The sequence below is a fragment of the Haliotis cracherodii genome, unplaced genomic scaffold (genome assembly GCF_022045235.1).
Source record: "Haliotis cracherodii isolate W230 unplaced genomic scaffold, xgHalCrac1.p SCAF_9, whole genome shotgun sequence".
NCBI lineage: Eukaryota > Metazoa > Mollusca > Gastropoda > Lepetellida > Haliotidae > Haliotis > Haliotis cracherodii.
Window position 1 is genome coordinate 8550015 of NW_027266343.1, and position 144179 is coordinate 8694193.

The 144179-nt window shown below is 39.9% G+C and overlaps 4 protein-coding genes and 1 pseudogene across 4 annotated transcripts in view; 4 read left to right on the top strand and 1 right to left on the bottom strand.

The window, feature by feature from the left end:
* Window positions 1-24575: 24575 nt before the first annotated feature.
* Window positions 24576-35120, top strand: LOC139452726 (low affinity immunoglobulin epsilon Fc receptor-like). Its single transcript, XM_071234301.1, has 3 exons — window positions 24576-24810; window positions 32687-32860; window positions 34915-35120. Exons 1-3 carry the CDS (start codon window positions 24576-24578, stop codon window positions 35118-35120), a joined length of 615 nt encoding a protein of 204 aa, XP_071090402.1.
* A 20125-nt stretch (window positions 35121-55245) lies between these two features.
* Window positions 55246-65806, top strand: LOC139452725 (lectin BRA-2-like). The gene is made up of 3 exons (XM_071234300.1): window positions 55246-55480; window positions 63375-63548; window positions 65601-65806. Exons 1-3 carry the CDS (start codon window positions 55246-55248, stop codon window positions 65804-65806), a joined length of 615 nt encoding a protein of 204 aa, XP_071090401.1.
* Window positions 65807-83022: 17216 nt separating this feature from the next.
* LOC139452723 (C-type lectin lectoxin-Lio3-like) lies at window positions 83023-93063 on the top strand. Its single transcript, XM_071234299.1, has 3 exons — window positions 83023-83257; window positions 90725-90898; window positions 92858-93063. The coding sequence occupies exons 1-3, from the start codon at window positions 83023-83025 to the stop codon at window positions 93061-93063; spliced, it is 615 nt and encodes a 204-aa protein (XP_071090400.1).
* Window positions 93064-120094: 27031 nt separating this feature from the next.
* On the bottom strand, window positions 120095-124175 carry LOC139451685 (uncharacterized; annotated as a pseudogene).
* A 1771-nt stretch (window positions 124176-125946) lies between these two features.
* LOC139452722 (C-type lectin lectoxin-Lio3-like) overlaps window positions 125947-144179 on the top strand; it is a 25389-nt gene continuing 7156 nt past the window's right edge. Inside the window, exon 1 of the mRNA XM_071234298.1 lies at window positions 125947-126181. Coding sequence (XP_071090399.1) covers window positions 125947-126181 — 235 coding nt within the window. The remainder of the gene's footprint in view (window positions 126182-144179) is intronic.

The window sequence follows — 144179 nt, forward strand, 5'->3', positions numbered from 1 at the left end:
AGCCTGGGACCAATGAGTTCTTATCCTGTCGACATCCGAATGGTGGCAATCCCACGTATACGCTAGTGTATGCACGCTTGTGTTAAACTAAATGAGACTACACGGGCATCGTCTCTACAGTACCCCTCTGTCCAAATCGGGATTGATTATCATGAGTGAGCCTCACATTGTCACACCACATTGAACAACTGAGCGTATATGCCTGAGGGTTTGGGGACCATAGGGGCGGTCGGGTAGCCCAGTGGTTAACGCGTTAGCTCGTCACGCCGAAGACCCGGGTTTGATTCCCGACATTTGTACAATGTATGAAGCCCATTTCTGGTGTCCCCTGCCGTGATATTGTTGGAATATTGCTAGAAACGGCACAAAACCATACTCACTCATTCACTCTGGGACCATAACGCAAGAGTAACACAACGAAGAACCATCCGAGGGAATAAAACATCTCAGGGAGGTACTTGTGACATCCCAGATATTGATGAGTAGGGGCAATACTGTTTCTTTGTAGATGATATTATTTATATTTTCATCACAGCTGTGACTGTTTAAAAGTGGTGAAGCCGATGTTAATTTAATCGCCCTACTCCGCATTTATATTCTCAATATAGTATTTTATGCCTGTTGTAGTACCTGACAACACCGACACACTAGATGCCTCATTGGTCTTATCATGGGGTCGGGGGGTGGGGGGTGGGTTGGGAGAGCACGGGTGGCCCAGTCGTCTATGGCGCCGCGATTCGCTGTGCAGAGTTGCGTCCCTTGGGCACGCCAGAAACCTATGATTGTGGGTTCGAATCCCGGTTCGCCCCGATTATGTTTCTAGGTTTGTCAGCACCATACTCGTGATCGTGGGTTTCACCAAAGTGGTAAACGTCTAAGACCTGCATCACTTCGGGCTTTCCTCGCACATTAAGCTGACACGCCGCGATATAACTGGAATACTGTTAAAAGAGGCGTTAACCCGACTCACTCACTTAATATGGTCATAGCAAGCCAGGAGTTGGCCTCACTGCTGCCCATGTGGTTGGTAATTAGAACATAATGAATTTAACTGTGTAAAATAAACATCATATTCTTTGAATATTTTACTTATGCTTTTTATTCCTCGTGTCCTTTAACAGAAAAAAATGAACCATCGCTCTCCGGTTCAGTGTGTCATCATGAGTATGGTTTTACGACGCTTTTAGCAATATTCCAGCAGTATAACGGCAAGGGACACCAGAAATAGGCTTCACACATTGTACCCATGTCGGGAATCGAACCCGTTTCTTTGGCGTGACGAGAGAACGCCTTAGCCACTTGGCTACCCGACCGCCCCCTTTCCTGTTCAGAGTCAATGTAAATGGTTGATAGACCTTCCCTATGGTATAATCATAAACATCAGAATAAAATACGAAATTCTTCTCTTCAAGATAGGTGTAAAAGTATACATGCTTCACAATCCAAAGTGAAAATAAAACGAAACCTCGTTTACTCGATGCATCGTTTAAGACGAAATATTGAGCATCACAGAGTCGTTATTTCGCTTAATATCGTCCTCGACATACTGATAACTCGAACTATGGCGCTTCGAGGAAACGGATTTCGCCGTGTTAGAGAGACAAGATCTACTTACATCCGAGGTAAGGGAAGCGACGGAAAAGTCCGAATGGCTCGGCGAATGGCAGGAAGTATGGTTCGGGCCTTGGGAACAAAAACGGCTCCGGGAATACCCGAGGGAAGAGAGCGTGTGATGAAGCCATGGCAATCACCATGCAGACAAGCAGAATAAGAGCTAGGACCTTCATTGTCGAATTCTTCTTTGTGAACTGGTATCTGTAAATATGAAGAGAACTTTATCAGTAGATGGTACATGTTTAGTTCACTTTGAGTGAGTGAGTGAGTTTGGTTTTACGCCGCTTTTAACAATATTCAAGTTATATCACGGCGTGTCAGCTTAATGTGGGAGGACAGCCCGAAGTGATGCAGGTCTCAAACGTTTACCACTTCGGTGAAACCCACGAGCACGTATATGGTGCTGACAAACATAATCGGGGCTAACCGGGATTCGAACCCACAATCATAGGTTTCTGGCGTGTTCAAGGGACGCAACTCTGTACAGCGAATTGCGGCACCTTAGACCACTGGACCACCCGTGCCCCCTAGTTCACGACCGAAAGATCGACTATTCATTGAGGTATTATACACATTATATGTGATTAGCTGAAATGCGTGGTGAAAGGGGAAATGAAAATGTTTTGATTAATGCCTATTTTCTTTCTCCCAACCGAAATCTGCAGATAATCGAGACTGGTTGTTCTCTGTCATTGACGTCATGTATATTATGTAAATATGTTGATCATGCTTTGGTAAGTGAAATAACAACGTATTAATTTCAATGTAGATGTTTTAACGAGGCTGCTCGGATGTGTTCAACCGTTGTGTCGTTTCAGATTTTCAGATGTGTCTCTGTCTCTCTGCTTGTACTAGTCCGGACTAATGCCGATTTATAGTGCTAGCCCACTGACATACCATACCGCAGTTTAACATGAATACCCCACTCAGACACAGTATACTGACTCCGAGCCGCCTAGTCCTTAGCCCCTTACTGCCGAGCGCCAGACAGGGTAACAACACATACCATATTTTAATGTCTTTTGGCACAAACTTGTCAAACGGAAAAGAGTAATTGTTCATTGAAAAAAAAAGATTATAAAGCACTAAACCACATCGATTTCTTTAAAACAAGGAATTTCGCAGAAATAATGCCTCAATGCCTCAACATATTACGATTTTCGTAGAAACGTATTACGTCTTCAAACAAATATCTCTCCAGTAACGGGAAAAGAATAAATGCCCAACATGAATAAACTAAAATGCGTATAATTATACGACAATAACAAATACAAAATGGCAGAGTTCCCAAGGAATAATGCAGAATAATATCAAATAGAAACCTGAAATCATATTGAATAACGATGAACTCATATTAAACCACTGTACCTGCAGGAACGTTCTCGTCAGTCGATGGTGATGTAGAATGACAGAGAAGGTAAAGTACTTTTATACGTTTTCTGCCGGACTGATTGACTACTGAATGTCACGTTTTTCTAAAAAACGTCATAGGAAATTGCTTCGTATTGTCATGAAGAAGTGATAAAAAAATTATGATCCATGTCGACTGCCATCTATCTGACAACCTGTCGAACTGGGAAATGAGGTCATCGCGCAATAAGTGTGTTTTGGCCTTGGTCCACTGGCGCTTTGATTACACTAACTTTCGCCATGTCATTGTTCATATTCGGGGACTGGTCACATGATGTTAAAATGTACATGTGCAGTTTAACCGTGTTATTTTTCATTTCATCATGTGAACATCGACCGTTTATGTTTATAATTTGTTTATTTGAACAGATTCCAGCAATGAAATGGCGGACTGTAATCATGTCACACACACACACACACACACGCACACACACACACACACACACACACACACACACACACACACACACACACACATGAGGTGGTTGAAACGTTCTGAGCTTAACTGTGACGGACAGCGTTGAGTGCCTACATTATTGGCTATGGTACGTGTGGACAGCCGTCGATTGTCAATAATCATGTTTAATTATCAACTGTTTCCTTTCATGTTGGCATTTGGAATCTTCATGATCTTGAATCCTCTTCAAAGCTCTCTTCCCACTCTGCCCCCCTCTTAACAGAGATGGTTTGTGGGGTAGCCTTGTTCGCCTTGTTCGCTCGTCACACCGAAGACCCGGGTTCGATTCCCCACATGGATACAATGTGTGAGGCCCATTCTGCTGGATTATTGCTAAGACGGCGTAAAACCATATTCACTCACTCACTTAGCATGGCTGGCTGGTGTTGTTAGCCCTTTTTTGTTGGAGGTGACCGCGGGGTAACCAATTTTATCCATTTTCATCAACAGGGAAGACCAGATCAAGTTGATGCTTACAGAAATATGCTGTCTGTAAACATGGAAAGTATTGTACTTAACACATGCAAACTGGGACGCGTAGACTATACGTTCTCCGTAGTTAGGCTCAGAACGCTTCAGCCACCCGATATCCCACCCATTGTACACATTTACAGGATTCATACACTGCAATGAGTTTAAATTGATAAGGGTTCAATTCAAAGAACAAATAGACATACACGAAACAAAGTACATAGTCGTATTTATGTTTTCATTATGTAAATGCTGGACAGAAAATGTAATTATTTATCGATATTTCGACTTGTAATAATTGCAATCACATTCATCATATATATTATATTAAAGCATACAACTTTAAGAAATAAGGTATGTATGCATTCTTTCCATTCAGTGAGTATTGATGTATTATACAGTTGAAAAGATGGCGTTATATTTTTAAAAAGAAGGTTTTAGTGTGTCAAGTGTAAATTCAACTGTATAAAAACAAGTTGTATACCTCTAACGGTTCATTGAGGATGTATCTATCGCTCCTGTCAACCTGTCTCCCCATTCTGTATGAAGTGATGATGTGCGGAGTAATAAAACCGTCACATTGAAGAGTTTAACGACAGAAACTGTCTTAGCACGTAATGACAGTTCCTTGACATTCGAGGTGAAAGGAGTGTTAACAGCTGCACCGTTTTGAACAGGAAATAACTATTTTGATAATACATCGGGAAGTCACATCATAGCCTACTACTACTACTACTACTACTACTACTAGTGCCAATAGCAATGCTACTGCTACTACTACTACTACTACTACTGCTGATGCTACTACTTTTACTACTACTACTACTACTACTACTACTACTACTATGCTTATCGTTAGAGGCGACTAACGGGATCGGGTGGTCAGGTTCGCTGACTTGGTTGATGCATCTCATCGTATCCCAGTTGCGTGGATCGATGGTCAGGATATCAGTCACTGGACTTTCTGGTCTAGACTCGGTTATTTGCAGACCGCCGTCATATAGCTGGAATATTGCTGAGTGCGGCATTAAACAAACAAACAAACTACCACTACTATTACTACCAATAGAAATGATGCTACTACTATTACTACTACTACTACTACTACTACTACTACTACTACTACCAATGATGCTACTACCACTACAATTATTATTATTACTACCAATACTTGCTGACATGCCATGCTTTTATTGATCTCAGACAAATCTACATTCATCCTATTTATCAAACTAAACTTTCAACTGAATCTTTTGTAAATTTTATGCCTTCTCAATATAACTTTACAATAGTACAGCTATCAAAATGCATATTTAATGCAATGAAGCTACTTAAGTTACTTCGTCGTATTAATATCATCTGTTTCATATGATGTTTTTGTGAATGTTTATGGACTTATATGTTGTAGCCTTTAAACAATAACAGTAACAATACTACTACTTCTACTACTACTACTACTATTACTACTACTATTGCTACCAATACTACTACTCCTACTACTACTGCTACTACTGCTACTACTACTGCTACTACTGCTACTACTACTACTGCTACTACTGCTACTACTACTACTACTGCTACTACACGCCTACTGCTACTACTACTACTACTACTTCTACTACTACTGCTACTACTACTACTACTACTGCTACTAATACTACTGCTACTACTACTGCTGCTACTACTGCTACTACTACTGCTACAACTACTACTACTGCTGCTGCTACTACTACTGCTACTACTGCTACTACTACTGCTACTACTACTACTATTACTACTGCTACTACTACTACTGCTACTGCTACTACTGCTAATACTACTACTACTACTGCTACCACTACACTCCTACTACAACTGCTACTACTACTACTGATATTACTACTACTACTTCTGCTGCTACTACTAATACTACTGCTACTACTTCTTCTACTACTGCTGCTACTACTACTACTACTGCTGCTACTACTACACCCCTACTACTACTACTACTGATATTACTACTACTACTTCTGCTGCTACTACTAATACTACTGCTACTTCTTCTTCTACTACTGCTGCTACTACTACTACTACTACTACTACTACTACTACTGATATTACTACTACTACTACTGCTGCTACTACTACTACTGATATTACTACTACTATTACTACTACTACTGCTGCTATTACGACTACTACTGATATTGCTACTACTACTACTACTACTACTACTTCTACTACTACTGATATAACTACTACTACTACTGATATTACTACTACTACTACTACTGATATTACTACTACTACTACTACTACTGATATTACTTCTACTTATTGCTTACATGGCAAAAAATTGTTGTAAATTGTGTTTTACACCGCTTTCACGACATGTCACATATCATAGCGTGTTGATGGTTGATGATGGACGAAAGCTCTTAGTGATGCTGGTATTAGATATGTACAATGTTCCATAATTTCCAAAGTCATAAGAAATCTCTGCTAATACCGGAGTTCATTGTACGATTCTGACATTCTGATTCAATGGCATATTATATGTTTGATGAATCACTTCAAATATGAAATGAATTACATGTGTATGTATAGTTAGCATTACAGCAAATTCAATCGGTTATTCCATATTTCTGACACTTCATTGACTGCCCCTACGTCTACCACTACTACTACCACTACTACTACTACTACTACTACTACTACTACTACTACTACTACTATGCTTGTCGTAAGAGGCGACTAACGGGATCGGGTTGTCAGGCTCGCTGACTTTGTTGATACATGTCATTGATCCCAATTGCGTGCATCGATGCTCATGATGTCGATCACTGGAATGTCTGGCCCAGACTCGATTATTTACAAACCGTCGTCATATAGCTGAAATATTGCCGAGTAGGGCGTTAAACAACAAACCAACTTAAGCTTCCGAAAACCCATAACACGGGGAAACATGTAGTCGTTTAGTCCAATCGCACAATAGAATCTTCTTTTAGCATAGATTTCTCAGAATTATGAAAAACATTTGTTATCATTGCAAAGATTATATATATCAATGTTCAGGCATGATAATGACCGTTTTGCTGAAAAAAGTCGCTTGCAAACTTTAGGTTTAAAACTATAATACCCGTATCGTATATGCCACCATTGAATGATTATTTCCTGTTTGTTTTATTTTCAGCCTCCATCAAACATAGGCGTATACTTTTTGCCTGCCAGTTTCCATCAGTTTGAATGACATGAAGACAATGCGTGAAGGAAGGGGTCAATTCATCGCACCTTGAACAGTAGTTTAGCATTACCAGGGTGTGTCAATGTAATGTGGGAGACATTCCCAAGCGTTGCATGACTGCCCCAGTGTACAAAACACTAACTGACTTGGTGGTAAGTAACAGCCCTGGGCAACGCCTGTAGAAATGTGTGTCTTGGCGACAAGCCTGTTATGACGCAGGTGTGCGGTATACGTGTGGACAACTAACATACATATACACATATGTCTGAATGATTGACGGAATTTGACAATCCCAGATTATAACTCGATACGCCATGTCATGATGAGTGTAGGACGCACGTTATGAAACGCACGTAACAAATCACAATAGTACGAAAGCCTAATGACGCAACTTGGTAGCATATATTTTTTTTAAATCGAAATTTCTCGCTTTCCAATTATTTGTTTATTTTCTTGTAATTTCGAGTTTTTTCTCGATACTTCGACAAAAAACCTCAAAAGTGCGAGTTTTTAAAATAAACTTGTAATAACGAGAAAACAATCGAAGTAATGAGAAAAAAACTTGAAATTACGAGTTTTTAAGATCAACTTGAAATAACGAGAAAAAAAATTGAAGTAACGAGAAAGAACTTGAAAATTCGGGAAAATAATTGAAATAACGAGAAATTTTGAGTTAAAAAATTAATTATTGCTACAATAGTAGCACCACTGGGCTTTCGTACAATAGAAGGCCGTTACTTACACGTACATGCATGGGTTACAACAGGTGGTCGGCGTAGCATGCTGGACATTCGAGCCGAATTCAGAGATTGTGCGCGTGATTTGGCTCATTGAGTGTCTTCATGACGTAAACCACTGGTTTGGCTGCTCCAAATTCAACTATGTACATGGTATTGCTGACTGCGGCGTTAAACTGCTCATCCCCCTTTTTCAGTTCTATGCTATATTCCATGCTCTTTTGGGCTACTGTGTGGTAGAGAATCAAGATTTTGAAGCCGGTGAAAATGCGTTTTTATGCTATTTCTATCCTTACATCTGTATCACTTGTTTGAACGTTCGCATTTGGTGCATCATATTGCATTTTCAACGTTTGAGTTTACATTTAAGCGTTGTATCGAAAACATGTGTACTGTTCCTGTCAATTTATACCAGTTGTAAGTGTCAAGTTTTCCTTTTGACATGACGTGCGATAGAGATACCAAACAGTGTAAACTTTTCGAGATAATAAATTCGTTATGGTGTCTTTAGTTGCCGTATACGGTTTCATATTAGGTTAGCAGAAAAACATGACACCGTATACGGCAACTAAAGACACCATAGCGAATAGTATCAACCGCACACAGTGATATTGTAGAGGTGAACCCTATGTTATGTTATGTTGATGATACCCAACCAGTTATATGATCAATGATCTATTTGTATGATTAATAGTATCTGTTCACATAAAAATACATGTGAAAATATCGTAGCTTACACAAAGAGTGAGATAAAATTTAATGAGTGAGTGAGAATTTCAGAAACACGGCGGGGACACCAGAAATCGTCTTCACACATTGTACCAATCTGACGAATCGAACCCGGGTCTTCGGCCTTGCGAGCGAACGCTTTAACCACTAGGCTAAGTCACATCGGCAGTAATTCAACGTGTCCATAAGAGGTTGATACATTAATTATAAATATATAAACAGCTGTTAACAAAGGACAGCAAAATACGAGGGGCGTTCAATAAGTTGTGCAACTTCAATATGTGACCAAGTCGCAGAATATCTTTTGCACTTTTATTTTTCAATGTAATCTCCATTCCCCTTAATACACTTATTCCATTTGTCCTTCAAGCTTTTAATACCGCTTTATAGAAATCAGCAATTGGCCCTCTAACCACGCCTCTGTGGCAGCCTTTATGTCCTCGTCATCCTGGAAGCGTCTTCAAGGTCAGATTCATTTGCCGGAACAGGAAATAGTCACTGGGGGCTAAGTCTGGGTTCGAACAGTTAAATCACCCACCCTACAGCCCAGACTTAGCCCCCAGCCAGACTTGGTCTTATATTGAAGTTGCAAAACTTATTGAACGCCCCTCGTATCTATACTATAACAGATTTTTCTTCAAAACTAGTATGTAACCATAAATATTAGTTAACTATACATAACCATATATGATTAAAACGGTCTACAGATCACAAGCAACCACACTAGGGACCATTGGGACTAACAGTACATCTGCTACCTCCATGGTACCACAGCAGGATATACACCATCCCTCTTGTTGCTGTCGATTCACATCGAATTCTGCCCAAAATATAACAAACAATTAATCTACGATTAAAATAGCAGTCGGAATAACCTTACTTTAAATAGCGAGGTCGTCCATACCCAATTTGCGCTACTTCATGATCAATTCCTTTGAGGATACAGCACTGGCCATCTCAGTTACAATTTATTAATTTTAATCTTTTAAAATGTTAACTACATGTATGTAGGCAAATTCAAAATTCATCAATCATTTCATTTTTTTTATTATATGTAAATTAGAACGTATATTAAAGAAGATATATTGAAACTTTGAAAACATGTTTCCCTTGCTATGGCAACACCATCCAATGGATACAAAATGGAGGATCCTCACCTTTCAATAAATACTCATGTGTATAACGTGGATGGCCGTAGCACAAGTGAAGAGCTGAGAGCTAAAAGGGGCAAAAATGCACTTTGGCCCTTTTTGCATGTTATTGCATAAATAACATCTATGAGTTCTTGTCTACCTGTAGAAAAAAGATCGTATGTTTTCATTGATGCGTTTTTGAAATATAGCTACTTAAAAATCTACAAAAAGGCCAAAGTCAAGTTTCAAAACGGCCAATGTCACTTTGCTGAATTTTGGCCCTTTTAGCTCTCATTTCCGTGTGTGGTTGAGACTGGGTGTCTGAGAGAGATTTTGAAAGTTTGACACCTTATTATTATCATATTTTCAACTATTGCAACAAAGTGGGCATTAGTTTAAATCATTTACAGGTACTTCAATAGTATGTGTTTGTACTTTCAGCAGTAGTTTATCAAACTCACATGTTAAATCCCTGCATATGCCCGAGGGTCAAAAAGGGCCAATATACAGACATTGGCCCTTTCCACCCTTACACAAATTAAAAACGTTTTTATAACAACATTTATATCTCTGCTGTCAGAATGCGTTAATGTCTAGGAATATATCGGTAAAAAAGTTAATTAACATGCATATTATGTGTTTTCATCACTTTTCTCAAAACAGACTCCAAATGACATTGGCCCTTATGACTCTAACCTCGTCTAGCACAACAGTAATAGTCATTCCACAACAGTCAATGAGGTGTCAGTTTTTTCATCTACATGAGCAAAGACAAAGCTTATATCAGTGACAGACGATGTCAAGAAGATTCGTTTAAATCCTGTGATCAATCTTTTTTACGTACCGGAAGGACTTATTAAAAACTTTGGGAAACAAATTGCCTCAAGTTTCATAAATGCCTAATTTGGTCAAATATAACCAGTGACATGTATGAGTATATAAGGTACGGATGTGTGCGTTTCATTCCGACTTTATATTGACAGGGCTAAGGTAAGTGCTGACGTTGCCGATACAGCAGATTATTTATTTGTCGGGTTTGTATTGGAATCATAGAAAGGACATTGTCACTTTGTCGCATTGTCGCCCTTTGGTTAAGTAAAAAAATGCGTCAAATGGCCAAAATGCCGCGTTGTGGCACTGTCGCGCTTTGGTTAATTTTGACACTTTTTCCGGTTATTGTAATGGCGACAATGCGACAACGCGACAATGTCCACTCCAGTTTTCCATAATTCAGCAACAATGGAATAATTAATGCATGGCATGATGACTCCTGACGTCATTAGCTGACCATATCGTAACACGTATGTCCCTTTGAGACAATCATCAGTTGATGACATCCGCTAACCCTTGTCACATGTCAAACTGTATTGCTGTTAGTTCATACTAGAATACACATCAAGACTTATTTCTGTGGTTAACTTGGAGTTACTTGGTTCTTGAATGTGCCTGCTTCACCCCGGTTAGAATAGGTCTTCAGCAACCCATGCTTGCCTTGAAAGGCGGCGATGTGTCGTAAGAGGCGACTGAAGGGATAAGGTGGTCAGGCTCGCTGACTTGGATGATGCATGTCATCGTTTCCCAATTGAAATGGAAACGGTCGATGTTCATGATGTCAATCACTGGATTGTTTGGTCCAGACTAGATTATTTACAGACCGCCGTCACATAGCTGGAGTATTGCTGAGTGCGGCGTTAAACAAACAACGCTCGTACCTGCTTGTCAGTGCTTTCACGTGTGTTTTCATCATCTGAAACATTAACTGACAGTGAAAGGAAAGGAAAGTCTTCTTGTATCCTCAAGTTTCGCTTGGATATGCAATAACTGCTGGAATGGAAGTGAAGAAATTCACGCATAATGACTAGACTTTCGTTCTGACATTTTGATACACGCTTTAATTACTCAGTTAAATATATATTCATTGCCTTTCAGGAGAAGGAAGCAAAATGAAAATCTTGGTTTTGGCGTTGCTCCTTTGCCTTGTTGTCATGGGAACAGCCTTGCCTCTGTTTCCGCGCTTCTTTCCTCTTCCCTTCCGCCCGATACTTCCGATAGGCCCCCTCCTGCCATTCCAGCCGATAGTGCCGCCCCTGCTGGGACTACCCGTGATCCACCCGGCAATACTCGGATGTAAGTGTGCTCTGCTTGGTTACTACTACTACTACTACTACTACTACTACTACTACTACTACCAATAGTAATGATGCAACTACTACTGCTACTACTACTGGTGCTACTACTACAATTATACTACCACTACTGCCAGTAGCAATGATACTACTACTACTGTTCCTACCACTAATACTACCAATAGTAATGATGCTTCTTCTACTGCTACTACTACTACTACTACTACTACTACTACTACTTCTGATACTACTACTACTGGTGCTACTACTACAATTATACTACCACTACTGCCAGTAGCAATGATACTACTACTACTACTGATACTACTACTACTGTTCCTACCACTAATACTACCAATAGTAATGATGCTTCTTCTACTGCTACTACTACTACTACTACTACTACTTCTGATACTACTACTACGATTCTACAACTATTACTACTACTACTGCCAGTAGCAATGATACTTCTTCTACTACTACTACTACTACTACTACTACTACTACTACTACTACTACTACCACCACTACTACTACTACTACTACTACTGCCAGTAGCAATGATACGACTACTACTACTACTACTACTACTACTACTACTACTACTACTACTACTACTACTACTACTATTACTACTACCAATAATAATGATGCCACTACTACTGGTGCTACTACTACAATTATACTACCACTACTGCCAGTAGCAATGATACGACTACTACTACTACTACTACTACTACTACTACTACTACTACTACTACTACTACATGCGTATACAATGATCATCAAACACATACGTACTATCAGCCATAAGACCACGAAAACGCTCCGCGTCAATCTGCTTGTCACCAGATATATGTTCCTGTCATACATGTATCACATATCCCGGGTTCGAATCCCCACATGGGTGTAGCATTTTGTAAATTCTTGGTCCCCGACGTGAAATTGCTGAAATACCGCTAAAAGTAGCGTAAGCCAATATTCTCTAGCATTCCGTTTAGATATCGTCGCATAAAACACACACACTCTCCAAAGCAATGATAAGTAAGTTAATGTGTCATGTTATTGATAAACATTGTATTTGTGAATAATAATCTAATTCGGATTACAGGAATTACTTGGATACATAGCGGCCATTGTCTGGCGATATACTCTCCACGGGAGATGCAAGCACATCAGTCTATAAGTAGAAACATTGTCAATAGTTCGGCGTCTTGTGCAAAAATAAATCGATGACCTGTTACAGCGATATCAGTGTTATTTGTTTGTCATGGAGACCGCCTCCGTGGTCTAGTGGTAGAGCGTCCGCCCGGAGAGCGGAAGATCCGGGGTTCGATTCCCGACCTCGTCATACCAAAAGACGTTAAAAGATGGTACTTGTTGTTACCCTGTCTGGCGCTCGGCATTAAGGGGCTAAACAAGGATTGGTCGGCTCGGAGCCAGTATACTGTGTCTGAGTGGGGTATTCATGTTAAACTGCGGCATGGTATCTCAGTGAGCTAGCACTATAAATCGACATCAGCCACACACACACATACGTACATGCACGCCGCTATATGAGTGCAATAATCTTGGACGCGACGTTAAACCCCATTTCACCTCACCTCACCCATGTTTGTCATGGGTTTAACTTTATCAAAGGTTATTAGTTTTTAAAAAAAACCCAGTTATGGTACTATCTTGTCACTGGATTTCTGGTTAGTGGATCACTTGATTGTCTGGTTTGTTCGTATGGCAGGGTATTGCTGTGCGGCGTTAGCCAATAAATACACATATATTTGCAAATTGTATGAATGGGGGGAGCCTCAAATTGGGAAAGACATGCTAACCCTTTTCGCGAACACCTGGTGTCATCACTGATTTTCAGTGGTCTATACATATAATTCCCACAGGTATTTTGCCCAAAATCTGTTTCGGCTGTATATCTAGGCTGGTTATTCTCTTGCATTAACAATTTATATTTAAAGCCGTCTTGAAAAGGTGTTGAGGACTGGTGTGGGAGGAAAGCGAGAAGAGATTCAGGTCTAGAACTGATTTATTTGGTTCGTCCCACTTTGGTGAAGCTACGAGCACGGTATGGTGCAGGCAAACCTAGAATATGATCAGGGAAAATGTGGGATTCGATTCCACGATTATTTCTATCTAGCACGTCAAGGAGACTCCACAGGCATCGAGGCGATCCGTGCCCGCTTTATATAACAGCGATGCCAACGTGCCAACTTTTAGCAATGTCATCACACCTTGTCATGTGTCATTGTTGCGTTACATACACGCGCTCCTGTTAATACGACGATCAGGGAGCTATCACTCAAAATGATGGATCTTTGGAAATATTAAACAGTGCAATAAGGGTGAGCTATGACAAGAATGTGTCACCACAGGCACCATCAAGACGAAATTATGATATTGAGGACGCCTTTTAGGAGAGTTTGCACCAAGAAGCAATTCATGGCACTAAGTGTGTATACAACACAGATAGAATAGGAGGGAGCAACAGCCTTGGGGAACCCCTGTTTTATGTACACCGGAGGAGTGGTCCAGAGGTAGTGGTTCAAAGGTAGTGGTCCTGAGGTAGTGGTCCAGAAGTAATGATCCAGAGGTAGTGGTTTAGAGGTAGTGGTTTAGAGGTAGTGGTTCAGTGGTAGTGGTCCAGAGGTAGTGGTCCAGAGGTAGTGGTTCAGAGGTAGTGGTCTAGAAGTAGTGGTTCAGAGGTAGTGGTTCAGAGGTAGTGGTCCAGAGGTAGTGGTCCAGAGGTAGTGGTTCAGAGGCAGTGGTTCAGTGGTAGTGGTTCAGTGGTACTGGTCCAGAGGTACTGGTCCATAGGTAGTGGTTCAGAGGTAGTGGTTCAGTGGTAGTGGTTCAGAGGTAGTGGTCCAGAGGTAGTGGTCCAGAAGTAGTAGTTCAGAGGTAGTGGTTCAGAGGTAGTGGTCCAGAGGTAGTGGTCCAGAGGTAGTGGTCCAGAGGTAGTGGTTCAGAGGCAGTGGTTCAGTGGTAGTGATTCAGTGGTACTGGTCCAGAGGTACTGGTCCAGAGGAAGTGGTCCAGAGGTAGTGGTTCAGTGGTAGTGGTTCAGTGGTAGTGGTTCAGTGATAGTGGTTCAGAGGTAGTGGTCCAGAGGTAGTGGTCCAGAGGTAGTGGTCCAGAGGTAGTGGTTCAGAGGTAGTGGTCCAGAGGTAGTGGTCCAGAGGTAGTGGTCCAGAGGTAGTGGTTCAGAGGTACTGGTCCAGAGGAAGTGGTCCAGAGGTAGTGGTTCAGTGGTAGTGGTTCAGAGGTAGTGGTTTAGAGGTAGTGGTTCAGAGGTAGTGGTTCAGAGGTAGTGGTTCAAAGGTAGTGGTTTAGAGGTAGTGGTTCAGAGGTAGTGGTCCAGAGGTAGTGGTTCAAAGGTAGTGGTTTAGAGGTAGTGGTTCAGAGGTAGTGGTCCAGAGGTAGTGGTTCAAAGGTAGTGGTTTAGAGGTAGTGTTCCAGTGGTAGTGGTCCAGAGGTAGTGGTCCAGAGGTAGTGGTTCAGAGGTAGTGGTCTAGAAGTAGTGGTTCAGAGGTAGTGGTCCAGAGGTAGTGGTTCAGAGGCAGTGGTTCAGTGGTAGTGATTCAGTGGTACTGGTCCAGAGGTACTGGTCCAGAGGAAGTGGTCCAGAGGTAGTGGTTCAGTGGTAGTGGTTCAGTGGTAGTGGTTCAGTGATAGTGGTTCAGAGGTAGTGGTCCAGAGGTAGTGGTCCAGAGGTAGTGGTCCAGAGGTAGTGGTTCAGAGGCAGTGGTTCAGAGGTAGTGGTTCAGTGGTACTGGTCCAGAGGTACTGGTCCAGAGGAAGTGGTCCAGAGGTAGTGGTTCAGTGGTAGTGGTTCGGTGGTAGTGGTTCAGTGATAGTGGTTCAGAGGTAGTGGTCCAGAGGTAATGGTCCAGAAGTAGTGGTCCAGAGGTAGTGGTTCAGAGGTAGTGGTTCAGAGGTAGTGGTTTAGAGGTAGTGGTTCAGAGGTAGTGGTTCAAAGGTAGTGGTTTAGAGGTAGTGGTTCAGAGGTAGTGGTCCAGAGGTAGTGGTTCAAAGGTAGTGGTTTAGAGGTAGTGTTCCAGTGGTAGTGGTCCAGAGGTAGTGGTTCAGAGGTAGTGGTCCAGAGGTAGTAGTTCAGTGGTAGTGGTCCAGAGGTAGTGGTTCAAAGGTAGTGGTTCAGAGGTAGTGGTTCAGAGGTAGTGGTTTAGAGGTAGTGGTTCAGAGGTAGTGGTTCAGAGGTAGTGGTTCAAAGGTAGTGGTTTAGAGGTAGTGTTCCAGTGGTAGTGGTCCAGAGGTAGTGGTCCAGAGGTAGTGGTTCAGAGGTAGTGGTCTAGAAGTAGTGGTTCAGAGGTAGTGGTCCAGAGGTAGTGGTTCAGAGGCAGTGGTTCAGTGGTAGTGATTCAGTGGTACTGGTCCAGAGGTACTGGTCCAGAGGAAGTGGTCCAGAGGTAGTGGTTCAGTGGTAGTGGTTCAGTGGTAGTGGTTCAGTGATAGTGGTTCAGAGGTAGTGGTCCAGAGGTAGTGGTCCAGAGGTAGTGGTCCAGAGGTAGTGGTTCAGAGGCAGTGGTTCAGAGGTAGTGGTTCAGTGGTACTGGTCCAGAGGTACTGGTCCAGAGGAAGTGGTCCAGAGGTAGTGGTTCAGTGGTAGTGGTTCGGTGGTAGTGGTTCAGTGATAGTGGTTCAGAGGTAGTGGTCCAGAGGTAGTGGTCCAGAAGTAGTGGTCCAGAGGTAGTGGTTCAGAGGTAGTGGTTCAGAGGTAGTGGTTTAGAGGTAGTGGTTCAGATGTAGTGGTTCAAAGGTAGTGGTTTAGAGGTAGTGGTTCAGAGGTAGTGGTCCAGAGGTAGTGGTTCAAAGGTAGTGGTTTAGAGGTAGTGTTCCAGTGGTAGTGGTCCAGAGGTAGTGGTTCAGAGGTAGTGGTCCAGAGGTAGTAGTTCAGTGGTAGTGGTCCAGAGGTAGTGGTTCAAAGGTAGTGGTTTAGAGGTAGTGGTTTAGAGGTAGTGGTTCAGAGGTAGTGGTTTAGAGGTAGTGGTTCAGATGTAGTGGTTCAAAGGTAGTGGTTTAGAGGTAGTGGTTCAGAGGTAGTGGTTCAGAGGTAGTGGTTCAAAGGTAGTGGTTTAGAGGTAGTGTTCCAGTGGTAGTGGTCCAGAGGTAGTGGTTCAGAGGTAGTGGTCCAGAGGTAGTAGTTCAGAAGTAATGATCCAGAGGTAGTGGTTTAGAGGTAGTGGTTTAGAGGTAGTGGTTTAGAGGTAGTGGTTCAGTGGTAGTGGTTCAGTGGTACTGGTCCAGAGGTAGTGGTCCAGAGGTAGTGGTCCAGAGGTAGTGGTTCAGAGGTAGTGGTTCAGAGGTAGTGGTTTAGAGGTAGTGGTTCAGAGGTAGTGGTTCAGAGGTAGTGGTTCAAAGGTAGTGGTTTAGAGGTAGTGGTTCAGAGGTAGTGGTCCAGAGGTAGTGGTTCAAAGGTAGTGGTTTAGAGGTAGTGTTCTAGTGGTAGTGGTCCAGAGGTAGTGGTTCAGAGGTAGTGGTCCAGAGGTAGTAGTTCAGTGGTAGTGGTCCAGAGGTAGTGGTTCAAAGGTAGAGGTCCAGAGGATGCAAGACGTAAGCTGTAAGGAAGTGTAAATTTGAATCCTTTAACTGTTGCTCTTAAAAATGAAAGTTCTGTTCATATTTTGATTTAACAATGACTTAATAACTATTGTCAGTTATATGATCTGAAGCACATATCGTGCTATATCGACATAACGAGAGAGACTCAATGTGAATAGTAACCCGATATTTTGCGTATATCAATGTTTTACCTGTGTGTGCAAGCGTTTTATTGTTCACGAATTTATGTATTGCAGATTATACTTGTATGAAGGGTGCATTTCATTTGTAACGTTGGATATTCCAATCTAGATCTACAGGAGTCAAAACGACGATGGATAAAAAAGGGTCGTCATTAGAAAGACATTATTCATATTTTTAAATGTTATTTATTCATATTCCTGAGGTATTCCGATATTGTGCCATTTTTACATTCTTATAAAAGCCGATAATCAGAAATGAACTATTTAAGTAATTGTTCTTTGTCCTTATTTATTCGTGCATGTGTATACCAACGGCACATTGCACATATAATGGTCCGCAGCATACAATACAGATTCACGATATTTATAAGCCTAATACAAATACATTGCACTATTTCTAATTGTAGTTTGGTCATAGTCACACATTAAATGTATTAAATTTATCTAGTGTAGGATGGACATAATACTTTTCATGGACATATTTGTTGCCTTATATTAACATATTCTTTTCAAATTTACAAAAAGTGATATTCATTTTCCACACAACCAGTATTACATATTTTCCAGATCCTCAACTCTCTTGGTGTTTTGTGCTACCGTCCTTCTTCAACATGTAAAGAATGTCAGCTGCAACGGAAACGATGTATTGCCGACCTAAATTTACCAATAGTTTTAAAGCAAATAAATATGGTTCAGCACAGATAAATAGAGAATAATAATTCATCTCAGAGCTATCAGTAATCGCCTAATGCCAATCCTGTTCATAAATCCATTCTAAACGTGATACAAATTCATCAGTAAACAAGTTTGGAAAATCGACAATCTGTGTTTCCCAAACATAGTCAAATCCAATATTATACAAGAGGGGCTTAATATAAGACACCCAATTACATTTGACATTAGAAGCTTCAGGATACAACATATTATAACATTTCTTCGGGTGATTAGGTAATTATACGTACTTGCAGTAGGTTGTTTATCGCCGACTATACCAAATGGATGACTAGTGTTAAGCATGCTACAGATTCGAGGTACAAATACACAGATAATTTGTGTATGGCAGCTGGGCAGTCTGGACGTAGCAAGACAGTACAGAAACTATAGTCGCGTTTTTAGGTGAGGTGAAATTGGGTTTAACGTCGCGTCCAAGATTATTGCACTTATATAGCGACGCGTGTATGTGTGTGTGTGACTGCTTGTACTAGTCCGGACTGATGCCAATTTATAGTGCTAGCCCTCTGAGATACCGTGCCGCAGTTTAATATAACATGAATACCCCACTCAGACACAGTATATTGACTCCGAGCCGACCAGTCCTTGTTTTAGCTCCTTAATGCCGAACGCCAGACAGGGTAACAACAAGTACCATCTTTAAAGATCTTTTAGTATGACGCGGCCGGGGATCGAACCCCGGACCTTCCGCTCACCGGTGACGCTCTACCACTAGACCAGGGAGACGGTCTGAGACCCATTTTTAATGCAAAATCGATATTTACAATATCTATTATTCGGTGTGATGTGATGAAATTCATAAAATAAAATACAAAACTAAACGGTCTCACGCCTGAAAGAAGAACTATTTCCAAAGCAAATCGTGTAACAGTTCAGTACATTGGCAACTACCGGACCTGTTCAACTTTTACATTCTGGTGGACAGGAGATATATCTGGTCAATAAGTAAAACACATTTTCTTACCAGCATGTTGGGCAAATCATTTAAAAAGTGACAAACATTCTGATACATTAAACTCTCATTATCGGAACAAAACACAGTGTGTAAAGACATAACTGTGCCTCGTCAAGATGTTTTCCCTGAATCTGTCTTCTCCCGCTAACATGGCTTCAGGGCAGACAGGCTCCCAAACTGATCCAACGTAAAACGCTACATAATGTAAAAGTATTGTTTGATATGCTTTAATCAAACGCAGCCAGCATGACAGTTTTGTAAAAAAGTTAATTTGATCGCTGGAATACAAAAGAGATGTCTTTAAATTGTAAAACGTGCAGAACGCACTCTAAATCGGTTAAGGGTATAAAAAAGCACTGTGACATAGCCATTAAGAATCGGAGTTTACAAACATCCATGCCAAAATTACCACCTCAGCAGAGATACAAGACCAAACGCCTGATACAGATTGGGGCTAGCCACAGCCATGTGACAACAACCTTAGATTGCGCGCACATCACAATCAACAGACTGATGACGCGTTTCCGCCAAACTGGCGGTACCACGGACAGACCTTGGAACGTCAAAGCATCCGTCACCAGGACAAAAGTGGATTATGCACCTCAGGAACACATTCTTGACGTTGACGTCAGCTTAATGTGGGAGGAAAGCCCGAAGTGATGCAGGTCTCAGACGTTTACCACTTCGGTGAAACCCACGAGCACGGGTATGGTGCTGACAAACCTAGAAACATAATCGGGGGGAACCGGGATTCGAACCCACAATCATAGGTTTGTGGTGTGTCAAGAGGACGCAACTCTTCACAGCGAATCACGGCGCCTTAGACGACTGGGCCACTCGCGCCCCCTTCGGACTTATAAACCGTTTCGTGGAGTGGCCCTAAGACGCCAACTTCGACATCAGAGATTGAGATCGGCACTCGTCGTAGTGAGTGAGTGAGGTTTTACGCGGCCTTTAGCAATATTCCAGCAATAACACCGCGCGGGACACCAGATATGGGCTTCACACATTGTACCCATGTCGGGAATCGAACCCGGGTCTTCGGCGTGACGAGCTGACGCTTTAACCACTCACGCGTCGTACGTTAAGGGCAAAACATGAACAAGCAAAGGATGATGCTACTCTAATGAGACAAATGAGACACCGCCGACGAGGGGAACGGGACGCGTTGTTTTTGTGTGATCAGGAGGTCGAGTGAGTGAGTGAGTATGGTTTTAAGCCGCCTTTAGCAATATACCAGCAATATCACGGCGGGGGACACCAGAACTATAATTCGCACATTGTACCTATGTGGTCCGGAGGTCGAAGAAGCTTCAGGGTGTAAAAAACAGATCCGGACGTTTTCGAGGCCAGTCTGACTGGCCAAACTCTTCATCGACCAGGTACTTCGTGTCCTGCTATTTCCACAGTAAAACCAAAACATCCCATTCCAACAAGACACCACCAAACGGCACCCGAAAACACATCGCACGACTTTACGACAACTCGACAAGACGGCAATACAACATCACATCACGACATCACGACAACACGACAACACGACAGTATGATATACCATGTTACAATCCAAACATAAGTATGTCGTTTACCGTCATCTCAAGGTGCCGTAACGTCACCATTCGGGTTCGTGTAGTTAGGGCAATCATGAACTGCTAAATTGATATCCATGCGACGTGAAGATCCAGGTTAGAATACGTCTTCAGCAACCCATGTTTGATGTGAAGGCGACTATGCGTGTCGTAAGAGGCTACTAACGGGATCGGGTGGTCAGACTCATTGACTTGGTGGATACATGTCATCGTATCCCAATCGCGTGGATCGATGCACATGATATCAATCACTGGATTGTCAGGTGCAGACTCGATTATTTACAGACCGCCGTCATATAGCTGGAATATTGCTGAGTGCGGCGTTAAACAACAAACCAACCAAAAATCATTTTTTTCAGGTCATTGCGAGCACATGAGGTGCCGCGTGTAGGTGCCGATGCATAAGCCAAGTAACCCATTCTGAACAGGAAGGAATACTTTCTGTAAGGAGTCTGCAAAACATTTGTCATACTCGTGAATTCTCTGCTGAACGTTGTTTCAGAATTAATGCATAAAAATTGCTTTATACGGCATCAGCAATATTACTTGTTTCAGAATGTCTGATGTTTGATGTATGGCCCTGTATTGTTTTGTATATCCTTGTATTATTATATATAGTAAATCTAACACAAATGTTCCACTAACTGAATGTGATGCTGAATAAATTATTCCCTGTAATTACTGTGCTCATCCAGAAACTATCCCATGAGGGATCCTGTGAACTGTATGAAATCAGGGGTTTAACAGCTAGGTCGCGTCATGGATTTGACAGAGGAATGGATGTGGAGTGGACCGACCATTTGATAATGTGGGAGGGGGCTTGGATTTTATCGAAACAACTATATTGTCACCTAAAATTCTTGAAAAAAAAAATTTGTCTTTCATACAAATGAAAATTGAAACTTAAAATAAATTACATTGTTTCAAGGTGTTTTTCTTCAGGCTCACAGTTTTGAATAAAAAATGTATGCTTTTGTAGTTGCAGCTGAAAAATATCTTATCTCAACCAAAAAGGTCCCATGCCCTTTGCTAAAAGGCAGAAGGTAACATGCAATATTTGATGTTCATGGTTGACACAAGTTCTTATGACCTTGACGTATGTAATGTCGTCATGTTGGACACCTGTTTGCAATACGCCGCCTTCCATCAAATGGTCCAAAGGTCTGCTGATACGTTTCTTATAGGAGTATATGAGATCGCAGTAAGCTCTTTCTGTCTCATTCATATTCTTGTGGGGTGGGAGTTGTATATGACAAAGCAGTTATTTGTGTTTATCGCTTCTTTATGAACATTATTTCCGTACTATATATCATGGTGTGTCAGCTCCATTGTTGACAAAAGCCCAAATGACTCGTGCCACAGACGATCACCATTTTGGTGAACACACTGGCAAAGCTATGTGTTATAACTTTGAGAATCGCTTCCACGTTTCACAGCATCCTGGCACGACCAAGAGACGCAAGTCTTCACTTCGAATAGCTGCGCACTAGACCACTGAATCACTTCCCTACCAGGTGGATACTAACATGGGGAGACAACTTCCGATTATTACTACATTTGCATCATTTGTTATTCAGCCCGTCAGTCGACACAGTTGACAATGGATACGTCAAATGAGTGCTGTCTAAAAGAACCCTGTATTTCGCTTGCAGAAACAGCCCTCAAAGGACGATGACGGCCTTAATCATCACCCGCTTGAAGTTATTTTAGCAAAGGTCCATTCTAGCTATCATCCTCTCAAACTATTAGCGATATGCCCGTATCAAAATCACAAGTGGGGAAACAAAAAATTCAAATACAATTGGACCGACTAATTATTTTTGGCCTACAATTACGAGTTGACATGCCCTTTGTGGACATGTGAGAGATTCTGGTTTCACGCCGCTTACCTCAACATTTCAGCAAAATCACACATTGTACCCACGTTGGGAATCAAACCCGGACGAGCGAACACTCATGCACATGTATATCTTCCTGATCTACACCTGGACAAAGCGTACACCTTTTATGTTTTCATATAACTCGTGTGTGTCGTTGCATGTCGTCATATGTATCATTTGGAAAAAAATATCTTCGTGCATATTGATGTCATTTTGATAATTATAAATGAATATATATATAATCGCTTCTTGAAGGTTCTATAGCTGTTCTAGAAGATTCCAGATTACACTTCCAGAACCCAAATGTAATAACGCCCACACCTGACAAATAATTACTGTCAAAACACAATGCTATGAACTTCTACAGAATCTTTACAGAAACTATGTAATACGATTACAAAATTGTGTAACACTGAACTACACTGCCATATTACAACATTGACGAATAAACAAAACTAAAGTACTCACGGAAATGAAAAAAACCTGTTTTTCTCAATTTAAAAATCGACACAAAGTGTTACATAGCTGTAAATACGAAATACCAAAACAACTCGAAAAGTACTAGTCTGGATTTGCTAGTTTGATCTCAGTGAACAATACAAAATGTACTTTACAGGAGGTAATTTGTCGGCACTTTCAACATTCAAAAATAAAACTAAGTCCAAATTGACATAACAGAAACAGACTATATGGGCATTATGCACCTGTTCTCACCTGTCGTCAAGATGTCATAGGTCACCTTATGCCCTGTTTCACAATAGTCTGTTTTATTCACATTTTTACACACTTTTACGTGTAAAAAGGCATAAAAACATTTGATACGCTGTATTTGTGCCACGGCCCAATTAGTACTAATTTAGTTGTTTGAATATTTACATATTTTGTATATTAACTGCATTTATTTAAGATCTGAGGTCGAAAAAACAGGTTTTTTTCATTTCCGTGAGTACTTTAGTCCCGACCGTTTCCTACGGAAAATAAGCAATAAATAAGTAATAAAAGAAAAGTCACAAGTTTTGTTCCTAGGGATTATCTCGCTTTTCCGGTCTGGAACGTTACCACAGCAGGTGTTAGGGAAGCGAGAAGGCCCCTACAAATCTAATATTAACTATATAGATCTGAATAAGAGGGACACACCCCTTTCCATATTGATAAAAAAATATCTGTCCAAAGCTGAATCGATTGCACTATAACAACTTTTACATGACCATGTGTTTATGAATCACTATTCAATAGTTTTGATACCATGTGCTCGCGAAAAGGTGCGCTCGCTGGCCCGAAACATATTTTTTGTCACTGATGCGTCAGATTTGGAAAGGTCCTCCACATGTCAACCATTAAACTTTTTGAAAGTTTTGCTGAGGCCTTGAATGTAAAACAACTTTTGAGTCGTGTGATGCTCAATAAAATCTTCGAAGAAAGAATTTGCTGGAATGTTCCTAAAGGTATATGAAATGTAGACACCAATACTGAAGCTGCTCGAATACTGCTCGACTTAGAGGAATTTTGACTATTGGAAAGCTGAAGTCATCCCTCTTTTCATACAGCCTTGCACAATGGCACCCATGGGATACCTACTTCAATAAAGTGGACACTCAAAGAGGAAGTCACAATCCAATCCGATCAATATATTCTGTGTGATATTCTGTATGGCCAATTGAAATTAAAGACAGTCGATTGAAATACGATTACGTTTTCAATGAGTCAGCAGTGGTTCATATGTTGATGTGTGTGTCTCACGAACAAGAACGATGCTGCAGCTTGTCGCATCCTTTGTGGCGATAAACCTTCTACAACAGGGTCTGACGCCGTCCTTTTCTCCCTGTCTCTTACACTGTGCCTCCACTTGCCTCGCTGATGCATCATGCTCCTCTTTCTTTTATCAACGACAACATCAGCGATGTTACATCAGTAATCTTGTCTACACCAGGACGTCATCAGCGATGATAAACGTCACCGGAGTGATGTACTATTCTTGGATACATCGTGAGTACCATTCAACAAACGATGATTATGATGATGGTGATGATAATGCTGTAAATATTGCGTGAGGTTGCGTCTCTTGGGCACGCTAGAAACATATGGTTGTGGGTTCGAATCCCGGTTCGCCCCGTTTATGTTTCTAGGTTTGTCAGCACCATACCATAAACGTCTGAGACCTGCATCACTTTGGGCTTTCCTCCCACATTAAGCTAACACGTTGTGATATTACTGGAATACTGTTAAAAACGGTGTTATACCCAACGTACATTCCTTAGTGACCAAAGTGTTAGTAATTATGCCTTTATCATCTTCCCGTTTAGAGTAATAAGCAAAGATAATAACAATACATAAAATATTATATATATATATGTGCACCTAGCAATAAAAAAAGATATTACAAACATACAATTTGCAAGACAACCCTTAAAATTATAAGGGTTTAAATTGATATGGTTGCATCTAGCTTAAGGATGTTGCTCGTGTCATTGCGAGAAGTGTGGTTTGCACATCAATGTCAATAGAACAAAGATATTGGTATTCAGTTGTGAGTGAGTGAGTTGGGTTTAACGCCGCTTTTAACAGTATTCCAGTTATATCACGGCGTGTCAGCTTAATGCGGGAGGAAAGCCCGAAGTGATGCAGGTCTCAGACGTTTACGGCTTCGGTGAAACCCACGAGTACGGGTGTGGTGCTGACAAACCTAGAAACATAATTTGGGAGAACCGGGATTCGAACCCATAATCATAGGTTTCTGGCGTGCCCAAGGGACGCAACTCTGCACAGCGAATCGCGGCGCCTTAGACGACTGGGCCACCCGTGCCCCCTGGTATTCAGTAAATCAGTAAAAGTCGAAACCTATTTAAAAGGAAGAGTGAGCCCAATAGGGAGAACAATAAGAGATGGTTCGTTAGTTCAACTATCTAGGGAACACATTCACTCACATTGGCATCTTCTTCTTGTTCTAAAATTCTTGAAGGTACAGTTTTAAAAGCTGTATATGTGTTAAGTCTTTGAATGGCATTAAGAAGTGATACACATAAGAGATTAAATTTATGTGTTTCTCATCCTACAGAAGTTGACATCCATGCATAAATTCTCTCGCTGAATGTGTTATTATAACAGATTAAGACCAGTTATTTCTAGCCCCAAAACAGGTTGTCAACTGTTTGACATTTTTTAAAAACTTTTACAATGTTATGGACGTGAAGTCTTGGCTGTTGTTAAAGCGCCGGACATTGAATTGCAAATGTCAACCTGCAGTTTTGCAATTCTTTTTTTAGTCTTCTTATGCAGGCGTATACGGCGAACTAGGGCGGTACCCTATCATTATTTTACGATATGTCAGAATTATACAATTTATGGTTTAATTATTAAATACTAATTGGCATTATCCTACAACATATCATTGCAGAACTGTGAAATGGGTGTTACAAATTCGGCTTTCCATGTGAAGAATATTCTTAGTACAACTGTTTTTTATACATATGGATAGTCCTTTCCATCTCTAATGCTAGTTTGTGTATGGTTACAACAGTAAAAAACCAACTTTTTTAGTATATTTTAGTTAATTTTGACTTTGAAATGTACTTTAGAAAATATTTGACAATGATTAGAATTTCTTGTCATCAGCTAAACATTTAAACAGGTCGTTACAACAAAATTGTACTATATTGTATATATTGTGATTAATGTTATCAGCAATCTGTAGACGCATCCTAAATACAATTTTAGTAGAGTTGAGTACATGAAGAAATGTTACAGTGAGACCGCCTCATCTATTTCACCCCTGAATTCCACGACAGTGATTCATGTTTATTTCTGTAGATTTCGCTGAGATTAATATATGAACATGGGATCGTCAGCTGATTTACAAACATTGATATTGTGTTATTCCTGATGAATATCCTGTTGAAAGGCATCAGTCCCCACTGTCGATACCACCAACACCAAGCAGACATTCCTACTGTTTACTTCAGGAAACAGCTGAATGGCTTTCCAGTAGTTTTTAGACTATAACCCGAGAGGTATGTTGATAAAGACTTTGTTCGCCAAAGCGGTCCTGAATAAGTATAGCAGATCTGAAGAAGGGGTTATTTCATGTACGTGGAGCTGTATTAGCAAAGGTTTTATGTCCATATCCCTTGGACCTCACTCTTCGGATGTTAAAGAGTAGCTGATTTTCGGATCTCAGTGAGTGTGATAGTGTGTATATTAGGGGCGTCACGATAAATCGAAATATCGATATATTGCTATTGGTAAGCACTTAAAGTCAATAAATCGATTGTCAAATCAGTTTCCGATCAAAAGTATCGATTTCAGTTAGAAATATCGATAGTGTCGATTGTATTTACCATATCATACGATTGAGTCAAATGCTCTTCAAATTTGATTTTCTTTTGATCATGAGTGTTAGTAATGTACACATGATAATGTGGAAGTTTCTTTTTCTTAAATTATTAGGGTAAAAAAACCCCAAATCATTCATATCTCATTCTGTACTTGTTATTTGTTGTTATGGTTATTACATTCAAAGGAAACTTCAGTTCCAAGGTTTAATTCAACTCTAATGATACACTGAAAACCATCGATATTTATCGCAATAGTTGCTTGCAATATCAATAGTTATCGCAATAGTTTCTTTCAATATTAATAGTCATCGCAATAGTGATTTCCAGACCAATAGTCACCCCTAGCACTGTATACCACCAGGAGATCAGACAAGTAAGGCGGGGCGTCCTGTTGATAGTATTTGTGGGCTAGGCTAGTATGTTGTATAGTTTTGGAAGCTTCATGAGGATTGATGGAATATGATCCAATTTCTTGTTTTTCACGACTGTTCTCGCAGCAGTGTCATAGATGATTTGCAGATGTTGAAGGTGACACTTGGATATGTTGACTAGCCAGGAGGTACTGTAGCTGGAGTCTGCGATGACAGATGACATACATGTAACTTTGACTACAGGTCACGAATCACATACGACCAGATCTTTCCAATGATCCTCAGATGGTATCAGATGGACATTTTCAGACAATCTTGATTGGCCACGCACTGGTCTTCATCTAATAAACAGAACATGAACGTTATTCCACAGACTACTAGAAGCGGGATAAGGGGTATATGGGATGAGGATGTGATAATTATCTACATGTACATAGTATTCAATGATTGATGGACAGGTACATTATGTACACATGTATAAAATATGTTTTTTGAGGAGGACGGAGATCATTCAATCCGACTCTATTCTGTTGAATAGGTTGCGCATTTTAAGCATATTTGGATGTTTGTAATAATAGGGTGAGAGATATATGCTTACGGGTGCTACTGATTCAAACACTGGACAGAAGAACATATAGTGGTTAAAACATCTACATTTCAATACAGTACAACATTTTCTGTTTTTCAGAGACAAAATATACGGTTCTAAAGATAATTAGTCTTTAATAAATGTATATAAGGCCACATATGATGATTTCGTTCAATCAGACACCGCCATAAATTTGTTGATTAATGTAATAAGTTTTGACTTAAGATCGTCTTTTCCGGGTATAATTATAACTGAGACCCTTTCAAAGAAAACATGTTTAACAAATTCTATCCATTTACAAAGTTGTGGTAATGTGTATACAATCAACTTTTGAACTTTCACCACGTAAAAGCTTAAGCTCAGAAACACAGTATAAGTTTTTTAAATGTATATCTTAAGAGTTTGTCTCCAAATTCATCATAGATGACATAATTTGGCGTGCTACAGGGAAGCAACACATTCTAGAAATCTCAACGCATTTTTTTCTAGATATTGAGTATTTTGAAATTCCTAAAATTACAAACCTACATAAGAAAAGTCACAAACGTGCATTCAAACAAATCAACTGAAAAGATATTTAAGTGGCAAGTTATGGCGAGACCTTGTCATAAAACGCAAACCATGATTGGTATTTTTTTTCTCGCAAGCCGTGTTAAGTAGAAAACTGTTGTTCTATACTACTTTCTATTGCCATCAAAGTTCAATATAGTAAACTATGTCTTTAACGAGCACGCTTATAACGAACTGTCCTAGTTAACTTAACTTATTTTTTAGTCCCGGCCATTTGTTGTATATAAGCTGTATACATACTTATAACGAACTACGGTTATCACGAACTAAAATTAGTGATCCCTTTGAGTTCGTTATAACCGCAGTTTACTGTATTTCGGTTATAGAAACATTGATGCTGAGACGCATGTGAAAATTACAATAAAAAATGTATATTTCTTAAGCATTTAGATGAAGTAAAAGTTAATTTGATGTACTGACAAAACCCTTTTGTTCACCTGTGCACCTTATTTTTGATTTTAGGAGTATTAAATAATTTAATGTGAACTTGTGATCTGCCTTTGAAAAGCCTTTGCGAAAACCGACTTGTGTTTTGTAACCGGATATTGATTATTTCAATTAACACGTGTAGACCACGCGTTTAGAATAGATGTGAAAGGTTTACCAATGCAGCTTAGCAGTGTGATTGCTCAGTGATGTACTGGTTCCTAAGAATCTCCTAATCTTTTTATAAATATGTTTGATAATGCAAGTAGCCTTATAAATACGTTTCATAATGCTAGTAGCTAGTGGATTTTCAGAAACAATGCCAAAACAAGTGACTCGTGTGACATGTTCAAACTTTTCATATCGATCTTTTCTAATCTCTTACAAACCTTTTATGAAAATATAAACTGATTCAGTGATGCACAAGCTGAATTCAGAAACGACTATACATTTGTTTATCCCTTATATACATCTAGCTTTCTGTAGCAACGATGGTCGCTTCCGTGTTGAAGCTTGCTATAGACTAAAGAGACAGGAAGACGTATTCTGGAAGTAACAATGAAGCAAAGAGGACTTAATGGATTTCAACTTCCTTATTCTTTCATCTATTCTTTCGGCTTCTCGGTGCAGATCCTGGTACTTTTATCGAGCACTTTGTATCAGTCAACATTGCCATAGTGGTAACCATTGCTTCCAGAGTTGTACAAGTAGCCTCATACCACGCCGCTTGAATTGTGTCAACTTTGTATTGTGCTTGAATTGTTGAAGCCTGCCCAACTGGCTGCTTCCATAGATATAGCTTTCTACCCGTCTGTATTCTGTACTTTTGGGATCATTATGGATGCTGTCGAAGAATATACCACAAATGGGCCAAATGAGAAGAGGAACCTGTCTTTCAGAGTGGGTTAAGTCAGTGCGTGATGTTGTCATTCGTAGAATGCAGAAACTTAAAAAGAGGAAACGGAATTGGAAGAAACCTGTTCTTTCCCAGCCAGCTGTCATCCAAAGTCTGGCTGCCCTGCATGAAAAGTTTGTAGTTGTTCCCACTGACAAGGCCTCAAATAGCATAACCATTTTATGTAAACACCACTACATTAATTTTATCAAAGAACTTATAGGTATAAATGACATTATGATATCAAATAATGCCACATATAAGGACAGTATATTGCCAGAGGAATAAATCTGCCAAAACCATAAATCAGTACTGTCAACTTTTGATTTGACTCTAAAACCTGAAGACAAGATTCCAAAGCTGCATAAAATCCGTACAAAGAGAGAGTTATATTGCTGGGTCAAGTAAATGTACCACCAAATCCCGGTCTCAAAGACTAACCATCATCCTTAATACAATCAGAAAGGACTTTCTTTATATTCACTGGAAGTATTTGAGACACGTGGAATTGACATAATGTGGATTCTCAAAAACCCAAAGGATTTGCTTGACGTTTTGCAATACCAGTAAAGAACCAGGTTCCATTCTGTCAAAACATTTGATTTTTCAACTTTGTACACCACTATCCCCAATGACAAACTTAAGGAAAAACTTCATTCATTGACCCAGGGGGCGTTTGTTACAAAACGTCGTGAACACAGATACAGCTACGTATCTATATTTAGCGGTTCAGAACAATTTGTGAAAAATGATAGCAAATGCCATCTGATGTTTACTAAGACAACAATATGTGAAAGGCTTCACTTCCTCACTGATAACATCTATATATGTAAAAAATAGGAGTATCTATCTTTAGAGATTCACATTAATTTGTCAAAAATGGACGCAAATGACATCTGAAATTTACTGAGAAAACAATATGTGAAAAGCTTCACTTCTTCATTGATAACATCTATGTAATATTTGGGCTTAAGACATTTAGGCAAGAAGCAGTTGTGCTCCCCTTCTTTGGATCTGTTTCTTTATACATATGAATCGGAATTTCTATTCGGATTGGCAAAGTTTTAACATGGTAATCTGGCAAAGAAGTTTAACATAAGCTTCAGGCATGTCGATGGTCTGATATCGTTCAATAACAATCAAATAGCCAATTCCCTTCCCTTAATTTACCCACCTGAACTAGAAATGAAGGCGACCAGTGAGACCGCCTCATCTGTTTCATATCAAGATGTATGCATAAAGATTCAGAGTGACAAAACACTCTCAACAAGTCTGTATGACAAGAGGGATGACTTCAACTTTCCAATGGTCAACTCCCCCTTCATGTCGATCAATATTCAAGCAGCTACAGCCTTTGGTGTTTATATTTCACAACGTTTGAGATACAATCGAGCATGCTCTTTCAAAGAGGGTTATACGACTCTTGCTCAGAAGTTGTTTGATCAAGGTTACAACATTCAAGGCCTCAGTCAAGCTTTCAAAACGTTTTATGGTAGATATATGGATGACATTCCCGAATCTGACGCATCAGTGACAAAAATGATGTCTGATGCCATTCCCTATTTTGACTTGTACCATATGCTCCCGTGTTTTTCAGCTGAACAATTGACTTGCCTTTGCACGGGTTTGTGACGGGTGCCACTGGTGGAGCTCACCTTTCCGCGAACTCCTGGTATCATTGCTATTTGATAGTGGTTCATATACACATGCTTATGATATAGTCGGAATCGTACTATCGACTCTGCTTTTATGCAGATATGTCTATTGGACATGGAGAGGGTTTTGTCGCTTTATTATTATTTTTATTATTATTATAACCTCCATGGCTACACTGGTTGTACGTTGCTACCTTTGATGCTTCCATTATTTTGTCCCACCCAAATGACGTTTTGCGCCGGATGTAGAAACTTGTCCCGTCCGAAGCGTTTCGATTCCAGAGCATAATTCCTAGACGGTTCATCATGAGGTGAAACTTTGTATTCGCATCAGGCATGTACTGAACCGGTTCATTTTGGTGGTAAGAAAGTTTATATTTGCTGAATTACCAAGGCAAGGCAATCAATTCGACCTTGGTTCTAATGAGGCTAGGGTTCGTTTGCGGAGCATTAACTCATAAACTGTTAAATATTTATTTATGAAACTTTGCATACACATCGGGCAAATGCTGAAATGCTGCCTGTGTGGTCATCAAGAATTCAACAGTTTATACTTTTCGATTTTCAAGGAAGCAAGTTGGAATTTGGTTCGAATGAAGGAAGAATATGTTTGTGGACGATAACCGTTCAACATTACATCATGGAACGCATTAGAAAAAAGCTGTGTAGGTAACTTCTGCTGTTCAGGAATGTGTTTATGTTTGCGGTGCCAAGACAGAAAGATTGACTTAGGCCGATCTACAGTCCAGGGTATATGTCATATACCATTAATTCAGCATCGATTATTTACAGACCGCCGCCATATATATGGAATATTGCTGTTTGCGGCGTAAAACAACAAACAAACAAACATTGGGGATATTGCTCGTAATATCACCGGATATAGTCAGGTCCAGACCTTTACATGGCAATAAATTATATATTTGAAGGAAAGCTAAGTCAACAAAGCGACATGTTTTGGTGTCAAGTAAAGAAAATAAAAACAAATTCAACATTTCTGCTACAGCTTTATTTATTTGTTTCAGCTGATTGTCCTCGTGATCACATCTTCTCCCGAGGAGCCCATCTGTGTATCAAAATTGGCGTGGGAAGTGACTGGCAAACAGCAAACGCCACATGCAATGATAGTGGGGAGAGACTGGTCAAGATAGACACAGACGCGAAACAGAAGCAGATGGCCTACATGACCTCCGAACTGGGTGAGTTCATGCGTCATTCGTGACCACTCGTGCCATTCCGGGAGAAACCGAATATCGACTCTTGCCTCTCTTGTGGCCATGTCATCAACTTGGTTCCGTCCAACAAAACAAAAACTTTATTGCCTTTTCGGAAAAAAACTCAACTTGTTTTACCGTTTCAGCCACTGCTTGTTTCTAATATAATGACGTTGCCAATTACAATCATTTGATATCTGGTTTTGTGATAGTCACGTTGGTACATTTCTTGATACAAACTATATATATAATGAAACTAATTACTAAGGAGGGATTGACCAAAGTACTTGTAATCAGTGGAGCATTGTGAGGGATGATTTGTCTTTTTGTCACATAGGGGGCCAGTCTTGAAATTTCTTCACTGGGCAAAAATGCAGAGTGTTGGAGGATTATCCATGCTTTTTGCCACTACATCTAAGCATCAAACATTGAGTTTATAAAATGAAAATGTGTATTATACACAATACAGATGACAATGCGACGTATACACATACTGTCATGAGACCCGTGAAGATTCCGGGGTAGAATACATGTAGGTCTTCAGCAGCCCATGCTTGCAGTGAAAGGAGACTATGCTTGTCGTAAGAGGCGACTAACGGGATCGGGTGGTCAGGATCGCTGACTTGGTTGATGCACGTCATCGATCCCAATTGCTTAGATCGATGCTCATGAGGTCAATCACTGGATTGTCTGGTCAAGACTCGATTATTTTCAGACCGCCGTGAAATAGCTGGAATATTTCTGAGCGCGGCGTTAAACAACAAACAAACAAACAAAACATACTGTCATGAGATGAATTATTTACCCAAGTCATCATGAGTTGACATGTAATATTTACCCCAAGGATATGAAGCATAAGATTATGTTGGAAATCATTCTAAATTTTGCAAAATCGAAGTATAAAATATACACCAGACGAGTAAATGTTGTTAACGCCGCTGTTAGCTATACTATTACAGCTATATCGAGTCTAGGCCAACCGAACGAGAATGCATGAGCGTCGACCCACACGGTCATCAGTCAGTCATGTTGCAGAGTATGATCCTTCCCTTTTGAGTCATCTTGCCGAGGCAAGAGAGTTAACTGACTTTAAAAGTCCAGTTTCCACCCTTGCCGAACTAGGCTGGAATTCCTGGGCTCGATCGTAGCGCCACCAGTGGCTATTACGAGTTATGTCCATTCTATGCCTCTCCCATATGGACCAATCAGATTCCACCTCTCGTATCACATGCATTTGCTTCAAACAAAATGGTGGCGCCCAATCAAGACGATCTGATCTACCATCATGACCTATTTGGTGATAAAAAAAGGTTCTTACTTCGCGAAATACATCAAATCATGTGTGAACCTTGATTAAAAACATGAAACGATTTGGAAAATATCTGTTGACAACGAATTGGTGGTGCACATGCTTTGCAAATGCTGCAATCGACCGAAATGTTTACGAACCGGATTTCGATTTCGGTGCGCGATTTTGATTGTACTATGCATAGACTTGTTAGTCCAGCCAAAATGTAACTCCATAATCCCAGCCTAGTTCGGCAAGGGTGGAAACTGGACTTTTATAGTCAGTTAACTCTCTTGCCTCGGGAAGATGATTTGAGTCGGGTGGAATGTGTTTGTATTGAACGATACACGATTGTGGGATGTTTCTAACTACGTTAACTGCCTGACAATATTGAGATCCTCCTGTGCTTGTTATACTTCATTGTTTGGTTCAGTACACATTGCACCGCCTATGTTATTATAGAACGTGGGTCTAAGGTCTCGCAATATTCATAAGCGCGTCAGGATCCACTGATCAAGGCTTCGATCCTGACTATAATTATAACTTTTCTTTTGTCAGCACGGTACCCCTGCTCATGTTTTTTTTGAAAGTGGTAAATGTTTATCGTCGTTACTTGGGTTTCCACCAACAATAATGATAACAAGTTTGGGATGAACTGAAACACGCTAGGTGTTAAACCGCACTCTCTCACCCACTCACTCATTTTAATGCATGGTAATGGATTAAAATACATTTGAAAAATTGTTTCCAGGTGGAATATGGACGGGGCTGCATCATATTGACGGCGAGTTCAGATGGCCGGACGGCTCCCTGGTTAACTATACCTGCTGGTACCCAGGGCAACCGAAGCTATCATCAGGCTGTAAGTGTGTCGTCCTCTATAATCGAGTTCCAAGAAGATGGCACAACGGATACTGTATCTATCTGCATCACACTGCGTGTGAGGTGGTGTTGTGAAAAAGAACACGAGAAAGGAGAATTACTCCAGTTTGGAATCGGAAATTAAGCAACCTTCGTCAAGAGATGATACACTTTCGTACATGTACTTTTTGTAAACATCGTCAGATGTGCTTGTAACGATAATACCAACACTGGATGGTTTAAGAAGAACCTAGAGTCATGTTAAAATGAAAATATTCATCATGTATCATATAACATATGTCAAGTCAAGGGTAATACTTAAAGCTGCTGACACGTGAGCAGGTTTGTTCACGATCACTAAAGCTTAAGAAAGCACACTTGTCCAAACGTATTTAAAACCCTTCAATTCAATCCACAGATATCTCTTTGTTTACTTAAGTAAACTTATTAACATATGAAGTTCTTGTTATTTTTAGAAATTATGATTATGAATAATAAATCTTCATATATAGCTCTAAGTAGACATTCCGGGCACCAAGCGTTCGATATATTGATTGATTGGAGTAAACAGGTTGCCAAAAGTGTATGTCCATGCTTCATGACTCACTTTGATTAATAAACAAAGTCAGAACACTCAAACACAATTTGTCATTGTCGAAACTGACTTAGCATTAAGGCATCCATATGTTGCAGTAACACTTAAAACCTTATATATCTATCTCGTTAAGGTTGTTGGATAATCTTACTGAATCTGTTACTTTAAACCAGAAAGCACAACGGACTCAGCTCTGTTTGTAACAATGTTATTAGCACTTCTAGTTTGGATTATGTTTCAGAAAACTCATTCTTACTGCATTAGAACTTTTATATCAGAAAGTACAAGAATGATAATTTCTTTTTAAATAAATCATTTCAAGTTTCAGAAGAAAACATATACCTACTGCAGTAGACCTGTAAGCGTTTGAAAACTTTCAATTTAATATGGCTGCGAAACAATCTGACCAATGACCTGAGACAAACAACAAAAGATGCTTGGCATCTGATGCTGCTTAAAGTGCCAAGTTTGTCAGTCAGATGAGCTGTTGTTCATTCTCTGTCACTGTGGACACAAATGGGATTGTCTGGAAAGGGAAAAACATGGCAAATATGAGAACCTCGCTTCCAAAATGTCACGCTTGCTTCCCATGTACCAAAGGGCGTCATGGAAAATAATAAATACGAAATTCTTTGGAAAAGGCCCGTTTACAGCCAACAAACCTGATTGTGTCCTGTTTAAAAAATCCAATGAAATCATTTATGTCATTGAATTTTCGGTCCCCTTGGACACTAATGTGATTGACAAGATTTAGGAAAAACTGGGCATATATGCGGACCTCGCTTTCGAAATGTGACGCTTGCATCGAAATAGCCAAGTTGTTCGACTCCCCATTGTTCTCTGTCCTTTAGGTTTGGTACCTCCCAATCAGTTGACATTGGGAGAGTACCCGGGTTTGCTACCAGGAAAACAGCCCGTATGACAATCTGGGTAATGCAGAAGGCTGCAGAGTTGGGGAGTCTTCAGATTCTCCGAAAAGTTCTGGGTTGGTTCGACTAGGCAGCGCTTCCTGGGAGAAGTCCCATTCGCTGTCTGGGCTGCGTACAGAGGGGGCAAGGGCCCTGAGCTGAGATGAGCCTAACCAGCCTGACTGTGCCAGGATCACCCAAACCCTCTTTGCTGCATTTGTTTTTAAATCTGTACATCTTCCGTCTCCGCTTCCCTCTGGTCCCTAGCTCTAGGTACTATCACCAGTGAAGATATTCGTCGAAGGCCAGGGATGCTTCTTGCAGTCACTGTTGATGGCTGGAGTCGATTTCGTAGGTATTGTTCGAATCCAGTTGTCTTGTCGATTATTGGTTACGCGTAAACCTGCCACTCCGAGGATGGCCTCTGACTGCATTCGTCTCTTGCCAACGTTGCCATAAACACCAAATGGTGTTTCTGTGGACGTTAAATTGTCTTGCAACATCACGTTGACTCGATCCTGCTTCAAGCATACCAATGGCTCACAGACGCTCGCTTTCGGACAGGCGCGGCATTTCGTAATGTTGAATAATTGCGTAATTTTGTTGTTTTTCAGGATCACCCAAACCCTTTTTCTATGTGGTTGTTTTCAGCACGATGCTAAACAATGCATATGGAATCACGTTAACGCACCTGTTTTATACCCATTCTTGGGTAGTGAAATGCATGGGGCTGGCATAAAAGTAAACTTTTCGATGAAATGTATGCTTTTCTGTAGCAGTTGCGTTTTTGTGACTTGATTCCATACATGTACTACAATATTGAAAACCAAACTTTACTTGTTTGAAAAGTACACTAAAATATTGGTGTCACAGGAACTTTTGTTGTTGAGTATACATGTACATGCAGATGGAAAAGCTGTTCTCGCGAATGACTTTGCACATGCACTCGTCATACACGTTGCTTTATTGATTTCGTGGCACTACTTTGACATTCATTGAACCGGTTGCGGCAGGTACACTCTTATCGTATTTAACCGATAATAAGTGCATGCATTTCTTTTGTGTTCTAAACTATATTCGAATTGTGATGAGATGTCCACTGTAGTCAAAATATTGATAAATAAATCAAATATCGGGGACATTTAGAATGTTCAGCCCAGGTGGCTATGAGCAACACACGGAATATCAAGTTTTCGTTGGACTGGGACCCAAGCAGTATTAGAAAAATTAACCAAAAAAATTCATACACAATTTTTTATGCATGCTACGAGTGAGTGAGTGAGTGCGTTTGGTTTAACGCCGCTTTTAACAGTATTCGAGTTATATCACGGCGTGGGAGGAAAACCCGAAGTGATGCAGGTCTCAGACGTTTACCACTTCGGTGAAACCCTCGGGCACGGGTATGGTGCTGACAAACCTAGAAACATAATCGGGGCGAACCGGGATTCGAACCCACAATCATAGGTTTCTGGCGTGCCTAAGGGACGCAACTCTGCACAGCGAATTGCGGTGCCTTAGACGACTGGGCCACCGGTGCCCCCTGGGCTGATTGGAAATACTACAATAAGGATAACCAACCAGTGAAAGGGGATTTAAATAACGGAGTTAACCATAAGCTCTAACAGAAAAGGAAATATAGTGTATAGATACACATGTATCTTATGAGAATGTTAATTTAAATTATTCTTTTGTTTGAATAATTTCACACCTACATTTGAGACTTCCTAATTTAGAATTTAAGAAAACAGTAATTTATCATTTGTATCATTAAGAAGGCCGGGTAGCCTAGTGATTAACGCGTTCGCCCGTCACGCCGAAGACCCGTGTTCGATTCCCGACATGGATTTAATGCGTCACAACCGTTGCTGTTACATTGTAATGCGTCGGAACCGTTTCTGTATTATTGTCATGCGTCGGAACCGTTACTGTGGTATTGACCGTTGCTGTATTATTGTAATACGTTACAACCGTTGCTGTATTATTGTAATACGTCAAACCTGCTCTTGTATTATTGTCACACGTCACAACCGATGCTGCATACATTATTGTAATACGTCAGAACCGTTACTGTATTATTGTAATACGTCACAACCGTTACTGCATTATTTTAATACATCGGAACCGTTGCTGTATTATTGTAATACGTTACAGCCGTTCCTGTAGTGTTGTAATGCGTCACAACCGTTGCTGTAGTATCGTAATGCGTCACAACCGTTGCTGTAGTATTATAATACGTCGGAACCGTTGCTGTAGTATCGTAATGCCTCACAACCGTTGCTGTATTATTGTAATGCGTCGGAACCGTTGCTGTAGTATTGTAATGCGTCGGAACCGTTGCTGTAATATTGTAATACGTAACAACCGTTGCTGTGGTATTGTAATACGTTACAACCGTTGCTGTAACATTGTAATACGTGACAACCGTTGCTGTATTATTGTAATACGTTACAACTGTTGCTGTATTATTGTAATACGTTACAACCGTTGCTGTATTATTGTAATGCCTCACAGCCGTTCCTGTAGTATTGTAATACGTTACAACCGTTCCTGTATTATTGTAATGCGTTGCAACCGTTCCTGTATTATTCCAATGCGTCACAACCGTTGCTGTATTATTGTAATACGTTACAACCTTAGAAGTATCATTGTGATACATCACAACCGTTGCTGTATTGTTCTGATACGTTACGAGGGCTGGTCAAAAGTTTTAAGTCTAACAAAGAAAACCAACAATTGCGAAAGTGTTTAATTATTTTTCAACATAATCTCCCTGCTTTTCAAAACACTTGGAATAGTGACAGTGAAGCTTTTCAATTCCAGTAGGGAATGGGTGTTCTGAAATCATCCTGGAATACGCATTCCTCGCCGCCTTTCTTTGACAGAATCTCTCAGGCGATGACACAAATCAGCATAGCAGGCAGGCACCAGTGATCGTCTTTTGACTTTCTAAGTAATCAACAAGAATCACACCCTGTGCATTCACAGGGGTCATAACTTTCTTCACTGATCGTAAAGACTTGGATTTCTTTGGTGCTGGAGAAGTGGTATTTGACACATGTTACATGCGGTCATGAATTTCTTGGGGAGTACTTTTCTCTAAAGTAAAAAACTTGATGACTGCTCGATTCTCGTTCCTTTCCATTTCTGTGTTCATTTGGACTCCTATCACATTCAACAGACTGTCACTATTATACAAACAGCCTCAACAGACCAAATACACTTGAAATGAACGGCTCAAACAATGTACTACATTGACTAGGTCACTTTTTATGGCCCAGATTTGAGAGTTAATCAGGCTTAGAACTATTTGCGAGGGCCTCGTACAACCGTTGCTGTATTATTGTAATGCATCACAACCTTTGAGGTACCACTGTAATACGTTCAACCATTTCTGTATAAGTCTAATACGCCATCAGTATTGGTGTCTTAGAGCAATACGCACAGTCGCCATATTCCATTTAAATGTACAAGTACTATGAATATTTATTACGTTGTAACGTTTTTATTTCGAATAAACCTTGAAGGGATTTGTTGTGCACAAGTAGACTTTATAGATGATTCTCGTATATTTTAAAACTTTAATACGATAGTACTATTGTATACGTGTTGTATTGAATATATATGAACAAGTATGTTATGACTGCGTCCGTCTGTATGCCTTCTCGTGCGATCATTGTGAATTGACGATGGTGTGTTACCTCGACGTTTCTCCTGTTGAGTCCAGAAACCTACGATTGTGGGTTCGAATCCCGGTTCGCCTCGGTTATGTTTCTAGGTTTGTGGTAAATGAAGTGGTAAACGTCTGAGACATGCATCACTTGGGGCTTTCCTCCCACAATAAGCTGACACGCCGCAATATAACTGGAATACTGTTAAAAGCGGCGTTAAACCAAACTCACTCACTCTCCTGTTGAGTCGTCAGTTTATAAAATATTTAACTGAGAATTTAACACAACAATAACCTGATAAAATCAAATTGATTTGTTTTAAAGTAAAAGGTTGTATGTGCATTCGGTGTGCAATATCTACACTTTTAGATTGTCTTTCTGATTAGGTTCATATTCCAGCTATTAACAAATTTCAAGTAAGGATTGTCATCACACCAAGCGCATATTCATTGGTCTGACACTAGTGCACGGAGTTCCGCGAACGAAGCTGATGAGGACACCTGTGGGCACGACGTTGGACTTGATTGACGTTCCACACAGGTTATTACTGTTACTTGCCTTCGGGGCTTGACAAAAATCAGTGATGCGGAAAAAAGAAAGGCGGATGTGTTTCTGTTTTGAGCCATCGCCCCACTAAAAAACTAAATATCATAAACATTGTAATACATGTACTACATATAAACCAAGACATTGTTTTAACAGGGGACAGTTGAATATTATTGAACAGATCTATAAAACATTAAACTAGTTTATTGTCATGACATGTTTTCCCTGAATTGAAAGCACACATGTAACGTCATCGCCGGAAAATAATCAGTACCTGCTGAAACAGATTTCATTGGAAATAAAAGGCTAAATAGTGATCATGGGCGGATATAGAGCGCACACCCCCCCACCCCTTTTTATTTCGAAAAAAATCTTTATTTCTGTATAAATTACCACCAAAGACAATAAATAGATCTTAATTGTGCACCCCCCTTTTAAAAAAAGCTGTATCCGCCCATGGTGATGGTGAATATATGAATGGATAACAGAAAATCAGTGATGACGCCTGGTGTTCGCAGAAGGTGAGCGTGTCCTTCTCTATCAGGTGCACCCACCACGCACACAATGTGCATAAGTAAATAGATAATTTCATCCTCCTTCAATCCTAAATTATTTTTTATCCTTTGTGCGTCACATCGCAGCATGACGCAAAAGGTGTGTCGTCTTCTCGGACACACTCGGAGCACAAATCTACAGAAACTATTACGCGTTGTGTCAAATACATTGTTGGAGCGCAGGCGTCTGAAGTGCCGCAATTTTCTGTGTGGAGTTGCCTCCCTTTGACTTGTCAGACAGTAATGATGTTGCGAGACAAGGTTCGGCGTGAATATACACTCTTCAAAGAAAAAGAAACGCAGGGAAGATTTTTAGTAAATATATTGTACCTAATATCGTCGATATATTTAATTTAATATCATAGATACAAATATGTAATTTTGGAGCTCGATAGTCACATGTTGTCGTTGTACACAGGAATTAAAAACATTTCATTGGCATGTCACATAAGGCCACAATGTTGCGCGGAACTCGTGTGTATCTCGTGTGACCGCCCCGGGCAGCAATCACGGCTCTGCACCCATCGGCACTGACTGAAAAGGTATGAATTCTGTCCTGCTGAATTTTGTTGACTTGGTTGAAGCTTGTCATCGATCCCAACTGCGTGGATCGATGCTCATGATATCAATCACTGCTTTAGCTGATCAAGACTCGATTATGTACAGACCGCCGTCATATAGCTGGAATTTTGCTGAGGGGGCGTAAAACAACCAACCAACCACGTCTGGACCAGACAATCCAGTGATTGACATCATGAGCATCAATGCGCGCACTTGGGATCGGTGACATGCATCAACCAAGTCCACACCATTGGGAGCGATGACATGCATCAACCAAGTCAGCGAGCCTGACCACCCGATCCCGTTAGTCGCCTCTTACGACAAGCATAGTCGCTTTTTACGGCAAGCAATGGTTGCTGAAGGCCTATTCTACCCCGGATCTTCACGGGTCAGAACCTAAGAATTATTTTATAAACGTTTAAAAAATAGCATTATCAACATACAGTGTCTGACACTTGAATAGAAATATTTCATCTTCTGTCTTATGGTTCCTTTTAAATCCCAGCACACCCAATCCCCGGGGGGTCGGGGATGGATGAGGGGGATATGATGGGGGATGGGGTTAGGTGTGGGTTGTGGGGTGGTGGTTGTGATGAAAAAAGAGTTACATGTATTTAGGTGGAGCGGGTCAGATAAATACGTTACAGTCCAAAGACCAACCCCACCTCTCCCATATCTCCCCACCCACCCCCTATAATAATTGTTAAGTGTCTTAGGCGCTTTTGATCATGCTTAGCAGTGTAAGTTTACTGGCCGTTACAACGAAAAGTAATGGGTTCAACTATCATATCAAGAACGAGTAAACGTTCAGGTATTTCGCCATTGACGGTTGACAAAATTCATTAAAACGGACATTAAATATATGTACAAAACCATTTTCCGAACAATAAGAATATTTTGAAATATTTCTACCACCACCAATGTCAGGGCCTTGAAGATCATGATATGACGCTCAGTGCATGTAGACACATTCCGTGTGTATGCGAGAGTGTGTGTGGTGTGTGAGAATATGTGTGGTGTGTGTAAGAGAGAGAGAGAGAGAGAGAGAGAGAGAGAAAGAGAGAGAGAGAGAGAGAGAGAGAGAGAGAGAGAGAGAGAGAATGTGTGTGTGATAGAGAGTGTATGTGTGTGTGTGTGTGTTAGAGAGAGAGCGAGTGCTCACTTTCATCACGTGAGCGAACTGCATCCTATCTGTCCATTAAATGTACAGGTGAGGTTATAGGGAGCGACATTGTTCTTTCCATCACTAGTATGCCTTCAGCAAATACTATCACCATAATATATATAGATGTAAGACATAAATGTGCCTCAGCAATTTGGGTCAAAGATTTGATCCCAGTAGGATTTAGCCAATAGCATTCTTATGCAATTGATCATACCAATAGGAAAAACACTTATAAGGGAAAGAAAGAAATGGGCCTAGTTGTAAGTTTTGTTTGTTTGTTGTCCACGCAATTGGGATCGATCACATGCATCAACAAAGACAGCGAGTCTGACCACCCGATCCCGTTAGTCGCCTTTTGCGACATAGTCGCCTTTTCCGGCAAGCATGGGTTGCTGAAGACCATTTCTAACCTAGATCTTCACGGGTCTAGTTGTCAGTAATAATAACATGTCCGATGAAATTGTCTTAATACTATTTCATGTTTTCTGTAAATACAAAATTTTGGCATCTTTTCCCTCGTCCCCAACGTCGCTACCTAAGTGTAATAATCTTGAACGCGAGGTTAAACCCCATTTTACTCTGACCCATATTCACTTTCAGGTTTCGACAAATCTTGCCATCCATTAAAACTCTTGGCAACTCCGTATTTACAAACTCCAAAGAACCCTTAATCAGTTCGTGATTGTCTGTGTTGGGTGTGGGTCTCACTTAGGATCATTATATGTGATTATTCGTTATATCCGTCTCTTCGTTAAATCCGACTTCGTAACTCAGATGTATTTGCCTTGGCTAGGAAGACAACCTGGATTATTCCTCACGACACTTTGTGACGGAATTCAACCATTTCTACACAGTGGAAACAAATACGTCCAGAACATATAACTGCATTTATTACAAATGTTCAATATACCAAATATGACAAATTTTCAACTGGGTTCATTTCGCCGGAAATATCTGTCTTGACACGGCCTCCTTGAGTCTCAGAGGCTCAGAGGCTTAATATTGATCCCAAGCTACCAGACACGGCTGCAACAAAAATAATATGATATGAAGACTTCTCGAATAAAAAAATAAATATCATTCTCTGATGCTAAGCTGACACAATGTCATCGTTTTGGTTTACCTTTGTGAAAATGATATATAATGGGTTTATTTTTAATTACCCGACTGTTCTATCTGTGAACGATTAGATATATAGCTCTCAGTCACTTTTGCTCTGAAAGGAGGAGTCTGCAATTGGTTTGGAACCCATTTCTTCTCAGGACATCAAGTAGACAAATTATTTTGGTGTAAAACCTGAGGTCAAATTCATTTGTCCCAGTGTATGCTGAAGTAATCAATTTTAAAATCCAGATATTGATTTCCATGTTAATACAGTATGGACAAAGACGTCATTAATTTTGTTTAGTTGTCCTGATTAGATTATGGACACGAAAGGTAAAGTGGGATAGATTGGTCAGGCTATCTGATATTGATGACAGCAAGTCATCGGTCCCGATCGTGTCGGCGTTGCTAATGCCTTCAGTTTCTGGTTTGTCTAGTCTCAAATATTTACAGACATCTGCAAACTTGATCATTTCTATAGTTCGTCAATTAATGTTCAGCTAATTTTACCCATGTTCAGTGGATACCGTTCAGGGAAGTGTTCGTTCTCCCGTTGTCAACTTGTCTCTTTATCTTATCTCACATCAGATCTTGATTTGATTTTACCAACCTTCTATGACCATAACATTTACAGCGATATATACAATGTTTATTCCTAATGCAGGATATTTACCATCCCCAAACACACTCGCGTGATAACCTCTATATATCAGGCCTAGCAGTTGTACCAGAAAGTAAAGTCATATGATAAATCGGCGTGTAGTTTTTTTAGAATTTATAACTAAAAATATTATTGGTTGACTCATGTTATGCTACATGGACAGTTTTGTTTGTTGTTTAACGCCGCACTCAGCAGTATTCCAGCTATATGAAGGCGGTCTGTAAATAATCGAGTCTGAACCAGACTATCCAGTGATTGACATCATGAGCGTCGATCCAAGCAATTGGGGTCTGATGACATGCATCAGTCAAGTCAGCGAGCCCACCCGATCCCGTTAGTCGAGAGAGTTGGGGATTTTACGTGCGCTTTCCGACATAATGCGTATTTCTCACACGGAATACTTAAAATTTAACCACATTTTAACCAACAAATTAGGCCATGAACTGGAGCCTGTAGAAAGGGAATCAGACTCTTATCAGGCCAATGTGCGCTCAGCTTTAATTACATCGGCAATATTGCACATGCAACAGGAGCCATTGCCCCTCCGGCCACCGAATGGCCACTATTTCTTTAACGTCAGTCATTTGACACAGCGGACATACATGTACGTGTTTACGGTTGATGGAGGAGGGTGGTGTATACAAGCCCGTGAGGTCTTGACAATGTAAGTACTACCCGCAATATATACATGTTATAGAGACCTTGAACACATAAGGGGCGGTCGGGTAGCCTAGTGGTTAAAGCGTTCGCTCGTCGCGCCGAACACCCGGGTTCGATTCCCGACATGGGTACAATGTGTGAAGCACATTTCTGGTGTCCCCCGCCGTGATATTGCATGAATATTGCTAAAAGCGGCGTAAAACCATACTCACTCACTCACTCACTTGAACACATAATGCCATTTAGAAAGTGGACAAATGAAACAAATGTTATAGTTGGGATAACACTTTCATTATTGTGGAAGCCTCGGTGGTTGAGTGGGTTAGAACGCTGACTTGGCTGGCGATAAGGAGCCTCACTCTGGCATTGGGGGTTCGAATCCCGGACGGGACTCAACCCAAAAATGTAGCAGAATCTGTAATTTTCAAAGAAAGTGTAATCCCAGCATAAGTTACGTTAAAGAGATCTTGATTTGTTTGTTTCAGTTTTTGCTTGAGTAAAGATATTCATTTCGTTTTGTTTGAAATAGTTTTTACAATGAAAATAACCCTTGTCAAGTTGTTGAATGCTCACCTTTCATTATATAATAACGATATGTATCCGTATGAAATAGAGAAAGGTGTAGAGATGTTTCGCTGCAAGAACACAAATTAATTTACTCGTTTAATAAAGAGATTTCCAGGTTGCCGTGCTCGTGGGTTTCACCGAAGTGGGAAACGTCTGAGACCTGCATCACTTCGGGCTTTCCTCCCACATTAAGCTGACACGCCGTGATATAACTGGAATACTGTTAAAAGCGGCGTTAAACCAAACTCATTCACTCACTCATAAAGAGAAACAAATATACGTATTGCTAAATAACAAACACAACACACAACACAAGAAACAAAACGCGGAACAAAACCCTCAATAGAACACATATGAGCATTGTCATACGGATTAGCAATAACTTGTTTACTTTGAAATTTGATTAATAGTTGACGATATCCTTGTACATGTGTATTTGTAGACTGAAGACAATCCTGTCATTAGTTATCCACGGAAAAGGTATCTGAAGGTTTAATCGAATATTATACCAGACTATGAGCATGGATATCATTTTCACCATCATCATTTTATAATTATATTTCAAGGGACTTTTTGTGGTTGGTATAAGGGACTTATGAGGAGCTAATGGAAAGGCAAATGCCAGAGAAGTTTGATTGGTTGGTTTGTTGGTTTGTTGTTTTACGCCGCACTCAGCAATGTTCCAGCTTTATGACGGCGGTCTGTAAATAATCGAGTCTGGACCAGACAATACAGTGATTGGCATCATGAGCATCTATCCACGCAATTGGGATCGATGACCTGCATCAACCAAGTCAGCGAGCCTGACCACCCGATCCCGTTAGTCGCCTCTTACGACAAGCATAGTCGCTTTTTACGGCAAGCAATGGTTGCTGAAGGCCTATTCTACCCCGGATCTTCACGGGTCAGAACCTAAGAATTATTTTATAAACGTTTAAAAAATAGCATTATCAACATACAGTGTCTGACACTTGAATAGAAATATTTCATCTTCTGTCTTATGGTTCCTTTTAAATCCCAGCACACCCAATCCCCGGGGGGTCGGGGATGGATGAGGGGGATATGATGGGGGATGGGGTTAGGTGTGGGTTGTGGGGTGGTGGTTGTGATGAAAAAAGAGTTACATGTATTTAGGTGGAGCGGGTCAGATAAATACGTTACAGTCCAAAGACCAACCCCACCTCTCCCATATCTCCCCACCCACCCCCTATAATAATTGTTAAGTGTCTTAGGCGCTTTTGATCATGCTTAGCAGTGTAAGTTTACTGGCCGTTACAACGAAAAGTAATGGGTTCAACTATCATATCAAGAACGAGTAAACGTTCAGGTATTTCGCCATTGACGGTTGACAAAATTCATTAAAACGGACATAAAATATATGTACAAAACCATTTTCCGAACAATAAGAATATTTTGAAATATTTCTACCACCACCAATGTCAGAGCCTTGAAGATCATGATATGACGCTCAGTGCATGTAGACACATTCCGTGTGTATGCGAGAGTGTGTGTGGTGTGTGAGAATATGTGTGGTGTGTGTAAGAGAGAGAGAGAGAGAGAGAGAGAAAGAGAGAGAGAGAGAGAGAGAGAGAGAGAGAGAGATAGAGAGAATGTGTGTGTGATAGAGAGTGTATGTGTGTGTGTGTTAGAGAGAGAGCGAGTGCTCACTTTCATCACGTGAGCGAACTGCATCCTATCTGTCCATTAAATGTACAGGTGAGGTTATAGGGAGCGACATTGTTCTTTCCATCACTAGTATGCCTTCAGCAAATACTATCACCATAATATATATAGATGTAAGACATAAATGTGCCTCAGCAATTTGGGTCAAAGATTTGATCCCAGTAAGATTTAGCCAATAGCATTCTTATGCAATTGATCATACCAATAGGAAAAACACTTATAAGGGAAAGAAAGAAATGGGCCTAGTTGTAAGTTTTGTTTGTTTGTTGTCCACGCAATTGGGATCGATCACATGCATCAACAAAGACAGCGAGTCTGACCACCCGATCCCGTTAGTCGCCTTTTGCGACATAGTCGCCTTTTCCGGCAAGCATGGGTTGCTGAAGACCATTTCTAACCTAGATCTTCACGGGTCTAGTTGTCAGTAATAATAACATGTCCGATGAAATTGTCTTAATACTATTTCATGTTTTCTGTAAATACAAAATTTTGGCATCTTTTCCCTCGTCCCCAACGTCGCTACCTAAGTGTAATAATCTTGAACGCGAGGTTAAACCCCATTTTACTCTGACCCATATTCACTTTCAGGTTTCGACAAATCTTGCCATCCATTAAAACTCTTGGCAACTCCGTATTTACAAACTCCAAAGAACCCTTAATCAGTTCGTGATTGTCTGTGTTGGGTGTGGGTCTCACTTAGGATCATTATATGTGATTATTCGTTATATCCGTCTCTTCGTTAAATCCGACTTCGTAACTCAGATGTATTTGCCTTGGCTAGGAAGACAACCTGGATTATTCCTCACGACACTTTGTGACGGAATTCAACCATTTCTACACAGTGGAAACAAATACGTCCAGAACATATAACTGCATTTATTACAAATGTTCAATATACCAAATATGACAAATTTTCAACTGGGTTCATTTCGCCGGAAATATCTGTCTTGACACGGCCTCCTTGAGTCTCAGAGGCTCAGAGGCTTAATATTGATCCCAAGCTACCAGACACGGCTGCAACAAAAATAATATGATATGAAGACTTCTCGAATAAAAAAATAAATATCATTCTCTGATACTAAGCTGACACAATGTCATCGTTTTGGTTTACCTTTGTGAAAATGATATATAATGGGTTTATTTTTAATTACCCGACTGTTCTATCTGTGAACGATTAGATATATAGCTCTCAGTCACTTTTGCTCTGAAAGGAGGAGTCTGCAATTGGTTTGGAAGCCATTTCTTCTCAGGACATCAAGTAGACAAATTATTTTGGTGTAAAACCTGAGGTCAAATTCATTTGTCCCAGTGTATGCTGAAGTAATCAATTTTAAAATCCAGATATTGATTTTCATGTTAATACAGTATGGACAAAGACGTCATTAATTTTGTTTAGTTGTCCTGATTAGATTATGGACACGAAAGGTAAAGTGGGATAGATTGGTCAGGCTATCTGATATTGATGACAGCAAGTCATCGGTCCCGATCGTGTCGGCGTTGCTAATGCCTTCAGTTTCTGGTTTGTCTAGTCTCAAATATTTACAGACATCTGCAAACTTGATCATTTCTATAGTTCGTCAATTAATGTTCAGCTAATTTTACCCATGTTCAGTGGATACCGTTCAGGGAAGTGTTCGTTCTCCCGTTGTCAACTTGTCTCTTTATCTTATCTCACATCAGATCTTGATTTGATTTTACCAACCTTCTATGACCATAACATTTACAGCGATATATACAATGTTTATTCCTAATGCAGGATATTTACCATCCCCAAACACACTCGCATGATAACCTCTATATATCAGGCCTAGCAGTTGTACCAGAAAGTAAAGTCATATGATAAATCGGCGTGTAGTTTTTTTAGAATTTATAACTAAAAATATTATTGGTTGACTCATGTTATGCTACATGGACAGTTTTGTTTGTTGTTCAACGCCGCACTCAGCAGTATTCCAGCTATATAAAGGCAGTCTGTAAATAATCGAGTCTGAACCAGACTATCCAGTGATTGACATCATGAGCGTCGATCCAAGCAATTGGGGTCTGATGACATGCATCAGTCAAGTCAGCGAGCCCACCCGATCCCGTTAGTCGAGAGAGTTGGGGATTTTACGTGCGCTTTCCGACATAATGCGTATTTCTCACACGGAATACTTAAAATTTAACCACATTTTAACCAACAAATTAGGCCATGAACTGGAGCCTGTAGAAAGGGAATCAGACTCTTATCAGGCCAATGTGCGCTCAGCTTTAATTACATCGGCAATATTGCACATGCAACAGGAGCCATTGCCCCTCCGGCCACCGAATGGCCACTATTTCTTTAACGTCAGTCATTTGACACAGCGGACATACATGTACGTGTTTACGGTTGATGGAGGAGGGTGGTGTATACAAGCCCGTGAGGTCTTGACAATGTAAGTACTACCCGCAATATATACATGTTATAGAGACCTTGAACACATAAGGGGCGGTCGGGTAGCCTAGTGGTTAAAGCGTTCGCTCGTCGCGCCGAACACCCGGGTTCGATTCCCGACATGGGTACAATGTGTGAAGCACATTTCTGGTGTCCCCCGCCGTGATATTGCATGAATATTGCTAAAAGCGGCGTAAAACCATACTCACTCACTCACTCACTTGAACACATAATGCCATTTAGAAAGTGGACAAATGAAACAAATGTTATAGATGGGATAACACTTTCATTATTGTGGAAGCCTCGGTGGTTGAGTGGGTTAGAACGCTGACTTGGCTGGCGATAAGGAGCCTCACTCTGGCATTGGGGGTTCGAATCCCGGACGGGACTCAACCCAAAAATGTAGCAGAATCTGTAATTTTCAAAGAAAGTGTAATCCCAGCATAAGTTACGTTAAAGAGATCTTGATTTGTTTGTTTCAGTTTTTGCTTGAGTAAAGATATTCATTTCGTTTTGTTTGAAATAGTTTTTACAATGAAAATAACCCTTGTCAAGTTGTTGAATGCTCACCTTTCATTATATAATAACGATATGTATCCGTATGAAATAGAGAAAGGTGTAGAGATGTTTCGCTGCAAGAACACAAATTAATTTACTCGTTTAATAAAGAGATTTCCAGGTTGCCGTGCTCGTGGGTTTCACCGAAGTGGGAAACGTCTGAGACCTGCATCACTTCGGGCTTTCCTCCCACATTAAGCTGACACGCCGTGATATAACTGGAATACTGTTAAAAGCGGCGTTAAACCAAACTCATTCACTCACTCATAAAGAGAAACAAATATACGTATTGCTAAATAACAAACACAACACACAACACAAGAAACAAAACGCGGAACAAAACCCTCAATAGAACACATATGAGCATTGTCATACGGATTAGCAATAACTTGTTTACTTTGAAATTTGATTAATAGTTGACGATATCCTTGTACATGTGTATTTGTAGACTGAAGACAATCCTGTCATTAGTTATCCACGGAAAAGGTATCTGAAGGTTTAATCGAATATTATACCAGACTATGAGCATGGATATCATTTTCACCATCATCATTTTATAATTATATTTCAAGGGACTTTTTGTGGTTGGTATAAGGGACTTATGAGGAGCTAATGGAAAGGCAAATGCCAGAGAAGTTTGATTGGTTGGTTTGTTGGTTTGTTGTTTTACGCCGCACTCAGCAATGTTCCAGCTTTATGACGGCGGTCTGTAAATAATCGAGTCTGGACCAGACAATACAGTGATTGGCATCATGAGCATCTATCCACGCAATTGGGATCGATGACCTGCATCAACCAAGTCAGCGAGCCTGACCACATGATCCCGTTAGTCGCCTTTTACGACAAGCATGGGTTGCTGAGACCTATTCTACCCCGGATCTTCACGGGTCAGAGAAGTGTGAAGTTAGATAGACATACTATTCCTAAACGCAAATAGCACCATCCCAAGGGTTTCAACAAAGTGGAAGACATCCTGCATCACTTTGCTATTGGCCGTTTACACTTCACTATTGTCCGATTTGACTTTGCTATTGTCCGATTTGACTTTACTATTGGCCGATTTGACTTTGCTATTGGCCGACTAGACTTTCCTATAGGCCGTTTTGATTTCACTATTGGCCGATTTGACTTTCCTGTTGGCCGATTTGACTTTCCTATTGGCCGATTTGACTTTACTATTGGCCGTTTTGTCTTTACTATTGTCCGATTTGACTTTACTATTGGTCGATTTGTCTTTCCCTTTGGCCGTTTTGACTTTGCTATTGGCCTATTTGACTTTGCTATTGGCCGATTTGACTTTATTATTGGCCGATTTGACTTTACTGTTGGCCGTTTTAACTTTACTATCGCCTATTTGACTTTACTATTGGCCTTTTTGACTTTACTTTGACCGTTTGACTTTTCTGTTGGCCGATTTGACTTTACTATTGGCCGATTTGACTTTACCATTGGCCGATTTGACTTTTCTGTTTGCCGTTTTGACCATTTCCTGGGCGGTTTGACTTTTCAAGCCTTCTTATACCGTAACTCTTTTAACGTGTGGCCAATTTGCCTTGCTCCCTTTGAACCAAACGGCCTGGTAACCGCATTTGCATATTTATGGGATGGATACGAAGTTAACTGATTGTTATGTCAATAATACTATCCATGCTACATCTGATGAAACACTCCCGTGCAAACCACTTATTCCATGTCCATTATTACAACATTAATTCTCATCCCTTCTTCAGTACACCGGAGCAGGTGCCACAGAGAGGCGAACATCATGTGCATGCTTTGCAGGTTGTCAAAATAGGGGAAACCTATTATACAACTAAATGAGAGATTCAGGTAATTAACATTTCAATCTATTTAATGATTTTGTTGACGTATTGATATATATACTGTAAATCTTGAAATTAACGCGACAGTGGTTACCGGGCTAAAAAACATTCGCCTAAACACCACTTAGTTCCAAAACAAAATTGATACCAGAATAAAATACATCACCTTTGAATAAATATTTCTTATTTGTTTCATTTTCACAATCAAACACAGGTGTATACATTTTTTCTTGGCAGTTTAGCTGGCTAATGGTCGCCTCAATATAGTTGTAACAATGACTGCCACAGACGACCACATGTTACATGTGGAACGCGACTCTAACATCATTAATCTGTTACACGCTCTTTGTGTTCATTTATTTCAGACCCGTGAAGGTCCCGGGGTAGAATAGGTCTTCAGCAACCCATGCTTGTGGTAAAAGGTGACTATGCTTGTTGTAAAAGGCGACTAACGGGATCGGGTGGTCAGGCTCGCTGACTTGGTTGATGCATGTCATCGATCCCAATTGCGTGGACTGATGCTCATTATATCAATCACTGGATTGTGAGGTCCAGACTCGATTATTTACAGACCGCGGCGTTAAACAACAGACCAACCAAAAATATATTATTTCAGGTCATTCCGAGTTTATGAGGTACCGCGTGTAGGTGCCGATGCATAAGCCAAGTAACCCATTCTGAACAGGAAGGTATACTTTCTATAAGGAATCAGCAAAACATCTGTTATGCTCGTGAAATCACTGCTGAACGTTGTATCAGAACGGCATCAGCAATATTACTTGTTTCAGAATGTCTGCTGTTTGATGTATATCCTTATATTATTATATATAGTAAATCTGTCACAAATGTTCCACTAACTTACTTAACACAAATGTTCCACTGTAATTACTTTGCTCATCCCGTCAGTCGACACAGTTAACAATGCAAACGTCAAATGAGTGCTGTCTAAAAGAACCCTTTATTTCGCTTGCAGAAACGGCCCTCAATGGACGATAACGGCCTTAATCATCACCCGCTTGAAGTTATTTTAGCAAAGGTCCATCCTAGCTATCATCATCTGAAACTATTAGCGATATGCATGCCCGTATCAAAATCACAAGTAGGGAAACAAAAAGTTCAAATACAATTGGACCGACTAATTATTTTTGGCCTACAATTACGAGTTGACATGCCCTTTGTTCAAATGTGAGAGATTCTGGTTTCACGCCGCTTACCTCAACATTTCAGCAAAATCACACATTGTACCTACGTTGGGAATCAAACCCGGACGAGCGAACACTCATGCACATGTATATCTTCCTGATCTACACCTGGACACAGCGTACACCTTTTATGTTTTCATATAACTCGTGTGTGTCGTTGTGTGTCGTCATATGAATCATTTGGAAAAGAAAATCTTCGTGCATAATGATGTCAATATTATAAATATAAATGAATATATATATATATATATATATGTATATATATATATATATATATATATATATATATATATATATATATATATATAATCCCTTCTAGAAGGTTCCATATCCGTTCCAGAAGATTCAGGATTAACCTTGACTCCAAAAGAACCTAAATGTAATAACTTCCACACCACTGTTTACAATAAATTAGTGATACATTCCTGACAAATAATTATTGTCAAAACACAATGCTATGAACTTCTACAGACTCTATACAGAAACGATGTAATACGATTACAAAATTTTGTAACACTAAATTACACTGTCATATCACAACATTGACGAATAAAGAAAACTAGTTCCATCCGTTTCCCACGAGTAAAAAAAGAAAAGTCACAAGTTTTTTTCCTAGGGACTATCTCGCTTTTCTGGTCTGGAACCATAACACAACAGGTGTTGGGTACGCGAGAAGACCCCTACAAATCTAATATTAACAAAACAGATCTAAGAGTGACAAACCCCTTTTCCATATCGATAAAAAATATCTATCCAAAGCTGAATCGATCGCACTATTACAACTATTCCATGACCATGTGTTTATTAATCACTATTCAATAGTTTTGATACCACGTGCTCGCGAAAAGGTGAGCGTGTCTGGCCCGAAACCACATTTTTTGTCCCTGATGCGTCAGATTTGGAAAGGTCCTCCATATGTCTACCATTAAGCTTTTTGAAAGTTTTGCTGAGGCCTTGAATGTAAACCTTGTTAAAACAACTTTTGAGTCGTGTGATGCTCAATAAAATCTTCGAAGATAGAATTTGCTGGAATGTTCCTTAAGGTATATGAAATGTAGACACCAAAACTGCAGCTGCTCGAATACTGCTCGACTTAAGGGGAAAGTTGACTATTGGAAAGTTGAAGTCATTCCTCTTTTCATACAGACTTCTGAAGAGTTTTTAGTCACTCTGAATTTTTTATACATTGATGTAAATATGAACGATGATACGGTCTCACTGGTCCTTTTTGTTTCTAGTTCTGGTGGGTAAATCAGTGTTGACGATTATTAAATGATATCAGATCATAGATACACTTAAAGCTCATATGCATTAAGAAACATAAAGAAACAGATCAACAAGAAGGAGAGCACAATGGTATCCATGGGATACCTACTTCAATAAAGTGGACACTCAAAGAGGAAGTCACAATCCAATCCGATCAATATAAATTCTGTGTGATATTCTGTATGGCCAATGGAAATTAAAGACAGTCGATTGAAATACGATTACGTTTTCAATGAGTCAGCAGTGGTTCATATGTTGATGTGTGTGTCTCACGAACAAGAACGATGCTGCAGCTTGTCGCATCCTTTGTGGCGATAAACCTTCTACAACAGGGTCTGACGCCGTCCTTGTCTCCCTGTCTCTTACACTGTGCCTCCACTTGCCTCGCTAATGCATCATGCTCCTCTTTCTTTTATCAACGACAACATCAGCGATGTTACATCAGTAATCTTGTCTACACCAGGACGTCATCAGCGATGATAAACGTCACCGGAGTGATGTACTATTCATGGATACATCGTGAGTACCATTCAACAAACGATGATTATGATGATGGTGATGATAATGCTGTAAATGTTGCGTGAGGTTGCGTCTCTTGGGCACGCTAGAAACATATGGTTGTGGGTTCGAATCCCGGTTCGCCCCGTTTATGTTTCTAGGTTTGTCAGCATCATACCATAAACGTCTGAGACCTGCATCACTTTGGGCTTTCCTCCCACATTAAGCTAACACGTTGTGATATTACTGGAATACTGTTAAAAACGGTGTTATACCCAACGTACATTCCTTAGTGACCAAAGTGTTTGTAATTATGCCTTTATCATCTTCCCGTTTAGAGTAATAAGCAAAGATAATAACAATACATAAAATATTATATATATATGTGCACCTAGCAATAAAAAAAGATATTACAAACATACAATTTGCAAGACAACCCTTAAAATTATAAGGGTTTAAATTGATATGGTTGCATCTAGCTTAAGGATGTTGCTCGTGTCATTGCGAGAAGTGTGGTTTGCACATCAATGTCAATAGAACAAAGATATTGGTATTCAGTTGTGAGTGAGTGAGTTGGGTTTAACGCCGCTTTTAACAGTATTCCAGTTATATCACGGCGTGTCAGCTTAATGCGGGAGGAAAGCCCGAAGTGATGCAGGTCTCAGACGTTTACGGCTTCGGTGAAACCCACGAGTACGGGTGTGGTGCTGACAAACCTAGAAACATAATTTGGGAGAACCGGGATTCGAACCCATAATCATAGGTTTCTGGCGTGCCCAAGGGACGCAACTCTGCACAGCGAATCGCGGCGCCTTAGACGACTGGGCCACCCGTGCCCCCTGGTATTCAGTAAATCAGTAAAAGTCGAAACCTATTTAAAAGGAAGAGTGAGCCCAATAGGGAGAACAATAAGAGATGGTTGGTTAGTTCAACTATCTAGGGAACACATTCACTCACATTGGCATCTTCTTCTTGTTCTAAAATTCTTGAAGGTACAGTTTTAAAAGCTGTATATGTGTTAAGTCTTTGAATGGCATTAAGAAGTGATACACATAAGAGATTAAATTTATGTGTTTCTCATCCTACAGAAGTTGACATCCATGCATAAATTCTCTCGCTGAATGTGTTATTATCACAGATTAAGACCAGTAATTTCTAGCCCCAAAACAGGTTGTCAACTGTTTGACATTTTTTAAAAACTTTTACAATGTTATGGACGTGAAGTCTTGGCTGTTGTTAAAGCGCCGGACATTGAATTGCAAATGTCAACCTGCAGTTTTGCAATTCTTTTTTTAGTTTTCTTATGCAGGCGTATACGGCGAACTAGGGCGGTACCCTATCATTATTTTACGATATGTCAGAATTATACAATTTATGGTTTAATTATTAAATACTAATTGGCATTATCCTACAACATATTGCAGAACTGTGAAATGGGTGTTACAAATTCGGCTTTCCATGTGAAGAATATTCTTAGTACAACTGTTTTTTATACATATGGATAGTCCTTTCCATCCCTAATGCTAGTTTGTGTATGGTTACAACAGTAAAAAAACAACTTTTTTAGTATATTTTAGTTAATTTTGACTTTGAAATGTACTTTAGAAAATATTTGACAATGATTAGAATTTCTTGTCATCAGCTAAACATTTAAACAGGTCGTTACAACAAAATTGTACTATATTGTATATATTGTGATTAATGTTATCAGCAATCTGTAGACGCATCCTAAATACAATTTTAGTAGAGTTGAGTACATGATGAAATGTTACAGTGAGACCGCCTCATCTACTTCACCCCTGAATTCCACGACAGTGATTCATGTTTATTACTGTAGATTTCGCTGAGATTAATATATGAACATGGGATCGTCAGCTGATTCCAGTATTTACAAACATTGATATTGTGTTATTCCTGATGAATATCCTGTTGAAAGGCATCAGTCCCCACTGTCGATACCACCAACACCAAGCAGACATTCCTACTGTTTACTTCAGGAAACAGCTGAATGGCTTTCCAGTAGTTTTTAGACTATAACCCGAGAGGTATGTTGATAAAGACGTTGTTCGCCAAAGCGGTCCTGAATAAGTATAGCAGATCTGATTTAGGAGGTTATTTCATGTACGTGGAGCTGTATTAGCAAAGGTTTTATGTCCATATCCCTTGGACCTCACTCTTCGGATGTTAAAGAGTAGCTGATTTTCGGATCTCAGTGAGTGTGATAGTGTGTATATTAGGGGCGTCACGATAAATCGAAATATCGATATATTGCTATTGGTAAGCACTTAAAGTCAATAAATCGATTGTTAAATCAGTTTCCGATCGATAGTATCGATTTCAGTTAGAAATATCGATAGTGTCGATTGTATTTACCATATCATGCGATTGAGTCAAATGCTCTTCAAATTTGATTTTCTTTTGATCATGAGTGTTAGTAATGTACACATGATAATGTGGAAGTTTCTTTTTCTTAAATTATTAGGGTAAAAAAACCCCAAATCATTCATATCTCATTCTGTACTTGTTATTTGTTGTTATGGTTATTACATTCAAAGGAAACTTCAGTTCCAAGGTTTAATTCAACTCTAATGATACACTGAAAACCATCGATATTTATCGCAATAGTTGCTTGCAATATCAATAGTTATCGCAATAGTTTCTTTCAATATTAATAGTTATCGCAATAGTGATTTCCAGACCAATAGTCACCCCTAGCACTGTATACCACCAGGAGATCAGACAAGTAAGGCGGGGCGTCCTGTTGATAGCATTTGTGGGCTAGGCTAGTATGTTGTATAGTTTTGGAAGCTTCATGAGGATTGATGGAATATGATCCAATTTCTTGTTTTTCACAACTGTTCTCGCAGCAGTGTCATAGATAATTTGCAGATGTTGAAGGTGACACTTGGATATGTTGACTAGCCAGGAGGTACTGTAGCTGGAGTCTGCGATGACAGATGACATACATGTAACTTTGACTACAGGTCACGAATCACATACGACCAGATCTTTCCAATGATCCTCAGATGGTATCAGATGGACATTTTCAGACAATCTTGATTGGCCACGCACTGGTCTTCATCTAATAAACAGAACATGAACGTTATTCCACAGACTACTAGAAGCGGGATAAGGGGTATATGGGATGAGGATGTGATAATTATCTACATGTACATAGTATTCAATGATTGATGGACAGGTACATTATGTACACATGTATAAAATATGTTTTTTGAGGAGGACGGAGATCATTCAATCCGACTCTATTCTGTTGAATAGGTTGCGCATTTTAAGCATATTTGGATGTTTGTAATAATAGGGTGAGAGATATATGCTTACGGGTGCTACTGATTCAAACACTGGACAGAAGAACATATAGTGGTTAAAACATCTACATTTCAATACAGTACAACATTTTCTGTTTTTCAGAGACAAAATATACGGTTCTAAAGATAATTAGTCTTTAATAAATGTATATAAGGCCACATATGATGATTTCGTTCAATCAGACACCGCCATAAATTTGTTGATTAATATAATAAGTTTTGACTTAAGATCGTCTTTTCCGGGTATAATTATAACTGAGACCCTTTCAAAGAAAACATGTTTAACAAATTCTATCCATTTATGATTAACATTTACAAAGTTGTGGTAATGTGTATACAATCAACTTTTGAACTTTCACCACGTAAAAGCTTAAGCTCAGAAACACAGTATAAGTTTTTTAAATGTATATCTTAAGAGTTTGTCTCCAAATTCATCATAGATGACATAATTTGGCGTGCTACAGGGAAGCAACACATTCTAGAAATCTCAACGCATTTTTTTCTAGATATTGAGTATTTTGAAATTCCTAAAATTACAAACCTACATAAGAAAAGTCACAAACGTGCATTCAAACAAATCAACTGAAAAGATATTTAAGTGGCAAGTTATGGCGAGACCTTGTCATAAAACGCAAACCATGATTGGTATTTTTTTTCTCGCAAGCCGTGTTAAGTAGAAAACTGTTGTTCTATACTACTTTCTATTGCCATCAAAGTTCAATACAGTAAACTACGTCTTTAACGAGCACGCTTATAACGAACTGTCCTACTTAACTTAACTTATTTTTTAGTCCCGGCCATTTGTTGTATATAAGCTGTATACATACTTATAACGAACTACGGTTATCACGAACTAAAATTAGTGATCCCTTTGAGTTCGTTATAACCGCAGTTTACTGTATTTCGGTTATAGAAACATTGATGCTGAGACGCATGTGAAAATTACAATAAAAAATGTATATTTCTTAAGCATTTAGATGAAGTAAAAGTTAATTTGATGTACTGACAAAACCCTTTTGTTCACCTGTGCACCTTATTTTTGTTTTTAGGAGTATTAAATAATTTAATGTGAACTTGTGATCTGCCTTTGAAAAGCCTTTGCGAAAACCGACTTGTGTTTTGTAACCGGATATTGATTATTTCAATTAACACGTGTAGACCACGCGTTTAGAATAGATGTGAAAGGTTTACCAATGCAGCTTAGCAGTGTGATTGCTCAGTGATGTACTGGTTCCTAAGAATCTCCTAATCTTTTTATAAATATGTTTGATAATGCAAGTAGCCTTATAAATACGTTTCATAATGCTAGTAGCTAGTGGATTTTCAGAAACAATGCCAAAACAAGTGACTCGTGTGACATGTTCAAACTTTTCATATCGATCTTTTCTAATCTCTTACAAACCTTTTATGAAAATATAAACTGATTCAGTGATGCACAAGCTGAATTCAGAAACGACTATACATTTGTTTATCCCTTATATACATCTAGCTTTCTGTAGCAACGATGGTCGCTTCCGTGTTGAAGCTTGCTATAGACTAGAGAGACAGGAAGACGTATTCTGGAAGTAACAATGAAGCAAAGAGGACTTAATGGATTTCAACTTCCTTATTCTTTCATTTATTCTTTCGGCGTCTCGGTGCAGATCCTGGTACTTTTATCAAGCACTTTGTATCAGTCAACATTGCCATAGTGGTAACCATTGCTTCCAGAGTTGTACAAGTAGCCTCATACCACGCCGCTTGAATTGTGTCAACTTTGTATTGTGCTTGAATTGTTGAAGCCTGTCAAACTGGCTGCTTCCATAGATATAGCTTTCTACCCGTCTGTATTCTGTACTTTTGGGATCATTATGGATGCTGTCGAAGAATATACCACAAAAGGGCCAAATGAGAAGAGGAACCTGTCTTTCAGAGTGGGTTAAGTCAGTGCGTGATGTTGTCATTCGTAGAATGCAGAAACTTAAAAAGAGGAAACGGAATTGGAAGAAACCTGTTCTTTCCCAGCCAGCTGTCATCCAAAGTCTGGCTGCCCTGCATGAAAAGTTTGTAGTTGTTCCCACTGACAAGGCCTCAAATAGCATAACCATTTTATGTAAACACCACTACATTAATTTGATCAAAGAACTTATAGGTATAAATGACATTATGATAACAAATAATGCCACATATAAGGACAGTATATTGCCAGAGGAATAAATCTGCCAAAACCATAAATCAGTACTGTCAACTTTTGATTTGACTCTAAAACCTGAAGACAAGATTCCAAAGCTGCATAAAATCCGTACAAAGAGAGAGTTATATTGCTGGGTCAAGTAAATGTACCACCAAATCCCGGTCTCAAAGACTAACCATCATCCTTAATACAATCAGAAAGGACTTTCTTTATATTCACTGGAAGTATTTGAGACACGTGGAATTGACATAATGTGGATTCTCAAAAACTCAAAGGATTTGCTTGACGTTTTGCAATACCAGTAAAGAACCAGGTTCCATTCTGTCAAAACATTTGATTTTTCAACTTTGTACACCACTATCCCCAATGACAAACTTAAGGAAAAACTTCATTCATTGACCCAGGGGGCGTTTGTTACAAAACGTCGTGAACACAGATACAGCTACGTATCTATATTTAGCGGTTCAGAACAATTTGTGAAAAATGATAGCAAATGCCATCTGATGTTTACTAAGACAACAATATGTGAAAGGCTTCACTTCCTCACTGATAACATCTATATATGTAAAAAATAGGAGTATCTATCTTTAGAGATTCACATTAATTTGTCAAAAATGGACGCAAATGACATCTGAAGTTTACTGAGAAAACAATATGTGAAAAGCTTCACTTCTTCATTGATAACATCTATGTAATATTTGGGCTTAAGACATTTAGGCAAGAAGCAGTTGTGCTCCCCTTCTTTGGATCTGTTTCTTTATACATATGAATCGGAATTTCTATTCGGATTGACAAAGTTAAAACATGGTAATCTGGCAAAGAAGTTTAACGTAAGCTTCAGGTATATCGATGGTCTGATATCGTTCAATAACAATCAAATAGCCAATTCCCTTCCCTTGATTTACCCACCTGAACTAGAAATGAAGGCGACCAGTGAGACCGCCTCATCTGTTTCATATCAAGATGTATGCATAAAGATTCAGAGTGACAAAACACTCTCAACAAGTCTGTATGACAAGAGGGATGACTTCAACTTTCCAATGGTCAACTTCCCCTTCATGTCGATCAATATTCAAGCAGCTACAACCTTTGGTGTTTATATTTCACAACGTTTGAGATACAATCGAGCATGCTCTTTCAAAGAGGGTTATACGACTCTTGCTCAGAAGTTGTTTGATCAAGGTTACAACATTCAAGGCCTCAGTCAAGCTTTCAAAACGTTTTATGGTAGACATATTGATGACATTCCCAAATCTGACGCATCAGTGACAAAAATGATGTCTGATGCCATTCCCTATTTTGACTTGTACCATATGCTCCCGTGTTTTTCAGCTGAACAATTGACTTGCCTTTGCACGGGTTTGTGACGGGCGCCACTGGTGGAGCTCACCTTTTCGCGAACACCTGCTATCATTGCTATTTGATAGTGGTTCATATACACATGCTTATCATATAGTCGGAATCGTACAATCGACTCTGCTTTTATGCAGATATGTCTATTGGACATGGAAAGGGTTTTGTCGCTTTATTATTATTTTTATTATTATTATAACCTCCATGGCTACACTGGTTGTACGTTGCTACCTTTGATGCTTCCATTATTTTGTCCCACCCAAATGACGTTTTGCGCCGGATGTAGAAACTTGTCCCGTCCGACGCGTTTCGATTCCAGAGCATAATTCCTAGACGGTTCATCATGAGGTGAAACTTTGTATTCGCATCAGGCATGTACTGAACCGGTTCATTTTGGTGGTAAGAAAGTTTATATTTGCTGAATTACCAAGGCAAGGCAATCAATTCGACCTTGGTTCTAATGAGGCTAGGGTTCGTTTGCGGAGCATTAACTCATAAACTGTTAAATATTTATTTATGAAACTTTGCATACACATCGGGCAAATGCTGAAATGCTGCCTGTGTGGTCATCAAGAATTCAACAGTTTATACTTTTCGATTTTCAAGGAAGCAAGTTGGAATTTGGTTCGAATGAAGGAAGAATATGTTTGTGGACGATAACCGTTCAACATTACATCATGGAACGCATTAGAAAAAGAGCTGTGTAGGTAACTTCTGCTGTTCAGGAATGTGTTTATGTTTACGGTGCCAAGACAGAAAGATTGACTTAGGCCGATCTACAGTCCAGGGTATATGTCATATACCATTCATTCAGCATCGATTATTTACAGACCGCCGCCATATATATGGAATATTGCTGTTTGCGGCGTAAAACAACAAACAAACAAACATTGGGGATATTGCTCGTAATATCACCGGATATAGTCAGGTCCAGACCTTTACATGGCAATAAATTATATATTTGAAGGAAAGCTAAGTCAACAAAGCGACATGTTTTGGTGTCAAGTAAAGAAAATAAAAACAAATTCAACATTTCTTCTACAGCTTTATTTATTTGTTTCAGCTGATTGTCCTCGTGATCACATCTTCTCCCGAGGAGCCCATCTGTGTATCAAAATTGGCGTGGAAAGTGACTGGCAAACAGCAAACGCCACATGCAATGATAGTGGGGAGAGACTGGTCAAGATAGACACAGACGCAAAACAGAAACAGATGGCCTACATGTCCTCCGAACTGGGTGAGTTCATGCGTCATTCGTGACCACTCGTTCCATTCCGGGAGAAACCGAATGTCGACTCTTGCCTCTCTTGTGGCCATGTCATCAACTTGGTTCTGTCCAACAAAACAAAAACTTTATTGCCTTTTCGGAAAAAAACTCAACTTGTTTTACCGTTTCAGCCACTGCTTGTTTCTGATATAATGACGTTGCCAATTACAATCATTTGATATCTGGTTTTGTGATAGTCACGTTGGTAATTTCTTGATACAAACTATATCTATAATGAAACTAATTACTAAGGAGGGATTGACCAAAGTACTTGTAATCAGTGGAGCATTGTGAGGGATGATTTGTCTTTTTGTCACATAGGGGGCCCGTCTTGAAATTTCTTCACTCGGCAAAAATGCAGAGTGGGGAGGATTATCCATGCTTTTTGCCACTACAACTAAGCATCAAACATTGAGTTTATAAAATGAAAATGTGTATTATACACAATACAGATGACAATGCAACGTATACACATACTGTCATGAGACCCGTGAAGATTCCGGGGTAGAATACATGTAGGTCTTCAGCAGCCCATGCTTGCAGTGAAAGGAGACTATGCGTGTCGTAAGAGGCGACTAACGGGATCGGGTGGTCAGGATCGCTGACTTGGTTGATGCATGTCATCGATCCCAATTGCTTAGATCGATGCTCATGAGGTCAATCACTGGATTGTCTGGTCAAGACTCGATTATTTTCAGACCGCCGTGAAATAGCTGGAATATTTCTGAGCGCGGCGTTAAACAACAAACAAACAAACAAAACATACTGTCATGAGATGAATTATTTACCCAAGTTATCATGAGTTGACATGTAATATTTACCCCAAGGATATGAAGCATAAGATTATCTTGGAAATCATTCTAAATTTTGCAAAATCGAAGTATAAAATATACACCAGACGAGTAAATGTTGTTAACGCCGCTGTTAGCTATACTATTACAGCTATATCGAGTCTAGGCCAACCGAACGAGAATGCATGAGCGTCGACCCACACGGTCATCAGTCAGTCATGTTGCAGAGTATGATCCTTCCCTTTTGAGTCATCTTGCCGAGGCAAGAGAGTTAACTGACTTTAAAAGTCCAGTTTCCACACTTGCCGAACTAGGCTGGAATTCCTGGGCTCGATCGTAGCGCCACCAGTGGCTATTACGAGTTATGTCCATGCTATGCCTCTCCCATATGGACCAATCAGATTCCACCTCTCGTATCACATGCATTTGCTTCAAACAAAATGGTGGCGCCCAATCAAGACGATCTGATCTACCATCATGACCTATTTGGTGATAAAAAAAGGTTCTTACTTCGCGAAATACATCAAATCATGTGTGCACCTTGATTAAAAACATGAAAAGATTTGGAAAATATCTGTTGACAACGAATTGGCGGTGCACATGCTTTGCAAATGCTGCAATCGACCGAAATGTTTACGAACCGGATTTCGATTTCGGTGCGCGATTTTGATTGTACTATGCATAGACTTGTTAGTCCAGCCAAAATGTAACTCCATAATCCCAGCCTAGTTCGGCAAGGGTGGAAACTGGACTTTTATAGTCAGTTAACTCTCTTGCCTCGGGAAGATGATTTGAGTCGGGTGGAATGTGTTTGTATTGAACGATACACGATTGTGGGATGTTTCTAACTATGTTAACTGCCTGACAATAGTGAGATCCTTCTGTTCTTGTTATACTTCATTGTTTGGTTCAGTACAGATTGCACCGCCCATGTTATTATAGAACGTTGGTCTAAGGTCTCGCAATATTCATAAGCGCGTCAGGATCCACTGATCAAGGCTTCGATCCTGACTATAATTATAACTTTTCTTTTGTCAGCACGGTACCCCTGCTCATGTTTTTTTTTAAAGTGGTAAATGTTTATCGTCGTTACTTGGGTTTCCACCAACAATAATGATAACAAGTTTGGGATGAACTGAAACACGCTAGGTGTTAAACCGCACTCTCTCACCCACTCACTCATTTTAATGCATGGTAATGGATTAAAATACATTTGAAAAATTGTTTCCAGGTGAAATATGGACTGGGCTGCATCATATTGACGGCGAGTTCAGATGGCCGGACGGCTCCCTGGTTAACTATACCTGCTGGTACCCAGGGCAACCGATGCTATCATCAGGCTATAAGTGTGTCGTCCTCTATGATCTAGTTCCAAGAAGATGGCACAACGGATACTGTATCTTTCTGTATCACACTGCGTGTGAGGTGGTGTTGTGAAAAAGAAGACGAGAAAGGAGAATTACTCCAGTTTGGAATCGGAAATTAAGCAACCTTCGTCAAGGGATGATACACTTTCGTACATGTACTTTTTGTAAACATCGTCAGATGTGCTTGTAACGATAATACCAACACCGGATGGTTTAAGAAGAACCCAGAGTCATGTTAAAATGAACATAAAATATTCATCATGTATCATATAACATATGTCAAGTCAAGGGTAATACTTAAAGCTGCTGACACGTGAGCAGGTTTGTTCACGATCACTAAAGCTTAAGAAAGCACACTCGTATTTAAAACCCTTCAATTCAATCCACAGATATCTCTTTGTTTACTTAAGTAAAATTATTAACATATGAAGTTCTTGTTATTTTTAGAAATTATGATTATGAATAATAAATCTTCATATATAGCTCTAAGTAGACATTCCGGGCACCAAGCGATCGATATATTGATTGTGTATGTCCATGCTTCATGACTCACTTTGATTAATAAACAAAGTCAGAACACTCAAACACAATTTGTCATTGTCGAAACTGACTTAGCATTAAGGCATCCATATGTTGCAGTAACACTTAAAACCTTATATATCTATCTCGTTAAGGTTGTTGGATAATCTTACTGAATCTGTTACTTTAAACCAGAAAGCACAACGGACTCAGCTCTGTTTGTAACAATGTTATTAGCACTTCTAGTTTGGATTATGTTTCAGAAAACTCATTCTTACTGCATTAGAACTTTTATATCAGAAAGTACAAGAATGATAATTTCTTTTTAAATAAATCATTTCAAGTTTCAGAAGAAAACATATACCTACTGCAGTAGACCTGTAAGCGTCTGAAAACTTTCAATTTAATATGGCTGCGAAACAATCTGACCCATGACCTGAGACAAACAACAAAAGATGCTTGGCATCTGATGCTGCTTAAAGTGCCAAGTTTGCCAGTCAGATGAGCTGTTGTTCATTCTCTGTCACTGTGGACACAAATGGGATTGTCTGGAAAGGGAAAAACATGGCAAATATGAGAACCTCGCTTCCAAAATGTCACGCTTGCTTCCCATGTACCAAAGGGCGTCATGGAAAATAGTAAATACGAAATTCTTTGGAAAAGGCCCGTTTACAGCCAACAAACCTGATTGTGTCCTGTTTAAAAAATCCAATGAAATCATTTATGTCATTGAATTTTCGGTCCCCTTGGACACTAATGTGATTGACAAGATTTAGGAAAAACTGGGCATATATGCGGACCTCGCTTTCGAAATGTGACGCTTGCATCGAAATAGCCAAGTTGTTCGACTCCCCATTGTTCTCTGTCCTGCAGGTTTGGTACCTCCCAATCAGTTGACATTGGGAGAGTACCCGGGTTTGCCACCAGGAAAACAGCCCGTATGACAATCTGGGTAATGCAGAAGGCTGCAGAGTTGGAGAGTCTTCAGATTCTCCGAAAAGTTCTGGGTTGGTTCGACTAGGCAGCGCTTCCTGGGAGAAGTCCCATTCGCTGTCTGGGCTGCGTACAGAGGGGGCAAGGGCCCTGAGCTGAGATGAGCCTAACCAGCCTGACTGTGCCAGGATCACCCAAACCCTCTTTGCTGCATTTGTTTTTAAATCTGTACATCTTCCGTCTCCGCTTCTATCTGGTCCCTAGCTCTAGGTACTATCACCAGTGAAGATATTCGTCGAAGGCCAGGGATGCTTCTTGCAGTCAATGTTGATGGCTGGAGTCGAATCCAGTTCGAATCCAGTTCGAATCCAGTTGTCTTGTCGATTATTGGTTACGCGTAAACCTGCCACTCCGAGGATGGCCTCTGACTGCATTCGTCTCTTGCCAACGTTGCCATAAACACCAAATGGTGTTTCTGTGGACGTTAAATTGTCTTGCAACATCACGTTGACTCGATCCTGCTTCAAGCATACCAATGGCTCACAGACGCTCGCTTTCGGACAGGCGCGGCATTTCGTAATGTTGAATAATTGCGTAATTTTGTTGTTTTTCAGGATCACCCAAACCCTTTTTCTGTGTGGTTGTTTTCAGCACGATGCTAAACAATGCATATGGAATCACGTTAACGCACGTTTTTTATACCCATTCTTGGGTAGTGAAATGCATGGGGCTGGCATAAAAGTAAACTTTTCGATGAAATGTATGCTTTTCTGTAGCAGTTGCGTTTTTGTGACTTGATTCCATACATGTACTACAATATTGAAAACCAAACTTTACTTGTTTGAAAAGTACACTAAAATATTGGTGTCACAGGAACTTTTGTTGTTGAGTATACATGTACATGCAGATGGAAAAGCTGTTCTCGCGAATGACTTTGCACATGCACTCGTCATACACGTTGCTTTATTGATTTCGTGGCACTAATTTGACATTCAATGAACCGGTTGCGGCAGGTACACTCTTACCGTATTTAACCGATAATAAGTGCATGCATTTCTCTTGTGTTCTAAACTATATTCGAATTGTGATGAGATGTCCACTGTAGTCAAAATATTGATAAATAAATCAAATATCGGCGACATTTAGAATGTTCAGCCCAGGTGGCTATGAGCAACACACGGAATATCAAGTTTTCGTTGGACTGGGACCCAAGCAGTATTAGAAAAATTAACCCAAAAAATCCATACACAATGTTTTTATGCATGCTACGAGTGAGTGAGTGAGTGCGTTTGGTTTAACGCCGCTTTTAACAGTATTCGAGTTATATCACGGCGTGGGAGGAAAACCCGAAGTGATGCAGGTCTCAGACGTTTAACACTTCGGTGAAACCCTCGGGCACGGGTATAGTGCTGACAAACCTAGAAACATAATCAGGGCGAACCGGGATTCGAACCCACAATCATAGGTTTCTGGTGTGCCTAAGGGACGCAACTCTGCACAGCGAATTGCGGTGCCTTAAACGACTGGGCCACCGGTGCCCCCATGCATGCTACGAGGGTTGATAAGTTCTGAGCCTTACATAGAATGAATCGTGGAATTATGAATATTTTGTTGTTGTCATTACGTGATGCCATAGGGCTATATCCACGCACAAACTTAACAAATTGTTTGAAATTCGCTTCCAGTAAGTCAATAATGGACAAAATTGAGGAACGATTAATTCCCTTGGTACTCATGTTTTAGGGTGAAACAAGAAAAAGGAAAGAAAAGGAAAAAATATAGAAATGGTTTCCTTTGCTTAGATTGCTAGGTATTTTCCTCAGGCTGACTGTTCTCGTGATCACATCTTCTCCTGGGGAGCCTGTCGATGTGTCAGCGTTGGCGTGAAAACTGTCCGGAGTGTGACAAATGCCATATTGGGGAGAGACTGATAAAGATAGACACAGACCCGAAACAGAAGCAGATGGCCTACATGTCCTCTGAACAGAGTGAGTTCATGATTTATTTGTGACTAATCGTGCCATTCCGGGACAAGCTGAACGATGACTCTAGCATCTCTCGTGGCCATCTTATCAATTTGGTTCCCTTGACAGCCTCTGTGTAATAAGTACAATGCTTTCCATGTTTACAGGCTACTTTCAAACCAGTCCCATGAAAGTGAGTGAGTGAGTGAGTTGGGTTTAACGCCGCTTTTAACAGTATTCCAGTTATAACACGGCGTGTCAGCTTAATGTGGGAGGAAAACCCGAAGTAATGCAGGTCTCAGACGTTTACCACTTCGGTGAAACCCACGAGCACGGGTATGGTGCTGACAAATCTAGAAACATAATTTGGGCAACCGGGATTCGAACCCACAATCATAGGTTTCTGGCGTGCCTAAGGGACGCAACTCTGCACAGCGAATCGCGGCGCCTTAGACGCCTGGGCCACCCGTGCCCCCTGGGCTGATTGGAAATACTACAATAAGGATAACCAACCAGTGAAAGGGGATTTAAATAAGAGAGTTAACCATAAGCTCTAACAGAAAAGGAAATATAGTGTATAGATACACATGTATCTTATGAGAATGTTAATTTAAACTATTCTTTTGTTTGAATAATTTCACACCTACATTTGAGACTTCCTAATTTAGAATTAAAGAAAACAGTAATTTACCAAATCATACTGAGTTTTTATCATTAAGAAGGCCGGGTAGCCTAGTGGTTAACGCGTTCGCCCGTCACGCCGAAGACCCGTGTTCGATTCCCGACATGGATTTAATGCGTCACAACCGTTGCTGTTACATTGTAATGCGTCGGAACCGTTTCTGTATTATTGTCATGCGTCGGAACCGTTACTGTGGTATTGACCGTTGCTGTATTATTGTAATACGTTACAACCGTTGCTGTATTATTGTAATACGTCAAACCTGCTCCTGTATTATTGTAATACGTCACAACCGATGCTGCATACATTATTGTAATACGTCAGAACCGTTACTGTATTATTGTAATACGTCACAACCGTTACTGCATTATTTTAATACATCGGAACCGTTGCTGTATTATTGTAATACGTTACAGCCGTTCCTGTAGTATTATAATGCGTCACAACCGTTGCTGTAGTATCGTAATGCGTCACAACCGTTGCTGTAGTATTATAATACGTCGGAACCGTTGCTGTAGTATCGTAATGCCTCACAACCGTTGCGGTATTATTGTAATGCGTCGGAACCGTTGCTGTAGTATTGTAAGGCGTCGGAACCCTTGCTGTAATATTGTAATACGTAACAATCGTTGCTGTGGTATTGTAATACGTTACAACCGTTGCTGTCATTTTGTAATACGTAACAACCGTTGCTGTATTATTGTAATACGTTACAGCCGTTGCTGTATTATTGTAATGCCTCACAGCCGTTCCTGTAGTATTGTAATACGTTACAACCGTTCCTGTATTATTCCAATGCGTCACAACCGTTGCTGTATTATTGTAATACGTTACAGCCGTTCCTGTAGTATTGTAATGCGTCACAACCGTTGCTGTAGTATCGTGATGCGTCACAACCGTTGCTGTAGTATTATAATACGTCGGAACCGTTGCTGTAGTATCGTAATGCCTCACAACCGTTGCTGTATTATTGTAATGCGTCGGAACCCTTGCTGTAATATTGTAATACGTAACAACCGTTGCTGTGGTATTGTAATACGTTACAACCGTTGCTGTATTATTGTAATGCCTCACAGCCGTTTCTGTAGTATTGTAATGCGTCAAAACCGTTGCTGTAGTATTGTAATACGTCACAACCTTAGAAGTATCATTGTGATACATCACAACCGTTGCTGTATTGTTCTGATACGTTACGAGGGCTGGTCAAAAGTTTTAAGTCTAACAAAGAAAACCAACAATTGCGAAAGTGTTTAATTATTTTTCAACATAATCTCCCTGCTTTTCAAAACACTTGGAATAGTGACAGTGAAGCTTTTCGATTCCAGTAAGGAATGTGTGTTCTGAAGTCATCCTGGAATACGCAATCGAGCCAGCTTTGGGGTCATCGTAGTGGTCACAGCGCTTTCCGGGAATGCGTTCTTTCAGTTTAGGAAACAGGTTAAAATCACTTGGTGCCAGGTCTGGCGAGTATGGAGGGTGGGGTAGCTCTTCGAACCTACCTTGTCGCACAGCAGCCTTTGCAAGTGGAGAGGTTTGAAAAGAGGCATTGTCATGAAAAAGTAGAACTCAAGCAGTCAGCATTCCTCGCCGCCTTTCTTTGACAGAATCTCTCAGGCGATGACACAAATCAGAATAGCAGGCAGGCACCAGTGATAGTCTTTTGACTTTCTAAGTAATCAACAAGAATCACACCCTGTGCATTCACAGGGATCATAACTTTCTTCACTGATCGTAAAGACTTGGATTTCTTTGGTGCTGGAGAAGTGGTATTTGACACATGTTACATGCGGTCATGAATTTCTTGGGGAGTACTTTTCTCTAAAGTAAAAAACTTGATGACTGCTCGGTTCTCGTTCCTTTCCATTTCTGTGTTCATTTGGACTCCTATCACATTCAACAGACTGTCACTATTATACAAACAGCCTCAACAGACCAAATACACGTGAAATGAACGGCTCAAACAATGTACTACATTGACTAGGTCACTTTTTATGGCCCAGAGTTGAGAGTTAATCAGGCTTAGAACTATTTGCGAGGGCCTCGTACAACCGTTGCTGTATTATTGTAATGCATCACAACCTTTGAGGTACCACTGTAATACGTTCAACCATTTCTGTATAAGTCTAATACGCCATCAGTATTGGTGTCTTAGAGCAATACGCACAGTCGCCATATTCCTTTTAAATGTACAAGTACTATGAATATTTATTACGTTGTAACGTTTTTATTTCGAATAAACCTTGAAGGGATTTGTTGTGCACAAGTAGACTTTATAGATGATTCTCGTATATTTTAAAACTTTAATACGATAGTACTATTGTATACGTGTTGTATTGAATATATATGAACAAGTATGTTATGACTGCGTCCGTCTGTATGCCTTCTCGTGCAATCATTGTGAATTGACGATGGTGTGTTACCTCGACGTTTCTCCTGTTGAGTCCAGAAACCTACGATTGTGGTTTCGAATCCCGGTTCGCCTCGGTTATGTTTCTAGGTTTGTGGTAAACGAAGTGGTAAACGTCTGAGACATGCATCACTTGGTGCTTTCCTCGCACAATAAGCTAACACGCCGCGATATAACTGGAATACTGTTAAAAGCGGCGTTAAACCAAACTCACTCACTCTCCTGTTGAGTCGTCAGTTTATAAAATATTTAACTGAGAATTTAACACAACAATAACCTGATAAAATCAAATTGATTTGTTTTAAAGTAAAAGGTTGTATGTGCATTCGGTGTGCATTATCTACACTTTTAGATTGTCTTTCTGATTAGGTTCATATTCCAGCTATTAACAAATTTCAAGTAAGGATTGCCATCAAACCAAGCGCATGTTCATTGGTCTGACACTAGTGCACGGAGTTCCGCGAACGAAGCTGATGAGGACACCTGTGGGCACGACGTTGGACCTGATTGACGTTCCACACAGGTTATTACTATAACTTGCCTTGGGGCCTTGACAAAAGTTCAGTGATGCGGAAAAAAGAAAGGCGGATATGTTTCTGTTTTGAGCCATCGCCCCACTAAAAAACTAAATATCATAAACATTGTAATACATGTACTACATATAAACCAAGACATTGTTTTAACAGGGGACAGTTGAATATTATTGAACAGATCTATAAAACATTAAACTAGTTTATTGTCATGACATGTTTTCCCTGAATTGAAAGCACACATGTAACGTCAACGCCGGAGAATAATCAGTACCTGCTGAAACAGATTTCATTGGAAATAAAAGGCTAAATAGTGATCATGGGCGGATATAGAGCCCCCCCCCCCCCCCCCCCCCTTTTTATTTCGAAAAAAATCTTTATTTCTGTATAAATTACCACCAAAGACAATAAATAGATCTTAATTGTGCACCCCCCTTTTAAAAAAAGCTGTATCCGCCCATGGTGATGGTGATTATATGAATGGATAACAGAAAATCAGTGATGACGCCTGGTGTTCGCAGAAGGTGAGCGTGTCCTTCTCTATCAGGTGCACCCACCATGCACACAATGTGCATAAGTAAATAGATAATTTCATCCTCCTTCAATCCTAAATTATTTTTTCTCCTTTGTGGGTCACATCGCAGCATGACGCAAAAGGTGTGTCGTCTTCTCGGACACACTCGGAGCACACTGTCATCATAAAATCTACAGAAACTATAACGCGTTGTGTCAAATACATTGTTGGAGCGCAGGCGTCTGAAGTGCCGCAATTATCTGTGTGGAGTTGCCTCCCTTGGACTTGTCAGACAGTAATGATGTTTGTTGCGAGACAAGGTTCGGCGTGAATATACACTCTTCAAAGAATAAGAAACGCAGGGTAGATTTTTAGTAAATATATTGTACCTAATATCGTTGATATATTTAATTTAATATCATAGATACAAAAATGAAATTTTGGAGCTCGATAGTCACATGTTGTCGTTGTACAAAGGAATTAAAAACATTTCATTGGCATGTCACATAAGGCCACAATGTTGCGCGGAACACAGTATTTCGTGTGACCGCCCCGGGCAGCAATCACGGCTCTGCACCCATCGGCACTGACTGAAAAGGTATGAATTCTGTCCTGCTGAATTTTGCTGACTTGGTTGAAGCTTGTCATCGATCCCAACTACGTGGATCGATGCTCATGATATCAATCACTGCTTTATCTGATCAAGACTCGATTATGTACAGACCGCCGTCATATAGCTGGAATGTTGCTGAGGGGGCGTAAAACAACCAACCAACCAAGTGTGGACCAGACAATCCAGTGATTGACATCATGAGCATCGATGCGCGCACTTGGGATCGGTGACATGCATCAACCAAGTCCACACCATTGGGATCGATGACATGCATCAACCAAGTCAGCGAGCCTGACCACCCGATCCCGTTAGTCGCCTCTTGCGACAAGCATAGTCGCTTTTTGCGGCAAGCCTGGGTTGCTGAAGGCCTATTCTACCCCGGATCTTCACGGGTCAGAACCTTTACAACTACTTCTGGCACTTACAACGTGTAACATGTTCAGAGGGAGATATTTAACACGTAAACATAACGCAGTTTTTTAATTACATCCCTCTGCTGAGTGTTAGAACAGCTATTATACCTATAACATTGTAGGTATACTCAGTATCTTTCTTCGATTTTTGTGTATATGTGAAGGTAAAATTGTTATTAACCATATAGCAACCGATCTGTTTTATATGGCGTATCATAAGTTTAAATGGGGTGACGTCGTTGTATAAGAATAATTTTATAAACGTTTAAAAAATAGCATTATCAACATACAGTGTCTGACACTTGAATAGAAATATTTCATCTTCTGTCTTATGGTTCCTTTTAAATCCCAGCACACCCAATCCCCGGGGGGTCGGGGATGGATGAGGGGGATATGATGGGGGATGGGGTTAGGTGTGGGTTGTGGGGTGGTGGTTGTGATGAAAAAAGAGTTACATGTATTTAGGTGGAGCGGGTCAGATAAATACGTTACAGTCCAAAGACCAACCCCACCTCTCCCATATCTCCCCACCCACCCCCTATAATAATTGTTAAGTGTCTTAGGCGCTTTTGATCATGCTTAGCAGTGTAAGTTTACTGGCCGTTACAACGAAAAGTAATGGGTTCAACTATCATATCAAGAACGAGTAAACGTTCAGGTATTTCGCCATTGACGGTTGACAAAATTCATTAAAACGGACATAAAATATATGTACAAAACCATTTTCCGAACAATAAGAATATTTTGAAATATTTCTACCACCACCAATGTCAGAGCCTTGAAGATCATGATATGACGCTCAGTGCATGTATACACATTCCGTGTGTATGCGAGAGTGTGTGTGGTGTGTGAGAATATGTGTGGTGTGTGTAAGAGAGAGAGAGAGAGAGAGAGAGAGAGAGAGAGAGAGAGAGAATGTGTGTGTGATAGAGAGTGTATGTGTGTGTGTGTGTGTTAGAGAGAGAGCGAGTGCTCACTTTCATCACGTGAGCGAACTGCATCCTATCTGTCCATTAAATGTACAGGTGAGGTTATAGGGAGCGACATTGTTCTTTCCATCACTAGTATGCCTTCAGCAAATACTATCACCATAATATATATAGATGTAAGACATAAATGTGCCTCAGCAATTTGGGTCAAAGATTTGATCCCAGTAAGATTTAGCCAATAGCATTCTTATGCAATTGATCATACCAATAGGAAAAAACACTTATAGGGGAAAGAAAGAAATGGGCCTAGTTGTAAGTTTTGTTTGTTTGTTGTCCACGCAATTGGGATCGATCACATGGTCGCCTTTTGCGACATAGTCGCCTTTTACGGCAAGCATGGGTTGCTGAAGACCTTTTCTAACCTAGATCTTCACGGGTCTAATTGTCAGTAATAATAACATGTCCGATGAAATTGTCTTAATACTATTTCATGTTTTCTGTAAATACAAAATTTTCAATTTTCAATGGGACACAATGCTTTTGGCATCTTTTCCCTCGTCCCCAAAGTCGCTACCTAAGTGTAATAATCTTGAACGCGAGGTTAAACCCCATTTTACTCTGACCCATATTCACTTTCAAGTTTCGACAAATCTTGCCATCCATTAAAACTCTTGGCAACTCCGTATTTACGAACTCCAAAGAACCCTTAATCAGTTCGTGATTGTCTGTGTTGGGTGTGGGTCTCACTTAGAATCATTATATGTGATTATTCGTTATATCCGTCTCTTCGTTAAATCCGACTTCGTAACTCAGATGTATTTGCCTTGGCTAGGAAGACAACCTGGATTATTCCTCACGACACTTTGTGACGGAATTCAACCATTTCTACACAGTGGAAACAAATACGTCCAGAACATATAACTGTATTTATTACAAATGTTTAATATACCAAACATGACAAATTGTCAACTGGGTTCATGGTTCTCCGGCAATATCTGTCTTGACACGGCTTCCTTGAGTCTCAGAGGCTCAGAGGCTTAATATTGATCCCAAGCTACCAGACACGGCTGCAACAAAAATAATATGATATGAAGACTTCTCGAATAAAAAAATAAATATCATTCTCTGATGCTAAGCTGACACAATGTCATCGTTTTGGTTTACCTTTGTGAAAATGATATATAATGGGTTTATTTTTAATTACCCGACTGTTCTATCTGTTAACGATTAGATATATAGCTCTCAGTCACTTTTGCTCTGAAAGGAGGAGTCTGCAATTGGTTTGGAACCCATTTCTTCTCAGGACATCAAGTAGACAAATTATTGTGGTGTAAAACCTGAGGTCAAATTCATTTGTCCCAGTGTATGCTGAAATAATCAATTTTAAAATCCAGATATTGATTTTCATGTTAATACAGTATGGACAAAGACGTCATTAATTTTGTTTAGTTGTCCTGATTAGATTATGGACACGAAAGGTAAAGTGGGATAGATTGGTCAGGCTATCTGATATTGATGACAGCAAGTCATCGGTCCCGATCGTGTCGGCGTTGCTAATGCCTTCAGTTTCTGGTTTGTCTAGTCTCAAATATTTACAGACATCTGCAAACTTGATCATTTCTATAGTTCGTCAATTAATGTTAAGCTAATTTTACCCATGTTCAGTGGATACCGTTCAGGGAAGTGTTCGTTCTCCCGTTGTCAACTTGTCTCTTTATCTTATCTCACATCAGATCTTGATTTGATTTTACCAAGCTTCTATGACCATAACATTTACAGCGATATATACAATGTTTATTCCTAATGCAGGATATTTACCATCCCCAAACACACTCGCGTGATAACCTCTATATATCAGGCCTAGCAGTTGTACCAGAAAGTAAAGTCATATGATAAATCGGCGTGTAGTTTTTTTAGAATTTATGACTAAAAATATTATTGGTTGACTACATGGACAGTTTTGTTTGTTGTTCAACGCCGCACTCAGCAGTATTCCAGCTATATAAAGGCAGTCTGTAAATAATCGAGTCTGAACCAGACTATCCAGTGATTGACATCATGAGCGTCGATCCAAGCAATTGGGGTCTGATGACATGCATCAATCAAGTCAGCGAGCCCACCCGATCCCGTTAGTCGAGAGAGTTGGGGATTTTACGTGCGCTTTCCGACATAATGCGTATTTCTCACACGGAATTCTTAAAAATTAATCACATTTTAACCAACAAATAAGGCCATGAACTGGAGCCTGTAGAAAGGGGATCAGCCTCTAATCAGGCCAATGTGCGCTCAGCTTTAATTATATCGGCAATATTGCACATGCAACAGGAGCCATTGCCCCTCCGGCCACCGAATGGCCACTATTTCTTTAACGTCAGTCATTTGACACAGCGGACATACATGTACGTGTTTACGGTTGATGGAGGAGGGTGGTGTATACAAGCCCGTGAGGTCTTGACAATGTAAGGACTACCCACAATATATAAAATATACATATAGAGACCTTGAACAGGTAAGGGGCGGTCGGGTAGCCTAGTGGTTAAAGCGTTCGCTCGTCGTGCCAAACACCCGGGTTCGATTCCCGACATGGGTACAATGTGTGAACCCATTTCTGGTGTCCCCCGCCGTGATATTGCATGAATAATGCTAAAAGCGGCGTAAAACCATACTAACTCACTCACTCACTTGAACACATAATGCCATTTAGAAAGTGGACAAAGGTAACAAATGTTATATTTGGGATAACACTTTCATTATTGTGGAAGCCTCGGTGGTTGAGTGGGTTAGAATGCTGACTTGGCTGGCGATAAGGAGCCTCACTCTGGCATTGGGGGTTCGAATCCCGGACGGGACTCAACCCAAAAATGTAGCAGAATCTGTAATTTTCAAAGAAAGTGTAATCCCAGCATTTGTTACGTTAAAGAGACCTTGATTTGTTTGTTTCAGTTTTTGCTTGAGTAAAGATATTCATTTCGTTTTGTTTGAAATAGTTTTAATTGTGAAAATAACCCTTGTCAAGTTGTTGAATGCTCACCTTTCATTATATAATAACGATATGTATCCGTATGAAATAGAGAAAGGTGTAGAGCTGTTTTGCTGCAAGAACACAAATTAATTTACTCGTTTAATAAAGAGATTTCCAGGTTGCCGTGCTCGTGGGTTTCACCGAAGTGGGAAACGTCTGAGACCTGCATCACTTCGGGCTTTCCTCCCACATTAAGCTGACACGCCGTGATATAACTGGAATACTGTTAAAATCGGCGTTAAACCAAACTCATTCACTCACTCATAAAGAGAAACAAATAAAAGTATTGCTAAATAACACAACACACAACACAAGAAACAAAATGCGGAACAAAACCCTCAATAGAACACATATGAGCATTGTCATACGGATTAGCAATAACTTGTTTACTTTGGAATTTGATTAATAGTTGACGATATCCTTGTACGTGTGTATTTGTAGACTGAAGACAATCCTGTCATTAGTTATCCACGGAAAAGGTATCTGAAGGTTTAATCGAATATTATGCCAGACTATGAACATGGATATCATTTTAACCATCATCATTTTATAATTATATTTCAAGGGACTTTTTGTGGTTGGTATAAGGAACTTATGAGGAGCTAATGGAAAGGCAAATGCCAGAGAAGTTTGATTGGTTGGTTTGTTGGTTTGTTGTTTTACGCCGCACTCAGCAATGTTCCAGCTTTATGACGGCGGTCTGTAAATAATCGAGTCTGGACCAGACAATCCAGTGATTGGCATCATGAGCATCGATCCACGCAATTGGGATCGATGACATGCATCGACCAAGTCAGCGAACCTGACCACCCGATCCCGTTAGTCGCCTTTTACGACAAGCATGGGTTGCTGAGACCTATTGTACCCCGGATCTTCACGGGTCAGAGAAGTTTGAAGTTAGATAGACATACTATTCCTAAACGCAAATAGCACCATTCCCAAGGGTTTAAACAAAGTGGAAGACATCCTGCATCACTTTGCTATTGGCCGTTTTGACTTCACTATTGTCCGATTTGACTTTGCTATTGGCCGATTTGTCTTTACTATTGGCCGATTAGACTTTGCTATTGGCCGACAAGACTTTCCTATTGGCCGTTTTGATTTCACTTTTGGCCGATTTGACTTTCCTATTGGCCGATTTGACTTTACTATTGGTCGATTTGTCTTTCCCTTTGGCCGTTTTGACTTTGCTATTGGCCTATTTGACTTTGCTATTGGCCGACTAGACTTTACTTTTGGCCGATTTGACTTTACTATTGGCCGATTTGACTTTACTGTTGGCCGTTTTAACTTTACTATTGCCGATTTGACTTTACTATTGGCCTTTTTGACTTTACTTTGACCGTTTGACTTTTCTGTTGGCCGATTTGCTTTTCTATTGGCCGATTTGACTTTACCATTGGCCGATTTGACTTTTCTGTTTGCCGTTTTGACCATTTCCTGGGCGGTTTGACTTTTCAAGACTTCTTATACCGTAACTCTTTTAACGTGTGGCCAATTTGCCTTGCTCCCTTTGAACCAAAGAGCCTGGTAACCGCATTTGCATATTTATGGGATGGATTCGAAGTTAACTGATTCTTATGTCAATAATACTATCCATGCTACATCTGATGAAACACTCCCGTGCAAACCACTTATTCCATGTCCATTATTACAACATTAATTCTCATCCCTTCTTCAGTACACCGGAGCAGGTGCCACAGAGAGGCGAACATCATGTGCATGCTTTGCAGGTTGTCAAAATAGGGGAAACCTATTCTACAACTAAATGAGAGATTCAGGTAATTAAAATTTCAATCTATTTAATGATTTTGTTAACGTATTGATATATATACTGTAAATCTTGAAATTAAGGCGACAGTGGTTACCGGGCTAAAAACATTCGCCTAAACACCACTACAAACCTTAGTTCCAAAACAAAATTGATACCAGAATAAAATACATCACCTTTGAATAACTATTTCTTATTTGTTTCATTTTCACAATCAAACACAGGTGTATAATTTTTTTTTGGCAGTTTAGCTGGCTAATGGTCGCCTCAATGTAGTTGTAACAATGACTGCCACAGACGACCACATGTTACATGTGGAACGCGACTCTAACATCATTAATTTGTTACGCGCTCTTTGTGTTCATTTATTTAAGACCCGTGAAGGTTCCGGGGTAGAATAGGTCTTCAGCAACCCATGCTTGCGGTAAAAGGTGACTATGCTTGGTGTAAAAGGCGACTAACGGGATCAGGTGGTCAGGCTCGCTGACTTGGTTGATGCATGTCATCGATCCCAATTGCGTGGACTGATGCTCATGATATCAATCACTGGATTGTGAGGTCCAGACTCGATTATTTACAGACCGCGGCGTTAAACAACAGACCAACCAAAAATATATTATTTCAGGTCATTCCGAGTATATGAGGTACCACATGTAGTTGCCGATGCATAAGCCAAGTAACCCATTCTGAACAGGAAGGTATACTTTCTATAAGGAATCAGCAAAACATCTGTTATGCTCGTGAAATCACTGCTGAACGTTGTATCAGAATTAATGCATAAATATTGCTTCACACGGCATCAGCAATATTACTTGTTTCAGAATGTCTGCTGTTTGATGTATATACTTATATTATTATATATAGTAAATCTGTCACAAATGTTCCACTAACTGAATGTGAAGCTGAATAAATTATTCCCTGTAATTACTCATCCCGTCAGTCGACACAGTTAAAAATGCAAACGTCAAATGAGTGCTGTCTAAAAGAACCCTTTATTTCGCTTGCAGAAACGGCCCTCAATGGACGATGACAGCCTTAATCATCACCCGCTTGAAGTTATTTTAGCAAAGGTCCATCCTAGCTATCATCATCTGAAACTATTAGTGATATGCATGCCCGTATCAAAATCACAAGTAGGGAAACAAAAAGTTCAAATACAATTGGACCGACTAATTATTTTTGGCCTACAATTACGAGTTGACATGCCCTTTGTGCACATGTGAGAGATTCTGGTTTCACGCCGCTTACCTCAACATTTCAGCAAAATCACACATTGTACCCACACTCATGCACATGTATATCTTCCTGATCTACACCTGGACACAGCGTACACCTTTTATGTTTTCATATAACTCGTGTGTGTCGTTGTATGTCGTCATATGTATCATTTGGAAAAAAATATCTTCGTGCATATTGATGTCATTTTGATAATTATAAATGAATATATATATAATCGCTTCTTGAAGGTTCTATAGCAGTTCTAGAAGATTCCAGATTACACTTCCAGAACCCAAATGTAATAACGCCCACACCTGACAAATAATTACTGTCAAAACACAATGCTATGAACTTCTACAGAATCTTTACAGAAACTATGTAATACGATTACAAAACTGTGTAACACTGAACTACACTGCCATATTACAACATTGACAAATAAACAAAACTAAAGTACTCACGGAAATGAAAAAAACCTGTTTTTCTCAATTTAAAAATCGACACAAAGTGTTACATACACTGTAGCTGTAAATACGAAATACCAAAACAACTCGAAAAGTACTAGTCTGGATTTGCTAGTTTGATCTCAGTGAACAATACAAAATGTACTTTACAGGAGGTAATTTGTCGGCACTTTCAACATTCAAAAATAAAACTAAGTCCAAATTGACATAGCAGTAACAGACTATATGGGCATTATGCACCTGTTCTCACCTGTCGTCAAGATGTCATAGGTCACCTTGATCTAATTTCACCTGGTTATGCCCTGTTTCACAATAGTCTGTTTTATTCACATTTTTACACACTTTTACGTGTAAAAAGGCATAAAAACATTTGATACGCTGTATTTGTGCCACGGCCCAATTAGTTCTAATTTAGTTGTTTGAATATTTACATATATTGTATATTAACTGCATTTATTTAAGATCTGAGGTCGAAAAAACAGGGTTTTTTCATTTCCGTGAGTACTTTAGTCCCGACCGTTTCCTACGGAAAATAAGCAATAAATAAGTAATAAAAGAAAAGTCACAAGTTTTGTTCCTAGGGATTATCTCGCTTTTCCGGTCTGGAACCTTACCACAGCAGGTGTTGGGTACGCGAGAAGGCCCCTACAAATCTAATATTAACTATATAGATCTGAATAAGAGGGACACACCCCTTTCCATATTGATAAAAAAAATGTCTGTCCAAAGCTGAATCGATTGCACTATAACAACTTTTCCATGACCATGTGTTTATGAATCACTATTCAATAGTTTTGATACCATGTGCTCGCGAAAAGGTGCGCTCACTGGCCCGAAACATATTTTTTGTCACTGATGCGTCAGATTTGGAAAGGTCCTCCACATGTCAACCATTAAACTTTTTGAAAGTTTTGCTGAGGCCTTGAATGTAAAACAACTTTTGAGTCGTGTGATGCTCAATAAAATCTTCGAAGATAGAATTTGCTGGAATGTTCCTAAAGGTATATGAAATGTAGACACCAATACTGAAGCTGCTCGAATACTGCTCGACTTAGAGGAATTTTGACTATTGGAAAGCTGAAGTCATCCCTCTTTTCATACAGTCTTGCACAATGGCACCCATGGGATACCTACATCAATAAAGTGAACACTCAAAGAGGAAGTCACAATCCAATCCGATCAATATATTCTGTGTGATATTCTGTATGGCCAATGGAAATTAAAGACAGTCGATTGAAATACGATTACGTTTTCAATGAGTCAGCAGTGGTTCATATGTTGATGTGTGTGTCTCACGAACAAGAACGATGCTGCAGCTTGTCGCATCCTTTGTGGCGATAAACCTTCTACAACAGGGTCTGACGCCGTCCTTGTCTCCCTGTCTCTTACACTGTGCCTCCACTTGCCTCGCTGATGCATCATGCTCCTCTTTCTTTTATCAACGACAACATCAGCGATGTTACATCAGTAATCTTGTCTACACCACGACGTCATCAGCGATGATAAACGTCACCGGAGTGATGTACTATTCTTGGATACATCGTGAGTACCATTCAACAAACGATGATTATGATGATGGTGATGATAATGCTGTAAATGTTGCGTGAGGTTGCGTCTCTTGGGCACGCTAGAAACATATGGTTGTGGGTTCGAATCCCGGTTCGCCCCGTTTATGTTTCTAGGTTTGTCAGCACCATACCATAAACGTCTGAGACCTGCATCACTTTGGGCTTTCCTCCCACATTAAGCTAACACGTTGTGATATTACTGGAATACTGTTAAAAACGGTGTTATACCCAACGTACATTCCTTAGTGACCAAAGTGTTTGTAATTATGCCTTTATCATCTTCCCGTTTAGAGTAATAAGCGAAGATAATAACAATACATAAAATATTATATATATATATGTGCACCTAGCAATAAAAAAAAGATATTACAAACATACAATTTGCAAGACAACCCTTAAAATTATAAGGGTTTAAATTGATATGGTTGCATCTAGCTTAAGGATGTTGCTCGTGTCATTGCGAGAAGTGTGGTTTGCACATCAATGTCAATAGAACAAAGATATTGGTATTCAGTTGTGAGTGAGTGAGTTGGGTTTAACGCCGCTTTTAACAGTATTCCAGTTATATCACGGCGTGTCAGCTTAATTTGAATTGCAAATGTCAACCTGCAGTTTTGCAATTCTTTTTTTAGTCTTCTTATGCAGGCGTATACGGCGAACTAGGGCGGTACCCTATCATTATTTTACGATATGTCAGAATTATACAATTTATGGTTTAATTATTAAATACTAATTGGCATTATCCTACAACATATCATTGCAGAACTGTGAAATGGGTGTTACAAATTCGGCTTTCCATGTGAAGAATATTCTTAGTACAACTGTTTTTTATACATATGGATAGTCCTTTCCATCCCTAATGCTAGTTTGTGTATGGTTACAACAGTAAAAAAACAACTTTTTTAGTATATTTTAGTTAATTTTGACTTTGAAATGTACTTTAGAAAATATTTGACAATGATTAGAATTTCTTGTCATCAGCTGAACATTTAAACAGGTCGTTACAACAAAATTGTACTATATTGTATATATTGTGATTAATGTTATCAGCAATCTGTAGACGCATCCTAAATACAATTTTAGTAGAGTTGAGTACATGATGAAATGTTACAGTGAGACCGCCTCATCTATTTCACCCCTGAATTCCACGACAGTGATTCATGTTTATTTCTGTAGATTTCGCTGAGATTAATATATGAACATGGGATCGTCAGCTGATTTACAAACATTGATATTGTGTTATTCCTGATGAATATCCTGTTGAAAGGCATCAGTCCCCACTGTCGATACCACCAACACCAAGCAGACATTCCTACTGTTTACTTCAGGAAACAGCTGAATGGCTTTCCAGTAGTTTTTAGACTATAACCCGAGAGGTATGTTGATAAAGACGTTGTTCGCCAAAGCGGTCCTGAATAAGTATAGCAGATCTGATTTAGGAGGTTATTTCATGTACGTGGAGCTGTATTAGCAAAGGTTTTATGTCCATATCCCTTGGACCTCACTCTTCGGATGTTAAAGAGTAGCTGATTTTCGGATCTCAGTGAGTGTGATAGTGTGTATATTAGGGGCGTCACGATAAATCGAAATATCGATATATTGCTATTGGTAAGCACTTAAAGTCAATAAATCGATTGTTAAATCAGTTTCCGATCAATAGTATCGATTTCAGTTAGAAATATCGATAGTGTCGATTGTATTTACCATATCATACGATTGAGTCAAATGCTCTTCAAATTTGATTTTCTTTTGATCATGAGTGTTAGTAATGTACACATGATAATGTGGAAGTTTCTTTTTCTTAAATTATTAGGGTAAAGAAAAAACAAATCATTCATATCTCATTCTGTACTTGTTATTTGTTGTTATGGTTATTACATTCAAAGGAAACTTCAGTTCCAAGGTTTAATTCAACTCTAATGATACACTGAAAACCATCGATATTTATTGCAATAGTTGCTTGCAATATCAATAGTTTTCGCAATAGTTTCTTTCAATATTAATAGTCATCGCAATAGTGATTTCCAGACCAATAGTCACCCCTAGCACTGTATACCACCAGGAGATCAGACAAGTAAGGCGGGGTGTCCTGTTGATAGTATTTGTGGGCTAGGCTAGTATGTTGTATAGTTTTGGAAGCTTCATGAGGATTGATGGAATATGATCCAATTTCTTGTTTTTCACGACTGTTCTCGCAGCAGTGTCATAGATAATTTGCAGATGTTGAAGGTGACACTTGGATATGTTGACTAGCCAGGAGGTACTGTAGCTGGAGTCTGCGATGACAGATGACATACATGTAACTTTGACTACAGGTCACGAATCACATATGACCAGATCTTTCCAATGATCCTCAGATGGTATCAGATGGACATTTTCAGACAATCTTGATTGGCCACGCACTGGTCTTCATCTAATAAACAGAACATGAACGTTATTCCACAGACTACTAGAAGCGGGATAAGGGGTATATGGGATGAGGATGTGATAATTATCTACATGTACATAGTATTCAATGATTGATGGACAGGTACATTATGTACACATGTATAAAATATGTTTTTTGAGGAGGACGGAGATCATTCAATCCGACTCTATTCTGTTGAATAGGTTGCGCATTTTAAGCATATTTGGATGTTTGTAATAATAGGGTGAGAGATATATGCTTACGGGTGCTACTGATTCAAACACTGGACAGAAGAACATATAGTGGTTAAAACATCTACATTTCAATACAGTACAACATTTTCTGTTTTTCAGAGACAAAATATACGGTTCTAAAGATAATTAGTCTTTAATAAATGTATATAAGGCCACATATGATGATTTCGTTCAATCAGACACCGCCATAAATTTGTTGATTAATATAATAAGTTTTGACTTAAGATCGTCTTTTCCGGGTATAATTATAACTGAGACCCTTTCAAAGAAAACATGTTTAACAAATTCTATCCATTTATGATTAACATTTACAAAGTTGTGGTAATGTGTATACAATCAACTTTTGAACTTTCACCACATAAAAGCTTAAGCTTAGAAACACAGTATAAGTTTTTTAAATGTATATCTTAAGAGTTTGTCTCCAAATTCATCATAGATGACATAATTTGGCGTGCTACAGGGAAGCAACACATTCTAGAAATCTCAACGCATTTTTTTCTAGATATTGAGTATTTTCAAATTCCTAAAATTACAAACCTACATAAGAAAAGTCACAAACGTGCATTCAAACAAATCAACTGAAAAGATATTTAAGTGGCAAGTTATGGCGAGACCTTGTCATAAAAGGTAAACCATGTTGTTTTTTTTCTCGCAAGCAGTGTTAAGTAGAAAACTGTTGTTCTATACTACTTTCTATTGTCATCAAAGTTCAATACAGTAAACTACGTCTTTAACGAGCACGCTTATAACGAACTGCCCTAGTTAACTTAACTTATTTTTGAGTCCCGGCCATTTGTTGTATATAAGCTGTATACATACTTATAACGAACTACGGTTATCACGAACTAAAATTAGTGATCCCTTTGAGTTCGTTATAACCGCAGTTTACTGTATATCGGTTATAGAAACACTAATGCTGAGACGCATGTGAAAATTACAATAAAAAATGTATATTTCTTAAGCATTTAGATGAAGTAAAAGTTGATTTGATGTACTGAAAAAACCCTTTTGTGCACCTGTGCACCTTATTTTTGTTTTTAGGAGTATTAAATAATTTAATGTGAACTTGTGATCTGCCTTTGAACAGCCTTTGCGAAAACCGTCTTGTGTTTTGTAACCGGATATTGATTATTTCAATTAACACGTGTAGGCCACGCGTTTAGAATAGATGTGAAAGGTTTACCAATGCAGCTTAGCAGTGTGATTGCTCAGTGATGTACTGGTTCCTAAGAATCTCCTAATCTTTATATAAATATGTTTGATAATGCAAGTAGCCTTATAAATACGTTTCATAATGCTAGTAGCTAGTGGATTTTCAGAAACAATGCCAAAACAAGTGACTCGTGTGACATGTTCAAACTTTTCATATCGATCTTTTCTAATCTCTTACAAACCTTTTATGAAAATATAAACTGATTCAGTGATGCACAAGCTGAATTCAGAAACGACTATACATTTGTTTATCCCTTATATACATCTACATTAATCGAAAACAGTAACTGTAATCTGCATTTATTGACTTGAGTAAAGCAGTCGAGTGTTGGTTTGTGAAACAAACTTATTAAAGTGGTATGCGAAGTAAATGTTGCAATCTCTATCCGAACTAATTGTCGTAGCTTGCTACCGTGGTCGCTTCCATTGTTGTTGATCTCTGTCCTAATTGCTAGCTTTCTGTAGCAACGATGGTCGCTTCCGTGTTGAAGCTTGCTATAGACTAAAGAGACAGGATGACGTATTCTGGAAGTAACAATGAAGCAAAGTTGACTTAATGGATTTCAACTTCCTTATTCTTTCATTTATTCTTTCGGCTTCTCGGTGCAGATCATGTTACTTTTATCAAGCACTTTGTATCAGTCAACATTGCCATAGTGGTAACCATTGCTTCCAGAGTTGTACAAGTAGCCTCATACCACGCCGCTTGAATTGTGTCAACTTTGTATTGTGCTTGAATTGCTAAAGCCTTCCAAACTGGCTGCTTCCATAGATACAGCTTTCTACCCGTCTGTATTCTGTACTTTTGTAATCATTATGGATGCTGTCGAAGAATATACCACAAATGTTGTCATTCGTAGAATGCAGAAACTTAAAAAGAGGAAACGGAATTGGAAGAAACCTGTTCTTTCCCAGCCAGCTGTCATCCAAAGTCTGGCTGCCCTGCATGAAAAGTTTGTAGTTGTTCCCACTGACAAGGCCTAAAATAACATAACCATTATATGTAAACACCACTACATTAATTTGATCAACGAACTTGGTATAAATGACATTACGATATCAAATAATGCCACATATTAGGACAGTATATTACCAGAGGATGAAATCTGCCAAAATCTTAAATCAGTACTGTCAACTTTTGACTTGACTTTAAAACCTGAAGACAAGATTCCAAAGCTGCATAAAATCCCTACAAAGTGAGAGTCCAGTAAATGTACCACAAAATCCCTGTCTCAAAGACTAACCATCATCCTTAATACAATCAAGGAAGGACTTTCTTTATATTCACTGGAAGTATTTGAGACACGTGGAATTGATACCATGTGGGATTGTCCAAAACTCAAAGGATTTGCTTGACGTTTTGCAATACCAGTAAAGAACCAGGTTCCATTCTGTCAAAACATTTGATTTTTCAACTTTGTACACCACTATCCCAAATGACAAACTTAAGGAAAAATTTCATTCCTTTATCCATGGGGCGTTTGTTACAAAACTTGGTGAACACAGATACAGCTACGTATCTATATTTTGCGATTCAGAACAATCTGTGAAAAATAATAGCAAATGCCATCTGAAGTTTACTAAGTCAACAATATGTGAAAGGCTTCACTTCCTCACTGATAACATCTATATATGTAAAACATAGGAGTATCTATCTTTAGAGATTCACATTAATTTGTCAAAAATGAACGCAAATGCCTTCTGAAGTTTACTGAGAAAACAAAATGTGCAAGGCTTTCACTTCCTCATTGATAACATCTATGTAACATTTAGGCTTAAGACATTTAGGCAAAAAGCAGGCATTCCCATCGACACCAATTGTGCTCCCCTATTTTGGATCTGTTTCTTTATACATATGAATCGGAATTTCTATTCGGATTGGCAAAGTTAAAACATGGTCATTTGGCAAAGAAGTTTAAGGTACACATGTAAGCTTCAGGTATATCGATGGTCTGATATCGTTCAATCAAATCAAATAGCCAATTCCCTTCCCTTGATTTACCCACCTGAACTAGAAATAAAGGCGACCAGTGAGACCGCCTCATCTGTTTCATATTAAGATGTATGCATAAAGATTTAGAGTGACAAAACACTATGTACAAGTCTGTATGACAAGAGGGATGACTTCAACTTTCCAATGGTCAACATTCCCTTCATGTCGAGCAATATTCAAGCAGCTCCAGTTGTTTACATTTCACAACGTTTGAGATACAATCGAGCATGCTCTTTCAAAGAGGGTCATACCACTCTTGCTCAGAAGTTGTTTGATCAAGGTTACAACATTCAAGGCCTCAGTCAAGCTTTCAAAACGTTTCATGGTAGACATATGGATGCCATTCCCATATCTGACGCCTCAGTGACAAAAATGATGTCTGATGCCATTCCCTATTTTGACTTGAACCATATGCCCCCGTGTTTTTCAGCTGAACAATTGACTTGCCTTTGCACGGGTTTGTGACGGGTGCCACCGGTGGAGCTCACCTTTTCGCGAACTCCTGGTATCATTGCTATTTGGTATTGGTTCATATACACATGCTTATGATATAGTCGGAATCGTACATGTACTGAACCGGTTCATTTTGATGGTTAGAAAGTTTATATTTGCTGAATTACCAAGGCAAGGCAATCAATTCGACCTTGGTTCTAATGAGGCTAGGGTTCGTTTGCGGAGCATTAACTCAAAAACTGTTAAGTATTTATTTGTGACACTTTGCATACACATCGGGCAAAGGCTGAAATGCTGCCTGTGTGGTCATTAATAATTCAACAGTTTATACTTTTGAGTTTTCAAGGAAGTAAGTTGGAATTCGGTTCAAATGAAGGAAGAATATGTTTGTGGACGATAATCGTTCAACATTACGTTATGGAACACAATAGAAAAAAGCTGTGTTGGTAACTTTTGCTGTTCTGGAATGTGTTAATGTTTGCTTTGCAAAGACAGCAAGATTGACTTAGGCCGATCAACAGTCAAGGGCATATGTCGTATTCCATTAATTCATCATCTTGATGAAACTTCATATACAAATCAGATATCATTTTTCATAAACAACTGTGGGGATTCCCAACTACCTATAGCTATGTCTGACATCGTACCCTTACATAGGGGATAGCCCCGTGAAGATCCGGGGTAGAATAGGTCTTCAGCAAGCCATGCTTGCCGTAAAAGGGGACTATGCTTGTCGTAAGAGGCGATTAACGTGATCGGGTGTGCTCGCTGACTTGTTGATGCATGTCATCGTATCCCAGTTACGTAGATCGATGTTCATGATGTCAATCACTTGATTGTCTGGTCCAAACTCGATTATTTACAGACCGCCGTCATGTAGCTGGAATATTGCTGAGTGCGGCGTAAAACAACAAACAAACAAACATTGGGTATATTGCCCGTAATATCACCGGATATAGTCTGGTCCAGATTAGGTTTACTTACTTCTACAATACCTTTACATGGCAATAAATTACCTATTTTTAGGAAAGCTACCTGAACAAAACGACAAATTTTGGTGTCAAGCAAGGAAAATGAAAACAAATTCAACATTTCTGCTACTGCTTTATTTATTTGTTTCAGCTGATTGTCCTCGTGATCACATCTTCTCCCGAGGAGCCCATCTGTGTATCAAACTTGGCGTGCAAACTGACTGGCAATCAGCAAACGCCACATGCAGTGATAGTGGGAAGAGACTGATCAAGATAGACACAGACGCGAAACAGAAGCAGATGGCCTACATGTCCTCTGAACTGGGTGAGTTCATGCGTCATTCGTGACCACTCGTGTCATTCCGGGAAAAACTGAATGGCAACTCGTACTTCTCTCGTGGCCATGTAATCAACTTGGTTCTGGCCAAAAACTCAACATGTTTTACCGTTTCAGCGATTGCTTTGTTAGTTTTAACCGATCGTTTCTGATATAATTTTGTGATAGTCACGTTGGTATATTTCTAGATACAACAGAAATGTAAAATGAAAATAATTACTAAGGAGGGATTGACCAAAGTACATGTAATCACTGTAGCATTGTGACGGCATTCTGATGATTTGTTTTTTAATCGTTCATCGTAACATAGGAGGCGAGTCTTGACATTTCTTCACTGGGCAAAAATGCAGAGTGGGAAGGATTATCCATCCAAGCTTTTTGTCACTAAAACTAAGCATCAAACATTGAGTTTATAAAATAAAACTGTGTATTATACACAATACAGATGACAATGCGACGTATACAAATACTGTCGTGAGACCCGTGAAGATCCGGGGTAGAACACATGTAGGTCTACAGCAGCCCATGCTTGCAGTGAAAGGAGACTATGCTTGTCGTAAGAGGCGACTAACGGGATCAGGTGGTCAGGATCGCTGACTTGGTTGATGCATGTCATCGATCCCAATTGCGTAGATCGATGCTCATGAGGTAAATCACTGGATTGTCTGATCAAGAATGGATTATTTTCAGACCGCTGTCAAAGAGCTGGAATATTTCTGAGTGCGGCGTTAAACAACAAACAAACAAAACACACTGTCATGAGATGAATTATTTACCCAAGTCATCAAGAGTTGACATGTAATATTTACCTCAAGGATCTGAAGCATTAGATTATGTTGGAGATCATTCTAATTTTGCAAAATCGAAGTATAAAATATACACCATACGGGTAAATGTTGTTAACGCCGCTGTTAGCTCTACTATTGCTGCTATATCGAGTCTAGGCCAACCGAATGAGAAAGCATAAGCGTCGACCCACACGGTCATCAGTCAGTGATGTTGCAGAGTATGATCCTTCCCTTTTGAGTCATCTTCTCGAGGCAAGAGCGTTAACTGACTTTAAAAGTCCAGTTTCCACCCTTGCCGAACTGGGATCGAATTCCTGGGCTCGATCGTAGCGCCACCAGTGGCAATTACGAGTTAGGTCCATTCTATGCCTCTCCCATATGGACCAATCAGATTCCACCTCTCGTATCACATGCATTTGCTTCAAACAAAATGGTGGCGCCCAGTCAAGACGATCTGATCTACCATCATGATCTATTTGGTGATAAAACGGTTCTTCCTTCGCGAAGTACATCAAATCACGTGTGCGCCGTGATTAAAAACATGAAAATGAATTGGCGGCGCACATTCTTTGCAAATCCTGCAATCGACCGATCTGTTTACGAACCGGATTTCGATTTCGGTGCGCGATTTTGATTGGACTATGCATAGACTTGTTAGTTCAGCCATAATGTAACTCCATTATCCAAGCCTTGTTCGGCAAGGGTGGAAACTGGACTTTTATATTCAGTTAACCCTCTTGCCTCGGGAAATTGATTTGAGTCGGCTGGAATGTGTTTGTATTGAACGATACACGATTGTGGGATGTTTCTAACTACGTTAACTGCCTGACAATATTGGGAACCTTCTGTTCTTGTTATACTTCATTGTTTGGTTCAGTACAGATTGCACCGCCCGTGTTATTATAGAACATTGGTCTAAGGTCTCGCAATATTCATAAGCGCGTCAGGATCCACTGATCAAGGCTTCGATCCTGATTATAATTATTAGTTTTCTCTTGTTAGTATGGTACCCCTGCTCTTGTGTTTTTTGCTCCAACAATCATGATAACAAGCTTAGGATGAACTGAAACACGCTAGGTGTTAAACCGCACTCTCTCACCCACTCACTCATTTTAATGCATAGTAATGGATAAAAATACATTTTGAAAATTGTTTCCAGGTGACATATGGACGGGGCTGCATTCTATTGACGACGAGTTCAGATGGACGGACGGCTCCCTGGTTAACTATACCTGCTGGTACCCAGGGCAACCGAGCGTATTCTTCGACTTTAAGTGTGTCGTCCTCTATGATCAAGTTCCAAGAGCCTGGCACATCGGGATCTGTGTCTTTCTGCATCACACTGTGTGTGAGGTGGTGTTGTGAAAAAGAAGACGAGAAAGGAGAATTACTCCAGTTTGGAATTGGACATGAAGCAACCTTCGTCAAGATATGATATACTTTGGTACATGTACTTTTTGTAAACATCGTCAGATGTGCTTGTGACGATAATACCAACACCGGATGGTTTAAGAAGAACCTAGAGTCATGTTAAAATGAACATAAAATATTCATTATGTGTCATATAACATATGTCAAGTCAAGGGTAATACTTACCGCTGCTGAGCAGGTTTCTTAACGATCACTAAAGCTTAAGAAAGCACACTTGTCCAAACGTATTCAAAACACTTCATTCAATCCACAGATATCTCTTTGTTCACTTAAGCAAACTTATTAACATTTGAAGTTCTTGTTATTTTTAGAAATTATGATTATGAATAATAAATCTTCATATATAGCCCTCAGCAGACATTCCGGGCACCAAGTGATCGATATGTTGATTGGAGTAAACAGGTTGCCAATGTATGTCCATGCTTCATCCCTCACTTTGATTAATAAACAAAGCCAGAACACTCAAACACAATTTGTCATTATGGAAATTGACTTAGCATTAAGGCATCCATATGCTGCAGTAACACTTAAAACCATATATATACATTTCGTTAAGATTGTTGGATAATCTTACTGAATCTGTTACTTTAAACAAGAAAGCGCAACGGCCCTAGCTCTGTTTGTAACAGACCGCCTCCGTGGTCTAGTGGTAGAGCATCCGCCTGGAGACGTTAAAAGATGGTACTTGTTGTTACCATGTCTGGCGCTCGACATTAAGGAGCTAAAACAAGGACTGGTCGGCTCGGAATGAGTATACTGTGTCTGAGTGGGGTATTCATGTTAAACCGCGGCATGGTATCTCAGTGAGCTAGCACTATAAATCGTCATCAGTCCGGACTAGTACGAGCAGCCACACACACACACACACACACACACACACACTGCTGTTAGCACTTCTAGAAAACTCATTCTGAATGCATTAGAACTTTTATATCAGAAAGTACAAGACTGATAATTCCTTTTTAAAAACTCATTTCAAGTTTCAGAAAAATACATATACCTACTGCAGTAGACGTGTAAGCGTTTGAAAATTTTCAATTTAATATGGCTGCGAAACAATCTAACCAATGACCTGAGACAAACAACAAAAGATGCCTAGCATCTGATGCTGCTTAAAGTGCCAAGTTTGTCAGTCAGATGAACTGTTCATTCTCTGTCACTGTTGACACAAATGCGACTGTCTGGAAAGAGAAAAACCTATCGTGGCCAACAAACCTGATCTTGTCCTGTTTGATAAATCCAATGAAATCATTTATGTGATTGAATTTTCGGTCCCCTTGGACACTAATGTGATTGACAAGATTTCGGAAAAACTGGGCATATATGAGGACCTCGCTTTCGAAATGTGAAATTGAAATAGCCAAGTTGTTCGACTCCCCATTGTTCTCGGTCCTTTAGGTTTGGTACCACCAAATCAGTTGACTGACTTTGGGGGAGTACCCGGGTTTGCTACCAGGAATACAGTCCGTCTGACAATCTGGGTAATGCAGAAGGCTGCAGAGTTGGGGAGTCTTCAGATTCTCCGAAAGGTTCTGGGTGGGTTCGACCAGGCAGCGCTTCCTGGGGGAAGCCCCATTCACTATCTGGGCTGCGTGCAGATCTAGAGAGGGCAAGAATCCTGAGCTTAGATGAGCCTAACCAGCCTGACTGTGTCAGGATCACCCAAACCCTCTTTGCTGCATTTGTTTTTAAATCTGTACATCTTCCGCTTCCCTCTGGTCCCTACCTCTAAGTACTATCACCAGTGAAGATATTCGTCGAAGGCGAGGGATGCTTCTTGCAGTCACTGTTGCTGGCTGGAATCGATTTCGTAGGTGTGTTGTTCGAATCCAGTTGTCTTGTCGATTATTGGTTACGCGTGGCCTGCCACTCCGAGGATGGTCTCTGACTGTATTCGTCTGTTGCCAACGTTGCCATAAACACCAAATTTTTCTGTGGACGTTAAATTGTCTTGCAACTTCACGTTGACTCGATCCTGCTTCAAGCATACCAATGGATTGCAGACACTCATTTTCGGACAGACGTGGTATTTCGTAATGTTGAATAATTGCGTAATTTTGTTGTTTTTCAGGATCACCCAAACCCTCTTTGCTGCATTTGTTGTAAAATCTGTAATCTTCCGCTTCCCTCTGGTCCCTACCTCTAGGTACTGTCACTAGCCACTTCAACCAGCATGACACCACCTCACTGATTTCAACCACACATTGCCAGATGTTCTCAATTACCAATGAAACATTATTAAACTATACTGAACAACAAAAGTTCCTGTGACATTGAACAAGATTTAATGCAAAGTTATATTTTGTACCAAGTTCTGAAACAATTTCGGCTTGCAACAAGTAAAAGACTATGTAAGTGTTCAAATGGTGTAATTTGCCATACTGACTTCAGAAAATGCGTGATTTCATAAAAAAAACCCAAAAAACATGAACATGACAAAATGTCAATTTACAAATCAAAAGCGTGTGTGTCCACCTCTGATTGTGATGCAAGCAACACATCTTCGTCTCATGGAATGGACCAGGCGTCGCACAAAATCCAGTGGGATACCTGTCCATATCTGCTGGAGCATGTTTCGAAGTTTCCGGAGTGTCTGTGGAACGCGTTGTTGACGTCGAAGGCGCGGATCCATCTCATCCCACATGTGCTCGATTGGTGAGAGATCAGGTCAGGGGATGACATTCACGTTGTTTTGTTGAAGAGGATCCTAAACAAGTCGAGCAATATAAGGCCGGGCGTTGTTATGTTGAAAGGTAATGCCTGGACCATGACGACGCAAAAACGGTAGAACAACAGGGCCAATGATCTCGTCGCGGTAGCGCTGTCCATTGAGATTTCCCTCTGCCACTATCAAATGGGTCCTTTGTCTTGCTGTAATCCGACCCCATGCAATATCGCTGCCGCCCCCGAACCGACCTTCTGCCATGACACAATTATTGACGTAACGTTCACCTCGACGCCGGTACACTCGAATCCGTCCATTGCTGTGGCTGAGGTGAAAACGAGACTCGTCAGTGAATAGAACTTGTCCCCACTACATGGCCGTCCAGCGTAGACGATGTCTGCACCACTGTAAACGTGCTTGACGGTGTTTTCCTGTCAAAATGGGACGTCTGGTGACAATCCCTGCACATCTGAGGCGGCGACGTACGGTTTGTAAAGATATTTGTCGAAGGCCAGGGATGCTTCTTGCAGTCACTGTTGATGGCTGGAATCGATTTTGTAGGTGTGTTGTTCGAATCCAGTTGTCTTGTCGATTATTGGTTACGCGTGGCCTGCCACCCCGGGGTAGTCTCTGACTGTTTTCGTCTGTTGCCAACGTTGCCATAAACACCAAATTTTGTTGTTTTTCTGGATCACCCAAACCCGTTTTTCTGAGTGGTTGTTGTCAGCACGATGCTGAACAATGCATATGCAATCCCGTTAACGCACGTGCTTTTATACCCATTCTTGGGTAGTGAAATGTATGGGGCTTGCATAAAAGTCAACTTTTGCATGGAATGCATGCTTTTCTGTAGCAGTTGCGTTTTGTGACTTGATTCCATACATGTACTACCAAACTTTACTTGTTTGGGAGTTCGGTCTTGACTGCCGTCGAGTTCGGATGTCTTTTGCTTCTCAGCAACTTGTCTAGTGTTATACAGCGCACTTGACTGTTTATGATACTTCCTCTTTGGTTCATTTGGCTTTTGATTTCTCTTGTGTTGGAGTGCATTCCACCTTTTCATTTCTATTTGGTGTTTGCTGTTTGTTACAGTCACTTGTTGGGGATTGTCCTCGGCAATGGCTGACAACAGAATGGAATGTGAGGACGGATTTAAAGTGGTGGCTTCAGGGAGGAAGCGAATTGGTCGTATTCCAGATGGTACTTCTAAAAAGGCCTGTGTTGCCAAGCCTCCAAATACTGTTCCTCCTACTGCAAGGTCTGATCTTACTTTTGTCTTTGATGAGCCCGGGCGGGTCAAACCAACCACTGTTATCTTCAAAGCCGATGTAGCTGAATGTGATGATGGTTCAACGACCCTCTGTCATCTTATGACACAGCGTGCTTTGGCTAGAGCCTTGGCTAAGATCACCACAGAAATAGTCAGTGTTAAGCGGATGGCCAGGGGAGATGTTAGTGTCACTGCAAAAACCGTTGAGGCTGCCAAAACACTTTTGCAAGTCACAGAACTTGATGAACATTTTGTCACCCCTCATGAGCCTGAATCCTTAATGAGATCACGTGGAGTCATCTATGGTATTGATCTGGATATTGAGATGAATGAAATTGAGGACGGGTTGAAACCTGTGTTACCTCTAATGTGCTCTGCTGTGCGTCTGACTCGTGGGCCTGATAAAGTTCCCACCAAATCTGTTTTTCTTACATTTACTGGCCAGTCTTTACCGGATCATGTTGTCATTTTCTTTCAGAGATTTCCAATCCGGATGTATGTTCCTCCTGCTCTGCGATGCTTCAAGTGTCAGTCCTTTGGGCATGTCTCTGCTAAGTGTAGGAGCATTCATCATGTGTGCGCTAAATGTGGAGGGAAGCACAAATACGAGGAGTGCAATGAAAGTTCCCTTAAATGTAAGAACTGTGGTGGTGCACACTCTGCGGCATATAAAGGTTGCATTAAATACCAGGAAGCTGTCCAGATTCAGTAAGTCCGAGTTGCGGGTAAGTTGTCTTATTCTCAGGCTGTTCGACAGGTGCGTGGAGATTTAGATGTCGCTCAGGTTCCAGCAGTCCATAAACCACCTCCTGCAGCTAAACCACTCTCTCAGGTTGTTACAATTTCTGATGTTGTGTCTTCTCCAGTCATGGTGACTGCTAGTACTCAGACTGAAACTCTGGAAGTTGAATGTCAGACTGATCCTGTTGTTGACATCATGCCTGAATCATCTTGCAAACCTCTATTTAACAATGTCTCTCCTGTTGATTTTCTCAACTTTGTTATTTTGTATAGTTGCTATTCTTGGCACTACTCGTGCATTCAAGTATGATGGTCTCCAGACGATAGCGTCAGCTGCCCAGTCCCTCTCGGGGTTAACATTGTCCCCCGATGATCTGACGAGCATGGTTAAGTGTCAACAATGGAAGTCTTAATCCATCCTTCTTATGGATCTCTTGATGCTACATTACTAAGCGCTAACGGTCCAGGATTTAAAGTTTGTATTAAGTTTTGACCCAAAGCCAGATGTTTTGTCTTCAGGAGAACTCCTAACCAGCAATTCTGTTGGGAAGGTTATGTCTGCCTACGTAAAGATCGTCAGTTTGGTTTTACAGGTGGTAGTGCTAAACTCACACACTCACTGTCGTTTAGTGAAATAAGGTTCAACCATCCCATTTACAAGGGAATGAAGTCATTCTTCATTTGAAGGATAAAAAATCAGTCTCCATTTTTAATGTCTATAATAATGCTATTGCTATCTATGATGACCATAGGTCTCTGTTGAATATGTCAGCCAATCTTAAAGCAGTGTGTGGTGCTTTTAAAGCGTATGGCAGTTTCACTGCTCTATGAACTATCTAGGTAATTAGCAAACCTTTATTATGGGCAAGGTGTACATGGGCCTAGTTGCCCGAACACCTACATAAAACTTTCTAAAAATCAATCAATTTACTTGTTTGAAAAATACACTAAAATATTGGTGTCACAGGAACTTTTGTTGACTTCGCACATGCACTCATCATACACGTTTCATTATGTGATTTCGTGGCACTACTTTCACATTCAATGAACCGGTTGCGGCAGATACACTCTTACCGTATTTAACCGATAATAAGTGCATGCATTTCTCTTGTGTTCTAAGCTATATTCGAATTGTGATGAGATGTTCACTGTACATGTGGCCAAAATATTGATAAATAAATCAAATCTCAGGGACATTTAGAATGTTCAGCTCAGGTGGCTATGAGCAACACACGGAATTTCAAGTTTTCGTTGGACTGGGACCCAAGCAGTATTAGAAATATTTACAAACATAATCCAAACACAATGTTTTTATGCATGCTACGAGTGAGTGAGTGAGTTTAGTTTAACGCCGCTTTTAACAGCATTCGAGTTATATCGCGGCGTGTCAGCTTAATGTGAGAGGAAAGCCCGAAGTGATGCAGGTCTCAGACGTTTACCACTTCGGTAAAATCCACGAGCACGGGTATGGTGCTGACAAACCTAGAAACATAATCGGGGCGAACCGGGATTCGAACCCACAATCATAGGTTTCTGGTGTGCCTAAGGGACGCAACTCTGCACAGCGAATTGCGGTGCCTTAGACGACTGGGCCACCGGTGCCCCCATGCATGCTACGAGGGTTGATAAGTTCTGAGCCTTACATAGAATGAATCGTGGAATTATGAATATTTTGTTGTTGTCATTACGTGATGCCATAGGGTATATCCACGCACAAACTTAACAAATTGTTTGAAATTCGCTGCCAGTAAGTCAATAATGGACAAAATTGAGGAACGATTAATTCCCTTGGTACTCATGTTTTAGGGTGAAACAAGAAAAAGGAAAGAAAAGGAAAAAATATAGAAATGGTTTCCTTTGCTTAGATTGCTAGGTATTTTCCTCAGGCTGACTGTTCTCGTGATCACATCTTCTCCTGGGGAGCCTGTCGATGTGTCAGCGTTGGCGTGAAAACTGTCCGGAGTGTAACAAATGCCATATTGGGGAGAGACTGATAAAGATAGACACAGACCCGAAACAGAAGCAGATGGCCCACATGTCCTCTGAACAGAGTGAGTTCATGATTTATTTGTGACTAATCGTGCCATTCCGGGACAAGCCGAACGATGACTCTAGCATCTCTCGTGGCCATCTTATCAATTTGGTTCCCTTGACAGCCTCCGTGTAATAAGTACAATGCTTTCCATGTTTACAGGCTACTTTCAAACCAGTCCCATGAAAGTGAGTGAGTGAGTGAGTGAGTTGGGTTTAACGCCGCTTTTAACAGTATTCCAGTTATATCACGGCGTGTCAGCTTAATGTGGGAGGAAAACCCGAAGTAATGCAGGTCACAGACGTTTACTACTTCGGTGAAACCCACGAGCACGGGTATGGTGCTGACAAACCTAGAAACATAATTTGGGCAACCGGGATTCGAACCCACAATCATAGGTTTCTGGCGTGCCTAAGGGACGCAACTCTGCACAGCGAATCGCGGCGCCTTAGACGACTGGGCCACCCGTGCCCCCTGGGCTGATTGGAAATACTACAATAAGGATAACCAACCAGTGAAAGGGGATTTAAATAAGAGAGTTAACCATAAGCTCTAACAGAAAAGGAAATATAGTGTATAGATACACATGTATCTTATGAGAATGTTAATTTAAACTATTCTTTTGTTTGAATAATTTCACACCTACATTTGAGACTTCCTAATTTAGAATTAAAGAAAACAGTAATTTACCAAATCATACTGAGTTTTTATCATTAAGAAGGCCGGGTAGCCTAGTGGTTAACGCGTTCGCCCGTCACGCCGAAGACCCGTGTTCGATTCCCGACATGGATTTAATGCGTCACAACCGTTGCTGTTACATTGTAATGCGTCGGAACCGTTTCTGTATTATTGTCATGCGTCGGAACCGTTACTGTGGTATTGACCGTTGCTGTATTATTGTAATTCGTTACAACCGTTGCTGTATTATTGTAATACGTCAAACCTGTTCCTGTATTATTGTAATACGTCACAACCGATGATGCATACATTATTGTAATACGCCAGAACCGTTACTGTATTATTGTAATACGTCACAACCGTTACTGCATTATTTTAATACATCGGAACCGTTGCTGTATTATTGTAATACGTTACAGCCGTTCCTGTAGTATCGTAATGCGTCACAACCGTTGCTGTAGTATTATAATACGTCGGAACCGTTGCTGTAGTATCGTAATGCCTCACAACCGTTGCTGTATTATTGTAATGCGTCGGAACCGTTGCGGTATTATTGTAATGCGTCGGAACCGTTGCTGTAATATTGTAATACGTAACAACCGTTGCTGTGGTATTGTAATACGTTACAACCGTTGCTGTCATATTGTAATACGTAACAACCGTTGCTGTATTATTGTAATACGTTACAGCCGTTGCTGTATTATTGTAATGCCTCACAGCCGTTCCTGTAGTATTGTAATACGTTACAACCGTTCCTGTATTATTCCAATGCGTCACAACCGTTGCTGTATTATTGTAATACGTTACAGCCGTTCCTGTAGTATTGTAATGCGTCACAACCGTTGCTGTAGTATCGTGATGCGTCACAACCGTTGCTGTAGTATTATAATACGTCGGAACCGTTGCTGTAGTATCGTAATGCCTCACAACCGTTGCTGTATTATTGTAATGCGTCGGAACCGTTGCTGTAGTATTGTAATGCGTCGGAACCGTTGCTGTAATATTGTAATACGTAACAACCGTTGCTGTGGTATTGTAATACGTTACAACCGTTGCTGTATTATTGTAATGCCTCACAGCCGTTCCTGTAGTATTGTAATGCGTCAAAACCGTTGCTGTAGTATTGTAATACGTCACAACCTTAGAAGTATCATTGTGATACATCACAACCGTTGCTGTATTGTTCTGATACGTTACGAGGGCTGGTCAAAAGTTTTAAGTCTAACAAAGAAAACCAACAATTGCGAAAGTGTTTCATTATTTTTCAACATAATCTCCCTGCTTTTCAAAACACTTGGAATAGTGACAGTGAAGCTTTTCAATTCCAGTAAGGAATGTGTGTTCTGAAGTCATCCTGGAATACGCAATCGAGCCAGCTTTGGGGTCATCGTAGTGGTCACAGCGCTTTCCGGGAATGCGTTCTTTCAGTTTAGGAAACAGGTTAAAATCACTTGGTGCCAGGTCTGGCGAGTATGGAGGGTGGGGTAGCTCTTCGAACCTACCTTGTCGCACAGCAGCCTTTGCAAGTGGAGAGATGTGAAAAGAGGCATTGTCATGAAAAAGTAGAACTCAAGAAGTCAGCATTCCTCGCAGCCTTTCTTTGACAGAATCTCTCAGGCGATGACACAAATCAGAATAGCAGGCAGGCACCAGTGATCGTCTTTTGACTTTCTAAGTAATCAACAAGAATCACACCCTGTGCATTCACAGGGGTCATAACTTTCTTCACTGATCGTAAAGACTTGGATTTCTTTGGTGCTGGAGAAGTGGTATTTGACACATGTTACATGCGGTCATGAATTTCTTGGGGAGTACTTTTCTCTAAAGTAAAAAAACTTGATGACTGCTCGGTTCTCGTTCCTTTCCATTTCTGTGTTCATTTGGACTCCTATCACATTCAACAGACTGTCACTATTATACAAACAGCCTCAACAGACCAAATACACGCGAAATGAACGGCTCAAACAATGTACTACATTGACTAGGTCACTTTTTATGGCCCAGAGTTGAGAGTTAATCAGGCTTAGAACTATTTGCGAGGGCCTCGTACAACCGTTGCTGTATTATTGTAATGCATCACAACCTTTGAGGTACCACTGTAATACGTTCAACCATTTCTGTATAAGCCCATACGCCATCAGTATTGGTGTCTTAGAGCAATACGCACAATCGCCATATTCCATTCAAATGTACCAGTACTATGAATATTTATTACGTTGTAACGTTTTTATTTCGAATAAACCTTGAAGGGATTTGTTGTGCACAAGTAGACTTTATAGATGATTCTCGTATATTTTAAAACTTTAATACGATAGTACTATTGTATACGTGTTGTATTGAATATATATGAACAAGTATGTTATGACTGCGTCCGTCTGTATGCCTTCTCGTGCAATCATTGTGAATTGACGATGGTGTGTTACCTCGACGTTTCTCCTGTTGAGTCCAGAAACCTACGATTGTGGTTTCGAATCCCGGTTCGCCTCGGTTATGTTTCTAGGTTTGTGGTAAACGAAGTGGTAAACGTCTGAGACATGCATCACTTGGTGCTTTCCTCGCACAATAAGCTGACACGCCGCGATATAACTGGAATACTGTTAAAAGCGGCGTTAAACCAAACTCACTCACTCTCCTGTTGAGTCGTCAGTTTATAAAATATTTAACTGAGAATTTAACACAACAATAACCTGATAAAATCAAATTGATTTGTTTTAAAGTAAAAGGTTGTATGTGCATTCGGTGTGCATTATCTACACTTTTAGATTGTCTTTCTGATTAGGTTCATATTCCAGCTATTAACAAATTTCAAGTAAGGACTGCCATCAAACCAAGCGCATGTTCATTGGTCTGACACTAGTGCACGGAGTTCCACGAACGAAGCTGATGAGGACACCTGTGGGCACGACGTTGGACTTGATTGACGTTCCACACAGGTTATTACTGTTACTTGCCTTGGGGCCTTGACAAAAGTTCAGTGATGCGGAAAAAAGAAAGGTGGATATGTTTCTGTTTTGAGCCATCGCCCCACTAAAAAACTAAATATCATAAACATTGTAATACATGTACTACATATAAACCAATACATTGTTTTAACAGGGGACAGTTGAATATTATTGAACAGATCTATAAAACATTAAACTAGTTTATTGTCATGACATGTTTTCCATGAATTGAAAGCACACACGTAACGTCAACGCCGGAGAATAATCAGTACCTGCTGAAACAGATTTCATTGGAAATAAAAGGCTAAATAGTGATCATGGGCGGATATAGAGTGCAGCCCCCCCCCTTTTTATTTCGAAAAAAATCTTTATTTCTGTATAAATTACCACCAAAGACAATAAATAGATCTTAATTGTGCACCCCCCTTTTAAAAAAAGCTGTATCCGCCCATGGTGATGGTGATTATATGAATGGATAACAGAAAATCAGTGATGACGCCTGGTGTTCGCAGAAGGTGAGCGTGTCCTTCTCTATCAGGTGCACCCACCATGCACACAGTGTGCATAAGTAAATAGATAATTTCATCCTCCTTCAATCCTAAATTATTTTTCCTCCTTTGTGGGTCACATCGCAGCATGACGCAAAAGGTGTGTCGTCTTCTCGGACACACTCGGAGCACACTGTCATCATAAAATCTACAGAAACTATAACGCGTTGTGTCAAATACATTGTTGGAGCGCAGGCGTCTGAAGTGCCGCAATTTTCTGTGTGGAGTTGCCTCCCTTGGACTTGTCAGACAGTAATGATGTTTGTTGCGAGACAAGGTTCGGCGTGAATATACACTCTTCAAAGAAAAAGAAACGCAGGGTAGATTTTTAGTAAATATATTGTACCTAATATCGTCGATATATTTAATTTAATATCATAGATACAAAAATGAAATTTTGGAGCTCGATAGTCACATGTTGTCGTTGTACAAAGGAATTAAAAACATTTCATTGGCATGTCACATAAGGCCACAATGTTGCGCGGAACACAGTATTTCGTGTGACCGCCCCGGGCAGCAATCACGGCTCTGCACCCATCGGCACTGACTGAAAAGGTATGAATTCTGTCCTGCTGAATTTTGCTGACTTGGTTGAAGCTTGTCATCGATCCCAACTACGTGGATCGATGCTCATGATATCAATCACTGCTTTATCTGATCAAGACTCGATTATGTACAGACCGCCGTCATATAGCTGGAATTTTGCTGGGGGGCGTAAAACAACCAACCAACCAAGTGTGGACCAGACAATCCAGTGATTGACATCATGAGCATCGATGCGCGCACTTGGGATCGGTGACATGCATCAACCAAGTCCACACCATTGGGATCGATGACATGCATCAACCAAGTCAGCGAGCCTGACCACCCGATCCCGTTAGTCGCCTCTTACGACAAGCATAGTCGCTTTTTACGGCAAGCATGGGTTGCTGAAGGCCTATTCTACCCCGTATCTTCACGGGTCAGAACCTTTACAACTACTTCTGGCACTTACAACGTGTAACATGTTCAGAGGGAGATATTTAACACGTAAACATAACGCAGTTTTTTAATTACATCCCTCTGCTGAGTGTTAGAACAGCTATTATACCTATAACATTGTAGGTATACTCAGTATCTTTCTTCGATTTTTGTGTATATGTGAAGGTAAAATTGTTATTAACCATATAGCAACCGATCTGTTTTATATGGCGTATCATAAGTTTAAATGGGGTGACGTCGTTGTATAAGAATTATTTTATAAACGTTTAAAAAATAGCATTATCAACATACAGTGTCTGACACTTGAATAGAAATATTTCATCTTCTGTCTTATGGTTCCTTTTAAATCCCAGCACACCCAATCCCCGGGGGGTCGGGGATGGATGAGGGGGATATTATGGGGGATGGGGTTAGGTGTGGGTTGTGGGGTGGTGGTTGTGATGAAAAATGAGTTACATGTATTTAGGTGGAGCGGGTCAGATAAATACGTTACAGTCCAAAGACCAACCCCACCTCTCCCATATCTCCCCACCCACCCCCTATAATAAATGTTAAGTGTCTTAGGCGCTTTTGATCATGCTTAGCAGTGTAAGTTTACTGGCCGTTACAACGAAAAGTAATGGGTTCAACTATCATATCAAGAACGAGTAAACGTTCAGGTATTTCGCCATTGACGGTTGACAAAATTCATTAAAACGGACATAAAATATATGTACAAAACCATTTTCCGAACAATAAGAATATTTTGAAATATTTCTACCACCACCAATGTCAGAGCCTTGAAGATCATGATATGACGCTCAGTGCATGTATACACATTCCGTGTGTATGCGAGGGTGTGTGGTGTGTGAGAATATGTGTGGTGTGTGTAAGAGAGAGAGAGAGAGAGAGAGATAGAGAGAGAATGTGTGTGTGATAGAGAGTGTATGTGTGTGTGTGTGTTAGAGAGAGAGCGAGTGCTCACTTTCATCAGGTGAGCGAACTGCATCCTATCTGTCCATTAAATGTACAGGTGAGGTTATAGGGAGCGACATTGTTCTTTCCATCACTAGTATGCCTTCAGCAAATACTATCACCATAATATATATAGATGTAAGACATAAATGTGCCTCAGCAATTTGGGTCAAAGATTTGATCCCAGTAAGATTTAGCCAATAGCATTCTTATGTAATTGATCATACCAATAGGAAAAACACTTATAGGGGAAAGAAAGAAATGGGCCTAGTTGTAAGTTTTGTTTGTTTGTTGTCCACGCAATTGGGATCGATCACATGCATCAACAAAGACAGCGAGTCTGACCACCCGATCCCGTTGGTCGCCTTTTGCGACATAGTCGCCTTTTACGGCAAGCATGGGTTGCTGAAGACCATTTCTAACCTAGATCTTCACGGGTCTAATTGTCAGTAATAATAACATGTCCGATGAAATTGTCTTAATACTATTTCATGTTTTCTGTAAATACAAAATTTTCAATTTTCAATGGGACACAATGCTTTTGGCATCTTTTCCCTCGTCCCCAACGTCGCTACCTAAGTGTAATAATCTTAAACGCGAGGTTAAACCCCATTTTACTCTGACCCATATTCACTTTCAGGTTTCGACAAATCTTGCCAACCATTAAAACTCTTGGCAACTCCGTATTTACGAACTCCAAAGAACCCTTAATCAGTTCGTGATTGTCTGTGTTGGGTGTGGGTCTCACTTAGAATCATTATATGTGATTATTCGTTATATCCGTCTCTTCGTTAAATCCGACTTCGTAACTCAGATGTATTTGCCTTGGCTAGGAAGACAACCTGGATTATTCCTCACGACACTTTGTGACGGAATTCAACCATTTCTACACAGTGGAAACAAATACGTCCAGAACATATAACTGCATTTATTACAAATGTTTAATATACCAAATATGACAAATTGTCAACTGGGTTCATGGTTCTCCGGCAATATCTGTCTTGACACGGCCTCCTTGAGTCTCAGAGGCTCAGAGGCTTAATATTGATCCCAAGCTACCAGACACGGCTGCAACAAAAATAATATGATATGAAGACTTCTCGAATAAAAAAAATAAATATCATTCTCTGATGCTAAGCTGACACAATGTCATCGTTTTGGTTTACCTTTGTGAAAATGATATATAATGGGTTTATTTTTAATTACCCGACTGTTCTATCTGTGAACGATTAGATATATAGCTCTCAGTCACTTTTGCTCTGAAAGGAGGAGTCTGCAATTGGTTTGGAACCCATTTCTAATCAATTTTAAAATCCAGATATTGATTTTCATGTTAATACTGTATGGACAAAGACGTCATTAATTTTGTTTAGTTGTCCTGATTAGATTATGGACACGAAAGGTAAAGTGGGATAGATTGGTCAGGCTATCTGATATTGATGACAGCAAGTCATCGGTCCCGATCGTGTCGGCGTTGCTAATACCTTCAGTTTCTGGTTTGTCTAGTCTCAAATATTTACAGACATCTGCAAACTTGATCATTTCTATAGTTCGTCAATTAATGTTCAGCTAATTTTACCCATGTTCAGTGGATACCGTTCAGGGAAGTGTTCGTTCTCCCGTTGTCAACTTGTCTCTTTATCTTATCTCACATCAGATCTTGATTTGATTTTACCAACCTTCTATGACCATAACATTTACAGCGATATATACAATGTTTATTCCTAATGCAGGATATTTACCATCCCCAAACACACTCGCGTGATAACCTCTATATATCAGGCCTAGCAGTTGTACCAGAAAGTAAAGTCATATGATAAATCGGCGTGTAGTTTTTTTAGAATTTATAACTAAAAATATTATTTGTTGACTCACGTTATGCTACATGGACAGTTTTGTTTGTTGTTCAACGCCGCACTCAGCAGTATTCCAGCTATATAAAGGCAGTCTGTAAATTATCGAGTCTGAACCAGACTATCCGGTGATTGACATCATGAGCGTCGATCCAAGCAATTGGGGTCTGATGACATGCATCAATCAAGTCAGCGAGCCCACCCGATCCCGTTAGTCGAGAGAGTTGGGGATTTTACGTGCGCTTTCCGACATAATGCGTATTTCTCACACGGAATTCTTAAAAATTAACCACATTTTAACCAACAAATTAGGCCATGAACTGGAGCCTGTAGAAAGGGAATCAGCCTCTTATCAGGCCAATGTGTGCTCAGCTTTAACTACATCGGCAATATTGCACATGCAACAGGAGCCATTGCCCCTCCGGCCACCGAATGGCCACTATTTCTTTAACGTCAGTCATTTGACACAGCGGACATACATGTACGTGTTTATGGTTGATGGAGGAGGGTGGTGTATACAAGCCCGTGAGGTCTTGACAATGTAAGTTCTACCCACAATATATACATGTTATAGAGACCTTGAACACATAAGGGGCGGTCGGGTAGCCTAGTGGTTAAAGCGTTCGCTCGTCGCGCCGAACACCCGGGTTCGATTCCCGACATGGGTACAATGTGTGAAGCCCATTTCTGGTGTCCCCCGCCGTGATATTGCATGAATAATGCTAAAAGCGGCGTAAAACCATACTCACTCACTCACTCACTTGAACACATAATGCCATTTAGAAAGTGGACAAATGTAACAAATGTTATATTTGGGATAACACTTTCATTATTGTGGAAGCCTCGGTGGTTGAGTGGGTTAGAAAGCTGACTTGGCTGGCGATAAGGAGCCTCACTCTGGCATTGGGGGTTCGAATCCCGGACGGGACTCAACCCAAAAATGTAGCAGAATCTGTAATTTTCAAAGAAAGTGTAATCCCAGCATTTGTTACGTTAAAGAGACCTTGATTTGTTTGTTTCAGTTTTTGCTTGAGTAAAGATATTCATTTCGTTTTGTTTGAAATAGTTTTAATTGTGAAAATAACCCTTGTCAAGTTGTTGAATGCTCACCTTTCATTATATAATAACGATATGTATCCGTATGAAATAGAGAAAGGTGTAGAGCTGTTTTGCTGCAAGAACACAAATTAATTTACTCGTTTAATAAAGAGATTTCCAGGTTGCCGTGCTCGTGGGTTTCACCGAAGTGGGAAACGTCTGAGACCTGCATCACTTCGGGCTTTCCTCCCACATTAAGCGGACACGCCGTGATATAACTGGAATACTGTTAAAATCGGCGTTAAACCAAACTCATTCACTCACTCATAAAGAGAAACAAATAAACGTATTGCTCAATAACACAACACACAACACAAGAAACAAAACGCGGAACAAAACCCTCAATAGAACACATATGAGCATTGTCATACGGATTAGCAATAACTTGTTTACTTTGAAATTTGATTAATAGTTGACGATATCCTTGTACGTGTGTATTTGTAGACTGAAGACAATCCTGTCATTAGTTATCCACGGAAAAGGTATCTGAAGGTTTAATCGAATATTATACCAGACTATGAACATGGATATCATTTTAACCATCATCATTTTATAATTATATTTCAAGGGACTTTTTGTGGTTGGTATAAGGAACTTATGAGGAGCTAATGGAAAGGCAAATGCCAGAGAAATTTGATTGGTTGGTTTGTTGGTTTGTTGTTTTACGCCGCACTCAGCAATGTCCCAGCTTTATGACGGCGGTCTGTAAATAATCGAGTCTGGACCAGACAATCCAGTGACTGGCATCATGAGCATCGATCCACGCAATTGGGATCGATGACATGCATCAACCAAGTCAACGAGCCTGACCACCCGATCCCGTTAGTCGCCTTTTACGACAAGCATGGGTTGCTGAGACCTATTCTAGCCCGGATCTTCACGGGTCAGAGAAGTTTGAAGTTAGATAGACATACTATTCCTAAACGCAAATAGCACCATTCCCAAGGGTTTAAAACAAAGTGGAAGACATCCTGCATCACTTTGCTATTGGCCGTTTTGACTTCACTATTGTCCGATTTGACTTTGCTATTGGCCGATTTGTCTTTACTATTGGCCGATTTGACTTTGCTATTGGCCGACTAGACTTTCCTATTGGCCGTTTTGATTTCACTATTGGCCGATTTGACTTTGCTATTGGCCGATTTGACTTTACTATTGGTCGATTTGTCTTTCCCTTTGGCCGTTTTAACTTTGCTATTGGCCTATTTGACTTTGCTATTGGCCGACTAGACTTTACTTTTGGCCGATTTGACTTTACTATTGGCCGATTTGACTTTACTGTTGGCCGTTTTAACTTTACTATTGCCGATTTGACTTTACTATTGGCCTTTTTGACTTTACTTTGACCGTTTGACTTTACTGTTGGCCGATTTGACTTTACTATTGGCCGATTTGACTTTACCATTGGCCGATTTGACTTTTCTGTTTGCCGTTTTGACCATTTGACTTTTCAAGACTTCTTATACCGTAACTCATTTAACGTGTGGCCAATTTGCCTTGCTCCCTTTGAACCAAAGAGCCTGGTAACCGCATTTGCATATTTATGGGATGGATTCGAAGTTAACTGATTGTTATGTCAATAATACGATCCATGCTACATCTGATAAAACACTCCCGTGCAAACCACTTATTCCATGTCCATTATTACAACATTAATTCTCATCCCTTCTTCAGTACACCGGAGCAGGTGCCACAGAGAGGCGAACATCATGTGCATGCTTTGCAGGTTGTCAAAAGAGGGGAAACCTATTCTACAACTAAATGAGAGATTCAGGTAATTAAAATTTCAATCTATTTAATGATTTTGTTAACGTATTGATATATATACTGTAAATCTTGAAATTAAGGCGACAGTGGTTACCGGGCTAAAAACATTCGCCTAAACACCACTACAAACCTTAGTTCCAAAACAAAATTGATACCAGAATAAAATATATCACCTTTGAATAACTATTTCTTATTTGTTTCATTTTCACAATCAAACACAGGTGTATAATTTTTTCTTGGCAGTTTAGCTGGCTAATGGTTGCCTCAATGTAGTTGTAACAATGACTGCCACAGACGACCACATGTTACATGTGGAACGCGACTCTAACATCATTAATTTGTTACGCCCTCTTTGTGTTCATTTATTTCAGACCCGTGAAGATTCCGGGGTAGAATAGGTCTTCAGCAACCCATGCTTGCGGTAAAAGGTGACTATGCTTGTTGTAAAAGGCGACTAACGGGATCGGGTGGTCAGGCTCGCTGACTTGGTTGATGCATGTCATCGATCCCAATTGCGTGGATTGATGCTCATGATATCAATCACTGGATTGTGAGGTCCAGACTCGATTATTTACAGACCGCGGCGTTACACAACAGACCAACCAAAAATTAAGTATTGCAGGTCATTCCGAGTATATGAGGTACCGCGTGTAGGTGCCGATGCATAAGCCAAGTAACCCATTCTGAACAGGAAGGTATACTTTCTATAAGGGATCAGCAAAACATCTGTTATGCTCGTGAAATCACTGCTGAACGTTGTATCAGAATTAATGCATAAATATTGCTTCACACGGCATCAGCAATATTACTTGTTTCAGAATGTCTGCTGTTTGATGTATATCCTTATATTATTATATATAGTAAATCTGTCACAAATGTTCCACTAACTGAATGTGAAGCTGAATAAATTATTCCCTGTAATTACTAAAAGAACCCTTTATTTCGCTTGCAGAAACGGCCCTCAATGGACGATAACGGCCTTAATCATCACCCGCTTGAAGTTATTTTAGCAAAGGTCCATCCTAGCTATCATCATCTGAAACTATTACCGATATGCATGCCAGTATCAAAATCACAAGTAGGGAAACAAAAAGTTCAAATACAATTGGACCGACTAATTATTTTTGGCCTACAATTACGAGTTGACATGCCCTTTGTTCAAATGTGAGAGATTCTGGTTTCACGCCGCTTACCTCAACATTCCAGCAATATCACACATTGTACCCACGTTTGGGATTCAAACCCGGACGAGCGGACACTCATGCACATGTATATCTTCCTGATCTACACTACTGCCTAGAAGTTCATTCCCCTTACACGCATGGGCAACGCGTTACGCAACCAGTGTGCATCGGGTTGGTCACGCGTGTGATACCCGTGTGCAACGCGTTGCACACGGGTGTGCACCCCGTCCGCCACTCGTGTGCAACGCGTGACACACTCATTAGAGGGGGAACAAACTTTTGACCAAAGGAGGACCCGTCTTAAGCTGAACCTGGAGGTGGTAACAAGGGGAGAAAATTTTGTTATCCTGACGAAAAATGATAATGCACATGTATTTCCTAATGTCTCCTTTCTTTATGTGATTTTGTGGGAATAACATGAATACTGTTGTGATCAAATAGATGTGTTTTGTTTTATACGACCATTGCTTCTAAATCCGATGGTGTTAAGAGAATACATGGTCCTGGAACATGTTATTGCAATTGAAATGCTTTTATTGTGATTTGACATTAACCGTCTGTAGTACGACTTTCAGTGATAATATGTATGAGGTTTGGCGGCGCATTGTTTTTATTGGACCCTAATTACTTTATGATGACTTGGACTCTTTATCACAGCTCCATAGCCGTGAGGCTGGAAAAGAGCAGCATGTAATTAATGAGGGTGGGTTATATCATTGAGGATACACTTGAGGGAGAGAATACTAATTACCGTACTACAGGAAGAGACCTGTAGACGTAAGCGCGGGGTTGTGTTTTAGCTGGCCGTTCGATAATGGCCGCCAGGAGAAGTGAGCTTTGACTGCGTCATCTAAAATAAATAATAAGATACAGCAGTGTTATTTTCACGGTCTGTTGAATAAACTCCCAGTGCAACGGTCAATGTATCTTCTACTTGATCCTTGATACATCATTTTGGCATTCACAATATATAGTATTTCAACGTACAAAAGAGCACTGATCTAAAGCAATTCCGCGGGAGTAGTTGTTACCTGTGCATTACTGTATTTTCTCAGTGAGTACCCGGATGATATAGCAGAAATCTAGACTTGTTCGCGACCTGTGCTCGCCATTCGTAAGCGCATTTTTATTGAAAGTAGAAGGACATATGGTCACACTGATCAACAAAAATGAAATACAGTTTTTGAAATGTAGGTATATTTGTGGGGAGCATCGGTAATGGTGATGCAGTTTTGATAAGTCACTTGCTTGGTAATTGTGCGATCTTCGTGTACACTATTTTGACTTTCAACACAAAGTAAATATTTCATCTGCACATTGCTTATTTTACCGTGTGTATATGTTTACATTCAAAATGTAAACAGATTTCACTAAGGAAATGTATTAAACGCCTAAATATTCAGTTTCTTTTACAAATTAACTGAAAAATATGTCCATCTTTATTAATATGATAACGAATTCCAAATATTTGTTTATGTTTAATATCATCACCAAGTACAGTTCTGTATTGTTTGGCTTCTTTTCTTAGCATAATTAATATATTGTGATGTGTTTAAGCTCTTTTGGTCGTCTTTATCATTTTTAGTCAGTCGGTTAAATAAATGAATGGATTATTCAGTCAATTTGTAAAATGACTGAAATATTTAGATATTTAATAAATTGCCTGAGTGAATCATATTTTACACATTGACTGTAACATATACACGCTTACAAAAGAAAATACTTGTGAAAACAACGTCTATCGCGCATCGAAAAACTTCCCAACCAAACGGAAAGGAACAAGAATGATTCTGTTCAAAGCTGCAGCGAATGAATGAAAACAAAATGCAAATATCATTATTACAACCTACCAAAGTTATAATGTATCCGGGAATATCAACATAAAGGAACAATATCCATTGCGTCTGCAGCTGTACAAAAAATATTCGATGTCAAATGTCTATGTGAGAATCAAATACTTTAATAATAATTATTTGGAAACAATTTTTGGAATATATATGAAATATGTTAAAATATTTAAATATATCGTTTTTAAACGTTATTTAAATGTATCGAATATTATAACCCGTGTCTGTTTCTTAACTGATCACTTAGTTTGTTTCAATTGTTTCACATAGGTGCCAAGTTAGCTGAGAAAGCCCACGTGACAACTATTTTTATAATGTCCACGGTTCTTAAAAACATACATTGAGTTAGATAACAATGAACAACCAGTCAGTGTATTATCGGTTACCCTTTGAACAAAGTATGTTGTTTTTACATCTGTACTTCACGCCATGATATGAGTGTATTCCCTAGGTTTAGTAACCCTACCTTCACATGTAAACACTTACTTTTGACATATCCACTGTGCAAGATAACAGTAATTAATCAATCAACGTATTTCCTGTTGATCCTTTGATGTCTGGGAATGATCAGTTGATTTACAAAAAAAAGTAAATCAACTGATCATACATCTCTTGCTGGGCTGCCACGTGCATAATTCACATTCCACCTCACTTCAAACCTGGATTTAGATTAAATGATTACCCCAGGTACAAGAAAGACCAAATTTGAACCTTTATCCGGTAATCTGAGTGGTGCTACAAATGAGTATACATAATATAAATTCATTAACTGAGCAGCATGTGAATTACGACAAATACAGAAGTATAGGGTTATACCAGAAAATGTGGATGACAACAAGGGAGTAGTAATTGTATCATCCACGCAATCCGAAATCCGCAAATGCTTTCACTCAGGGATACTTTTTATATTATCAAACTGTAACAATCAGGGGTATTTCCAAATAACGACATCCGATGAGCTTTCGCCGTTATTTGTCTGTTTGTTTAGGCTGAAGAAATTAATTACCATGCGCCCTTTGTTGAAATCTTCATAGATCACGGGTAACCAATCAGTTTTCAAAAATGCGTAAGTTTATTTAGCTGTCCTTGCAGACTGGTAGCCCAGTCTCTTGTCACGCTCGGTTGCGTTAACGAGCAAATTGACTCATGGCAGCTAGTAAGCCCAAGCGGAAATCCAAAGGTCGTATTACCTGAAGAATCAACCTTCATTTGCGAAATATCTACTGCTCTTAAAATCAATATTTCTCCCAATACTAAAATTCAGAACTTTCTAACAAAGGATTACCAGTTGAAACTGGTCGATGGCTGAACATTCCCAGGGAAGACAGCCAGTGTCCACTCTGTGATTCTATCGCTGTGGGAGATGAATTGCATTATTCATTCCGATGTGAAGCTTTACACCAACGGCGATATGAACTCTTAAATAAGCAATATCTTAAGTTTCCAAACATTTAAGAAAATTATGACCACTAACAGTGTAAGAAATCTAAAAGGCCTATCTAAATTCCTTAACAATGTGTACAATACAATTGGTAAATTGTATTAGTATCCACGTATCCTATTTTTATTATTTTTGTTAAATTGTACATAATAAAAATTGTAGATAATTGTATGTCATGTTATTCTAAGAATAAATGAGTTTGAGTTTGAGTTCGACACCCGAGAAGAAGCCAGAGATTAGTGCTCCTTTTTGAATAGTTTACAATCATGTGTTTTAGGGTTAGCTGTGTTGGCTTAAACGTATTTTTATTTCAAAAGAAATCTGGATCGGTAAACAAGCAAAACTTGCTTATGTAATACCTCTCCAGGTAACAACTTAACAACAGCTGGATATATATATATAAGAGAGTGATGAACATAAACATACAAAATGCACAAATGAAATACACGAAGCCAGTACACTGAAGCAAGTGGTGTCTGTGAAATAAGGTAATGCAGTTTTCCTTTACTACATGCATAAAATTAAGCTACTCAAACCTTTTGCTTTTGACAATGATGTCATGAACTGATTTAAGAAGAGTCATGTTTGTAGAACTGCTTAACTACTGCCATGTAATATCATGTTTAGACCATACCCATGTGTGTAGAAATACACAGTGTTTCTGATATTATCGTATTTTTTAACAGTTATAGAAAAAGTGAATTGCATCTTCAAGGTGATATCCACAAGTGCAGTCTGGTATGTCTGATACATGTCGTCTAAACTTATCAGCGTTTAAGTCACTGCAGCCAAGCCTAAGGCGACAGTGGACAATTTGGCATGATCTATGAAAATATTTGAAGTCAAAATTATTCATAATTGCATCAGAACGATTAATTAAGGATTTGATTTCTTTTAATGAGCGAGCATTAGTTACTTCATCGGATAGAGGGTTCCGCAGGTTGATCATATCCAGAAGAAATGATAATAAGCATAGGTCTGTGTTCTACATTTGATTGTTTGTATGTTGAATCTTTTTCTAAGGTTATATTTGCTGTTATCAGAGAATTGAATATACACTTTTCAAATATTTTGGCTAAGCAACTTGTGAGTGCTACAGGTCTATGATTTGGGCATTCATGTTCATCGCTGACACTGACACCGCATCAGCCCGGCAGTGGACTTGACACAGTTATTTGCGCACTGATTATATAACTCCTACAGACAGGTGGGGTGGTTGTTCAAAGCGAAACGGACGACCCCGTCTGTTATCTAATAAATGCTGTGCGGCGCCTTTGATCTTGCCTCCAACCATACACCTTATAGTAGTAAACGACGATCAGGATGGCCTGGAAATAAACACAATTCTGTCTGCCCAGTGTATCCACAATTAACTAGAATGCTTCATATCTACAAATATATATATAGAAAATTGCATCAGTGTGGTTTATCATGTACAATGCTTTCTTACGCTTGGTGAGGCAGACTGAAATTGAACATTAGGATAACGTCAGCAGGGATAAAAGAGGTCATACCAAAGAACTTTATTTACTAGTGGAAAAATCAGACATTCCGATCAACCACTACAAGCCCCGGCCGGATCTCAAGGTTGACCAGATCAACACCCCAAAGGAATATCTCTACGCCAAACAAGGAGTCCCTTTCGTCATGGTGCACAAGAAGGGGGGACAGGACATCGAGTACGACATCACAAACTACACAGACTTGTACCACTTCTTCCAGAGTAGTGGCGTACCGACCTCAAACCACTTCGTCGCCAATACCGCCGCCCTCCTTGCCAAGAGTCTCTACCAGAATCCCGACCCCCAGGATGAGAAGCTGACCAAGAGACTACTACAAGGACTAAACTTATTTTATTTTTTTTTATTTTTATTTATTTTTTTTGGGGGGGGGGGGGGGGGGGGGGGGGGGGTTGCACTTCTTTATTTAATCATTGCGCTTTTTTACCCTAATAGTATAAGTGCTTCCCCGTGTGCGAGATAGGCTAAAGTCGGAAAGCGCACGTTAAATCTCCGAGGTACCTATCTACCAGAACTTTATTTGCTGTTCTGGTCATACATAAATATATGTAAGTTACGTACATGGGGAGGCTAGATTATTTACAGCTTACAGCAATATAGTGCAAATATTATGTTCAATAAAAGAAAACGTTGATAGATCTATAACACACTTTTTGTACTTTTAAACAAACTGTGGACTTTTAAGACATTTTCGCTTATTGTAATAACATCTAGCTAACCAATCATGTCTATCTATGAAATCTACAAGCATACCTAAAAAACATATACAGGGAGGTAAGTTTTGACTTGCCAAGCACCTTAAGGTGAGTTTACTTTTAAACTGTCAAAAGCTATTGTCCCTTCAATACTAGTATAAGTCTGGAAGCTGTCTCTCGGACTGTTATGAGTTATGATGTATTTTATGATATAACTGGGGAATGTTCAAATTAGTTACTGTCATTTAATCCAACGTTCTAACTGTCAACTGTCTCAACAGGATCATAGGTGTGGTTATATATCTCCTCCCTGTCTCTATGTCTTAAGTTGGTAATCGGTAACTGCGGTCCAAATGTATCAACTTATTCATCTATTGTTGCAAACTTGACTGATTTAAACATATCTTATTGATCATGAACTACTCAGTCAGTCAAGCACCTGTATCAGAAATGTAAAACCAGCCATGTTTCATGCAGTCCCAATATCACTGAAAAATGCCGATGTAACGTGACATATAAATTTACTCACAGACAATATAATTTTCGTGAGAGTGAAGCACAATTTTATTAAAGTTTTATTAACAATTTCATAAACTATAATAATATTAATATTAAAATTCATCATCACTTGCCAAGTTTTTGAAAATGTCCCCATTTGGGAGATGTCACATATAAACAAGGATTCGAACTAAATTTGATCGTCTTTGACACTGAGGTTTATCCCCAATCCCCAATTAACAGTGAGTGAGTGAGCATCGTTTCTATGTTTATACAAGAAAAGATGTCATGCCAAAAACGCTCACAGTAGTTCGTGAGTAAACTCACGACCTGTCATGACCTGGTTGAGTGACTTCCTCCAATCAACATGAAAGGATTACCCACAGAGAAAGAAAGGATTAAAGTCACCCATAAATCTTCTCCTAACGTAGTACTCCAATTTCTAAATGCCTCTCAAAGAAGGATTAAAATCCTAAAGATATCCTATCTACGTGGTATAGGTACTCACAACCTCTAATAATAAACTGTTACGTTTGGTATCCCCAGCAATACTCACCATGGTCATTGGGCAAATGTAAAAATCACAAACCCTAACGAGATTCTGTCAACATGGTCACACCCGGTGATTGTGAAGATCTCAAATTCTATCAACTGTCAGACAGCATGGCTGTTCATATTAATTTACAACATCCTCTTATAATTAGTATAAAAGTGTCCCACACAAAACCTTCTTTTATTTATTCTTTCAAAATGCAACACAGAAAGTGGGGTGTGGGGAAATGGGACATATTCCTACGTGAAATAATGAGACATTAGTAGTGGTGACGGCTATATCATAATTGTACTGTCTAAAGCATAAATTTGGCGAACGAAAAACGTTATATTTGCAATCAAATGGAATGACTCGTGTGGGCAAATGAATATGTTCGCAATCCACAAACAATCATTTTATTAATGGCGAACATTTACCAACCCGCGACAATCGTGTCAACACGGGGGTTCCCCTAGCAATAAACTCGCATCTAAATTCACTACTGTTCTACTGTCGGCTAGCCACAATGGCTAGACTGGACCCTAGTGGAATGGTTCATGCCATAAAAGTCTAGCAACCGAACACTAATTAAGATGGGCCGACCTTGTATTTACGGTCTGGTGAGCACAGCTCAATGGCCGCTCATTAACTCAAATTTCACATCTCACTGTTTTGTTTTATATCACTATTCATTTGATAAATTTGTCAACTTCAACTGGAACCCGGTCCCGTGTTACACGCGTGGCACACGCGTGTGCAACGGGTTGCACACGCGACGCACACCCGTTGCACACCCGTGTCCAACGGGTGCTCACCCCGTGTGCAACCCGTTGAGCACCCGTGTCACATGCGTGTTACACGCGTTCTCAACGCGTGTTAGGGGAATGAACTTTTAGGCAGTAGTGTACACCTGGACAAAGCGTACACCTTTTATGTTTTCATATAACTCGGGTTTATCCCGTGATATGCCAAGGAGAGGCACGGGCCACCGAGCCGTGGATGCCCGTGCCTATAATAAAAACAGAAGATGAGATTGGGTTAAATGGCCGAGGGTGTGCAGGTACTAGTGGGCTACTTAGCTGCTAATTGTGTATACCAACATGCTACCGTTGCCATGGCCACGCGCGTGGCCAACGGCGATTGCAGCTCGCGCTGCTGGCCTGAGACTGCTACCGCTGTCCGGCCCCCACGGTAGCATATTTAAACGCTACCATTGCTTGGCAACTCCCACGCTGCCAAAAGCAACTCCACGCTGCTGGCCTAAGTCAGACTACCGCTGCCCGGCCCCAGGTAGCCGGCCAAAGCAGATCCCACTGCCTGGCCCCATTAGCAAAACCATTATGCGGCTCCCGCCGCGGACCCAACTGTCATCTACCGCTTGACAAGACGACTTCCGCCGCTGGGCCCATATACGTGGCAATTGTTTGCCCCAACGTATGTTATTTTACGATTCCCCGGCTGAAAAGTCGGGAAAGACAAGGTTCCCACTGAGAAGCAGGTAACCCCGGAAAGGTTCCCGCTGAAAAGCAGGTAGCCTTAAGCACGAGTATTAATTTGGAAGCAAGTTAAATTGTTACTAGCAGTGTAGCCCACAAGAACCCCGCCACAAAGCACCAGAGTGCTACCCCACACCCACGGCCACGCGATACGCGGAGATAGCATTGTTGCCCGGCTTGCCTATGTACTGAAAGGAAACACTAACCTGTGGAGATAATATCCTTACTGGCGCAAAACAAGCGCCAGGGCATGCAACAAGTTGTCCGTCAACACACACAGTCCTTTGTCACTGAGGTGGACGCCCTCCCAGGCGTACCATGTCTTGTCTGATGCCAGGATCTGGGGATGTGGCACCATTGTACCGCCGAGCTCTTTGACTCGGTTGGCCAGTCGGCGGTTGATATTCTTCCGCATCCCCTCGATCTTTAGTGGGTCCCTGGCATCGTGCCAGTAGCGCCTGGGCAGCATTGATGATACGATGATCTTGGTGTCAGGAAGCTGGAGTTGTATCCGAAGGATTGATGCCACCATGTCAAGGTAGAGTTGGCTGCCCTTGACCGAGCACAGGTCGTTGGAGCCCAGGTAAATGATGAGGGCTCTGGGGCTGCGCCGTGTCGCCTTGACCTGTGCATCTAGAATGGTGTCCAGCTCCTTCCACCTCATCCCCCCTCGTGCCAGCCATAGCATCCTCGGTTGGTTCGGACTGGTGCCCTTCAGGAGCAAGTACTGCCGTGCCCTGGCCATGTAGCTGGATCCCACCATCCAAACTGTAAACAATAAGAAGTGAAGTAAGTACCATGAAAGGCTATTGGAATTAATTGTGCAACATTGAATTTGTTGGTAAGCGTATGTAAGCATTGTAGCAATCTGATTTCCACCTGCCGTATAGTTGTATGAGGTGTTCGGGCACCCCGTTCATGGCTGCTGATGTGGCTGCCCCAATGCGGAAGGAGTGCGAAGAATAGCGGGCCGTGTTTATGTTGCTGTGTGCTAAGGCCTTTTTTGGGAGTGCCTGGAATTGGTACCTTGTAACGGGGGAATGGTCGAAGTGAACGAATGCATGTTGTGGGCCGGAGGGGCGCGCCTCCAGGTAGTGCTTGATGGCGACTACCGGACATAGCGGATTACCTGGTATAGATGACATTGTAACTGTTGTCCCCATCCTGTACTGATCAGACTTTGAGTGTGGTAAATGGATTGAAAACTGCTGGGGGTTGCCCGAGAAGCTTAAATTCTGGATGGCGCAACCTGTTTTTGAGGGTCCAGTTTGGACCAGTTCGCTAACCCTAAAGAAACCGAAGAAGGCTGTGCAGTAGACTGCCTTGAACAGCCTGGCTTCATATGCTAATGAGCATACGTGAGGCAGATTGTTGGTTACTACCTGCAGCAGGTCTGCAGTGATCGGTTTTCTGGTGTCTGGTCGGCCCGCTGATTTGTGTAAGCCTGTTAAAATCTTGCCTACCAGGAAATGGTTTGTACAGTCGGTGAGCCCGTGGAATTTGTGGTGTGAAGACAGCGCTGCAATGTAAGTCTTGACTGTGTTAGGGGAGTGGTGAGTGACCGACAGATAAGCAATAAAGTTTACGACCTGATCCAGCCGGACTGGCCATACCTGTTTGGTAAGTGGCCCATGTATTTGTAGACAGAGATTGTTGTAGGAGTCTGCCGGCTTCCTGCCTCAGATCAGCCATATGTTGCACGGGATAGGTGTTGGGTTCTGGTCCGCGGCTGGTGCTGCCTCTCGGAAGCGTTTGAGCTGAAACCTCGAGAGAGCATCGGCAATAGTGTTAGCAGTGGAACATACATACTTTGCCTTAAACATAATATTATATCGGAGGCACTGCCGAATTAGGCGACGGAGTAGGCTCATCACTCTGGGGGCCTTGGTTGACTGCTTGTTGATTATTGTTACGACGGCTTGGTTGTCGCAGGACCTTTTTGTTTGCGAGTTGCTTGCCCCAGATTTGGATGGCCAGTGTGATGGGGAACAGCTCCAGGAGCGTCAAGTCCCGTGTGGTTCCATCCGTCACCCACTGGGGTGGCCATGCGCCGTTAAACCATTTGCCCTGCATGTAGGCCCCAAAGCCGGCGCCACCCGCTGCGTCTGAAAACAGCTGGAGGAAATCGCTGTCCACCCACAGTTGGTCCTGAAACACTGAAATGCCGTTATAACTCGTAAGAAATGTTAACCACATTTGTAGGTCTTCCTTGACCCAGCTGGTAATCCTAATGTGGTGAAATGGTTGCTTACCTTTGCTAAGCAGATCGATTAGCCTGCGGCTGAATGCCCTTGCCATTGGTATAGCCCTGCACATAAAGTTAAGCTTGCCTATGAGGGGCTGAAGGGCCCTTTTTGTGACCTTTATGTTACCTGTTGACAGGATGTCATGGATTTCCCTTGTTGCCTCCTTGATCTTGGACTCTGGGATTCTGATCTGCATTGTAATGGTGTCGATTTCCAGCCCTAGGAATGTCAGTTTAATTGTGGGGCCTACAGTCTTGTCGTGCGCAATAGGAACCCCAAGCTGTTCTAGTGTATTCACGCATCCGTTGAGGTTGTCTGAGCAGTGGCTGGTGCCTGCAGTGCCCCCCCCCCGTTAGGAAGTCATCCAGGTAATGCATGATCTGACACTTTGGAAGATGCGATTGCATGCACCATTGCAAGAAGGTACTAAACGTTTCAAATATGGCGCAAGATATGGTGCAGCCAAATGGTAAGCATTTATCGAAATAGAACTCACCTTCGAATCTGATGCCTAGCAGCTCGAAATCGGATGGGTGGACTGGTATAATATATCGGATAATATCGGGATCGGATAGATGGTGAATTAGACGGAATTCCTCCGCATGCTTACCCAGGTCCTGACCATATCCTGGCTGCTTCTTGGGCACCAGGCCTATTGGGGATACTTGGAGGTTGTCTAGGGGGGTGTCCTTGAAGGGGCCCGCCATCCTGCCAAGGTCGACTTCCTTTTGTAGTTTTTGTTTCACGTAGCCTGCCGTGTCTTGGTGCGTGGCTGATCGCAAGTTTCGTGCCAGGCGACCCGTGCGGCTTCCCTGGAACTCGAGTCTAGAGCCAAAGCTAAAACCTACCCATAAATAATTTGCATCTTTGTAATTGACCCTAGCATATTGGCGTAACCAGGGTGCCATTTCATTGAGATCCACGGGGGAAGGGGCCATTGAATTTACCTGCCTTGACGGCTGGTTTTCTGTTAGGGAAAGGCTGATTGGGCTTGTATGGGGTCGGTTGGACCCCATTCCCTCGAAAGCAGGTCCTAGAGCTATGGGAATGTTTGCCACACTTACCGCATTTGTGAGTGTACTTACAGTTGACCCTGCTACAGCCAAATTTATTGAAATCCCAGCATACCTGACTGGCGATGTCTCCCTGTCCGTGTGTCAATGCGCCCCGTCCGCCTGATTCTGGTTGTCGTACCGGCTGTGTGACCATGTACTTCAGCCACAACTCCCCGTCGATGCTGTCCCAGCGTCGTGAGGGGTCCTTTGACATTCTGTGTCGGAATTGTTGGTCGTAGGTTGACCAGGCGTCCCCCCCGAATCGAAGTGCCGCCGTTCTTATGGTTTCCATGTAGGACAGCAACCCCTGGGTTGTGCGGACCTCGGAGTGCCTACTAACATATATACACATGAAAATGTGGAAAGCTGAAGTCCAGCTTGCCAGGGACAGGCGCTTTGGTTGCTGCTTTATTGGTTTAATAATTACCTTCCCTGAGGAGTCGTACGCCATGGTAATCGTACCGTCCTCGTGACTTCCCTCGGTGTTTGGTAGTATTATGCCGAGGTCGACATACTCGCCACGCCAGATTTTTTCCCTCACCTGTTTTTTGACGTGCGCGTCTATTCCATCCGCACGGAAGGATAGGGAATCCCCGTATCCTGCGATGTGATTGGCTGGCCAAGCCGCGTCACCGTCGGCCTCGTTGTGAGCATCGGGGATTCTCCCTATGTTGGGCGAAATGGCGGGAGAACTAAAACCAAGCCTTACCTGTTGGTTTGCGGTAACCGGGCCGGGCGCTGAATGTTCCAGCAACTGGAGGATTTTTCCCAGTTGCTCGCTTACCTGGGTAGCCGAGTTGGCAGCCTGCGCGGCATTTACAAGCTGCGCCGATTGCACGTTAATTCTGTTGCCACCTTCGATATCTCCGTAATTGGCAGACTCACCATCAGCTGTTGCCTCCTGTACAATGCGTACTCCCGGGTTTTGTCTCCTGGTTGTCCTGGCCTGCTTGGCTCCCCTCACAAGCTTGTGGTTGGCGGCTGATCTTCTCTTGGGAGGCATCACGAAAGGTCGAGGTGGTGAGTTGGTGTCCCACAAGCGTAAAATTGTCCCTAGGGTGAAGTTCGGGAGTAGAACGCAATAAATGCGTTACGGCGAGTGCTGAAATAGATGGTATTCAAAGCGTAATCGGCGAAACGGTCGCGATTGTGTAAATGCGATACGGCGAGTGTTGGAATAGATGGTATTGAAGGCGTAATCGGCGAAACGGTCGCGACTGGGTACAAAGGAAACGTACAAAGCGAAGGCGATTAGATACAGTGACACACGTGTGTACTTGGAGAAGGGCTGTTCGCGAATGACGGACTAACAAAGGGCGGGATGATGCTTGCGCGGGATTATTCCCCGGGCACGGTGCCGAGTGGTGGCCCGGAGGTGATTGAGTTACGAGGGGTGATTGGGTTACAGACGTAATTAGCCCATGGTTTGGATACGCGCGATAAAGTCATTTAGTAGTTAGTACTAAATGTAATTGTCATTGTATGTCGTCATATGAATCATTTGGAAAAAAAAATCTTCGTGCATAATGATGTCAATATTATAATTATAAATGTCTCGCTCTCTCTCTCTAGAAGGTTCCATAGCTGTTCCAGAAGATTCAGGATTAACCTTGACTCCAAAAGAACCTAAATGTAATAACTTCCACACCACTGTTTACAATAGATTAGTGATACATTCCTAACAAATAATTATTGTCAAAACACAATGCTATGAACTTCCACAGACCCTATACAGAAACTATGTCATACGATTACAAAATTTTGTAACACTAAATTACACTGTCATATCACAACATTGACGAACAAAGAAAACTAGTCCCAACCGTTTCCCACGAGTAATAAAAGAAAAGTCACAAGTTTTGTTCCTAGGGACTATCTCGCTTTTCTGGTCTGGAACCATAACACAACAGGTGTTGGGTACGCGAGAAGACCCCTACAAATCTAATATTAACAAAACAGATCTAAGAGTGACAAACCCCTTTTCCATATCGATAAGAAATAGCTATCCAAAGCTGAATCGATCGCACAATTACAAGTATTCCATGACCATGTGTTTATTAATCACTATTCAATAGTTTTGATACCACGTGCTCGCGAAAAGGTGAGCGTGTCTTGCCCGAAACATATTTTTTGTCCCTGATGCGTCAGATTTGGAAAGATCCTCCACATGTCTACCATTAAGCTTTTTGAAAGTTTTGCTGAGGCCTTGAATGTAAACCTTGTTAAAACAACTTTTGAGTCGTGTGATGCTCAATAAAATCTTCGAAGATAGAATTTGCTGGAATGTTCCTTAAGGTATATGAAATGTTTATCACCAAAGCTGCAGCTGCTCGAATACTGCTCGACTTAAGGGGAAAGTTGACTATCGGAAAGTTGAAGTCATCCCTCTTTTCATACAGACTTCTGAAGAGTTTTTAGTCACTCTGAATTTTTATACATTGATGTAAATATGAACGATGATACGGTCTCACTGGTCCTTTTTGTTTCTAGTTCTGGTGGGTAAATCAGTGTTGACGATACACTTAAAGCTCATATGCATTAAGAAACATAAAGAAACAGATCAACAAGAAGGAGAGCACAATGGTATCCATGGGATACCTACTTCAATAAAGTGGACCTCAAGGAGGAAGTCGCAATCCAATCCGATCAATATATTCTGTGTGGTATTCTGTATGGCCAATGGAAATTAAAGACAGTCGACTGAAATACCATTACGTTTTCAATTAGTCAGCAGTGGGTCATATGTTGATGTGTGTGTCTCACGAACAAGAACGATGCTGCAGCTTGTCGCATACTTTCTGGCGATGAACATTCTACAACAGGGTCTGACGCCGTCCTTGTCTCCCTGTCTCTTACACTGTGCCTCCACTTGCCTCGCTGATGCATCATGCTCCTCTTTCTTTTATCAACGACAACATCAGCGATGTTACATCAGTAATCTTGTCTACTCCACGACGTCATCAGCGATGATAAACGTCACCGGAGTGATGTACTATTCTTGGATACATCGTGAGTACCATTCAACATACGATGATTATGATGATGGTGATGATAATGCTGTAAATGTTGCGTGCGTTTGCGTCTCTAGAAACCTATGGTTGTGGGCTCGAATCCCGGTTCGCCCCGTTTATGTTTCTAGGTTTGTCAGCGCCATACCATAAACGTTTGAGACCTGCATCACTTTAAGCTAACATGTTGTGATATAACTGGAATACTGTTAAAAACGGCGTTAAACCCAACGTACGTTTCTTAGTGACCAAAGTGTTTGTAGTGGTGCAGGTCTCAGACGTTTACAACTTCGGTAAAACCCACGAGCACGGATGTGGTGCTGATATTACAAACATAACATTTGCAATACAACCCTCAAAACAATATGGGTTTAAATGAATATTGTTGCGTCTCGGACTTTTTAGTCTGACTTCTCAAATCTACGCCATCCATGAGAGCGTTCATGTATAAAAAAAGCACAGTAAAGTTCTAACTCACAGGCACAATATAGTAATAATTAAATAAGTGGAGTAAGATTGAACACAGTTTTAATAGGCTAGCGCTTTCAACTCGTACCACGTACGAGTCTCATCAGGCCATAACTGAATAACGGACATGAAGTAGTAACATATAGTTACGTGACGTCATAACATTTAGAAACTATGACGTCACAATACCAAGGTGACAATGGACAAATAACTTACGCCTTTACATTTAACTTAGGCGCGTATTTATGAATGAAATGTTGCTCTTTTTGAAACAATTCATGACCAAAATTTAGCATATATAGCGGGAAAATTAAAAAGTTGCCGTTTCCACATGTATCTAAATGTTCACTGAGTGGAATCGTGCGGTTGTGTGGCTGCTTTATTTGTGAACGGTGAAGATTCATTCTTCTTTTTATTTTCTTTCCGATATACTTTTCATTGCATCCACTACAAACAATCAAGTAAATAACATTTCTAGTATCACAAGTCATACTTTGTTTTACAGTAAATTTAGTGTCCTTGGTAATTTGGACTGAACAGCCTTCAATTATATTTCTGCAAGTTAGGCAACGTTTGTCACAGCACTTAGAAACCTGTGGAGTGATGACAACAGAATCAAATGTAGAACTTGTCAAAATCTTGCTTAATATCTTCTCCATTTTAATACTTTGATTCAAAATAGGCAGGTATCGTTGAACCATGGATAATGTTTTTTCATGATTAGGGTTGAAGGTAGATACTAGAGTTAAATTTTTCCCCATATTGTTTTCTTCAGACTTTTCTCTCAGTTTTACTTGCTTAATACTTAGCGCCTTCTGTATGCTATCTTCAATTAGCTTTGCGGGATAATTTTGATGCAGTAGGAAACTCTTAAGTTCAGCAAGGCGAGTAGTTTTAACATCATTTCCAGAAACAATGGTACAAATACGTCTTGAGAGACAGTAAGGGATATTTCGTTCAGGGATTCAGTTGGACATCCTCAAGACAATAAAGGTGAGCCCATTCAAAATCCGTACATTGCAGAAATACAGAATCTTACGGTAGAAAGAGAAGCATATAGACAGAGGAAGTTAATGGAACACCTATGGAAATCTATCCGTAATGCACGGAGTAAAGCTTTTTGGAACTATCTAAATGTGAGAAACCACTGCATCATGTATGAAACGTGGTTGAATGAAGAACACATTATGCTGCCTCTTAAATATCGCATTCGACCAATAGAAGGCGAGAGTGATGAAGCAAAGGATATTCGTATCAAGCTAGCAGTTCAGAGATTTCGAAGTAATATTCAGCTGATGCAAATAAACGCGGATAATTATCGCCGTAAGTTTGATGACACAGATGAACATATGCGGCAATTGCTACATAGATGAAATTCAGGGCATATACTTGATAAACGTCTTAAAATCTGGAAAGAGGAGTGCAACAAAGATGAAGAAAGCGCATTTGAAAAGTGGCGACAAAAAGAAAACTGGTTGCTGAGATGTCAAGAAAAATATGGGAATAGTTTTTTCAAAAATAAGAAGCAAACAGATCACACCCCTCATGCATCTGTTAATAAACCCGTTGTGATGAGGAATCAAGGATCCCAGATAAAAATACCTAAGACAAATAACAACAAGTCAAAGGTTGTTAAATGTGGGAAAACCTTTGCCGATGCAGTTACAGTTGGGAATTCTGAGACAGTTCATTCACAACAGCAACCCCTTTCTCAAAAAAAGATACGAAGGCGTATTAGTAAAAGATACAAAGGTGGGGATAAACTAAAGAATATTAAAACATATGGCCGACAACGGGGTCCCAACGGACCAGGACGTGATCATAAAAACAAATCGTATGGAAACAAGTGTGATGGTGACAACGTTACCTACATCGGCAATGCAATAAAGAAATATTTTTTAGGAAGAGGCAGTTTCCACGAAAAGCCAAGACTCCCAAGGTGGAAAAGGGAATCACATGAAAGATCCTAAAATCATAAACCTGTCTTGTCATCCCCTCAGTGTAAATGACGTCAGTTTACTAAAAAAGGTTTAAAGTTTACACCTACACCGACGCCCAATCCGGAGGCTATCAAAACAGACCTAAAGAACTTTACTCGAAAAGTGAGACTGGCTGAATATTTTGAACCTGAAGAGGACAACGACGTCAAATGGGATGATGACGCAGGCAATAGGAAATATGGTGAAAGTCTAGTGAAAAATAAATCCAGTTTTATACCTCCACGCGGGAGAGAAAAATATTTGGAAGACTTTTGTGATAGACTTGAAAGTTCTCCTATTCATGTAAGACAAACAAAACAAAACCTATCTGAATGTGAATTGAAAGGCCTTAGATAGTATATTTATATAGCACCTAGCCATAAACAAAGAAAATACAAACATAACATTTGCAATACAACCCTCAAAACAATATGGGTTAAATGAATATTGTTGCGTCTAGCTTAAAGATGTTGCTCATGCCATTGCGAGAAATGTGGTTTGCACATAAATGTCAATAGTAGGGTTGACTATTGGTCTGAAAATCACTATTGCGATAAATGTTAATATTGAAAGAAACTATTACGATAACTATTGATATTGCAAGCAACTATTGCGATAAATATCGATGGTTTTCAGTGTATCATTGTAGATTGATTTTAGAGTTGAATTAAACCTTTGAACTGAAGTTTCCTTTGAATGTAATAACCATAACAACAAATAACAAGTACAGAGTGAGATATGACTGATTTGTTGGTTTTTTTACCCTAATAATTTAAGAAAAAGAATCTTCCACATTATCATGTGTAAATAACTAACACTCATGATCAAAAGATAAACAAATTTAAACAGCATTTGACTCAATCGCATGAAATGGTGAATACAATCATAACTGTCGATATTCCTAACTGAAATCGATGCTACTGATTTAACACTCGATTTATTGACTTTAAGTGCTTACCAATAGCAATATATCGATATTTCGATTTATCGTGACACCCCTAGTCAATAGAACAAAGATATTGGTATTCAGTAAAAGTGGAAACCTTCATGAAAAGGAAGAGTGAGCCCAATAGGGAGAACAATAAGATGGGCGTGAGGTCAACTGTCTAGGGAACACACTCACTCACATGTGTTAAGTCTTTGAATGACATTAAAAAGTGATACACATCTAGAGTTATGTATGTTTACTTCTTTATTATGGAGTGTATGCTTACTCCTTCATCAAGTTCATCAGATATATACTCAGAAACGTTGTGTTTCTCATCATACAGAAGTTGACATCCATGCATAAATTCTCTCGCTGAATGTGTTATTATCACAGATTGAGACCAGTAATTTCTAGTCCCAAAACAGGTTGTCAACTGTTTGACATTTGTTTTAACTTTTACAATGTTATGGATGTGAAGTCTTGGATGTTGTTAATTATAATGGCCGGACACTGAATTGCAAAAGTCAACCTGTAGTTTTGCAATTCTTTTTTCAGTCTTCTTATACGGCGAACTAGGGCGGTACCCTATCATTATTTTAAGATATGTCAGAATTATACAATTTATGGTTTAATTATTTAATACTAATAACAGTTTGTTGGCATTATCCTACAACATATCATTGCAGAACTGTGAAATGGGTGTTACAAATTCGGCTTTCCATGTCAAGAATATTCTTAGTACAACTGTTTCTTATACATACTCAAAGTCCTTTCCATTGTAATCCCTAAAGCTTTGTTGTGTATGGTTTAAACAACAGCTAAAAACAACTTCTACGGTACATTTTAGTTAATTTTGACTTTGAAATGTACTTATTTGAAAATATTTGACAATGATTAGAATTTCTTGTCATCAGCTAAACATTTAAACATGTCGTTACAACAAAATTATACAATATTGTAGATATTGTGATTAATGTTATCAGCAATCTGTAGACGCATCCTAAATACAATTTAAGTAGAGTTGAGTACATGATGAAATGTTACAGTGAGACCGCCTCATCTATTTCACCCCTGAATTCCACGACAGTGATTCATGTTTATTTCTGTAGATTTCGCTGAGATTAATATATGAACATGGGATCGTAAGCTGATTCCAGTATTTACAAATATTGATATTGTGTTAATCCTGATAAATATCTTGTTGAAAGGCCTCAGTCCACAAGACACTGTCGATACCAAACACCAAGCAGACATTCCTACTGTTAACTTCAGGATACAGCTGAATGGCTTTCCAGTAGTTTTTAGACTATAAGCCGAGAGGTATGTTGATAAAGACGTTGTTTGGAAAAGCGGTCCTAAATAAGTATATCTGATCTGATTTAGGAGGTTATTTCAAGTGGAGCTGTATTAGCAAAGGTTTTATGTCCATATCCCTTAGACCTTACTCTTCAGATGTTAAAGAGTAGCTGATTTTCGGATCTTCGTGAGTGTGATAGGGTGTATAATGTATACCACCAGTAGATCAGACACGTGAGGCGGGGCGTCCTGTTGATAACATTTGTAGGCTGGGCTAGTATGATGTATCATTTTGGAAGTATAATTTCCTTCACGAGGATTGATGTAATATGATCGTATTTCTTGTTTTTCACGACTGTTCTCGCAGCTGTGTCAAGGATAATTTGCAGATGTTGAAGGTGACACTTGGATATGTTGACTCGCCAGGAGGTAATGTAGCTGGAGTCTGAGATGACAGATGGCATACATGTAACTTTGACTGCAGTGTCACGAGTCAGATATGACCGGAGCTTTCCAGTGCTCCTCAGATGGTTCTGACAATCTTGACTGGCCACGCACTGGTCTTCATCTAATAAACAGAACAGAACATGAACGTTATTCCACAGAGACTGCTACAAGCGGATAAGCGGGATAAGGGGTACATTGGATGTGATAATTATCTGCATGAACATAGTATTAAAAAAATGATAGACAGGTACATTAGGTACACATGTATAAAGGAGGAGGAGGACGGAGGACGGAGGACAGAGAATGCTTTGTTGATGGGTTGGGCAGAATGTAAATATACGAGCGCATATTTTGTAGGGCTTTCTTACCATTCCGACTATTTTCTGCTGCATAGGTTGCACATTTTAAGCATATTTGGATGTTTGTATTAATAGGGTGAGAGATATATGCTTATGAGTGTTACTGATTCAAACACTGGACACATGAAAATATCGTGGATACAACATCTACATTTCAATACAGTGCAACATTAACTGTTTTTCAGAGACAAAATATTCTTAAAGTTTTAAGTCTTTAATAACTATATATGGCCAAATATGATAATTTCTTTCATTCCGCCATATGTTGATAAATATTAAAGTTTGACTTAAAATCGCCTCTCCCTGGTATAACTGAAGCCTTTTCAATGAAAATATGTTTAACAAATTCTATCAAATTATGATTAAAATTGACAAAGTAGTGGTAATTTGTGTAAATCAACTTTTGAACTTTCACCACGTAAAAGCTTAAGCTCAGAAACGCAGTATAATTTTTTTAAATGTATATATTAAGGGTTTGTCTCCAAATTCACCATAGATCACATAATTTGACGTGCTACAGGGAAGCAAAACATTCTAGAAATCTCAACGTATTTTTTTCTAGATATTGAGTATTTTCAAATTCCTAAAATTACGAACCTACATAAGAAAAGGCACAAACCTGCATTCAAACAAATCAACTGAAAAGATATTTAAGTGGCAAGTTATGGCGAGACCTTGTCATAAAACGTAAACCATGATTGGTATTTTTTTTTCTCGCAAGCAGTGTTAAGTAGAAAACTGTTGTTCGATACAACTCTCTATTGCCATCAAAGTTCAATACAGCAGCTCATGTATACTTATAACGAACTACGGTTATTACGAACTAAAATTAGTGATCCCTTTGAGTTCGTCATAACCGCAGTTTACTGTATTTCGGTTATAGTAACATTGATGCTGAGACGCATGTTACAATAACAATAAAAATGTATATTTCTTTGTTTTAAACATATTTTATTGACATATATGGTCAACGGGATTGGGCAAAAGTTATCCAACTTAGATGGCCCTTTCCCTACTCTATATGTACAGACATTGATTATACATATATATGCACATATACGTACACACATACATATACATACGTATACACATAATCATATATACACAATCATACATACTCATACATACATACAGATACTCAAATACATATGCACATATTACATTTATAGTAACAAAGAGAAATATATTTACACAAGAACATAAACATAATGTTTGCAAGAATAACATAGACATGCATAAGAATTGCCTATAGACACAATTTACTTGTACATACACATTAATCCCAAATACATGCAAGATTACATATATAATTACACAATAATACATACACTTATGTACATGTACATATATACACACATACACACACTACATGTACATACATACACATATAACTTTGTATACGCATGCATACATGTATATACATACACATATTTACACACATACACCAGAATATATACACCCGTAAACATTATGTTTATAGAAGGAGGTAGAGATACCCATGTATTCATCTACATGCATGCAGTTTATTCACTGATGGCTTAATTAATAATAAATGATACAGATATATTCTGTATTAATGATAATGGGTTACTCGAATCTATTTGTCGACAGTATATATTTTTGAACGCTGTTGAAGATGAGGTTATTGTGACTTTCAGATAGGGATACATCACCGTAGAGAATACTTTGTATTGTACGTGAAGTTCCAGCTTTTATAATGCTAGCGAACATGATAGTTCTGGGAATAGTGTAATTGGGACATTCAAGAAAAAAGTGTATGTTGTTTTCACATGGGTTTCCACAAGAGCAGGACAAAGTATCAGATAAATTTACTTTAAAGAGCTGCATTTAGGGAACTGCAAGAATGCCTTAGGCGTGTATGTAGAATATTAGCTCCACGGTTGGCGATTGAGGAGTATGGAGGTAGAGCTGTAATTTTTGTTTTAATCATATGTTTTTATAATTTGATAATGATGTTGCACTTCTGTATTCAGGGGTAACTCATTCCATAATTTGATTGAATAAGGTATAAATGATTGTTGGTATGTAACTGTTCGTGCTTGCGGCAAATTCAGATTATTCTGATTTCGTAACTCATATCTACTAAAAGTTGATACTTTGGGTGGTAACATGTCATGTAAATATGATGGGCATAGGTTATTAACAATACTGTAGATTGTACAAAGTTTTTTATTTAACCTTCTATAAGATAGTGATTCCCATCCTGTCTCAAAATATAAACTCGATCTTGAGGAGAATTTAGGGAGACCTGTTACTATGCGAGCGGCTTCGAGTTGAATCATTTCAAGATTTTCGGAATTTTCATGACTGCAGTTGTCCCATACCTCTGAAGCATATTCTAATATAGGCCTTATGAAAACAAGATAGACTTTGGACAGGGTTTGTATATCAAGCAAATATTTAACGGTTCTTAACGAACAAATCATTTTTGAAACTGAGCGGCAAATGTTATCAACGTGAGTTGTCCACTTCATATCATGGGCGAGAGTAACGCCCAGATGTTTGTGCGAGATAGATACGCTAAGTGCGGTATTGTTATAAATGATATCTGCAGTGCGGTTTTTACAATGAGTGAACAGAATAAATGTTGTTTTGTCCGGGTTAAACTTAACTAGCCATCTATTGGCCCAGGTATTGAAAAGCTCTTGATCACTGTTTAATCTGTGTTCTATAATTTGTAAGTGAAGAGATGATGTACCAATGGAAGTATCGTCTGCAAAAAGGCGAGTGGAATTCACTAGATTATCAGCGAGATTGTTGATGTAGACCAGAAACAAAAAGGGACCTAATACCGAGCCCTGGGGGACACCGGCTCTGGTGAATTTCAAAGATGAAAAGCTGCCAAATACAAAAACCTTTTGTCTAATATAGTCTTCTAACCATAGTAATAGCTTGCCCGTTACACCATATTTTTGTAATTTATGAAGTAATTCTTTATGCCAAACTCTGTCAAATGCTTTCGATATATCACAAAATACCATACAATAGTATTCGTGTTTGTCAACAGATGAGACAATATCATTATAAATTTCTATTAATTGTGAGGTAGTAGAATCTCCTGGTACAAAGCCGGATTGATATTTGTACAGGAGACTATTCCTATTGAAATAGTTGTATAAGCGTTTAAAAACTATTTCCATACCATTTAGATGAAGTAAAAGTTAATTTGATGTACTGACAAAACACTTTTGTTTTTAGCTGTGCACCATATTTGTGTTTTTTAGGAATATTAAATAATTTAATGTGAACTTTTGATCTGCCTTTGAACAGCCTTTGCGAAAACCGACTTGTGTTTTGTTTTGTATATTTTATTTATTGGATATTGATTATTTCAGTAAACACGCGTAGGCCACGCGTTTAGAAAAGATATAAAAGGCAGCTTAGCAGTGTGATTAGTCGGTGATGTTCTGGTTCCTACGAATCTTCTGATCTTTATATAAATATGTTTGATAATGCCAGTAACCTTATGAATACGTATAAATACATAATACTATGATGCTTGTAGCTCGTTGGTTGAAATGACATTTGAATCTAAAATAACTAATAATTAATTTCATTTATGCCAAGAAAGACATATTTTATTTTGCCGGTTTGATCAAGCTGTTTTGGTATATGTACTGTGTTTCCAAAATAATGATGACTCCCTGTTGTGTTTTGCGAGCTCCACCGATGAGCGTGAGTGACCCGCGATGGTCAAATGTGTGAGAAAATGTTTATTTACCGTAAATGTGAATTTTGTAGCGAGTTAAATTTAAGGAGAAATCATTGTTTCAAAATGAAATGTAACCTTTATTGGGGATGATTTTGGGTGAACATTATGAATGTTTGAATACTTTTCAAGAACTTTAATTGATTTATTTGCTTTATTATCATTAAAGAGTATATTTAATGTTACGAAGAACTCAGCCAATAAAGAGTGGTGAACACTATCTTCTCTTCATCATTTGTACCACTCGTGGTCTTTCAGAAACAATGCCAAAACAAGTGACTCGTGTGACATCTTCAGCTTTGTTGTTAGCTGCCTTTCACACTTTTTATATCGATCTTTTCTAATCTCTTGCAAACATTTTATGAAAATATAAACTGATTCAGTGATGCGCAAGCTGGTTTCAGAAACGACTATTCAACAATAATGACCTATACATTTTTTATCCTTTTTATAAATCTACATTAACCTAAATTGTAAACCTATAGAAAGAGTGTTCTGTGTTGTGATTGGCTAATTTGGGTCACATGACCAAATGTCAAAGGGTGAAAATATGATTTGCATTCCCTGAAGCAAGCGACCGAATCACTGTGTAGGAATACATAACTACTCAGCATTTTTTGCATACTAATTAACAATCGACGCAAATTGAAATACAAAATTAACATTCATAACAAATATTTTGATTTTCTCTATTCTTGGGAATTATTGGGATTTTAAATTTATAATTAAAATTAATACCCAAAGTGAAATTAATTGTGTGAAAAAAATGTACAAAAGATATGCAAGATCTGCATAATGAAACAGTAAAAAGCAGTTAACAATGACCGTGTGTACTTTCATTCAAGGACCTTTACCTCAGAGAAATTACCAAATATGCACAACAAATATGTTGAAGTTTGACATCACTACCGGTGACCGAGTTTTACAAAATGGCGTGTTGACCGTCAACAGTGCGCGGGATTTTACGAGGGGACTTTCGTTGATTCAGGGTTCGTATATACATAAATGTGACATGTAAGTAATCAGAAACATTCTGACAATCTGTGTACTGTTTTTAGTTGTTGTATTTTTCATTGAAACCAAAGTAAATAGTCAGAAATTCTGATAAATACCGTTGTCGCTGTGCGTGATTTTGCGTCAGTCATGGCTTCACACAGGACGGGAACTTCAAGTTCTGTTGAAAATATCAAATTATTGCAATGCATATATGTTTAATTCCCTAATTCTTCCTACGATTCTCTTCCCGTGTATATTCTGAAAATGCAGATCTCGAGCCAATGTACTCAACGAATAGACGAATGGCTTTGTTTACATTTCCAACAAGTGCAGTTTTTTCAGCATCCGTTTTCACACCTAATTTATTTTGCTTCATTACATTTAGACAATTTGTATTGGTGACAAAGACCATTTGGCATTTGATTCTAAAATGTATGAGGAATTCAAGGATGTAGGTATCGCAGCTGAAATATACGTGATGGTATTTGCGTCTCATTACCGGTGTACCTAATTATCAAAATCACAATCACCATAGCAGCAACAGAACGTTCGATGTTGACGCATCACAACCGAGAAAGTACGAGGTGTTAAAGAGTGCGCATGTATTTTCCTAAATAAAACAATAGGTTTACAATATCGATAAATACTATGTGTGTGTCTATTTCCGGGATTTTATCGAGTATTTGCATCTTGGAAATTTTCACTCGAGCCCCTCAAGCTAACGCTTTCGGGTCTCGAGATGAATTTCCAAGATGCAAATACTCGATAAAATCCCGGAAATAGACACACACATAGCATTTATCTTCTAAACAATAACTGTAATCTGCATTTATTGACTTTAGTAAAGCAGTCGAGTGTTGGTTTGTGAAAAAAACTTATTAAAGCGGTATGCGAAGTAAATGTTTCAATCTCTATCCAAACTAATTGTTTTCATTGTCGTAGCTTGCTACAGTGCGCGCTTCCATTGTTGTTGATCTCTGGATTGATGTCTTTCTTTCTGTAGCAACGATGGTCGCTTCCGTGTTGAAACTTGTTATAGACTAAAGAGACAGGAAGAAGTATATCACTACAAACACGAAAAAGTCGGGTTTTTTCCCGTAAAAAATCAAAAATGGACGGAAAAACGATGCTTTTTGCTCCGCCTTGTATAACTGTAAACAGCCAATCAGATGGCGCTGGTCCCGCGACGCACGTGGGTGGCCAAGTCGTCTGAGGCGCCGCGATTCGCTGTGCAGAGTTGCGTCCCTTGGGCGCGCCAGAAACCTATGATTGTGGGTTCGAATCCCGGTTCGCCCCGATTATGTTTCTAAGTTTGTCAGCACCATACCCGTGCTCGTGGGTTTCACCGAAGTGGTAAACGTCTAAGACCTGCATCACTTCGGGCTTTCCTCCCACATTAAGCTGACACGCCGTGATATAACTGGAATACTGTTAAAAGCGGCGTAAAACCCAACTCACTCACTCACTCACTATGTCGCATTGTCGCATTGACGCCCTTACAAAAACAAGCGAAACGTGTCAAAATTAACAAAAGCGCGACAATTGGCCATTTGTCGCATTGTCGCGATAATCCTTTTCTTTATTTTACAAAAGGGCGAAGATGCCGTAACGCGACATTTTCAAGGTCAAAATATGTCTCGTTGTCGCATTGTCGCCCCATCACAAATGTGTATAAAAGGCGTAAAGTTCAGTTATTGTTACAGTTAGGAAACGGTAACTACGTGACATCTGTCGTAGAAGTTCAACCTGATACATGTACGTCTTGAAATGAAAACACAAGCCGTCCGCGAGTCCATAACGTTTTATTGTGAGCTCTTCTCTAAAAGTGCTTAGTGTTCAACTCCCAGTTCCAAACACGTAGTACCTCATCAACAATCCACATACCTCTAGTGCAGTGGTCTTCCGGAAGATCTTACTCTTGACCGTATAAGACAACTGATGAGCGCACGCCTGACCCGTGACCTCGTTGCAACCTTCATGATGTGTTTGCCGAAGGGAGAGGTGCAGGAAATGTGGGCTCCAGCCCAGCGCAGAGCTCCCGACACAGTGTATACCGAATGTTGTATACAGTATATTGCAGTTGATATACTGTAAACTGCATGTGATACTTATTTGCGGAAATGTTACAACTTTCAAGATTCACGATTCAATTTGCATTTATTTCATATACAACAGACCGCCGTCACTGAAATACTGCTGAGTGCGGCGTTAAAACAATTTGTTTTCATAATGGAGCGCTGCAGTCATTTAAAATTGAACCGTATACATATGTAGTACCAACTCACTCTTTCTGTTTCGAATATTCAGCAGAAAATATATTATTAACCAGGATATCAGGAAGAGATATCAGATTTTTACAAGCAGCCACATAGGGATGATAGAGGACCCCACTTTCCACACTTTAAAGTTAAAACATGTATCTAAATAGAAAATTAGAAGGATACACTTCCGACATTTTTCGTTTTTTGTTTTCCTTTTGAGAGAGAAGTTGTGATTGGTATCTGATGGGTGCAAACAGGTGTTCCCTTCCGCCCAGGCCTTACGGCAATGCAAAAGCCCAAATTGAAACAAGCCTTGTTCAACAGGTTCAGGCTGAAATTTCCATCCCACATGGACTCCTTTTAAATTTAAATATAGTTTCTCGTGTCTCGTTTCTCGTGTCGATATGATAGAAATGAATTAAATATTACAGCACTGGTGAATAGGTTATATGCGAATGTCAGCGTCGATCCTACAATATCCTTTTATGCAAAATACATATATACTGATGAATTAACGTAGTAATACTAGAGTATACGAAAAATATATGTCCAGATATATACATCAGTATCATCTCGTGATCTTTATTCGTGCTTTAAGCTCTTTTTTCTACCGGAGATTCTGGGGTGTTACATCACACCAGAAAGCCAGTCCAAATTCAAGTCATAATTTCATGGTCCGTCTTGTATGTTGGAAACCAATATCGCAATATGGCTGAATAGTGCTGAACGTGTTATTAACCCGATTACTCACATACTTATTCCATTTTCTACAGTCATCTACGAACACTATCTTTAAGGAGGTATATCTAGATCATCCAAATGTCCATACATATATGTCCACATTTATATGTATAAAGCAAGTTGTCCTGCACTCTTCTTTAAAAGATAAATGCTAAGATTATGTTTTAATGTAATGCTGATGCAGTGAACGTACCGCAGACCTGATGCTTGAATAACATCTAATTTCTGAAATGAACATATTTTACAGAAAAAAACAGTCGTTAAACAAAAGTTATAAAATATAATAACAAGGAGCCAAGAGCCAAATATTGGGCTGTGTTGGACATATTTCTTTCGGGGTCTTATGACAGAAAAACCTGATGCCTTTAAGTATAAAGATAAGTAAGTATAGCTGTTGTACATATTCAAATATGTTTGTGATTAACCCAACCTTGAAAAATATTGAAAGATGAGTGGTAACTATTTATGCCATTATTTCAAATTAGAATGAGAGCACATCAGGAAAGCATGGCACTTTAATATACGTGTCTTGTTAACCCAATATTCTTTTTTAAGTAAGAGCAGCATGTATATCGAGAGTATAGGTTTGGTGCGTGACGTATCACACAGTACTTTCATAAAGTGTGCATATTCTGTTTATCGGCAATAAATAACATAAGACGATTCATACGGGTAAATACGATTCACTTCAGAATTAGCATAGATTACTTAAGGTTAGGGGGAAATGTATGTAATTAACAGAACTTTGGACGGGTTTAAAGGATTTGGGTCCTGGCTTGGGCTTTATGTTGGACGTGTAGACGGCATTTTCAGGTTTGACATATCAATGACCAAAATGATGTCTAATGCAATTCTCTGCCTTTTCGGGTGAACAATTGGCTTGCCTGTGGATGTGTTTGTGGCGGGTGCCACTAGTGGATCGGAATGGGCTCGCGTTTTTGCGAGCATCCAGTGTCATCATTTATTATGATGAATCAAGAAACATGCTCCTGCAATCGTGCAGTTGGCGCTACTTTTGGCAAGGGTTTCTCATAATAATGGAAATGCTTATGTCGCTTTTGTTGACCGATAAACATGAATAGATATACTGTTAGTGTATATGGTCATGTAATTAAGAAACAAACGACGAGTGGGAGTTGTATATTGTACGATAAACAACGACCACGACTAGTTTATTTCTATATGAGATATCAACAATACATGTACGTACAGCCTCTTTGAGGGTGTTAAATTAGGGAAAAAAATACACGCTTTAAAATATTTAGCCGTACTTAAATAATGATGACTCCTTGAATAGAATCCGACAGCGGCCATGCTAGTTAAATCCAATTTAGGATTTGAGTTTGGTCTTTCCCGCATATTCTCATAATTTTCTTGTCGGCTATCTGTAACTTTTCCCCCAATACCGTCTTATCACTCTCACTTTCGGATTCGATTGTTCTGGTATTGCGTTTATCTACCTTCTCCAGAAACATTTATTGGGAACAACTCATTAGCCACATTCCTCTCAAAAATAAGGTCAAATTTACGACGTTTTCAAGTTGCGAGTACATGTTCGAATCTCAATAAATGACGTCATGATAGAACAATGTTTTATCGTGAAATAAATATCGCTTCCTTCTTTGTTCTAATATCATCAAATGTCAATTTCTAATTGCTTTGTCATGACGTATCCGTGTTATGTAGCAATAACATACACAAATATCGTTGACTTCGACGTAGAATAGTGTCATGAAATATAATTATCCTCTTGTATGCAATATTTCTGGTTGATAAATCTAACATATTCTTAATTTAAGAATACGACTTTACATTATTATATCCCTTATAAGGTCTCTGTAACATTTGCAAAATGATACAAATATAAAAATACAACTGAACCTAAGTGTAATGTTTTAATATCCTCACGTTGCTGAGTGCGGCATTAAATAACAAACAAACAAAACATAATATCTTTAAGAATTATGTTAACAATTCCAATGCTGAAAATAATCTCACAATCTCCAAACCTCTTTCTCTCTGTTAAATATGAAAACATAATAACTTTTTTTTAATAATCTGAAGGAATAATAATGGCAATACTATCATAATTATCATCATTATTTATGTTACTTATCCTCAAGTGAAGTAGTCCTCCACTCTATTCATTCAGTGAAGAAGACCATGAACATATGAACTATGTAACATACATTAATGGAAATTAGATGAACAGTTGAAGTTAGCAAATGATATTATTCGGTCGAACGTCTATCAGCCATCTATTCTATTCATGAAGAACATTTCAGAACACTATCGACTTGCTAATTATGTTTTTTTTTATATTCATGCTAGCTCAAACGATCTATTGCTTTGATTTGTTGTTAATGTATCTACAAAAGAAGTCGGTTTCGATTTTTTCCCTTTTTGTTGAAATAAAACTGAATTATATATGCTGTTTACACATCAAAGTTTGCCATATTGTTACAAAATGTTTGCCCACAGCAAGGCTACGTTTTCCCAACATATTGTGCTAGACACACTATAACTGGACTGAGGGAGGGCGGCATTCCTCCTTGCGGGTCACCTGCTTGGCAATATGGGACGTGAAAACTGCAGGGGGTGGGGGCAGTTAAGTTGATGGTTCAGGTAGATAAGAGAGATCATTTTACAAATGTGAAACCTCATTCCACAAAGGAAGAGGCGAAAGCTGAAACTTGGTGTGTGTGTGTGTGTGAGAGAGAGAGAGAGAGAGAGAGAGAGAGAGAGAGAGAGAGAGAGAGGGGGGGAGGAATTGTACAGCATAAAAATGGTTACGTATGTAGTTCGGGTAGATATGTAGAATGCCCGGCCAGTATGACCTTTGAGTCACTACAGTTTCAGTCATTAAAATGCGTAAAACAGTATTTGAGTGAAAGAAAACACTTTAAGTGAGTGAAACAAAAGACCTCAGTACAGGCACACCCAGTCCCCCAACCCTAAGTCTGCATGTATCAATACTCGTACCTACGACATCCTCAAACACTTAACTTACTCACACAATCATCTCACAACATGTTCGCCAACCCTCGTATCAAAACGCACACACGCACGCACACACACAAATCACATTTTTCTTTCCCCACCCTTGTGTCTATGTCAGCCATCATGGATCCATGCGATCTCCATTACGAATATCTTAAGTATGAATAAAGATCACAGCTTGCTGTGACGTGTACTGCATTCCTGCAGAATTAGCAATGCCCTTAGCTCTAAATTTTATGTCTAAATGCTTATGTAGACAAAGACCCAAATGTATATAGGCATGACCATATTATATACTACGCAAATATCACCACATTTAAAATCAAAGCTAGATTGAGTCTTTGAAGGGCATCAAGAACTGATACACACAAGGAAAAATATTTATGGATGTCAACGGAGGAACACAGCGTTTCGGAGTATATACTTTCTCCTTCATCCAGTAAATATTATTAAATGCTATGAGGCAGATAATATATATATATATATGTATGTACCTGTAAGAACAACAAAAGTAAAAGATAGCAAAGAAGGAAACGCAACAAGTGAAGCCAACAGATAACTGGCGCTGATCACCCCGCCTCCCGTTTGCCCATTGTCCATTTCCCGTTACCAATCATTCATAAGTTAAGTTTTGGCTTTTATTTGTCCATCGATAATCAACCATCAACGTCTATTATCTCAACCCTAAAATGTACGAGAATATGTAGTTTACTGAGAAAGTGTTATTCAAATATAATATGTGTTACTGTTAACCACTTTCTTAATGGCATTGTGGGTTCAAAGCTTTCGGCCATAGAAGCCGTGCCATTTTTCACTTGTCAGAGGAGTACACAAAGTATATGTAATCAGGACTAACATTTTTGGTTAGGTGGCTGGGTTAGATCGCTGACTTTGCTGGCGATTGGGTGCCTTACTCACAGTGTGGGTTCAAATCCGGACGGGACTCAACCCAAGAAAGTACGTGGATCTGAACTTTACTCAGAAAGTGTTATCCCAATTATAACATTTGTTGTCAAGAAAGCACAATAAATGTATATTCGGCTTTGGATGGGTAATAATATCACAGACATTTACGGATATTGATGTTAACTTGGAGGAGCTTCGTAACGCACGTCTTCTCAATTCAGGGATTGGTAAATCAAAATGTGGGCCTGTTGGATGTTGCATAAAACATTCATCTTGAGCGGGATGGTAGTTGGATTAACATGTTAACTATATGATCTTCTTGAGGTAGAGAATGCCGCGCATGAATGTATTAATGAGATTCCTAGGTACGTGGGGCCTTTTCGTCCCCAGGAATACCCACAGTGGAGACTTCAATGGGGGTAGGGTGTACACAATGTGCTACCTGGTAGATTGTGTGTCATCAAACCGGACAACGTTGGTCTTTGACTGATTGTGTCGTAAAACACACTTATTCATTTACTTAAATCGGAAATTGAAAGTTCATCTTAATTGTTATTGATGAACATGTAATATATTTTTAAAGAAATACAACAGTGACATAATAACTACAACTATATGTGAGCACGAGTAGCTCTATTGGAATGAGATGAATAAGTCTTATAAAGTTGTAAGCTTCTTCACGACCGTGTAACTATGAATCGACTTTATTGGGTAATCAAAAAAGAGATAGGACCTAAAATAGCCAAATATCATACGATTTCACTTGTCCACCATCTTGGAAGCAAGTCGAAAACATTTCAGCGCGTTTGAAGCCACTGAGAATGCCCCCTGCAGAGTTGGACGAACATTCTGCGGTGGCGCGGCTGAGTTGACTAGAGGCTGTCAGCA

Coding starts and splice junctions, on each gene's coding strand:
- LOC139452723 (XM_071234299.1), top strand. CDS start 83,023: ATGCTGCAGCTTGTCGCATCCTTTGTGGCGATAAACCTTCTACAACAG. Junction 83,258..90,724: donor GTACTATTCTTGGATACATC/GTGAGTACCATT, acceptor TATTTGTTTCAG/CTGATTGTCCTCGTGATCAC. Junction 90,899..92,857: donor CTACATGTCCTCTGAACTGG/GTGAGTTCATGC, acceptor AATTGTTTCCAG/GTGACATATGGACGGGGCTG.
- LOC139452725 (XM_071234300.1), top strand. CDS start 55,246: ATGCTGCAGCTTGTCGCATCCTTTGTGGCGATAAACCTTCTACAACAG. Junction 55,481..63,374: donor GTACTATTCATGGATACATC/GTGAGTACCATT, acceptor TATTTGTTTCAG/CTGATTGTCCTCGTGATCAC. Junction 63,549..65,600: donor CTACATGTCCTCCGAACTGG/GTGAGTTCATGC, acceptor AATTGTTTCCAG/GTGAAATATGGACTGGGCTG.
- LOC139452726 (XM_071234301.1), top strand. CDS start 24,576: ATGCTGCAGCTTGTCGCATCCTTTGTGGCGATAAACCTTCTACAACAG. Junction 24,811..32,686: donor GTACTATTCTTGGATACATC/GTGAGTACCATT, acceptor TATTTGTTTCAG/CTGATTGTCCTCGTGATCAC. Junction 32,861..34,914: donor CTACATGACCTCCGAACTGG/GTGAGTTCATGC, acceptor AATTGTTTCCAG/GTGGAATATGGACGGGGCTG.